Source organism: Dysidea avara, chromosome 8 (genome assembly GCF_963678975.1).
Source record: "Dysidea avara chromosome 8, odDysAvar1.4, whole genome shotgun sequence".
NCBI classification, from domain to species: domain Eukaryota; kingdom Metazoa; phylum Porifera; class Demospongiae; order Dictyoceratida; family Dysideidae; genus Dysidea; species Dysidea avara.
The window spans coordinates 3,636,104-3,773,689 of NC_089279.1; the positions used below are offsets into that span (position 1 = coordinate 3,636,104).

Here is a 137,586-nt window from a genome sequence, read left to right on the forward strand (position 1 = left end):
ACATGCACGCACGCACGCATGCATGCATGCATACATGCACACACACACACGTACACACACACACGTACACACACACACGTACACACACACACACACACATTGTATATTGTTGCATACCTTTTCAACAGGTCTCGTCATTGCTGTTCCCATTCTGGGCATCATTTGTTTTTCTCATGTGGTCCTGTATAGTTTGGGTCATTCTGAAGTTCAATGCTAAGGACACAGTGTACTACACTACTCCATTGTTAATGCTTTATGCCATCATCTTGTTGCTCACACAATACCTCTACAACTTGGACCTCACTGAAGAACTAGAGAGTAACGTCTATGCTGGTCTGACCAGATACCATTGTCCTCCAGCTGGTGCTTGTGTGCTAACAATTGCTTTAAAGGTACAATACTCAAGCAGTAAGGACATTTGATAGTTTAGTGGCAGCTATTGCTTCCCTTAACTTTAATTGTAAAATTTTCATTGCTAAAAACCACTAAGATCAAGTTAAAGTAATTTTCTTTAGTAAAATATCAAAAAAGAGTCAATGACCCGTACCCAACTTTGTGAACTTTTATACCTTCCCTCTTTTTACAGTCCCTGTTCACTGCTGTATTCCTGTACTCACTAAGAGAGTTTGTCAGTGAGTACAAACATCGATGGCTTTATTATTGGGACCTCGGTGTGTTTCCATTTTCCCATCACCATGACTACAGTGATGATTTTGAAACCCATCTGATTCCAGCACAATCCTCAACAAATGGTAAGTATTAGAAGGTTAAAATATTGGCAGATATTGAAGAGAAAATATTGCAGGGGTATAATAGAGGAGTAGAATATTGGACACGGGGAGGGGGTGTTGAAAGGGTGAACTCCAGCATTAATGAAAGCAGACTAGCAGAGTATTAGTGTATACACAGAGGCAGCTGATCTATTTCCGTACATGGAGAAGTATTGGATATTAGTTACTGTTATTGCATTCCTATTGGTCAGTCTCGTTGGTGATGTCACCATATTCAAAATGGTCTATATGTTGTTCTTCCTATTATTCCTAATATGTTATGAGGTGAGTGTAACTCTGTGTGTGTCATTGTACACTCGTGTGGTGTGTGTGCGTGTACGTAGTGTGTGCGTGTGTGTGTGAGTGTAGACCCCCTCTCTCTCTCTCTCAAGAGAGGAAAAGGGTATGTGTGTGTGTGTGCGTAGTGTGCGTAGTGTGCGTGTATGATTGCACACACAACACAACACACACACTCTTTCACCATCCACAGATATTGCCTCGTTACTGGTACAACATAATGAAGCCTTTGTGGACACTTCTCATATTTTATGCCTTCGTGGAGTTGGTGATTATCTACACTTATCAGTTCAGTTACATAAGGCACAAGTGGAAGGAGTTGTTTGAGAACCATCATGGCAGCCTGACCCCAGAGGAAATGTATGTTGAAATTACTAGTGGTTTCTGTAATACATTATAAATGTGTTATTTCTTGTTTTAATTACAATGGAAATACAAGTGTTTTGAAATGCAAATATATTTCAGCTTATTTTATTTTGCAGCTTGCAGAGTATTGGCTTCTTTCAAGTAGAAATAGACGATCTTTCATTCACTAATGTCGAAGATTTATTTGAGACACTCATACCTCCTGCACTGTTTGTAGCAGTAATGGCACTCCAGTTGAAATATTTCAGTCCATTGGATGTAACAGTGGAAGAGGCAATGGCACACAGCTCTTTGACTGAAGAGGGAGATGACAATACTCCTAAACTATTACAAAAATTGATAAAATATATACACATATTTGCTGAATTCTGTTGGAGATTTCTAGAAATCTATCTTGACAAGGTTATAACAATAGTAGCATTTGTTCTTGTCCTACAACAAGTTAGTTCAACTCATATCATCACATTGCTTATACTATTGGGACCGATTGTCGGGATGAGAGCCACACGAGTCTGGTACCCAATGCTAACCCTGTACATCAGTGTATTGATCATGTTGAAGATGATGTACCAAGTTAGAATGGTTGGAGTGGACACATTTGATCTCACTGATGAATGTTCTGTAAGCAATAGAGTTTTAGTGTGTTTACCATTGTGGTGTGGTAGGCTATTGATGTTATTGACAGCCACAAAGCTCAAGTTACTGGTGAGATGTTCAACTACAAGTATTCACCTCGGGAAAGTGACCCAGCCTGGTTTGGCTTCTTCAAGGTCGAGTGTCAGGACTGCAGTGGCTTCATAAGCTACATCACGGTATCTGTGTGTGTGTGTATGTCTGTGTATAACATGTGTCACAATTTCAGGTTCACACTGTTCTTGTCATGTTGATTGCATGCAGATACTCAGTGTCAAGAAGACAAGTAAATGGTGTCACGTATTGTCCCTTCTTCCAGTGCTTGTTTGTAGGCACGATGTCAGAGGCAGCATGGCAATAGCACTCTTGATACAGACAAGTTGGTGTTGTTCCCTGGCATCACTGTAGAGGAGATGGACACATCCATTCTCAAGACCGTAGCCTATCTAGTCAGCCATATATTTGAGTTCTATGGTCTACACGTGAGTCCAGTATACAATACAGGATGTGCAGTGAGAGAAGTGTTGCTCAAATGAACTGAACCACTTCAAGTTTTACAAGCTGTGTTTTATTTAAAACACTTCACAAAAGCTTTCTACTTAAAACAATCGTGAATAAGCCTTCACTATTTTTCTATCTCACTAAACACAAGACTTAATTTCACGCCATAGTTTCTTTGTAGTACTTTTTATTGGTGTTTGTTTAAGGGGTCCACTTGTCTGCTTATCATAACATCCTTACTTCAAGATATGGGCCCAGCATTAGCAAACTACTTCATCTCATGTAGCATCCATTTCATTATATTAATAATGTGAATTTATTTCTCTGCTAGTTGTGTTGGTGTGTATTAGCCATCAACATAGCAGTGAGGATTGACGTGTATGGAGTGGTGTACGCTGTGGCACTGGGTCTGCTCTTGTTTATATCATGGATGAGACTATGGCCAGCCTGGGTGATCTACTTGTTATTTCATGGATGTCTATTGGCACTACAATACCTGCTACTGTTGAATACTCCATATGGAGCTTGTATCCAGGATGGGAGGGAGGATAAAGGTTAGTGTGTTATTGTGAAAGTTAAAATCCACACTAAAATACCCAAGCTGTGAAAAAAGGGCATAGCCTTGGAGGCCACACCCTTTTCCCACAGATTGGCTGTTTTGTGTGGGTTTTGTTTCTTTTCGTACCCTATATAGCCTCAAAGCTAGTCATGGACAAGCTGTAGGGCTTATTTTTACCCACATTTCTTCTTATCTGCAGACACAATGATGATGTTATTGAAGACAGAAGTTATAATTGTACTGTTTTTGTAATACTCTAATAGAGCAGGATTTTTCTTAGAAATTAAATGAGGTGATCAGTGGTGATACCAGTGGTTTAGGATTTGAGTGCTCAGTACAAAGGTCCCTGGTTACTCTAGTAGCAACATTTTTCATGCACCTTTTACCCCATGTTGACTGTTCTATTAGAGTATCTCAACCCCATGATCTACATTTGTTTGGTTTTTGCTTTATAACTCTGTAGCTGTTACCTCTTTGTATTTCTAACCATCAAAGGGCACTGCTACAATGGCTAGCCTAGGTTCACACTAAATTTCAAGTTGTTCCCATAAGCGGTTTGCCGACACAAGTTCAATCTTTTTTTACGCAAATAAACATAGCCTTTAAATGCTCTTCATCTGTACCAAATTTAAAAGAAATTGAATTATGACTTTGGATCTTATAACAAGTTTTGCAAAGTGTGTGAAAAGAATAATCTAGGTCACCGTAGAAGAAAAGAACAAAGAAAAAATAAATTAAAACTTTGGTTGCTTATATCTTGTAAATGGCTGGAGTGATATTATCAAATTTACTTTGTGGCCTACCCTACCTAGTGGACAGCTATAGTCTTTTATTTCTTTCTGTTAATATATCCATGGTATAACGTATCAGCTTTCTTGGCCACATGACTCACTACTGTGTGTCTTAATTGTGTTATTGCATTGTAAAATCTTACACATAGATAGCTCATTTTTTCTGTAAGAGGTTTTAGATATGGAGCCACCCGTATTAGAACTAAATTATTTGTATTCATTGTGGAGTTTATATTTTGAACACTCTACATAATTATTTGTTTATCCTCACATGAAATGTTATTATGTGTGGCATTGACACTCTTACTATAGAACTCCCATGGAGTGATATGGAGCCGTTGGCACTGAAGCGATGGTTGTGGCTACCCTTGAGCAGTGACAATGTGACCATATTGAACAAGGATTGGTTGTGGGGTGAGTAGCCTTTTTTCCTACCCCTGGTAATTGTACCTGTTTTTGTAGCTGATTTTTTCTCATTCTTGTTCCTTTGCTCTGAGTCTTTCAATTTCCCTCAGAGGTCACAGCAGCCTGCAACTAGCACCATAGCTAGTCAACGATTTGCCTTTTGTGCCTTTGATCAAGCTGAGTGAGTGGTAATATTACTTGTAACACTTGCTATTACTGCTTTTGTTCTGTAGGATTTTATTAGACCATATTAAAGTATGTATTTGTGTGCTGTGTGTGTACGTGTGCGTGCGTGCGTGTGTGTGTGTGTGTGCATGTGCATAAATATGTGTGCGTGCGTGTGTGTGTGTGTGCGTGCATGCATAAGTGTGTGTGTGTGTGTGTGTGTGTGTGTGTGTGTGTGTGTGTGTGTGTGTGTGTGTGTGTGTGTGTGTGTGTGTGTGTGTGTGTGTGTGTGTGTGTAAGTGTGTACTGTGTTTGTAAAAAACTACACTGTTACTTAAGGTGGTATACTGAAAGTATCGCTCAGTATGTGCGCGTGGTGCATGTGCACACCAGCATACGAGTGATACTTATATTTTAAGTAACAATACAGTTTTTGATTGTTTGCTTTCCCCCACACAGAGGGTGGTCTTCAACAGTGTTGGGAGTAACGCGCTACTTATGTAACGCGTTACGTAATATTATTACTTTTGTGGTAACAAAGTAATATAACGAAATACGCTATAAAAACAGGTAATATAACGCAAGCTACTTTACTTACAAATGTAACGCGTTACCTAAGTAATATAGTTACTGTAACGAGTCTAGTATTACGTAATATTATTACTACAAGTAACGAAGTTACTAATCTCGTTAGTTATCCTCTGAGTAATGCCTAGCCACAGCGAAGTAACGAGGCCTACTGAATGAAGCTTATTCACCAGCTTCTTACTTATAACCAAAATTTGCATATTGTCCAACAGCGCAATCATGTCACGTGATAAGGTGGTAGTTTCACACGTGACAGCTTAAGGCTGTGGACACAAAGTAATATAATATGTAATATTATTACAGTTACTTTATTTTATGGGTAATATGTAACTGTAACTAAATAGTTCAGTTGCAAGTAATATGTAATATGTAACTAATTACTTTTACAAAGTAACTTGCCCAACACTGGTCTTCAAACACTCCTATTGGTTCACAATATTCATCATAGTTGCTGTTGGGGTAGCACAAGTCAGTATACTAGGAGTTGTCTACCTGCTTGCCTGTTTCGTCCTTCTCTGGTTTGGCAGTAGAATGCAATTGCTTCCTCCTAGAAAGCTAAGCCGTCGGTAAGTATTTTGCAATGATACTGGTTATTGTACGGTAGAATGTTAATATAGAAGATAATATTTTAATTCCATTGGGAACCTGTAAAAGAGCTGTGTAAATATTTGTCTAGCTACTGTTAGCCATTTGATAGTTTCACTAGTATCAGGTGACCTATGTTTTCTAGCTGGTTTATGCTACTAACAGTTGTTTGGTGTGTGCTGCTGGTGAAGATATCGCTACAGGTACATGCTCTACATCAATGTATTCTAATTGTTTAGTTTATGTATTGTTAAGGTGAGGACCTGCGTCTATCCCAAGAATGAATATGACGACGACTGTGTCATCACGAGGTTGTTTAATGCTCAGTGTGGCGCTCGATCTTATTATGGTAAATAACACAAAGCATATTTATGAGAGCATATCAAAGAGTTTGCTAGTGAAAAGTGTTACTAATCAGTCGTCATGGCTGCAGCTATGTGTGTAACTGTTATCCAGCTATTAATGTTGTATACTATGTATGTTTTACAGGAGTAACTGATCCTGACAAACTGTGTGATGATCTGCCTCGCCATGTCGGCCTGTGGTTGGATGTGTTTGCATTTGCGGCCATTACCGTTCAAACCATCTTGTTTGCCAGCCCATATTGGAGTTACATTAGGGACTATACTATCGCACAACATCTTGACGATGATACTGATCGGTGAGTTGTTTGTCTTGATCAGTTGTGTTGTTGATCAACCTTGGCTTAGGATTACTGATGCTCTACTGAACAAGATCAACACACAAGTCAAGAAGAATAGAGACAAAGAGAAGGAAATGAAAGAAAATATCAGGGAGAGGTGATCACTTATTGGTAGGTGTCAACCTTTCTAACTATAACTCACAGGCTGCTAGCTGTGAAGAAGAAATACAAGACCTCTGTAGTAGAGCACTATCTCAGAGCTGGGGGTGAGATGTTCAGCCACACATGTTGTGTATAGTTGTAAGGTGGTCTCTTTTGCAGTTGTTCTGCCCAGGCACATCAAGTTCATTGGAGAGGACCAAGCACTGTATCACGATCGTGCTGCCTTAGTGCAACGAGATGTGGAACAGTTTGAAGAACCTGTTTCACCAACAATTGTCATTGATGATGATCAGGGTACTTCAGAAGAGGAGGATGATAGAGCACTTCGTCCTGGTCGATGGAGAATAATCGGTGTGATGTTAGAATTACTGGATAATGCACTAGCAATGGCTGTTGGTTGGCTACGTGGTACCAGTATTTACTATTTTTACATACTGGAACAATTAGAGGCACAGCGTTCTCAAGAGTCACGTGATCTACAGCATGTTCCTGAACTACCTTCACAAGGTCCACAGTTAGTGTCCGCCAGTTCTGAAGACCCAACTCCAGCATCCAGCAGTGAACCAGTATCAGGGGAATCCCCTGTAGACATAGCTCTGTATGATGATAGCTATTTACTCTACAATAAGGAGAAGGTGTATAAGATCTGGGACAGGATAAAACACAGGCCAATGGAACTATTGGTAACCAGTTACTATGCAGTATTAGCTAACACTCAGTATATCTGCTATCTGCTGATAGTCCTCAATGTAACAGTTCACGGTAGTGTATTATCATTGGTATATGCTGTCTTGATGTTTCTGTGGGGATTGTTGTCCATCCCATGGCCAACCAAAAGGTTCTGGCTCACTCTGATGTTCTATAACATGTTTGTGATACTGGTGAAATATGGCTTCCAGTTCCAGCAAGTTGATTGGTCAGGTTCACCCGAGTCTGGACTGTACTGGCCACGAGTGTTAGGGGTCGAGAAGAAGGATGACTTTCTCAAGAATACAATTTGGGACATCATGTTACTTGTGTCTTTGTTCTTCCATCGTCATCTACTACAGGTACTGTAATATAAATGTGGCTTCAACCCTTAACACTTGCGCATGTCACTGGTGAAGCTAAGTAGATCAAAAGTGTTAATTTTTACCACACACACCTAACACAAACACCACACACACTACTTGGAAGCCACCCACAGCATCAGATACCATGATAGGCAGAGCTCTATGATGAATCCTGGGCTAGTGACAAGCTGGAGGTCACACACGCGCACACGCACACACACAAAGCACGCATTATGCACACACACACAACACAACACATACACACTACATGCATATATACAATTGACACAAAATGTTATGTTTATTAGGAAACTAAACGCTGGGATATTCCAGGATACTTTGTTGTCACTTCATATGAGGACATTGATGGAACAAGTGCTTGTAAGTGTATTGTATTGCGTATCTAATTATTGGAATGAATATTTTCACAATCAGTGAAGCTATTGTTCAAGAAGAGATCAGAGATCAGTGTGAGTAAGACAAGCCGTGGAAGTCAAGGAGATGACAGATCAAAGACTACTCAAGATCAGCCTGATTATTACTGGAGCGATCAAGATGACGATGATGATGACAATGATGACGACGATGATGCTGATGAAAATAATTTAATCATTTTAGTAATGTGCGTATTTCATTGCATCACAGACAAGTGCAGTAAAAGTATGTTGGGCCCATGTGTACACTGTGAAACCTGTTATGATATGGCTACAAGATTGCCTCCTAAGTAGGTACAGTGAAACCTCTCTATTCTGGTCATCATAGGGACAAAATTTTCTGACCTCATTTAGGAGGTGGCTGCATTATGCAGGTCACTTTGTATACAGTTGGCACATGTATTAGGAAAATCAGTTTGTACACAATATTTCCAAACTAAAAGATAGATATCCTCTGAAATAACTGCTAAACTTAATTTTTGAGCTATATTATCAATAATGCTGTGTGGTTGTTGTGTAGAAAGAACATATTGGTGAACATCAAGTACTTCTACAATCAGATAATCAGTCCTGATGTCAGTCTTGGAGCACACAACTATTACATGTTGTCCTTCATCATGGATACTATCAGTTTTATCATTATTGCTGTCGGGTTCTCTTCTTTTGGGGTAAGTAATGTATGTGTGTAGGTAGAGAGAGAGAGAGAGATGGCATGCCATCTTGTAACACTGCAGTTAGTACTGTTGTAGCCAATAGCCCAAGAATCTAAGCTTGAAGATGTACACTCAAGCTAGTTGAGGAAAACTTACCACAGCATATTACTGCCTCTCTTAATTTTGATCATTTATATATCATCTTGTAGGCGGATGAGGATGAAGGGGTTACTGCTGTTGCCAGTTACATTGAAGAGAACAATATCCCCATCCCATTTCTGATGATGTTGTTTGCTCATTTCTTGTCCATGGTGATAGACAGGTAGGCAATGTGATTTGTGTTTGATTGTGGGTTGGTATTTGTACACACCCTGTAGGGCTATCTACTTGAGGAAGTTTGTCACGGCCAAATTGATGTTCTATTTATTTCAACTGGCTGTCTGGCATCTGTGGCTGTTCTTCATTTTACCCTCGTCTCCCGTCACGGACAAGTTAGCCATTAAACCGTGACACAATATTCTTGTGTTTGACGTGTCTGACATTTTAGGGCCTTCACCGATAATGGATTTTCTCAGGCACTTTACTTCTTCAAGTGTCAGTATTTCATCTTGTCGGCCCAACAGTGTGTGGGGGGTTTCCCCAAGAGGGTACTTGGCTACTTCATCAGTGAACAATACAATATCGTTGCTAGTTTCTTATTCAGAATGTAAGTCACCATTTTGTACTTGTGGAATCAATTGAGAAAGAGTATTTAAGATATAATCTGTTTTGTTTGTTCCTTGAGAAGAAGCACAAAAGAAAAAAAAAATAGATTGGTGTTGTATTACCTAGAAACCTCCTGCTGAATTCAGCATGAGCAGTTATTTTAATGATCTAGCTAATTACCGGCATTAATGATATTTTGGAAAACCACTGTGCAAGGAGAGTGCTTGTTGATATAGTACACAGTTATGGTTGTTATTGAATGATTACCAGTGCTTGACATACGTATAGACAGATTTGAGAGGTGCAATTCTAATACTAACTATCCTAGTATTGTTGGTCCAACTATTTTTTTATTTGTCAATTATTGTGAAACTGTAAGTGTGAAGAACACATCCATTAATCTCTTATATAACTTGTTGGCTTAGGTTTGCTAACCTTTCATGTTATGGCACACAAACAGTACTGCAAATTTTGTTACTGTGTTTTGCGTGTGTTTGCCACAGTACAAACACTGGTCGTTTTGATAACATATTGAATGTTCAAGTATCATGGTTCAGTTTATTGTGCTCACATGACTGCAAAATGTCAATTATTTAACATCAGTGATACTTCTTAACACTGCTCAAAGTTCATGAAAATTATTTTACAGGTACGATTTTCAAATCAAACACCACCATAAGTATTCGAAACAAGCTATTTGTAGTCAATAAATAAAACTGTTTTGGAAAAGATTTTAGTCGATGGGTTAGTAGCAATGCAGCATTATACAGGTGGTACAAAACAACTTTCAGACAGCTTAATGCAGTGGACAACTCTTAAAGTAACCATTTTTTTTGTTTTTTGTTTTCAGACCACTTTTAGAAGCACGTTTTACAAAGCACTTTGGACGTCATTTTCACGGATTTTACATTTATTTTGTTGGCCACAAAATTTTCATTCTACAAAATTAATGATTATCAAGATTAGCCTATACTAGTGCATAAACAAATGTTGATTTTATGCTTCGAAGGTTTGAATGCAACATTCGAAGCTTTGATGAATATGGTATGGTGATATAGCTACGATTAGCTACATATTATGTAGGTGGCATAATTTTGAGTACATTGTAGCTTAATCCATAGTTTTTGTTTTGGCTCCCTTTGGCAAATGGAATTTCTCGGGTTGACACTATTATTTGTCTATTTAACAAGATATAACAGCTGGAGAAAACACAAAACAATATGTAGCTGCTGCTAAAAGACCTTATAGTGGTACACAACTCACGAATATTCTTTCCCTACAGCTTGTCCCAACTGCTCTTCCTGGTGCAAGCTAATTAACTTGTCAGACACCTAGTACAACCACCTTCCATTACTTTCTAGTGTCTCAAGTGTAACTGCCCATGGCAAAATTTTTCATGGCATGATGAGCAGTCGGATTCTTATGGTCTTCTGCTTGCCAAGTTGCGTATGCACAAAATTTGAACTTTGTTTACATCATTCGAATAATGTGCCCTTCGAACCATTGAACGAATGCAGTACATTCATTTATGCACTATGTACTACATAACAGGTAGCCTGAGTGAAAAACAAGTGATCCACCCATGAAAATCCTTAATCTGCAAAAATTACATACCAAACATTTGGTACATGTACAGTATTCAGTGGCTACCCATCACTGCTACAATTCATTACAGCTACCGAGCTATTCCACTACTTCCTGAGCTGAAGGAAGTCATGGACTGGATGTTTACTCCCACTTCATTGGGGCTATCCCATTGGCTAAAAGTGCAGGAGGTTTGGTCACTGTTGTACATCATCAAAAACCAGCGAAAATGGGAAAAGGTATGATCAGCATTGTCATACAGTCAGTGTGACTTGTTGTTTGTAGAGTGATCGGCGCATGTTGGGTGATCCTGAAAACTTTACGGCTAAGTTGCTAATGGGTGGAGGGCTATTGATCCTGTTGATTTTGCTGATCTGGGGTCCGCTGTTGATAATTGCCCTTCTAAACACTAAGACAATTGGTAATTCTCCAGTGGAGGTCTCAATTGAGTTGAGCATTGGATCATTTGAGGTTATTGATTATTACGATCCTGTGTTGATTGATGTTGATTGTGTGTTGATCATGTATTACTGTTAAGCATGTGAGCATGTACTGATATTAATAATCATGATGTAGCCGTTGTTGACGATGAAGGTAGGGGAGTATGGCATAAGGAGACTAGATGATACAGAGTTTGATTATGTGAGCAGTGACTATTCAAGAAGCAAAAAGGTACTGTGTGTGTGTGTGTGTGTGTGTGTGTGTGTGTGTGTATGTATCAGTCATAACATTACAATGGAGCCTCAGTTATCTGAAGCCCAATGTCTCAAGTAATGTAAAGTCTGAAGCCCACGCATTTATATACTGAGCTCTGTTGAAATACTCTAATAGAATATACACATATACTCATAATACTTTAATAGAACAGTCTTTTCCAATTCGGTAAACAAGGGTTGGATAACTGAGTGGTATACTGTATCTAGAGTGTGTGTGTGTGTGTGTGTGTGTGTGAGCGTGCGTGCGAGCGTGTGTGTGCGTGTGTGACACTTTCACACCTCAGATCAAAGGAGCTGCCCAGGCTACATCAGTTTTGTATGTAGCTCAGCTAGCTGGGCTACATACGAAATGTAGACCGGGCTACAACTGGGCAGTGATTATGTAGACGTTGAGGCCAAATAGATTGTGAGGATCGATTACTACTCACATGATTAGGATGCACAACTTGGATTTTGTCATGAAAACCACTCAGACGGAGAACTTTTGTTATCCTCACCGTCCTACGAGTTGAAAAATGTTGGGCTAAGGTGAGAACTAGTGCCATAGCTTATTCACCCATTGTTTCCGCATGTTTTCGAATACAGACACGCCCCCAATCACGAAGCTACCACTCTGCATGGAGTGACCACTCTACAAGCAAGCTTGCCTATCTAGGCCTTTAGTGATCTCCGTAATTTTCCATAAACGATTCAATAGCACTGATTAAAACATTAAACTCATGTAACCAAAATTCTCCGTGATATCTCTAAGATATGTCTGCTCATCGTAGCCGAGAACGTACTAGTTGCTGACCCATGATTGAAAATTTTAGGTATGCATATATAATACATCCAGTGGTTGCACTTGTATTGGCTTGGGTGATTGATCGCCCTGTACAGGCTATCAGCCTGATAAGCGTTACATATTAGCTGTAACATGGGGCATTCAGGCTTTGCCTGATATGTATGCCCTCTGGCCTGTGACTCTCGGGCAGTCTTGCATACATATCAGGCAAAGCCCTCATGCCCGTGCTACAACTATTACATATATTATATTCATAATAACTATGATATCTCTAGGGAACAACATTTGTTGTCAGAGTGTTCTCTCCATAATTTATATTAAGAGACCTAGCCCAGTAACCGTGAGTTATCAAACTAACTTTCTATTTATAGAGTAGAAAATCATTTGAAGACAGTTACAAACAGTCAGACTTTCGCTACATCTTGTTCTCTGGAAACTCAACTTCTGTGTGGGAGATTAGTCCTCCTGCTCGAGCAGCACTTGAAGATTACCTACAACAGAATGAAAGTGTCTATGTCCCTCTAGTATTTTCTTGGGAGATCACAAGGTATGTGTGGTATGATAGTATGTGTGTATTGTATGTGTGTATTGTATGATAGTATGTGTGTATTGTATGATAGTATGTGTGTGTGTATTGTATGATAGTATGTGTGTATTGTATGATAGTATGTGTGTATTGTATGTGTGTATTGTATGATAGTATGTGTGTATTGTATGATAGTATGTGTGTATTGTATGATAGTATGTGTGTATTGTATGTGTGTATTGTATGATAGTATGTGTGTATTGTATGATAGTATGTGTGTATTGTATGATAGTATGTGTGTATTGTATGATAGTATGTGTGTATTGTATGATAGTATGTGTGTATTGTATGTGTGTATTGTATGATAGTATGTGTGTATTGTATGATAGTATGTGTGTGTGTATTGTATGATAGTATGTGTGTATTGTATGATAGTATGTGTGTATTGTATGATAGTATGTGTGTATTGTATGATAGTATGTGTGTATTGTATGATAGTATGTGTGTATTGTATGATAGTATGTGTGTATTGTATGATAGCCATTTGGGGGTGGGAATACTTGGTGGTAAAATGAATCAGGAATAATTCTGAGTAGTAGGACGATTTTCATAAGTTTTATAATATAAAAATTCTTAGCAGTGCTAACATAAAGCTGGTGATATACTCTAATAGAGCATCCACCTACCCTTATAAAGCAGTCATAAAGTGATTGCCCTATTAGAATGTCTCGATCTTTTAAGCTACGATTTATGCTTGCTAGCTCTACAGTTGCAGAAGAAAACTGATGTAATTAGCTGTAATCACTCCAGGAAATAATAATAGGTTAAGAAATACTGTTGTAGGTAACAATCTGCTCACACTGTATTATCTATGCTATTATGAGCCAGCATAAGCAGCACACCATATGTATACAAATTTTGTGGTTGCTTGGCTATCTGCAAAAATTTCACCCTCAAATGTTTGGATTTAGTGTGTACAAAATCATCCTTGAAAATTAAAAAATAAACTATGCAAACAAATCCTGCATCCACAAACATTACATACCTAAAAATTTGTTCATATAATAAAAAAAATCAGTGCTTTTGTCCAGAGCGTCCAATTCCACTGAGCACTATTGTACTAATAGCTTTACAGTGTACAATATAAGGGAAAATTATTGTTCGGACAGAATGGCCAATCAAAAGTAAATTTGATTGGCTATTTCTGAAATTGCATGGCCATAAGATCAGATAGAGGTGTACTATCCTAGTGTGCGAAGCACACCCTGCAGTGCAAAGCACAAGCCTTCTAGGGGGGTCTGGGGGCATGCCCCCCCCCAGGAAATTTTTGTTTATTAGTAATATATGTACACAATTTGTGTTGCTGCATACATATTTTACAAAAATAAACTATGAATCAATGTATTGTACAGCCAGTTTGTAGACTTAGCTAGGCTAAATGCTTTGTTGTTTTTTTCCCCATGGTATCCAGCACCCCTTGCACTAGATGTTGAAGTGCTAGCCAAAAGAAAGACTAAAAAATTTATTGGATTAAGGGAAAGGCACCTGACCTTCTATCAGAACAGCCCTATGGCTGGCCGGGCAGCCACTGTGGGAGTGTGCTCCTCTGAATGCTTTGTTACAGGTGGTGTTGAGTCAGCACAGATTGAATTATCAACTAGCTATTGCTAAAGTTTCTCTTGTGAATAGCAATAGATCAAAACTTACTCTCGAACTTTCCGTGTGCAGAACACTTTTATCACGTGACTTTCGTTCCACTTTCTCCAGCCACTGCATCTCTACAGATTATAACCACGAAATGGCCATCTTATACTTAATATCGTACCTCCACTTCGCAAACATTACTTTCTTTTCTTCTCTTGGAAGGCGCCACTCATGTAGTCAGTGTAGTGATCGCTTCTTCACAACATCGACAGTAACCCACAATTGATAATTTGGGCAAATGCTAGGTGCAGTGCTCTAGCTTACGCATGCGCATCGATGCTTCGACGGGATCGAGACGGGTATCACTCTTTTCACCCTATTTCATAACCCTACAGAACTTAGACAAAAAAAAGGTGAACCAAAAAGGAAAAAAAAAAAGTGCAGTCTTGAAGTGGGATCGAACCCAGGATCCCAGTGTGCTACCAATTATGCTACCGCTGCTAGCTCCCTTGACTCCCTTCTTTTGTATCTTATAAATGTGACTAATGAAATAAGCTGTATATAGTAAGAAGAACCTAACCCTAAAGGTGAAGAAGAAACCAAAGCTGAACTCTAATCCTAACCTAAGGCTAACACTACTAGACGCTTCCCCTAAAGTCTACTACTTGTGGCAACTACTGGACGCTTCCCCTAAAGTCTACTACTCATGGCAACTACTGGACGCATCCCCTAAAGTTGACTACTCGCGGCAACTACTAGATGCGTGCCCTAAAGTCGAAGAGAGAGAGCAACAACTACAGTAGGAAGTCTGGATGCTTTTGAGCTTAATATTACGTAAGGGTTATGAAAGGTGGTGAAAAGAGTAAAACCCGATCGAGACTTCACGTAGTGATTAAATAGCTTCGGTAAGGAAAGTTAACGATACAACAATAATAATAACTATAATATTACATGTTATAAAGACTAATAATAAAGAATTACAGTTGTAAAAAATTGATCGGCACAAATGGCCGACCAACGGCTACATTGATCGGTCAACAGCATCACTTGGTCGGAAAATGGCCGAGGGCCGACCGTTATATTGTACTCTGCTTTAGTTTGTAGCAATAAATAATTTTATATTAATACAGAAAGATTTCACAAACAGAAGACTGTTTTATGCACTAGATGCTTCATGAGTATATCCATCAAAATATTTTCTCTAGACCATGACAATTTTAACCATACAGTAGGACTAAACTCAGGGGCGGATCTAGGGGGTGGGATTTGGGGGCTAAAGGCTTTACTTTTAGGCTTTACTTGATCAGTATGCTGAGGATTGTAATGAATTATTTTCTTAGTATAATTATATGATCACTAATAATACAAATACTCATAAACCCACCTTATAAACATCTTTCCAAGATATAATCAGTGGATTTATGCTAAAGGTTATGCAACAAGGACCCAGATCAGCATTGGAGGTGTACAAGATCGAGATACTCTAATAGAACAGTCACCTAACTACTCTAATAGAACATTCAGTGTAAGCATAAAAGTTGGTTCTGTTATGGAATCTGCCTGCACCTATACATTCAATGAAGTGCATTGGTCTGTTTAAAAGGCTTGTTTATTTAATTGTGTAGTATTACCAGTACCGGTATACTTAATTCAGGTACACAATTTCCATTGAAAATGCTCTCATATTCAATCTTGTATCATTCAAATTTCAAAATTTTCCAGTTTCAACATTATTATTCTATCATGCACATAATTGTGAGAGGGTGCATCATGTGCTTGGTTGTTTGAACCTACCCAAACTTTTCCATTAGCAAATGCTGCCAAGAGCCATATATATCTAAAGACAATACCGTATAGCTGGTAATTTTCGAAAGGCTTTTATTTTCAGATATTTCGAAGAGGCCCTTCTGTTCGAAACTAAATTCCCACGTCCGGCGCTGGTTGTTCTCCGAAAATAAATCCCCACAAGTGAAAGGAACGATCCAACTTTTGGCGATTTGTTTGTGTATTCCTCGAGTTTTACCTCAGTATTACTGATGATAATGGATAAACTGTATCATTACTGTGCCAATAACCAGAAAACAGGTGATCCAGAATGGGAATTGATGCTAGAATCTATGGTACGGTCGAGCGGGATCGGGCCAGTGAATTTACTCCACTCGAGACTCCCTCAGTCTTCTCTCCAGTGCACAAGGATGGAGATTATTCCCCATTAGTAAATCAGTTTTTGGCAAACATTCACACATCTTCATATTTTGTGACAGAATGTCCGTTTATTTGAAATCCATCCGGACTTCGAAATATGCACTCTTCGAAGTTAAAATCCTTCAAAATTCAGATTTTGCTTCTTGTGCGAAATTTTCTGTTTCGAAATAACCCGCTATACAGTATATAAAATATCTACAGGCAGAAATATGCATTTTATGTAGAAATGTCTCCAAATTGCAGTATTTAGCATCTATCTTTCAAAAATTTCCTTGGGGAGCATGCCCCCAGACCCCCCCTAGTTCCAGCATGCTGGGAGGTGTGCAAAGCACACCTCCACCCAAGAGATTAGTACCTTGAGTTAGCCCCCCTCTTTTATATATCCTAGATCCGCCCCTGACACTTATGCACACATTCAATATATTTGCTCTGGATACCATAGCTGTACTCAACATGTAAGTCATGTTTCTTGTGTAGGGAACCAGAGACTGGACTGGCATCAGAAATTGTGTCTGGGGAGGTCATCAGAAAGTTGTACCGAAACAACCCTGAGGACATGCAAACTCGTCAAAACTTTGTCAAGCTATTACAAAACCCTGCCTCGGAATCCGTGTAAGTGCTATGCATTCTATTTATAACTAGACCAGTGTTATTAACACTATTTGTTATACAGGTTTCTAGTTGATCTTTTTCCACAGTACATCTATGCGCCAGCCAATGGACCTTCAACAGCCCTTGGTGTTTTAAGCCGTGAGTCCTAATACACCTGATGATATAACATTATTAAGTTATGGTGTGTAGGTGGTCGTTATGTCAACTGCACTGCATCCCTACGCACTAGAAATGTCACAGTAATTCCAATTGGTGCCTCCTCTCCGGTTTCTATCACTATGGAATGGTGGGCACTAAAACAGAACAGTAGTCACCATGCTGTAATGGGTAGAGAAGACAATGTGGAATTTATTATATACAGCGAGAGGATTAATGATCCTGAATTTAGCTTCATTGCAGGATTAGGGTGAGTTACCATGGTCAATCCACAGGGTCAATTATCCTGTGTTATTAGAAAACCCTGGCTTTCCCCTAACCATGTGAACATATCATGTTAAAGAAATAGTACACTAATTATTATTAAATGTGCATGCAAAAAAGCTTCAACATGAATGTGTGTAATTATTTTGACATTTGTACGTGTTACAGAATTATTGGCCTCTATGTCTCTGTGGTACTGGTGATTGGCAGTGCTATACGTAGATATGTCACTCAACTGCCAAGACAAATCATATATGATGAGATCCCAAACCCAGACAGTCTATTAGAACTTTGTGATGACATATTCTATGTCAGGGAAGATGGACAACTTCAAGAGGAAGAGATATTGGTCAGCAGACTTTTCTTCACGTTCCGATCTTCTGTCAGACTAATAGAAGAGACCAGATGGAAATTAGATTAGCATCCTTATAGCAAATCATCAATTAATTGTATTGTGAATGAATAGTAATATTAATACGATCAATGATGCACTTTTCTAGTCAATTTTGTAATTTACGTGTATGTATAGCCAGTTACTTTGCTTGATATGTTGTAGTCAACATTTGTGATGGATGACCCATATCCATCCAAATAACTTTTATGATTGCTGTCTGGGATATGATTAGCAGCTGAAATATCCATGATCTGATAGTTTCCATATCCACTGCTCTAAACAGTGAGGTAGACATCCCATCATATAGGGATCAGTGGCTGCAGTCCTGGTCAAGGCTATAATACTCATAGGCGATTCATGTATACATAATGTACTTATCAATGTTAAGCCCCCACCCCTGGGGTCCCCATACACCTACTGGGGATTTGACATCTACACCTACCCCACCCTGGGGCTTTTGATGGTGGCAGTTTACTGAACAAAAAATTTTAATAGGTAAACCAAATCTCCTATAGAAATCCCTCTTTCAAGGTGGGGACATAGTGGGGTTTTGACAAGCTTCTTAGCTCCAGTATTTGACACTAGACTTTGTCAATCCCCTATATTCCCCACCCTACCTGGGGGTGGGGCATGACATTGATAGGTGCATAATGACCTTCCCTCTGAAGGAATAATTATGACATCCCAGATAAGCAGGGAGAGGCCTGATATTACATACCATAAGGTGGAAAGCAAGGCCTCTCCCTAATGCCACACCCTACTAGTCCTGATTATCTACTCATTTGGTCTGGCAATACTGTAGGTACATCCCTATCATACCACAAGTTAGTACGTGCATTGCCATACTGCAAGCTGGTAGTATACCCCTACCATACAACAAGACCCTTAGTATACAGCAAGCTGTTAGATACATATACATCCTTACTTATATACGTGTATATACAGTAAGCTGGTAGTTACACCCTTACTATACAGCATGCCAATGGTTACACCCATACTATACAGCAAGTTGGCAGATAGTGATACATTGATCGCTACTATACAGCAAGTCAGTAATGTACTTTACTAGTTGAGCCCTGAAGGGTAAACACAGTAGTGCACATTCACAACAAATGCTGTTGACTAATAATGAGGGTTGCTCCCATAAAATTGCATCAAGGGTAAACAACACTTCTAATTCTAAGATGTAACATTTGGATGCTCGTTTACATACTTACATTAAATACTTTATATGCTTTCATTTCTGATAAAGAACTTTAACAAACTGTCTTATAGATAATTCTTTGCATTCTAAGCCAACTATTAGTGTTTCATGTCAACAAATCACGACTCTCAATCTGTGATTGTTTAGTGAAATTGACCCCACACTAAACTATATGTTTTGCAAACAATAATACAATGAAAAACTGCAACATACTCTCGAACATACTTAATTGGTTAATTAAAATGCGTGTGTACTTATCTCGCAGCAATTTAAAACAATATTCTATAATTCCCACAGTTTAAGAGTGTGTCTAAAAGAAAAGGAGGTGTCAACAGTCACTCAAATGTTCCAGCTAAACAAACGAAGACTAGAATACGTAGTGTGTTACAAATTCCCTCAGAAATAGTGTACAGTGCCATATATACTACAATTTCTAATGCTTGCTTGTATATGATCGTCTCAGAATCAGATTGCACAGCTGCTAAACCATCATCTGTGGCCACTCTCTCTATTACACAATCATCAGGTATATCATCGCTGCCTGCCATACAGTCAACTGTTACATACATGTTACGATGTTTTGGTTTTACAAATTCAATATTTCTGACCTCAGCTGGATTAATCTGAAACAACTGATTATTTAATTTTTTATTTTTATTAATGCTTTACAGCACAAGTGCTGAAGGTCTGTAGGACACCTGGTCCTACAGCTTGCTCAAAGACATTAGATACTAAGACATTAGCTACTTAAGGTGTGTTTGAAAAGTTGTATTAATACACACAAAAGTTTAAAATAAACAACTAAATTTTCTTTATACCAGTCGTTCCACCTACAACTCATAGAGGTACAAGATGACTTGTTAAGTTCCAACTGACATGCTGTTTCGATCTTAAAAAGTACTGCTGCCATGTGACTGCACACCTTGACTGCAAAATATATATTTTTTCAAAATTTTAATAGATAAATGGTAACACATTGGTGAACCTTACCCTGCTATACATGCGGTCTTTACTTCAACACTTTCCTTATGCACAACTATCCAGGCTGAGTGGCATTTTCTGGCTAGGATTAACCAAAACTGCACCCAATGCAGATGTATCCACAAATGAAATAGTTAAACACATTAAGAGATTTAAAAATTTCCCCTTTGTATAGGGTCCTTTAGTTTCAATCAAATAGGAGTATACATCTCTGAACAGCAAATCTGGCCACTGTGTCATATCATCAGTCAACTCTTTTACTTTCAAAACATGGCAGATGCTCTATTCACGTGATATTCTAATGATGTAATGAAGTGCCACATCTTAGCACGCACACACAATGCATGATCTATACATGAGTGCATTTTTAACAAGTGAATAATTTAATTAGCTACTAATAAAAGAAGTATTCAATCAACATGTACACACATACAAAGAACTGTGCAATACAAAACCATTATATTGCAGTCAGTGGTACTGAAGTGTTCAGTGTGTATTCTTGTAACTATCATTGTGGACTTCAAATACATCGACATCTTTAAGAGACAGAAAACAAGGAAAGCAATTTCACTGCTCAAAATCATTCTTCACACTCCTGGAAAAGAGAAAGACACAGTGAAATGGAACAAGTTGGGTATACATCATGTTATGTAGTGATTATATTATTACTCAGCTGTGACTGTAAAGTACAGCATGACTTTGAAACAACATCTGATGTTGTGTAAGAAAAAAGCATTTTGTGTATTTCGTGTACTAAAAAGGAGGAATACAAAGTGATGCAACCAAGTGTATATGCTATGTGTGTTGGGGACTAGCTACAGTATGTTGTGTTGAAGTTTGTAGGTATGCATGAAGCCATGCCCACTTATAGGAAATATGTTTTGCTAACTGTAGGCTTACTTGGAACCATCCCTACCTACTAATCGAAAGTTAATTTTAAAACTTAAAAGTTTACTGAAAACTGGTAATGGGAAAATGGAAAACTGAAATAAATAGAAACTTCGTATACAAGTATGAGAGTAAAACCTTGCTTAATAGCTACCTTTTAAATAAAAGATCACCTCTTTACAAAGACCACATTGTGATGGTGAACCTGTCAAGTAATTAGGTCCCAAACACAGTGCATGTTCGACCTTCTTAATAAGTAGGGGGCTAACTATTTAAATACTTCATTATTTGTTCTTTATCAAGTATCTGATGAAGTGATGATGTGGGAACAGCTAATAGCAAGGGAAAAAGATTTTAAAGTTTTATTGTCTTTTACTTACAAACAATGGACCCACTTGACATGGTCACTATAAAGAGGTGGTCTTATTAATGAGGTCATGAAGTACACCTGAGTCAGAGACTTGGTCTGCCTCATGCGTGCATGGTGTAGGTATGATATAATTTACCTTCTATTGGCTTGCAGGGCCAACATAGAGTCCCATAACCCTATGTGGTCTCCACCACACGGCCGTGTCATGGTGCTGCCATTAACCACATCACCTACAAGCGATGTTTTATTGTGTTTGCCATGAGGATGCTGGCAGCGTGACACACACCATACCCCCCCCCCCCCCCCCCACACACACACACAGAGCTGAATCACACCAATATCATAAATCTGGAAAAACTTGCTGTCAAAAAATTTTCATCACTGGCTGTATTGACAAAAAATAAAACGCCAAATTATTTTACAAATAATTTGCGCATACAAATATTATTCAGTCAAAAAACTTTTGTCAATTATGCCAGTGACGAAAATTTGTTTTGCTGAAATTTTAATAGATGGAAATTTTCTATGCCAAAATTTTCCTGATTTATGGCATACATGTTTGCATGTTAAGTAGGACACCTACACAATGTGGGTTGTATGAAAACTGCCTACAAATTTTGTAAAAAAAAGTGTCAATTTGGTGGGCCAGGAAATCTGAAGCAAGCATACTGCAAGAAGTACCTAAAGCTAGCAAAACCTAAAAATCAGGTGAGAAAATACCGAAATGCAGTATTCAATTGTACTACAGATACTGTACAATCAAAGGACATTGACAGAGGACAGCAACACAGGATGAACATGCATGTACATATGATAAAACTATTTTATTGATCTTGTGTATAAGCTTAAACCATGTACATACTATTTTTTCAAGTGTCACACTGAGGGTACACTATTACAATAATAAACCTGCCTACTAGTAGTACTATTATAGGATGGCTACTTGTTTTATTCCATGTCTTTTCTTTCTTTTATCCAAGTTATCAAAACACGATCAATTATTCATGTCAAGCCTCATGACACTATGAGAGAAATATTAATATTTACAAAAGTGTAGCTAGCACAGTACCATTTGAGAAAAATGTTCATAGAAAAAAGGGCAAAACCCCTCAAACAGTACTGTACTCTGTTACTGTTTGAGATTATGGCACAACTTAGGTAAATATTAGATGACATATCACTCAAACAATCACCATGTCACAGGGGCAGTTTTAGGGGGGTTTCCAAAGTTTCCGGAAACCCCTTACTTCAGAACAGTTGTCCAGCCATTAGGTAACTATAGCTATTAGCCAGTATTTCACTAATTCTTCCTTAACTACAACTAAACCACGATTTATACTCACCAAAATACTCATCAGCCAGCCGATACTATTCTTGCAGCAAAACTTAACTGAGGATCACACCCCAATGTTTTAATTCGTTTAGAGTTAATAGTATTAGTAAACCTTTAAGGCTACATGAAGGATAAATGCTAAGTGTACTATGAAGGAGCAAAGTGTTGATAAGTAGAATCATCAGTAGTGAGCTATGTGTAGGCTAAATAAGCTAACCTTCTATCCCACTGAAGTCCTACATCAAACTAAAAAAATTGGGAGTATATGGTAGTTATTACCACTGGTAAAGGGTTCTTTCTCAAGATGTTTTGGAAGCCAATAGCACGTTTTGAGGCAAATTGGCTCTTTATTGTGCTATGAACATCAGTAGCACTCAATTTCAGACATGAGCTATGTTTGGTAGGACTCAAACATGAGCTATATCAGTAGCACTCAGACATGAGCTATGTTAGTAGCACTCAAAAGAGGTAAGCTGGTAACATGAGCTACATCAGTAGCACTCAGACATGAGCTATGTTGGTAGCACTCAAACATGATCTATATATGTTGGGATAGCACTCAAACACGGACTATGTCAGTAGCACTCAAAAATTAGCTATACCATTAGCATTATTCAGATATGATCATAAGCCATGTTAATAGCACTCACACATGCTCGACGTCAGTACATGGGCTACTTCGCTAATACTCAAACATGAACTATGTTGGTAGCACTCAGACATGAGCTATATTGGTAGTATCCAGACAGGAGCTAAGTCAAGAACACACAGACATGAGCTACATATGTCTGTAGCACTCAAATGAGGTAAGTTGGTAGCACTCAAACATGAGCTACATCAGTAGCACCCAGACATGAGCTACGTTAGTAGCAGCCATACATGAGCAATGCCAGTAGCACTCAGATGAGGCAAGTTGCAAACATGAGTGATGTCAGTAGCACTCACATACGAGCTACACCAGTACCACTCAAATATGAGCTATGTCATTAGCACTCAAACATGAGCTACATCAGTAAATGTGGGCTACATCCATAGCACTCAAACATGGGCTATACTGGTAGCTCTCAAACATGAACGATGCACAAACATAATCATGAGCCACGTTAGTAGCACTTGTAACATGAGTTATGTCAGTAGCACCCAAACATGAGCTACATCAGTGACACTGGTAATATGAGTTATGTCAATAGCACACAAAAATGAGCTACATCAGTAGCATTTGTAATACGAGTAGCACCTGACGGCATCAACCACAAAAAAAAAGTGACATGCAAGTTGGTGGCTAATAGTCACATATCAGCAATGTCGATTGGCAGCACCTGCTGCACTAAATAGAGCAACTATACATTGCAGTCACACATCAACTATACGTGTGTCTGACTACATCAATAATTATCACAGTAAATATGGGACATATACTCTGGTAGCTCAGCACAGTCACACTTGAGCAATGTAGGTAACACCTGACTGCAGTAAATGTGACACTGCTGGTAGTGCTCTTCAATCACATTTGCTAAGACATTAGTACCTGGGTGCATCAATTCTAGTAAAATTAATGTGATAGCTATGTTGGTATCACAGTACAGTCGCCATGCCAGGATAGGACTATTTTAATACTCCTGACCATCTCATGATTGCGGCTACATATCAGTTGCATTATTAGTACCTGCACCATTGACAGATCTTACAGATAGTAACAGCACAGGACAGTCATGAGCTTTAGCACCTGACTGCATCACTATTACTCAGTATCAGTCACAGTGGGTGAGACAGCTATGTCAGTAGTGCAGTACAGTTGCACATTACAGGGCCATAGCAATCGCATGAGGGGCTTTGGTCTCTGCAAAATTTAGCATACTTAGCATGCCCAGCCATGTACTCTAAAGACTCCTCTTCACCCACACTAATCATAAAGGCCTAGTGCCTGCATCAGCTATAACAGTAGCACCTGACAGCATAATTTGCAGTATATTTGATGGCTATACAGTGGTAGCACAGTTCATTATAGATGTGTATCAGCTATACATGATAACATCGATGGCAGTAGATACAACAGCTACTCAGCTGATTATACAGTGGCATATCAGTTATTGCACTTAACTGAATGACGGGACAGCTTGTAGCATTGTACAGTTACACATCAGCTAATCACTACCACTAAACGGCAGGACATGCAGCTGCTGCGGCCACAGTTTAAGCACACTTCAGCTACGCTGCACTGAGAGCTTATGACTGCACCTGCTAAGCAACCAGCATAGCGGAGTCAGATATCAACTTGATCATTAGCACCTGACTACATTATTTGCTCCAGCTAGATGTGGCAGTGATGTTCAGTAGCACATGTATACAGTACACATATATCAGTTAAATTGATAGCTGATAATCAAGATGAACAGCTACTACTACAGCTCACTTGCTGGGAACATCTTGACTAGAACTGCTAGCAATCAAAAAAAAAACAAAATAAAAACAAAACAAAACATACTGGCATATTCGATATCCAGCTAGTCAGGATGTGACAGATAAGCAGCACACCACAACAGCTATGGTGACCACCACACAAAGCAATTGAGTGAGGATAGATCTGGTAGCACTATATACTTCAGGCAACAAGACAAAGTCGTACTATGCTATTTGATCATTACCACATGACAGCTGTATCTCACTCTGGCTTACCGAAATCACACCAGGCATAGGAAGATCTAGGAGACATTGTCAGGGAGGGCCAAGGGGGGGCAAGAAGTTTTAGTGCACAACAGTGTTTATTCCACTAAGAGGATAAGAATGGAATTCTAGTACACAAGTTGTATATATTCATTTGAATAACTATAGCTGGTTGAATGATGGACATACAGTTTTTAAGACTAGCTACAGTATGTTCACGTTGAGCTGAATCCTCAAAAGCATTTAATAACTCATGGATGCAATTACACACGATCTTGAAATTTGGCTCATTTGTAGTACTGTTTGACCCGCTAAAATTATTTCAAAATCTTTTTGTCCAAATGTTTGACATAATATTTACGGCCAATCAAAATTTTCACAATACATTTCCTATGGGGAAGCCATATAAGTACAGTGTCCATTTTGGATTACAGCCCTTTCCTGAACTTTTAATGGAGCCAAACCGTACGTATCTGTTGTTGACACCTTTGCTGTTACCATTAATCATTTGGTTGGCTGAAATGTTAACTCTGTTGAAAAAAAATCCACTTTTAATCTTTAGCTGTTTTTCAGGATTCAGCTCAACGTGAACATACTATAGTTGGAGAAAAAATTTAAAAATTAGACCTCTTAGGTTTTGAATTTGAGAGCATTTTTGATAGCACTTGTAGCTAACAAAGTGTATGCTTTGCAATGCATACAAAGATTGGTTGTATAGCCTATCTGAGACAAACCTGTTTGATGGCAAAGTAATCACTAAATCAAAATAAGGAGTAGCTAGCTAGTTTTGTTATGTTTTGTGAAAATTGTAAATTGATGACGTTAGAATTGCGACTGTTCTATTAGAGTAGTGACTGCTCTATTAGAGTATCTCGATCTTTACACAAAAATTTCAATTTATCTGCCTTACTTTCTTTACAGTGTAGCTACAGTTTAGCTACAACTGTAAAGTACATTTATAACTGTTGTCTTCTATTTGCCCATTGGCTTTCTATACTTCTGCATACAGTGTGAATGCATGATTCTAGTTTCTGGTTTCAATATAGTACAGTGTAGATCCAAGGGGGGCAAGAAAAGGGCCGGGGGGGGGGGGGGGGGCGGCACAGCACCCCCCGGCCCCCCCTCAGATCCGCCTATGACACCAGGCATGCATGTTAAACACAGATGCCTACACTATGAATAGAGATGCGAGACTGCTCTAAGCAGTATCAAATTAATGACACATAGACACGTCAGACTGAGCTGCACCTCAACTCTCTGGATATGGGGAACACATCAATTATTATTATTATTATTATTTACCTATACTGTACAACTTCAGAAATGAAGAAAAATGTACAGACAAATTACACAAAAAAAATTCAATACAATAAGTAAATTATAATTTAATTATAGATTTAAATACTTCAAGTGAATTAGAGTCTTTAGCTAGGTTAGGTAAATCATTCTAAAGTGAAATTGTTGCTGGAAAAAATGAGGACTGATATGAGGTCTTTGATGCTTGCAATGATACGAGGTTAAAAGGATGATAATTTCTTGTACTGGAATACATTGCAAAGTTAGTATACAAATCAAATGGGATATCAATTTCATTGTGGATAATTTTGTACATCATGGATAATCTTAATTTTAATCGTCTGCTTTCAAGTGATTCCCAGTCCAGCTGGTCCATAAGGTTAGTTACGCTAACGGTAGGGTCACGTGTGTATGTATTGGTCACAAACCGGGCTGCTCTTCGTTGTATCTGCTCTAACTGGGATATTAAGGTAGACTGCCAGTGTGCCCACACTGTTGCAGCATATTCGAGTTGGGAATGAATAAATACGGTGTATGCTAATTTCTTAGCATGGATTGAGGCACATGAGATATTACGTTTGAGAAATCCCAATGTTTTGTTGGCTTTAGCTGTTATGTAGTTGACATGCATGTTCCATTTTAGGTCTGATTGGATGATGACACCTAAGTACTTGCAACTGTCAACTTGGGACAAGGGAGAGTTATCCATGTAATAGGTTCTTATTATGATTGTGTCAAGAGTGCACAAGTAGGTGAGCCAATATTACCCACTATGACTGCACTGTGAGCTGGGGACATAGTGCAGCTGCACATCAGCAAGGTCAGCACGTGACTACAATGCTAAAATCCAACAGGCCGTGCAGCCACTAAAACGCACTCACATACAAATGTAGCTATATTATAGACTAGCATTGGTACCTGCCCTATGTGCAGGACCATCTCCACATTAAACATTTTTAATGCCACAAAGAGGGACTAAGCATTAAACACCAGCACTGCTAATGTAGCTATGTAGGGTACACGGTGATGTCACATTTTTTAAAGAGCATGAGGTTTTCTTATGTCATTAATGATGCAAAACACTAAAGTTTATTGTTTGTGGTTTTGACAGGAATGTAGTTTAATTATTCAGTGCATCTTCCCTACCAGTGACTTCAACGTGCTGTATAGAACAAACGAAACCTTTGCTGCTTTACATGAGAACTAATGCAACAATAATTAATATATTGGGAACCAAGCATAAATATTAGTGTCCTATATTTGCTGTGTAGCATGTATGTCGATAGTGCTTTAAAGTACATGATCCTTATGCAGTACATAATAATTTATAGTGAAGCATGCATGCAAGGCTAGCTAATTAGTTAAACTGCATGCGAGCTAAGGCAATTGTATACAGTATACCCTACATTACATACAGGTTGTGTACACACGGTACAGTTTCAGTTTCTACATTTTGATGTTTACCTTACCGACTGTCACAAAGAGAAATGAACTTGAGCATAATTTAAAGTCAACACAATTTGCAGTTATAGTTACTGCATGGCAAGCAAAAGTTCAGAACTTGTCCTATGCACTTTCAGTTCTGATGTTGCAGTGACACATATACCTCTTGCCATACAAAAACCCAGTTTTGAAACACCTGCAGTGTAATTGACCAATAAGGTAATGTATGAATCTTTAGAGTGAAAGCATGTAAGCAGGATAGTGAAACAGTTGTGCCAGGTCAGATGCAGTTCCTCGGTGTAAACTATGGATCTGCATGGTTCCAGTATTATCATTTTTCAGATGCACAGTAGTATTTGTTCAATCATGCAAGCTGCCTATTACTACAGCAGTATTGAGGTAAGTCTGAACAAACAGTTTTTCATGTCAGTGCACACCTATGTGCTTAAAACAAAGATGTAGATATTCTGGATACTGGTGAAAGAAGCTTTTACCTACTCTAATACAACACACTGGACCAACACACAGATGGACAAATATGTTGGCAATTTGTCTGCCCTGTCCCAAAAGTGCTATAAGAGTCCCTATTATGTGAGGTAATTCAGTGCCAGTGCTGAAAAACTGAGCATAAGAGTTTGTAGATGAAGACTTGCATGGAACAGATAAAGCAAAAAGGTGCATCAAAAAGGTCCCAAAAGTGAAAAAAAAAGTTATGACTTAGGCGGGGATTGAACCCTGGCTGGTTATAATAACTTGGGGTTAAGGGAGGTGCACAAATCGCCACAGTTGTTTATCAGTGGTTTTGACAGGAATGTAGCTCAACTTTTCAGTGATCCTTCCCTACACCAGTGCCTTCATCGCCCTATAAAGAGCGAACAAAAGCACGTATTGATTTGCTACAACAACACTCGAGTTGCCAGATGATGGGCGTTTAATTTCGCTAAAGTCCCGCCTCGATACGTGCTTTGCATGGCAAGATATGATGAGCTAAAAGTCGTGTTTTAAAAAGGTGTTCACAAAAAGGTACTGAGTAGAAAGAAAAAATCTGTCAACACGTGGATTTGAACCCACGACCTCTTACACGCTAGTCAGGCATTCTACCACTTGAACAGTATGTGCTGTGGTTTTCAAAGGAATGTTGCTCAAGTTTTCTCTACACTTTGGCCTTCTACGCGCTGTAGAGACCGAACGGAAGCACGCGTTAACTCGTGATAACAATCTTAGAGTAGGCGGATGATGAGCGCTTCATTATCAGCACAGACTATGTCGATTCGCGCCAAGTCTGGTGAGTAAGCAGCGTGACCGTCAGACAGACAGACAGACAGCTTTTCAGCGTTATATATATACTAGCATTGGTACCTGCCCTATGTGCAGGACCATCTCCACATTAAACATTTTAATGCCACGAAGAGGGACTAAGCATTAAACACCAGCACTGCTAATGTAGCTATGTAGGGTACACGGTGATGTCACATTTTTTAAAGAGCATGAGGTTTTCTTATGTCATTAATGATGCAAAACACTAAAGTTTATTGTTTGTGGTTTTGACAGGAATGTAGTTTAATTATTCAGTGCATCTTCCCTACCAGTGACTTCAACGTGCTGTATAGAACAAACGAAACCTTAGCTGCTTTACATGAGAACTAATGCAACAATAATTAATATATTGGGAACCAAGCATAAATATTAGTGTCCTATATTTGCTGTGTAGCATGTATGTCGATAGTGCTTTAAAGTACATGATCCTTATGCAGTACATAATAATTTATAGTGAAGCATGCATGCAAGGCTAGCTAATTAGTTAAACTGCATGCGAGCTAAGGCAATTGTATACAGTATACCCTACATTACATACAGGTTGTGTACACACGGTACAGTTTCAGTTTCTACATTTTGATGTTTACCTTACCAACTGTCACAAAGAGAAATGAACTTGAGCATAATTTAAAGTCAACACAATTTGCAGTTATAGTTACTGCATGGCAAGCAAAAGTTCAGAACTTGTCCTATGTACTTTCAGTTCTGATGTTGCAGAGACACATATACCTCTTGCCATACAAAAACCCAGTTTTGAAACACCTGCAGTGTAATTGACCAATAAGGTAATGTATGAATCTTTAGAGTGAAACCATGTAAGCAGGATAGTGAAACAGTTGTGCCAGGTCAGATGCAATTCCTCGGTGTAAACTATGGATCTGCATGGTTCCAGTATTATCATTTTTCAGATGCACAGTAGTATTTGTTCAATCATGCAAGCTGCCTATTACTACAGCAGTATTGAGGTAAGTCTGAACAAACAGTTTTTCATGTCAGTGCACACCTATGTGCTTAAAACAAAGATGTAGATATTCTGGATACTGGTGAAAGAAGCTTTTACCTACTCTAATACAACACACTGGACCAACACACAGATGGACAAATATGTTGGCAATTTGTCTGCCCTATCCCAAAAGTGCTATAAGAGTCCCTATTATGTGAGGTAATTCAGTGCCAGTGCTGAAAAACTGATCATAAGAGTTTGTAGATGAAGACTTGCATGGAACAGATAGAGCAAAACGGTGTATCAAAAAGGTCCCAAAAGTGAAAAAAAAAGTTATGACCTAGGCGGGGATTGGACCCTGGCTGGTTATAATAACTTGTGGTTAAGGGAGGTGCACAAATCGCCACAGTTGTTTATCAGTGGTTTTGACAGGAATGTAGCTCAACTTTTCAGTGATCCTTCCCTACACCAGTGCCTTCATCGCCCTATAAAGAGCGAACAAAAGCACGTATTGATTTGCTACAACAACACTCGAGTTGCCAGATGATGGGCGTTTAATTTCGCTAAAGTCCCGCCTCGATACGTACTTTGCATGCCAAGATATGATGAGCTAAAAGTCGTGTTTTAAAAAGGTACCTGCCCTATGTGCAGGACCATCTCCACATTAAACATTTTAATGCCACGAAGAGGGACTAAGCATTAAACACCAGCACTGCTAATGTAGCTATGTAGGGTACATGGTGATGTCACATTTTTTAAAGAGCATAAGGTTTTCTTATGTCATTAATGATGCAAAACACTAAAGTTTATTGTTTGTGGTTTTGACAGGAATGTAGTTTTATTATTCAGTGCATCTTCCCTACCAGTGACTTCAACGTGCTGTATAGAACAAACGGAACCTTTTCTGCTTTACATGAGAACTAATGCAACAATAATTAATATATTGGGAACCAAGCATAAATATTAGTGTCCTATATTTGCTGTGTAGCATGTATGTCGATAGTGCTTTAAAGTACATGATCCTTATGCAGTACATAATAATTTATAGTGAAGCATGGATGCAAGGCTAGCTAATTAGTTAAACTGCATGTGAGCTAAGGCAATTGTATACAGTATACTCTACATTACATACAGGTTGTGTACACACGGTACAGTTTCAGTTTCTACATTTTGATGTTTACCTTACCGACTGTCACAAAGAGAAATGAACTTGAGCATAATTTAAAGTCAACACAATTTGCAGTTATAGTTACTGCATGGCAAGCAAAAGTTCAGAACTTGTCCTATGCACTTTCAGTTCTGATGTTGCAGTGACACATATACCTCTTGCCATACAAAAACCCAGTTTTGAAACACCTGCAGTGTAATTGACCAATAAGGTAATGTATGAATCTTTAGAGTGAAACCATGTAAGCAGGATAGTGAAACAGTTGTGCCAGGTCAGATGCAGTTCCTCGGTGTAAACTATGGATCTGCATGGTTCCAGTGTTATCATTTTTCAGATGCACAGTAGTATTTGTTCAATCATGCAAGCTGCCTATTACTACAGCAGCATTGAGGTAAGTCTGAACAAACAGTTTTTCATGTCAGTGCACACCTATGTGCTTAAAACAAAGATGTAGATATTCTGGATACTGGTGAAAGAAGCTTTTACCTACTCTAATACAACACACTGGACCAACACACAGATGGACAAATATGTTGGCAATTTGTCTGCCCTGTCCCAAAAGTGCTATAAGAGTCCCTATTATGTGAGGTAATTCAGTGCCAGTGCTGAAAAACTGATCATAAGAGTTTGTAGATGAAGACTTGCATGGAACAGATAGAGCAAAACGGTGTATCAAAAAGGTTCCAAAAGTGAAAAAAAAAGTTATGACCTAGGCGGGGATTGAACCCTGGCTGTTATAATAACTTGTGGTTAAGGGAGGTGCACAAATCGCCACAGTTGTTTATCAGTGGTTTTGACAGGAATGTAGCTCAACTTTTCAGTGATCCTTCCCTACACCAGTGCCTTCATCGCCCTATAAAGAGCGAACAAAAGCACGTATTGATTTGCTACAACAACACTCGAGTTGCCAGATGATGGGCGTTTAATTTCGCTGAAGTCCCGCCTCGATACGTGCTTTGCATGCCAAGATATGATGAGCTAAAAGCCGTGTTTTAAAAAGGTGTTCACAAAAAGGTACTAAGTAGAAAGAAAAAAATCTGTCAACACGTGAATTTGAACCCACGACCTCTTGCACGCTAGTCAGGCGTTCTACCACTTGAACAGTATGTGCTGTGGTTTTCAAAGGAATGTTGCTCAAGTTTTCTCTACACCTTGGCCTTCTACGCGCTGTAGAGACCGAACGGAAGCACGCGTGAACTCGTGATAACAATCTTAGAGTAGGCGGATGATGAGCGCTTCATTATCAGCACAGACTATGTCGATTCGCGCCAAGTCTGGTGAGTAAGCAGCGTGACCGTCAGACAGACAGACAGACAGACATTTTCAGCTTTATATATATAGATAGATAAGATTAACAAGTTACAGCTATCGCTACCGATACTGCCAACTTTGCAACGTGCTAGCTGGTGACACACAGTCTTAGCATAATTCATAAGTCAAAACTATGACCATAAAACTTCAATCAAACAAAGGCCACGGTACTATACTGTAGTGTCACGCAGCTAAGTATCAATGAAACTGGCGTAGTTTGACAGCTGACTGCTTTCTTAGATCAGGGAATGGCACTGATACAATATCACTCACTTAACGTTTTGAAATATGTTCCTTTCTTTGCCGGCCAGTATCAACAACCATTAGCTGTCTGCAGCTCCTAACCGCGCTGCTGGCACGGTTCACATGAAGGTGGCCAGGTAGCCATGAACAGGCAAGCACACGTGCTAACGCTATCAAAGGCGACAAGGCCTCATCTGCGCGACAGGAAAAGGAAAACCAAGCTCAAACAAGATGATCATTTTGGCAAGGTTTAAATTACTCTAATTAGCTACTTAATAGGATCCCTGCTACCCCAATTATGGGCTTTCTTTGGGCTATGGAACTCTCGCCCAGATAGGCTCGAGTTAGCTGCAGGGGACACATCCAGCCATACAGATTACAACAAAGGCTCGAAAACGCAATAACAGCTACGCGCCTGTCACCGACCTGCGCTGAGAGGGGATCACGTGATGAAACAACCTGACCACCTGCCAAAAAATATATGTACAATGTCGATGCCACCAACATCTACCGAGTAGTGCTAAAAGCCGGAACGGAATGGAACGGAACCAATTAGGCCCGGGAAAAAAAAAAAAGGGCAATCCGGGCAGTCCATCAAGCCGGGCAGTCATTTTTTCCCGGGCAGTCCATCAAGCCCGGGAAAAAAAAATAGGGCGCGCGCCAAGTAGAAAAATAGTTTGAGATGGATTTTGCATCGTTTCCAACTGCCACACAGTGACTAGAATTGTGCTAGAGTTCATTTCCTTCTACTTACACGCAAGCTAGAAATCGCGCTCTCGAAGTTTCTATTTAATGCCCGCCACGTGGCATGTTGTGCTCCTACCAATCCATCCAATTCTGTTTAATCCTGATGTAGAATTGCTTCCTTATCATTGTAAAAGGTAAACTACTGTAGTATTTTCATGTTATAGTCGTGTCCAACTCTTTAGTAACAGCGAGGATGGTTTTCTGAAGTCTGCCAGCATGGGCAATAATTTACGAGAGTTAACCACAGTGCATGTTAGTGGCTGTGAATCATATGCTTACAGTACTTACAAAATAATAGTTTAGCAGGTTAAATGATAGTTTTTCAGCGTAGGCAGTTGCAAAACGCTTTCGTGCAGTGGGAATTAAATAGATACTTCGAGCGAGCGATTTCTAGCATGCCTACAAGTAGAAGAAAACTAACTTCATCACAATTCTAGTCACTATGTAATGGTAAGAAACGGTGTACAATCTGCAAAAACGATTTATTAACTTGGAGCGCGCCCCATTCCATTCCGTTCCGGCTTTTAGCATTACCCACATCTACCAAATGAATATTTTTAATACCGCCAACAACCACAATACGTAATTCGATAAATATGTGCTAATGTGTCGGTGACAAATTTTCGTTTTGCTCACTCAGGTTGAGTCCATAAGCGCCTCATAAAATAATTATGTATTTTTGAGTCTGCATAGTGATTTCGTGACATCACAAAGAGCAAAGAAGAACAGAAGTAAACAGTCTAATAAGCCAAGTTGACTGCCACTGTTTGAGGTGTAATGTGTTCACTTGTATTACCAAGTACTGAAAGTTACCAATGTTTATCCTGTTTCTTGTCTCATTTCATTTTGTTAATTAGCAAAGCCCCTAAAGGGGTAAAACGCTAATACAAAAATTAAGTTAGTTATTAGTTAATACAAGCTTAAAATCTGCAAGGGATAGGTTTAATGTTATCGATTTCCATTCAGGTATCGTTCTGGGGAACAAGGAAAATTTCTAAGTATCACAAGAGGTTTGAATGTGGTAAAATGATTTGATCTAGTTGATGTCAGTCTTGTGGGTGAGGGTAAATATTGTTCACTGTATATCCCTGGGAATGGTATGAACAGAACATGGCTTGCAATTCCTATAAGTAACCAACATTAGGGCTTGGAAATTGTTAGGCACGGCATAGTGTACTCCATGAGGTGGAGTTGGCATCTTTCACTCCTTTAATTTTTTCAACAACTGGGTGTATGTAGGGGCGGATCTGGGGGGGGCTTTGGGGGCTGTCCCCCCCCCTTCATATTTAGGCTTTACTTGATCAATCTGCTGAGTATTATAATGAAATTTTGTCTTGGCATAATTATATGATCACTAATAATACAAATACTCATAAAACGACCTTATAAACATCTTTCCAAGGTATTATCAGTGGATTTATGTTAAAGTTTATGCAACAAGGACCCGGATCAGTATTGGAGATGTACAAGATCGAGATACTCTAATAGAGCAGTCAGCTAACTACTCTAATAGAACATTCACTGGAAACATGTAGTTGGTTCTGTTATGGAATTTTTCCAAATCTGCCTGCACCTATACATACAATGAAGTGCATTGGTCTGTTTAAAAGGCTTCATTCATCTACTTGTGTAGTTAATATGTATGGCAATACTTAATTCAAGTACACGATTTTCATTGAAAATGCTCTCAGATTCCAATCTTGTATTGTTCAAATTTCAAAATTTTCCACTTTCAACATTATTATTCTAACATGCACCTATTCAGTGTTGTGCAATTGTGAGAGGAGTGCATCATGTACTTGGTTGTCTGTACCTACCCAAACTTTTCCATTAGCAAAATGCTTCAGAGAGCCATACCTATAATCTAAAGGCATGTAGTATATAAAATATCTACAGGCAGAAAATATTATGAATTTTATGTGAAAATGTCTCCAAATTGCAGTATTTTAGATCAAAATTTTCCTGGGGGGGGCATGCCCCAGACCCCCCTAGTTCCAGCATGCTTTGTACACCTCGATCTACCCAAGAGATTATTACCTTGAGTTAGCCCCCCTTTTCATAAATCCTAGATCCACCCCTGGGGGGGGGTTCAAAGGGTTCCATGAAACTCCCCTTTTGAAAGAGCCTCTCTTACTCAAGATACTCTAATAGAGCAGTCACAGTATTGTTAAGAGGAGTTAGAGGAGCAGTGTAGCAAGCTACTTGTGTAGTTATAAATAAGGAAATATAGTTGGTGAGGGCATCTATGGTGAGGGGCAGCTATTGTCAGCAGGTGATGACCTTTTTTTTTTGATCTTCGACTTACAGCTAGGCTGAAGTTTGCAATTCCAGAGTGGAATTCCCCTTTTAAAAAGTCTGGATCCGCCCCTGGTATGGGCAAGGAAGCAGTCAGTTTTTATCACTGTCTTGCTGAATTGCTTTCCAAACGTAACACCATGACCTACAGCAGCACTCTTGCGTGGCTTCGTGTTTGCTTGTTGTCTTTTTTCTCTTTTAAGATCTGCAACTATGTTCATCTGGGGAAGCCGTTCCATCTCTTACAGATCATCTGATGTTTCCCTAGAACTAGGCCTTATAAGTATATCTAGGGACTTTTAAATGTCGCCATTATTGTTGTATCAGTTGTGTCCAGCACACATTCCTTTTGTGCTGGGGGTGGTAGGCAAGGGAGTTCCATCTAGCCTGGGAAAAAAAAGTAAAAAACAAAAACAAAAAAAAACAATAAAATAAAAACAGTGTACTTTCATTAGGCCATACGAAATGAAAGGTAAAGTGTTACTAAGGGTTTACTAGTTAAAATGGATGTTAGTTGATTGCAGTTGCATGCCACCAAAATTACATTTGTATTTTAATATTCTATCACTGTAACCTAAATTAAAAGGGGCTTCTGTCAAAACATGGAAACCCACCTACTGTTTTCAACAGTGAGAGTATGCTTATTCTTAACAAAAAGGTTTGAAACCTCATCCAAACGGCTTATAGGCGTAAAAAAGTGCACACCCAAGTAAAGCAGAGTTAACTGTGACAAAAAGTGATGATATAGTGTGGCCACGTGTGAGGTATGCAAGTTGTAAATATTAATCAGATATAAATATATATATATGTTAAAGTGTTAATGAGAACTATGTGATGCTGCCAGTCTTTAAGTGTGCAAGCATCTTCATAAATGCTACTCAAATGTGATTCTCAATAAAGCAAAGTGTATAGATTCTCTGATAGCAATAAATAGTTTGAGTTTGGTCACATTTTCTTTGTTCATAGCATTGCTATATAGAGGAAAAGTGGTCAAACTCAAAAGTATTTATTGCTATCAGAAAATCTATACACTTTGCTTTATTGAAAATCAAATTTGAGTGGCATTTATGAAAATACTCACACATTTAAAGACTAGTAGCTTCACATTAATACTTTAGCAATAATATTGTATTATCTGATTAATATTTTTACAACTTGCATACCTCACACATGGCTGCAATATGATATCATTACTTTTTGTCACAGTTAATTCTGCTTTACTTGGACGCGCATGTTTTTTATAGCTATAGCTAAGCTGTTTTAGATGTGATCCTTAACTACAGACACAATGATATTTTATCGAAGACGGAAGTTATAATTGTATTTTTTAATTTGATTTTTTGATAATACTCTAATAAAATGCACATTTTTTTTAGGCTTTCTAATAGAATGCTGACATAGAATAATCTAGAATTTCCATTGGTAGATCTATGAAAATGACTTTTACTATTAAGTAAATTTTAGCAAGGATTTTCATAGAAATTAGGTGAGGTAATCAGCAGTGATAGCAGTGGTTAAGGATTTAGGTGTTCAGTACAGAGGTCCGTGGTTCGAACTCTGGTAAGTTTGTTTTTTTCCCCAACATTTTTCATGCACCTTTTACCCCACGTTGACTGTTCTATTAGAGTATCTCAACCCCATGATCTACATTTGTTTGGTTCTTTCTTTGTAACTCTGTAGCTGTTACTTCTTTGTATTTCTAACCATCGAAAGGCACTGCTACAATGGCTAGCCTAGGTTCACACTAAATTTCAAGTTATTCCCATAAGCGGTTTGCCCTGTAGCTGTGACAGAAGTTCAATCTTTTTTGTACACGAATTATTTGTTTATTTTCACATGAAATGTTATTATGTGTGGTGTTGACACTCTTACAATAGAACTCCCATGGAGTGATATGGAGCCGCTGGCACTGAAGTGATGGTTGTGACACACACACACACACACACACACACACACACACACACACACACACACACACACACACACACACACACACACACACACACACACACACACACACACACGCACACACACACATTGTATATTGTTGCATACCATTTCAACAGGTCTCGTCATTGCTGTTCCCATCCTGGACATCATTTGTTCTCCTCATGTGGTCCCGTATAGTTTGGGTCATTCTGAAGTTCAATGCTAAGGACACAGTGTAATACACTACTCCATTGTTACAGTCCTCAACAAATGGTAAGTTAAAATATTGATAGATATTGTAGAGAATATATTGCATTGGTATAATAGAGGAGTAGAATATTGGAGGGGGGGGGGGGGGGTGTTGAAAGGGTGAACTCCAGCATTAATGAAAGCAGACTGGTAGAGTATTAGAATGTATTATTGTATACACAGAGGCAGCAGATCTATTTCCCTACATGGAGAGGTATTGGATATTAGTGACTGTTATTGCATTCCTATTGGTCAGTCTTGTCGGTGATGTCACCATATTCAAAATGGTCTAATGGTCTATATGTTGTTCTTCCTATTATTCCTAATATGTTATGAGGTGAGTGTAACTCTGTGTGTGTGGTGTGTGTGTGTGTGTGTGGTGTGTGTGTGTTTGTGTGGTGTGTGTGTGTGTAGATCCTCCTCTCTCTTTCAAGAGAGAGAAGAAGAGGGTATGTGTGTGCATGCCTAGTGTGCTTGTGTGATTGCACACACAACACACACTCACACTCTTTCACCATCCACAGATATTACCTCGTTACTGGTACAACATGATGAAGCCATTGTGGACACTTCTCATATTTTATGCCTTCGTGGAGCTAGTAATTATCTACACTTATCAGTTCAGTTACATAAGCCACAAGTAGGAGAAGTTGTTTGAGAACCATCATGGCAGCCTGACCCCAGAGGAAATGTATGTTGAAATTACTAGTGCTTCTCTGTAAAACATTGTAAATTTGTTCTTTCTTGTTTTAATTACAATGGAAATACAAGTGTTTTGAAATGCAAATATATTTCAGCTTATTTTATTTGCAGCTTGCAGAGTATTGGCTTCTTTCGAGTAGAAATAGATGATCTTTCATTCACTAATGTTGAAGATTTATTTTAGACACTCATACCTCCCACACTGTTTGTAGCAGTAATGGCACTCCAGTTGAAATATTTCAGTCCACTGGATGTAGCGGTAGAAGAACCAATAGCACACAGCTCTTTGACTGAAGAGGGAGATGACAATACTCCTAAACTATTACAAAAATTGATAAAATATATACACATATTTGCTGAATTCTGTTGGAAATTTCTAGAAATCTATCTTGACAAGGTTATAACAATAGTAGCATTTGTTCTTGTCCTACAACAAGTTAGTTCAACTCATATCATCACATTGCTTATACTATTGGGACCGATTGTCGGGATGAGAGCCACACGAGTCTGGTACCCAATACTAACCCTGTACATTAGTGTATTGATCATGTTGAAGATGATGTACCAAGTTAGAATGGTTGAAGTGGACACATTTGATCTCACTGATGAATGTTCTGTAAGCAATAGAGTTTTAGTGCGTTTACCATTGTGGTGTGGTAGGCTATTGATGTTATTGACAGCCACAAAGCTCAAGTTACTGGTGAGATGTTCAACTACAAGTATTCACCTCGGGAAAGTGACCCAGCCTGGTTTGGCTTCTTCAAGGTCGAGTGTCAGGACTGCAGTGGCTTCATAAGCTACATCACGGTATCTGTGTGTGTGTGTGTGTGTATGCCTGTGTATAACACGTGTCACAATTTCAGGTTCACATTGTTCTTGTCATGTTGATCGCATGCAGATACTCAGTGTCAAGAAGACAAGTAAATGGTGTCACGTATTGTCCCTTCTTCCAGTGCTTGTTTGTAGGCACGATGTCAGAGGCAGCATGACAATAGCACTCTTGATACAGACAAGTTGGTGTTGTTCCCTGGCATCACTGTAGAGGAGATGGACACATCCATTCTCAAGACCGTAGCCTATCTAGTCAGCCATATATTTGAGTTCTATGGTCTACACGTGAGCCCAGTATACAATACAGGATGTGCAGTGAGAGAAGTGTTGCTCAAATGAGCTGAACCACTTCAAGTTTTACAAGCTGTGTTTTATTTAAAACACTTCACAAAAGCTGTCTACTTAAAACAATCGTGAATAAGCCTTCACTATTTTTTCTAGCTCACTAAACACAAGACTTAATTTCACGCCATAGTTTCTTTGTAGTACTTTTTATTGGTGTTTGTTTAAAGGGTCCACTTGTCTGCTTATCATAGCATCCTTACTTCAAGATATGGGCCCAGCATTAGCAAACTACTTCATCTCATGTAGCATCCATTTCATTATATTAATAATGTGAATTTATTTCTCTTCTAGTTGTGTTGGTGTGTATTAGCCATCAACATAGCAGTGAGGATTGACGTGTATGGAGTGGTGTATGCTGTGGCACTGGGTCTGCTCTTGTTTATATCATGGATGAGACTATGGCCAGCCTGGGTGATCTACTTGTTATTTCATGGATGTCTATTGGTACTACAATACCTCCTACTGTTGAATACTCCATATGGAGCTTGTATCCAGGATGGGAGGGAGGATAAGGGTTAGTGTGTTATTGTGAAAGTTAAAATCCACACTAAAATACCCAAGCTGTGAAAAAAGGGCATAGCCTTGGAGGCCACACCCTTTTCCCACAGATTGGCTGTTTTGTGTGGGTTTTTGTTTCTTTTCGTACCCTATATAGCCTCAAAGCTAGTCATGGACTAGCTGTAGGGCTTATTTTTACCCACATTTCTTCTTATCTGCAGACAAAATGATGATGTTATTGAAGACAGAAGTTATATTTGTACTGTTTTTGTAATACTCTAATAGAGCGCACATTTTTTTTTTGAGGTTTTCTATTAGAATGCACATAATAGAATTTCCATCGGTAAATATATGAAAATAACTTTTACTATTAAGTAAATTTTAGTTAGGATTTTTCTTAGAAATTAAATGAGGTGATCAGTGGTGATACCAGTGGTTTAGGATTTGAGTGCTCAGTACAAAGGTCCCTGGTTACTCCAGTAGTAACATTTTTCATGCACCTTTTACCCCATGTTGACTGTTCTATTAGAGTATCTCAACCCCATGATCTACATTTGTTTGGTTTTTGCTTTATAACTCTGTAACTGTTACCTCTTTGTATTTCTAACCATCAAAAGGCACTGCTATGATAGCTAGCCTAGGTTCACACTAAATTTCAAGTTATTCCCATAAGCAGTTTGCCGACACAAGTTCAATCTTTTTTACGCAAATAAACATAGCCTTTAAATGCTCTTCATCTGTACCAGATTTAAAGGAAATTGAATTATGACTTTGGATCTTATAACAAGTTTTGCAAAGTATGTGAAAAGAATAATCTAGGTCACCGTAGAAGAAAAGAACAAAGAAAAAATAAATTAAAACTTTGGTTGCTTATATCTTGTAAATGGCTGGAGTGATATTATCAAATTTGCTTTGTGGCCTACCCTACCTAGTGGACAGCTATAGCCTTTTATTTCTTTCTGTTAATATATCCATGGTGTAACGTATCAGCTTTCTTGGCCACATGACTCACTACTGTGTGTCTTAATTGTGTTATTGCATTGTAAAATCTTACACATAGATAGCTCATTTTTTCTGTAAGAGGTTTTAGATATGGAACCACCCGTATTAGAACCAAATTATTTGTCTTCATTGTGGAGTTTATATTTTGAACACTCTACATAATTATTTGTTTATCCTCACATGAAATGTTATTATTTGTGGCATTGACACTCTTACAATAGAACTCCCATGGAGTGATATGGAGCCGTTGGCACTGAAGCGATGGTTGTGGCTACCTTTGAGCAGTGACAATGTGACCATATTGAACAAGGATTGGTTGTGGGGTGAGTAGCCTTTTTTCCTACCCCTGGTAATTGTACCTGTTTTTGTAGCTGATTTTTTCTCATTCTTGTTCCTTTGCTCTGAGTCTTTCAATTTCCCTCAGAGGTCACAGCAGCCTGCAACTAACACCATAGGTCAACGATTTGCCTTTTGTGCCTTTGATCAAGCTGAGTGAGTGGTAATATTACTTGTAACACTTGCTATTACTGCTTTTGTTCTGTAGGATTTTATTAGATCATATTAAAGTATGTATTTGTGTGCTGTGTGTTTTTGTGTGTGTGCGTGTGCATGCGTGCGTGTGTGTGTGTGCATGTGCATGTGCATAAATGTGTGTGCGTGCGTGTGTGTGTGTGTGCGTGCATGCATAAGTGTGTGTGTGTGTGTGTGTGTGTGTGTGTGTGTGTGTGTGTACTGTGTTTGTAAAAAACTACACTGTTACTTAAGGTGGTATAGTGAAAGTATCGCTCAGTGTGTGCGCGTGGTGCATGTGCACACCAGCATACGAGTGATACTTATATTTTAAGTAACAATACAGTTTTTGATTGTTTGCTTCCCCCCACACAGAGGGTGGTCTTCAAACACTCCTATTGGTTCACAATATTCATCATAGTTGCTGTTGGGGTAGCACAAGTCAGTATACTAGGAGTTGTCTACCTGCTTGCCTGTTTCGTCCTTCTCTGGTTTGGCAGTAGAATGCAATTGCTTCCTCCTAGAAAGCTAAGCCGTCGGTAAGTAGTTTGCAATGACACTGGTTATTGTACGGTAGAATGTTAATATAGAAGATAATATTTTAATTCCATTGGGAACCTGTAAAAGAGCTGTGTAAATATTTGTCTAGCTACTGTTAGCCATTTGATAGTTTCACTAGTATCAGGTGACCTATGTTTTCTAGCTGGTTTATGCTACTAGCAGTTGTTTGGTGTGTGCTGCTAGTGAAGATATCGCTACAGGTACATGTTCTACATCAATGTATTCTAATTGTTTAGTTTATGTATTGTTAAGGTGAGGACCTGCGTCTATCCCAAGAATGAATATGACGATGACTGTGTCATCACGAGGTTGTTTAATGCTCAGTGTGGCGCTCGATCTTATTATGGTAAATAACACAAAGCATATTTATGAGAGCATATGAAAGAGTTTGCTAGTGAAAAGTGTTACTAATCAGTCGTCATGGCTGCAGCTATGTGTGTAACTGTTATCCAGCTATTAATGTTGTACACTATGTATGTTTTACAGGAGTAACTGATCCTGACAAACTGTGTGATGATCTGCCTCGCCATGTCGGCCTGTGGTTGGATGTGTTTGCATTTGCGGCCATTACCATTCAAACCATCTTGTTTGCCAGCCCATATTGGAGTTACATTAGGGACTATACTATCGCACAACATCTTGATGATGATACTGATCGGTGAGTTGTTTGTCTTGATCAGTTGTGTTGTTGATCAACCTTGGCTTAGGATTACTGATGCTCTACTGAACAAGATCAACACACAAGTCAAGAAGAATAGAGACAAAGAGAAGGAAATGAAAGAAAATATCAGGGAGAGGTGATCACTTATTGGTAGGTGTCATCCTTTCTAACTATAACTCACAGGCTGCTAGCTGTGAAGAAGAAATACAAGACCTCTGTAGTAGAGCACTATCTCAGAGCTGGGGGTGAGATGTTCAGCCACACATGTTGTGTATAGTTGTAAGGTGATATCTTTTGTAGTTGTCCTGCCCAGGCACATCAAGTTCATTGGAGAGGACCAAGCACTGTATCACGATCGTGCTGCCTTAGTGCAACGAGATGTGGAACAGTTTGAAGAACCTGTCTCACCAACAATTGTCATTGATGATGATCAGGGTACTTCAGAAGAGGAGGATGATAGAGCACTTCGTCCTGGTCGATGGAGGATAATTGGTGTGATGTTAGAATTACTGGATAATGCACTAGCGATGGCTGTTGGTTGGCTACGTGGTACCAGTATTTACTATTTTTACATACTGGAACAATTAGAGGCACAGCGTTCTCAAGAGTCACGTGATCTACAGCATGTTCCTGAACTACCTTCACAAGGTCCACAGTTAGTGTCCGCCAGTTCTGAAGACCCAACTCCAGCATCCAGCAGTGAACCAGTATCAGGGGAATCCCCTGTAGACACAGCTCTGTATGATGATAGCTATTTACTCTACAATAAGGAGAAGGTGTATAAGATCTGGGACAGGATAAAACACAGGCCAATGGAACTACTGGTAACCAGCTACTATGCAGTATTAGCTAACACTCAGTATATCTGCTATCTGCTGATAGTCCTCAATGTGACAGTTCACGGTAGTGTATTATCATTGGTATATGCTGTCTTGATGTTTCTGTGGGGATTGTTGTCCATCCCATGGCCAACCAAAAGGTTCTGGCTCACTCTGATGTTCTATAACATGTTTGTGATACTGGTGAAATATGGCTTCCAGTTCCAGCAAGTTGATTGGTCAGGTTCACCCGAGTCTGGACTGTACTGGCCACGAGTGTTAGGGGTCGAGAAGAAGGATGACTTTCTCAAGAATACAATTTGGGACATCATGTTACTTGTGTCTTTGTTCTTCCATCGTCATCTACTACAGGTACTGTAATATAAATGGCTTCAACCCTTAACACTTGCGCATGCCACTGGTGAAGCTAAGTAGATCAAAAGAGTTAATTTTTACCACACATACCTAACACAAACACCACACACACTACTTGGAAGCCACCCACAGCATCAGATACCATGATAGGCAGAGCTCTATGATGAATCCTGGGCCAGTGACAAGCTGGAGGTCACACACGCGCACACGCACACGCACGTACACAAAGCACGCATTATGCACACACACACACACACACACACACACACACACACACACACACACACACACACACGCACACACACACAGCACACACACAGCACAACACATACACACACACACAACACAACACATACACACTACATGCATATATACAATTGACACAAAATGTTATGTTTATTAGGAAACTAAATGCTGGGATATTCCAGGATACTTTGTTGTCACTTCATATGAGGATATTGATGGAACAAGTGCTTGTAAGTGTATTGTATTGCGTATCTAATTATTGGAGTCAATATTTTCACAATCAGTGAAGCTATTGTTCAAGAAGAGATCAGAGATCAGTGTGAGTAAGACAAGCCGTGGAAGTCAAGGAGATGACAGATCAAAGACTACTCAAGATCAGCCTGATTATTACTGGAGCGATCAAGATGACGATGATGATGACAATGATGACGACGATGATGCTGATGAAAATAATTTAATCATTTTAGTAATGTGCGTATTTCATTGCATTACAGACAAGTGCAGTAAAAGTATGTTGAGCCCATGTGTACACTGTGGAACTATGATATGGCCACAAGATTGCTTCCTAAGTAGGTACAGTGAAGCCTGTCTATTCTGGTCATCATAGGGACAAAATTTTCTGAGGAGGTGGCTGCATTATGCAGGTCACTTTGTACATAGTTGGCACATGTGGGGATTTTTATAATGGCCAGTTTAAACAGGTGACCTCTTTATGCAGTGACTTGATTAGACAGGTTTCACTGTAGCTGTATTAGGAAAATCAGTTTGTACACAATATTTCCAAACTAAAGGATAAAAACCCTCTGAATTAACTGCTAAACTTAATTTTTGAGCTATATTATCAATAATACTGTGTGGTTGTTGTGTAGAAAGAACATATTGGTGAACATCAAGTACTTCTACAATCAGATAATCAGTCCTGATGTCAGTCTTGGAGCACACAACTATTACATGTTGTCCTTCATCATGGATACTATCAGTTTTATCATTATTGTTGTCGGGTTCTCTTCTTTTGGGGTAAGTAACGTATGTGTGTAGGTAGAGAGAGAGAGAGAGAGATGGCATGCCATCTTGTAATGCTGCAGTTGGTACTGTTGTAGCCAATAGCCCAAGAATCTAAGCTTGAAGATGTACACTCAAGCTAGTTGAGGAAAACTTACCACAGCATATTACTGCCTCTCTTAATTTTGATCATTTATATATCATCTTGTAGGCGGATGAGGATGAAGGGGTTACTGCTGTTGCCAGTTACATTGAAGAGAACAACATCCCCATCCCATTTCTGATGATGTTGTTTGCTCATTTCTTGTCCATGGTGATAGACAGGTAGGCAATGTGATTTGTGTTTGATTGTGGGTTGGTATTTGTACACACCCTGTAGGGCTATCTACTTGAGGAAGTTTGTCACGGCCAAATTGATGTTCTATTTATTTCAACTGGCTGTCTGGCATCTGTGGCTGTTCTTCATTTTACCCTCGTCTCCCGTCACGGACAAGTTAGCCATTAAACCGTGACACAATATTCTTGTGTTTGACGTGTCTGACATTTTAGGGCCTTCACCGATAATGGATTTTCTCAGGCACTTTACTTCTTCAAGTGTCAGTATTTCATCTTGTCGGCCCAACAGTGTGTGGGGGGTTTCCCCAAGAGGGTACTTGGCTACTTCATCAGTGAACAATACAATATCGTTGCTAGTTTCTTATTCAGAATGTAAGTCACCATTTTGTACTTGTGGAATCAATTGAGAAAGAGTATTCAAGATATAATCTGTTTTGTTTGTTCCTTGAGAAGAAGCACAAAAGAAAAAAAATAGATTGGTGTTGTATTACCTAGAAACCTCCTGCTGAATTCAACATGAGCAGTTATTTTAATGATCTAGCTAATTACCGACATTAATGATATTTTGGAAAACCACTGTGCAAGAAGAGTGCTTGTTGATATAGTACACAGTTATGGTTGTTGTTGAATGATTACCAGTGCTTGACATACGTATAGACAGATTTGAGAGGTGCAATTCTAATACTAACTATCCTAGTATTGTTGGTCCAACTATTTTTTTATTTGTCAATTATTGTGAAACTGTAAGTGTGAAGAACACATCCATTAATCTCTTATATAACTTGTTGGCTTAGGTTTGCTAACCTTTCATGTTATGGCACACAAACAGTACTGCAAATTTTGCTATTGTGTTTTACGTGTGTTTGCCACAGTACAAACACTGGTCGTTTTGATAACATATTGAATGTTCAAGTATCATGGTTCAGTTTATTGTACTCACATGACTGCAAAATGTCAATTATTTAACAACATCAGTGATACTTCTTAACACTGCTCAAAGTTCATGAAAATTATTTTACAGGTACGATTTTCAACTCAAACACCACCATAAGTATTTAAAACAAGCTATTTGTAGTCAATAAATAAAACTGTTTTGGAGAAGATTTTAGTCGATGGGTTAGTAGCAATGCAGCATTATACAGGTGGTACAAAACAACTTTCAGACAGCTCAATGCAGTGGACAACTCTTAAAGTAACCATTTTTTTTGTTTTTTGTTTTCAGACCACTTTTAGAAGCACGTTTTACAAAGCACTTTGGACGTCATTTTCACGGATTTTACATTTATTTTGTTGGCCACAAAATTTTCATTCTATAAAATTAATGATTATCAAGATTAGCCTATACTAGTGCATAAACAAATGTTGATTTTATGCTTCGAAGGTTTGAATGCAACATTCGAAGCTTTGATGAATATAGTATGGTGATATAGCTACGATTAGCTACATATTATGTAGGTGGCATAATTTTGAGTACATTGTAGCTTAATCCATAGTTTTTGTTTTGGCTCCCTTTGGTAAATGGAATTTCTCACGTTGACACTATTATTTGTCTGTTTAACAAGATATAGCAGCTGGAGAAAACACAAAACATATGTAGCTGCTGCTAAAAGACATTATAGTAGTACACAACTCACGAATATTCTTCCTCTACAGCTTGCACTTTGAGATTAGTGGTGGGCGTGGCCACTCGTGGTGCCAGCTAGTTAACTTGTCAGACACCTAGTACAACCACCTTCCATTACTTTCTAGTGTTTCAAGCGTAACTGCCCATGGTAAAATTTTTCATGGCGTGATGAGCAATCGGATTCTTATGGTCTTCTGCTTGCCAGGTTGCGCATGTGCAAAATTCGAACTTCATTCGAATAATGTGCCCTTCGAACCATTGAACGAATGCAGTACATTCGTTTATGCACTATGTACTACATAACAGGTAGCCTGAGTGAAAAATAAGTGATCCACCCATGAAAATCTTTAATCTGCAAAAATTGCATACCAAAAATTTGGTACATATACAGTATTCAGTGGCTACCCATCACTGCTACTATTCATTACAGTTACCGAGCTATTCCATTACTTCCTGAGCTGAAGGAAGTCATGGATTGGATGTTTACTCCCACTTCATTGGAGCTATCCCATTGGCTAAAAGTGCAGGAGGTGTGGTCACTGCTGTATATAATCAAAAACCAGCGAAAATGGGAAAAGGTATGATTAAGGATTGTTATACACTCTCAGTATCTGTTAGTGCGACTTGTTGTTTGTAGAGTGATCGGCGCATGTTGGGTGATCCTGAAAGTTTTACAGCTAAGTTGCTAATGGGTGGAGGACTGTTGATCCTGTTGATTTTGCTGATCTGGGGTCCGCTGTTGATAATCGCTCTTCTCAACACTACTACAATTGGTAATTCTCCAGTGGAGGTCTCGATTGAGTTGAGCATTGGATCATTTGAGGTTATTGTTATTATTGATGTTGTTGATCCTTTGTTGATTGATGTTCATCGTGTGTTGATCATGTATTACTGTTGAGCATGTATTGATATAATAATCATGATGTAGCCATTGTTGACGATGAAAGTAGGGGAGTATGGCATAAGAAGACTAGATGATACAGAGTTTGATTATGTGAGCAGTGACTATTCAAGAAGCAAAAAGGTTAGGAGTACAATGCGTACATGTGTGTGTTTGTGTATATATGAGTCATAACATTACAGTGGAGCCTCAGTTATCTGAAGCCCAATGTCTCAGGTAATGCTAAGTCTGAAACCCATACATTTGTATACAGATCTCTGTTGAAATACTCTAATAGAACATACACATGTACTCGATATATATACTGTATTCATGATATCAACATTTGTTGTAAGAGTGTTCTCTTCATAATTTATGCTAGAGACCTAGCCCAGTAACTGTGAGCTATCAAACTAACTTTCTATTTACAGAGTAGAAAATCATTTGAAGACAGTTACAAACAGTCAGACTTTCGCTACATCTTGTTCTCTGGAAACTCAACTTCTGTGTGGGAGATTAGTCCTCCTGCTCGAGCAGCACTTGAAGATTACCTACAACAGAATGAAAGTGTCTATGTCCCTCTAGTATTTTCTTGGGAGATCACACGGTATGTGTGTATTGTATGATAGTATGTGTGTATTGTATGATAGTATGTGTGTATTGTATGATAGTATGTGTGTATTGTATGATAGTATGTGTGTATTGTATGATAGTATGTGTGTATTGTATGATAGTATGTGTGTATTGTATGATAGTATGTGTGTATTGTATGATAGTATGTGTGTATTGTATGATAGTATGTGTGTATTGTATGATAGTATGTGTGTATTGTATGATAGTATGTGTGTATTGTATGATAGTATGTGTGTATTGTATGATAGTATGTGTGTATTGTATGATAGTATGTGTGTATTGTATGATAGTATGTGTGTATTGTATGATAGTATGTGTGTATTGTATGATAGTATGTGTGTATTGTATGATAGTATGTGTGTATTGTATGATAGTATGTGTGTATTGTATGATAGTATGTGTGTATTGTATGATAGTATGTGTGTATTGTATGATAGTATGTGTGTATTGTATGATAGTATGTGTGTATTGTATGATAGTATGATAGTATGTGTGTATTGTATGATAGTATGTGTGTATTGTATGATAGTATGTGTGTATTGTATGATAGTATGTGTGTATTGTATGATAGTATGTGTGTATTGTATGTGTGTATTGTATGATAGTATGTGTGTATTGTATGATAGTATGTGTGTATTGTATGATAGTATGTGTGTATTGTATGATAGTATGTGTGTATTGTTTGTGTGTATTGTATGATAGCCATCTGGGGGTGGGAATACTTGGTGGTAAAATGAATCAGAGTAGTAGGACAATTTTCATAAGTTTTATAATATAAAAATTCTTTGCAGTGCTAACATAAAGCTGGTGATATACTCTAATAGAGCATCCACCTACCCTTATAAAGCAGTCATAAAGTGATTGCCCTATTAGAATATCTTGATCTTTTAAGCTACAATTTATGCTTGCTGGCTCTACAGTTGCAGAAGAAAACTGATGTAATTAGCTGTAATCACTCCAGGAAATAATAATAGGTTAAGAAATACTGTTGTAGGTAACAATCTGCTCACACTGTATTATCTATGCTATTATGAGCCAGCATAAGCAGCACACCATATGTATACAAATTTTGTGATACATAAATTTTGTGGTTGCTTGGCTATCTGCAAAAATTTCACCCTCAAATGTTTGGATTTAGTGTGTACAAAATCATCCTTGAAAATTAAAAAATAAACTATGCAAATCCTGCATCCACAAAAATTACATACCTAAAAATTTGTTCATATAATAAAAAAAATCAGTGCTTTTGTCCAGAGTGTCCAATTCCACTGAGCACTATTGTACTAATAGCTTTAGTTTGTAGCAATAAATTATTTTATATTAATACAGAAAGATTTCACAAATAGCAGGCTGTTTTATGCACTAGATGCTTCATGAGTATATCCATCAAAATATTTTCTCTAGACCATGACAATTTTAACCATACAGTAGGACTACACTCAGGGGCGGATCTAGGGGGTGGGATTTGGGGGCTAAAGCCCCCCCTTCACTTTTAGGCTTTACTTGATCAGTATGCTGAGGATTGTAATGAATTTTTTTCTTAGTATAATTATATGATCACTAATAATACAAATACTCATAACCCCACCTTATAAACATCTTTCCAAGACATAATCAGTGGATTTATGCTAAAGGTTATGCAACAAGGACCCAGATCAGCATTGGAGGTGTACAAGATCGAGATACTCTAATAGAACAGTCACCTAACTACTCTAATAGAACATTCAGTGTAAGCATAAAAGTTGGTTCTGTTATGGAATCTGCCTGCACCTATACATTCAATGAAGTGCATTGGTCTGTTTAAAAGGCTTGTTTATTTACTTGTGTAGTATTACCAGTACCGGTATACTTAATTCAGGTACACAATTTCCATTGAAAATGCTCTCATATTCAATCTTGTATCATTCAAATTTCAAAATTTTCCAGTTTCAACATTATTATTCTATCATGCACATAATTGTGAGAGGGTGCATCATGTGCTTGGTTGTTTGAACCTACCCAAACTTTTCCATTAGCAAATGCTGCCAAGAGCCATATATATCTAAAGACAATACCGTATAGCTGGTAATTTTCGAAAGGTTTTTATTTTCAGATATTTCGAAGAGGCCCTTCTGTTCGAAAATAAATTCCCACGTCCAGCGCTGGTTGTTCTCCGAAAATAAATCCCCACAAGTGAAAGGAACGATCCAACTTTTGGCGATTTGTTTGTGTATTCCTCGAGTTTTACCTCAGTATTACTGATGATAATGAATAAACTGTATCATTACTGTGCCAATAACCAGAAAACAGGTGATCCAGAATGGGAATTGATGCTAGAATCTATGGTGGATAGCTAGCTACGATCGAGCACGGTCGAGCGCGATCGAGCCAGTGAATTTACTCCACTCGAGACTCCCTCAGTCTTCTCTCCAGTGCACAAGGATGGAGATTATTCCATTAGTAAATCAGTTTTTGGCAAACATTCACACATCTTCATATTTTGTGACAGAATGTCCATTTATTTGAAATCCATCCGGACTTCGAAATATGCACTCTTCGAAGGTAAAATCCTTCAAAATTCTTGTGCGAAATTTTCTGTTTCGAAATAACCCGCTATACAGTATATAAAATATCTACAGGCAGAAATATGCATTTTATGTAGAAATGTCTCCAAATTGCAGTATTTAGCATCTATCTTTCAAAAATTTCCCTGGGGGGCATGCCCCCAGACCCCCCTAGTTCCAGCATGCTGGGAGGTGTGCAAAGCACACCTCCACCCAAGAGATTAGTACCTTGAATTAGACCCCCTCTTTTATAAATCCTAAATCTGCCCCTGACACTTATGCATACATTCAATATATTTGCTCTGGATACCATAGCTGTACTCAACATGTAAGTCATGTTTCTTGTGTAGGGAACCAGAGACTGGGCTGGCATCAGAAATTGTGTCTGGGGAGGTCATCAGAAAGTTGTACCGAAACAACCCTGAGGACATGCAAACTCGTCAAAACTTTGTCAAGCTATTACAAAACCCTGCCTCGGAATCCGTGTAAGTGCTATGCATTCCATCTATAACTAGACCAGTGTTATTAACACTATTTGTTATACAGGTTTCTAGTTGATCTTTTTCCACAGTACATCTATGCGCCAGCCAATGGACCTTCAACAGCCCTTGGTGTTTTAAGCCGTGAGTCCTAATACACCTGATGATATAACATTATTAAGTTATGGTGTGTAGGTGGTCGTTATGTCAACTGCACTGCATCCCTGCGCACTAGAAATGTCACAGTAATTCCAATTGGTGCCTCCTCTCTGGTTTCTATCACTATGGAATGGTGGGCACTAAAACAGAACAGTAGTCACCATGCTGTAATGGGTAGAGAAGACAATGTGGAATTTATTATATACAGTGAGAGGATTAATGATCCTGAATTTAGCTTCATTGCAGGATTAGGGTGAGTTACCATGGTCAATCCACAGAGTCAATTATACTCTGAGCCTATATTATTAGAAAACCCTGGCATTCCCCTAACCATGTGAACATATCATGTTAAAGAAATAATACACTAATTGTTATTACATGTGCATGCAAAAAATTTCAACACGAGTGTGTGTAATTATTTTAACAGAATTATTGGCCTCTATGTCTCTGTGGTACTGGTGATTGGCAGTGCCATACGCCGTTATGTCACTCAACTGCCAAGACAAATCATATATGATGAGATCCCCAACCCAGACAGTCTATTAGAACTTTGTGATGACATATTCTATGTCAGGGAAGATGGACAACTTCAAGAGGAAGAGATATTGGTTAGCAGACTTTTCTTCACGTTCCGATCTTCTGTCAGACTAATAGAAGAGACCAGATGGAAATTAGATTAGCATCCTTATAGCAAATCATCAATTAATTGTATTCTGAATGAATGGTAATATTAATAAGACCAATGATGCACTTTTCTAGTCAATTTTGTAATTTACATGTATAGATAGTCAGTTACTTTGCTTGATATGCTGTAGTCAATATTTGTGATGGATGACCCATGTCCATCCAAATAACATTATGATCGTTGTCTGGGATATGATTAGCAACTGAGATTTCCACGATCTGATAGTTCTCATATCCACTACTCCAAACAGAATGAGGTAGACATCCCATGATATAGGGATCAGTGGCTGCAGCAGTTTACTGAGACAAAAATTATTTTAATAGGTAAATCAAATCCCCTTACCTACTCTGCTATACATGTACAGTGACCGGTCTTTACTTCAATACTTTCCTTAAGCACAACTACCCAGGCCGAGTGGCATTTTCTGGCTAGGATTAACGAAAACTGTACACAGTGTGGATGCATCCACAAATGAAATAGTTAAACACATCAAGAGATTTAAAAGCTCTTAATTTCTCCTTCGTATAGGATCCTTTAGTTTCTATCAAATAGGAGTACACATCTCTGTACAGCAAATCTGGCCACTGCATCATATCATCAAAAAATGGCAGATGCGCTATTCACGTGATATTTTAATGATGTAATAAAGTGCCATACACACACACACACACGATCTATACATGAGCACATTTTTAACAAGTGGTCATGAATTTAGCTACTAATAAAAGAAGTACTCAATCAAGAAAATTAACATGTACACATAGAAAGAACTGTCCAATACAAAACCATTACATTGTAGTCAGTGGCACTGAAGTGTTCAGTGTGTATTCTTGTAACTATCATCGTGGTCTTCAAACACATTGACATTTTTAAGAGACATAAAACAAGGAAAACAATTTCACTGCTCAAAAATCATTCTTCACACTCCTGGAAAAGAGAAAGACACAGTGAAATGGAACAAGCTGGGAATACATCATGTCATGTAGTGATTATATTATTACTCAGCTGTGACTGTAAAGTACAGCATGACTTTGAAACAACATCAGATGTTGTGTAAGAAAAAGTTTTGCGTATTTCGTATACTAAAAAGGAGTACAAACCTTCTGAAGGTATTATATTACAACACAAATACATTAACAGTAGGTGATGTAACCAAGTGTATATGCTATGTGTGTTGGGGCTAGCTACAGTGCACTTGTGAGTTGTAACATTTCTAGCTCAAGAAAGTAGCTTGTACAGCATCTTGTACAACTTGAAACCTTTTGGTTACCAGGGCAACACACCTATCAGTTGTGAGTAATGTGGAGCTATGCCCATTTATTAGTAAGGTGTGCTGTTATCTGTAAGTACACAAGAAGCCATGTTTGTTGTTGTTTACTGGTTTACATGGAGCCATGCCCAGTTTACCCACTAATTGATCACGTATGTGTTGTAGTTTAGTCCTGCAGCTATCCAGCTCCTTTTGCGAGCCACACCCATTTATCAGCAATGTGTAGTACAGCCTGTAGCCATACATAGAGCTCATCCCATTTATCAGTATGTTGTGTTGAAGTTTGTAGGTATGTATGAAGCCATACCCACTTATAGGAAATGTGTTTTGCTAAATGTAACCATATCTACTAATTGAAAGTTAATTTTAAAACTTACCTGTGTTCAAGTTTAATGAAAACTGGTAATGAGAAAATGGAAAACTGAAATAAATAGAAACTTCATATACAAGTATGAGAGTAAAACCTTGCTGAATAGCCACCTTTTAAATAAAGGATCACCTCTTTACAAAAACCACATCATAATAGTGAACCTGTCAAGTAATTAGGTCCCAAACACAGTGCATGTATGACCTTCTTAAGGGTGCTCTGTACAGTTTGTGTAAGGCTTCCCAAGTCACATGGTGAAACAGGTTATCTTTTATGTTGATGGAAATATTATGGTTGTTACTTAGTCTGTAGCTTATTACTGGATTTTTAGCACCTGTGCATTAGGCAACAGGCATGCCCCTTGCTATTCTACACCCTTATGTTTAAAAATAGAACTAGTCTGTCATTTTCACCCAAAAGTCATGAAACTTTTGGACAAGTTACTGTAGTAATTTTGCTAAAAGAGAGCGCTTGCAGTTTTTTGATAGCAATTTCGGGTGACAAATAGCATGGAAGTGAAAAGAAAGATTTGTGGCAGTGTCAAACCGGAAGTTGAGTATCTGATGATTGAGAAGCTAAAAGACAAAAATAAAAATGCACAATAGTTTGTACTGTTTTGTATAGTGTATCATGAAAGTATCAAGGCTCTAGTGTGTAAACTGTAAGACTAGTTCTAGTAATATGTACACGCGTAATTGACAAGATTCATTTTGCTTCGATCGCATTTTCATCTCGCTCCGCCATTTTATTCAGTTGCCATCACGTGATACTACATACCGCATGATGTGCCATGACGTGATGAGTCTTTTGATGTTCATCGCAGCACTGTAGTGTAAACGGGGACAAAGTTACAGCAGGTTTTCTAAGTATAAACAAAGAATCTAGTTTTAAAGCGATGTTTTAACACCTTACTATTGTTCAAGAAAGAAATTTTTGGTACAATCGCCAATCCATATAAGGAATAAAATGGCAGCTGATTTGTGGAAATAGTGCAAGCGAGTGTGGAGATATAAGAATTTGAATGGAGTGGTGTAAAATCTAATGCGTAAGTCTTGGGAATTTATGGATGCACGCACCATAGTAGTACTATTATAGGATGGCTACTTGTTTCATTCCATGTCTGTTCTTTTCTTTTATCCAAGTTATCAAAACACGATCAATTATTCATGATATGTCTCATGATATACACACTATGAGAGAAATACTAATATTTACAAAAGTGTAGCTAGTACAGCACTATTTGAGAAAAATATTCATAGAAACAAGGGCAAAACCCCTCAAATAGTATTGTACTCTGTTACTATTCGAGATTGTGGCACAACTTAGGTAAATATTTAGATGACATATCACTCAAACAATCACCATGTAACAGGGACAGTTTTAGGGGGGTTACAAAAGTTTCCGGAAACCCCTTACTTCAGAGCAGTTGTCCAGCCATTAGGCAACTATAGTTATTAGCTAGTATTACACTGATTCTTCCTTTAGTTAAACCACCTCAAAGCACAATTTATACTCACCAAATTACCCAACAGCTAACCGATACTATCACTTTTTCTTGCAGCAAAACTTAACTGAGGATCACACCCCAATGTTTTAATTCGTTTAGGGTTAATAGTATTAGTAGTAATCCTTCAAGGTTACATGAAGGATAAATGCTAAGTACTATGAAGAAGCAAAGTGTTGATAAGTAGAATCATCAGTGGTGAGTTATGTGTAGGCTAAATAAGCTAACCTTCTATCCCAATTAAACCCTGGGAATGGTAGATAACCCCAGTGCATATATGGAAGGCAACATATAGTTACACATTCAATTGAAAGAAGTACAATCAAAGCAATTGAAGCTTTACACATATAAAACTACAAGCTCAGCAAAAATTGAAGCCATACATATAGCATATACTTGATCACACAAACAGAGCGTGATCAAGTACGTGGGTGGCTGGTTGATAACTACAATATCCTATTTGTGGTGGGGTTTATAACATATATAGCTAAGGATTGAGTAGATAGGTAGATTTATATTTATCCTAGACATTGATATCCAACTAGCTACATAACTATTGGTCTGATTAAAGCTTTAACTCAGATGAAGAGAAGTTAACGTCCCATTGTATTTTACATAGTGCATGCTTTTAAGTTTCCTACAAGAATATTGAAAGCACTGCATATCAGTTTTTTGTCAAAATTTCCGTACAATAAAATTTTATGGCTTCATTTTCTGTAATTTACAGCTGAACTGGGAATAAGGAGAAGGAAACATGATTTTTAAACCATACTACAGAAATATTACAGAAATATTACTTTCTTACGTCTTGATAATCACTTAGGCCAGGCAAACTTCTGAGATAAAACAGCTGCAATGTCATCCACTGCTTCATCACTAATATCGTTGTTTTTCATATCAAACTTTGTCAGAGTTGTAGTATTTTGTAGAGCTCTTGCTATCTTAATGACACCTGCTGTTTGTAAATTATTTCCACCTAGATATAGCTCTTGTAATTTAGTATTATGAGATAAAACAGCTGCAATGTCATCTGCTGCTTCATAACTAGTATTGTTGTTTTCCATAGTAAACTTTGTCAGAGTTGTAGTATTTTGTAGAGCTCTTGCTATCTTAATGACACCTGCTGTTTGTAAATTATTTCCATCTAGATATAGCTCTTGTAATTTAGTATTATGAGATAAAACAGCTGCAATGTCATCTGCTGCTTCATAACTAGTATTGTTGTATGTGATACTAAATGTTGTCAGAGTTGTAGTATTTTGTAGAGCTCTTGCTATCTTAATGGCACCTGCTGTTTGTAAATTATTTCCACCTAGACCTAGAACTTGTAATTTAGTATTATGAGATAAAACAGCTGCAATGTCATCTGCTGCTTCATCACTAGTATTGTTGTTTTCCATAGTAAAGTTTGTCAGAGTTGTAGTATTTTGTAGAGCTCTTGCTATCTTAATGGCACCTGCTGTTTGTAAATTATTTCCACCTAGACCTAGAACTTGTAATTTAGTATTATGAGATAAAACAGCTGCAATGTCATCTGCTGCTTCATCACTAGTATTGTTGTATGCGATACTAAATGTTGTCAGAGTTGTAGTATTTTGTAGAGCTCTTGCTATCTTAATGGCACCTGCTGTTTGTAAATTATTTCCACCTAGATATAGCTCTTGTAATTTAGTATTATGAGATAAAACAGCTGCAATGTCATCTGCTGCTTCATCACTAGTATTGTTGTTTTCCATAGTAAAGTTTGTCAGAGTTGTAGTATTTTGTAGAGCTCTTGCTATCTTAATGGCACCTGCTGTTTGTAAATTATTTCCACCTAGACCTAGAACTTGTAATTTAGTATTATGAGATAAAACAGCTGCAATGTCATCTGCTGCTTCATCACTAGTATTGTTGTATGCGATACTAAATGTTGTCAGAGTTGTAGTATTTTGTAGAGCTCTTGCTATCTTAATGGCACCTGCTGTTTGTAAATTATTTCCACCTAGATATAGCTCTTGTAATTTAGTATTATGAGATAAAACAGCTGCAATGTCATCTGCTGCTTCATAACTAGTATTGTTGTTTTCCATAGTAAACTTTGTCAGAGTTGTAGTATTTTGTAGAGCTCTTGCTATCTTAATGGCACCTGCTGTTTGTAAATTATTTCCACCTAGACCTAGAACTTGTAATTTAGTATTATGAGATAAAACAGCTGCAATGTCATCTGCTGCTTCATAACTAGTATTGTTGTTTTCCATAGTAAACTTTGTCAGAGCTGTAGTATTTTGTAGAGCTCTTGCTATCTTAATGGCACCTGCTGTTTGTAAATTATTTCCACCTAGATATAGCTCCTGTAATTTAGTACTATGAGATAAAACAGCTGCAATGTCATCTGCTGCTTCATAACTAGTATTGTTGTATGTGATACTAAATGTTGTCAGAGTTGTAGTATTTTGTAGAGCTCTTGCTATCTTAATGGCACCTGCTGTTTGTAAATTATTTCCACCTAGATATAGCTCCTGTAATTTAGTATTATGAGATAAAACAGCTGCAATGTCATCTGCTGCTTCATAACTAGTATTGTTGTATGTGATACTAAATGTTGTCAGAGTTGTAGTATTTTGTAGAGCTCTTGCTATCTTAATGGCACCTGCTGTTTGTAAATTATTTCCATCTAGATATAGCTCTTGTAATTTAGTATTATGAGATAAAACAGCTGCAATGTCATCTGCTGCTTCATAACTAATATTGTTGTATGTGATACTAAATGTTGTCAGAGTTGTAGTATTTTGTAGAGCTCTTGCTATCTTAATGGCACCTGCTGTTTGTAAATTATTTCCACCTAGATATAGCTCCTGTAATTTAGTATTATGAGATAAAACAGCTGCAATGTCATCTGCTGCTTCATAACTAGTATTGTTGTTTTCCATAGTAAAGTTTGTCAGAGTTGTAGTATTTTGTAGAGCTCTTGCTATCTTAATGGCACCTGCTGTTTGTAAATTATTTCCACCTAGATATAGCTCCTGTAATTTAGTATTATGAGATAAAACAGCTGCAATGTCATCTGCTGCTTCATAACTAGTATTGTTGTTTTCCATAGTAAACTTTGTCAGAGTTGTAGTATTTTGTAGAGCTCTTGCTATCTTAATGGCACCTGCTGTTTGTAAATTATTTCCACCTAGATATAGCTCCTGTAATTTAGTATTATGAGATAAAACAGCTGCAATGTCATCTGCTGCTTCATCACTAGTATTGTTGTTTTCCATAGTAAAGTTTGTCAGAGTTGTAGTATTTTGTAGAGCTCTTGCTATCTTAATGACACCTGCTGTTTGTAAATTATTTCCACCTAGACCTAAAACTTGTAATTTAGTATTATGAGATAAAACAGCTGCAATGTCATCTGCTGCTTCATCACTAGTATTGTTGTATGTGATACTAAATGTTGTCAGAGTTGTAGTATTTTGTAGAGCTCTTGCTATCTTAATGGCACCTGCTGTTTGTAAATTATTTCCACCTAGATATAGCTCCTGTAATTTAGTATTATGAGATAAAACAGCTGCAATGTCATCTGCTGCTTCATAACTAGTATTGTTGTATGTGATACTAAATGTTGTCAGAGTTGTAGTATTTTGTAGAGCTCTTGCTATCTTAATGACACCTGCTGTTTGTAAATTATTTCCACCTAGATATAGCTCCTGTAATTTAGTATTATGAGATAAAACAGCTGCAATGTCATCTGCTGCTTCATCACTAGTATTGTTGTTTGTGATACTAAATGTTGTCAGAGTTGTAGTATTTTGTAGAGCTCTTGCTATCTTAATGACACCTGCTGTTTGTAAATTATTTCCACCTAGACCTAGAACTTGTAATTTAGTATTATGAGATAAAACAGCTGCAATGTCATCTGCTGCTTCATAACTAGTATTGTTGTATGTGATACTAAATGTTGTCAGAGTTGTAGTATTTTGTAGAGCTCTTGCTATCTTAATGGCACCTGCTGTTTGTAAATTATTTCCACCTAGATATAGCTCTTGTAATTTAGTATTATGAGATAAAACAGCTGCAATGTCATCTGCTGCTTCATCACTAGTATTGTTGTATGTGATACTAAATGTTGTCAGAGTTGTAGTATTTTGTAGAGCTCTTGCTATCTTAATGACACCTGCTGTTTGTAAATTATTTCCACCTAGACCTAGAACTTGTAATTTAGTATTATGAGATAAAACAGCTGCAATGTCATCTGCTGCTTCATAACTAGTATTGTTGTTTTCCATAGTAAACTTTGTCAGAGTTGTAGTATTTTGTAGAGCTCTTGCTATCTTAATGGCACCTGCTGTTTGTAAATTATTTCCACCTAGATATAGCTCCTGTAATTTAGTATTATGAGATAAAACAGCTGCAATGTCATCTGCTGCTTCACCACTAATATTGTTGTTAGAAATGTCTAGACAGGTCAGAGTTTCACAAGTTCTCAAAGCTTGTGCAATTTTAATAGCACCTGTAGCCTTTAAATTACTTCCACTTAGCTGAAGCTCTTGTAATTCAGTAGTATTTAATAAAAAAGCTGCAATATCATTAGCAGCTCCATCATTAATGTTATTGTTCACAATAGCAAACACCCTTAAAGATGATACCTTTTTGAACAAATTTTTAAGCCAAACTGCAGCTTTAATGGGAACAGCACTTAGATATGATGTACATGACTGACTATTGTGACACACGACAGCTGCTATATAATCAGCTACAACATCCAGTGGATTAGTCTGATGGTCAATTATTGAGGCATCATTCAACAAGTAGGCACCTTTGGAATGCAAATTTGACCCACAAAACTTGACACTCTGAATGCTGGCAGCCAAAGTGGATAATTTTATATCAGTATACTTACCATTATAAACACTGAAATTAATATTGGACATTTTTATTATATTAAATTTTTCTTTTATCACCTCAATCATGTCATCATTCAACTTGCAATCAGTAAACTGAGTGCACAGGATGCAATCTTCAGTGACATACACAGCAATCACCTTACGTTCTTCTGGCATGTAAGTAACAAACAATTTTTCATCAAGTAAATTAGCAATAGAGTCTGAAGGAATAGCATTTCTTATTTTATTGCTAAATGTGTTAATCATATCCATTGTTGTTCTATCATACAAACTATCGATGGGAAGGATTAACTCCCTAGTGTTCCATGTCTTACAAATGTTACTTATTTCACCAACAGATTCCCATTGGATATTATTGTAAGAAAGGTCAACAAATTTAGCCTCATAATGTTTAGCATGAGAATGAAATATTTCACATAAGACATTGCAGCACTTGTCATCAATGTTACAGTGTGATAAGTTAATAATTTTCCACTGTTTATTGGGTGATCTTAATAGTAGAACTGCAAGTGTGTGTATATCGTTAGGTGTTAAGGATAGGTGACTGAGATCAATTATTCCTCCCTGGAAAATGTTCTCAACAGATAAAAGCATATCATTTTCAGCTTCTGCCGAACAGTGCAATAAATGGAGACATTTAATTTTATCATTTAATATTTCACTGGATATAGTCGTAGACCTTACCAGGTGGGTGGGCATATTTAGCTGCCTACCAGAAAGGAAATCATTGAAAACAATTCTATTACCACCAGTTATGCCAAAGTACATTATCCAAGTGTTGAAATAGTGAACATCCCAAAATGTGTTATTGAGTAGTTTTAGCTGTACTTTGTCTGATAGTGAGGCAATGTGATGGGCTGCCATGTATTCTTGAATGGAAAAATGGAGGAAATGAAATGATTCATGATCATACCCACCTCGTGGTTTAAAATAATTAGCATGTTTTAATAAGCCGAGTCCATGCCAGTTAGCAGGAGTAAGGTTAGCATCTGTTGCTTTAACTTCAGCAGCTGTGAATACTAACTGATCCTTTTGTAAGGCAAGAAAAGCAAACTGTGACAACTCCTTAACCACTTGATCATATGGAGGGGGCAGGTCATTGAAACTGGCTACAGTAGCAGTTGATACTTTTTTATTTTTTTTAAGAAAATGAATGATTGTCATTATAATAAAATTTTCAAATAATTTAGTTTGTGTTTTTGGTAATGTATCAATGTCATCTTCAGTGAGGCAAAGTAGTATGCTCATGTTTAGTGGAATATAACACAATGTGCTGAGAAATGGATTAGATTGTAGAAAGCTTTCAAGTTTTTTGATCTTTTCACTTTGATCACCAAATGCACTTTGGACAAAAGCAAGTCGATCCTTCTCAGTAAACCCTAACACTTCTGCCCTACGGTCCACAATATTGTGGAGGTGTGATGAAGCAGATGGACGAGACGTAATCACCAGACTACATTTTGTCAACTTTCTACGACTAACAATATCATTTATAAAAGAGCAGTCATTATCTTTTGAAACTTCATCATATCCATCGAGCACAATAGTAACATATTTACCATGACTTTCAACAAGCCAATCAGTTATTTTACTTATTAGCTCATTACCTTCACAAAAAATATTAACAAGTGATCGACTGTCATCAATATTTTTGACCTCAGGGTCACTCAGAAATATCAAAAATAGTAACTTGGTGTTGTGTAGTATAGTGTGATTGGCCCACTGTAAAGCAATTTCTTTGCTCAAAATAGTTTTTCCTATTCCAGGCGCTCCTTCAATCAGTATCAAAAATGGACGAGGAGTAGCTCCTTCAAATGGACTAAATAATTCGCTAACACTGTTAATGGTCCTACCATAAACTGCTACACTATTCACAACCATTTCTTGTGCTACAGTAGTGACTTCAGTTTCAGTCCGTCTTCCCTTGTGATGGATAATAGTTAATGGAGTGTAGTGTTTAGGGTGGTAGGGTGGCCAGTCATCCTTTGGTGGAATATATCTGTTTTGAATATAGCGTTGACACAACAGATCAGTGGCTAATTGAGTGTGTTTATCACCTACAAAATTGAATAATAAAATATTTATTACATACAGTAGTAGGAATCACAGTTGTTATGGTTGATGCTATCTATCTCAATGGTACAGCTAGCATGGAACATTTGGGATACAAATGCCCAATTACGTTAGAGTTCATTTAAGTGCTGGGATTATAGCTACAAACACGTACAAAGAAATTCTATCTTAAAAGTGCTTTGTAAACAATTGAGATACTCTAATAGAGCAGTCATTATGTAATAGTTATGCCATGACGCCACATATATTGAGCTGTGTAAAGATTCATTGTGGGTAGGATAGATTCGAATATCATACAATCCGGTAGTAATGTAAGTAGGGATCTCCCCCTAAAATGATGCATTCCCCTTCCCAAAATGTCCACCCATAAAAAAACATCATAGGAACATATCACATGATGAAATGCACTTTTACGGAAGTCATAATGTTACTAATGTCAGATATAGCGTCAAAAACAATAAAACTCTTACAGAAGAATGAATACTAAATTTTAAAAAACTGCTGAAGCTCAAATTTTAGTCTGCCTGCCTGACCACAGTCACAAAGCTAGACATTGAACAACATCATATGGAGATATAAAAAAAACTCATTTCACCATAATTGGTAAACACTTTGGGGACAAAGGGTCAATTAATATTCTGGCTAACATGTATCTTTTGGTGTTTCAACAAGTGTCTAACCTTTGTGCTTTGCCTTACCTTCAATCATGCAGATTGTCTTCTTCCTCATGCAATGCCACTGTACTGAGGTATAAATTTTCCGCATCGACATTTTCTGTACTTAGAAGCCTCAAAATTGTATAAAGTACTCGCATTGCAGTAAGAGGTATTACCATAGATCTATGTACCATAGATTTAGTACATAGATCTATGGTATTACTACTAGTAGACACTGTGCCGGTATAATGCTGCATGATGGGATTGACCACATTCCTTTAGGATCTAGCAAACACCAATTAATGATGGACAACCTGGAATGCCCTTTGCTGTACTTATGGCGATCAATCATATTGGTCATGTCTCCTTCTAGGCCTGCGCCGATTATGCTAGCATAATTTGGGGCATAATAGGTAGCTAAAAGCATCAGCATAATGCCAGCATAACAGGCAAATTTTTTGTGCATTGTTTATCAGAGAAGATGCAGAAAGGGATAGTGTGCAAACATGGTAAAAATCAGATTTACAGCTATGTTTTGAAAAAGAGATTAGTTAAAGATCGATATACTCTAATAGAACAGTCACTGCATAATGAAATATCCTAATAGAACGCTCACAGATGCATTAGCTACTCTAATAGAGTAGTCAAGACACAATTTTACATGAGCATATTTGGAGCATAATGGGACACAACTGGGCATAATTGGAGCATAATAGGAGAAATTTGGAGCAATGCTCAAAAGCATAATACGCAATTTTACAAGCATAATAGGCTCAGGCCTATCTCTTTCTGGGAGATGAAAATCTCAGGAACATTTCATCAACTAACTTCCTAGCCACTGTAGTAGCTTCTTGGTTTGGCAGGGGAAAAGCTTCCATATATCTAGTGAAGTAAACTGCTACTACTAAAATGTATCTGTTCCCACTGTCACTCTCTGGTAGAGGTCCAACTAAGTCTGTAGCCACTATCTGCATGGGGTAGCTAGCAGTAATTGTTCCCATGGGGCACACCGAGCAGATATTTTTCTAGTGGTACAACTGACACACAGGATTGGCACCAATTTTGAACATCAGCATAATGGCCTGGCCAGTAAAAACGTTCCTTCAATCGCCCTAAAGTTTTCTCACAACCAAGACGGCTACCTCCTATTCCCTGGTTAAGTTCTTCAACTATCTGTTGGTTAAGTTGTTTCGGTACAACAAACTGTAACCTGTCTTGACTATGATTCGGCTATGCATAATGACACTAGTGTTGTTCCAGTATACTTTTACTAATCCTTATACTTTGGAAAAGTATAGCCCTTTTTCTGTTAGTATTACTTACTAATACTGTACCAAATGTTGGATGATTTACTAAAGAGATTTACTGATTTACTCATAATATCTTTACTGATAGTATTGTATAAGTGGCTCATCATTTATTCCAGCTGAGTTCTATGAACTTTGAAGATTTCTTTTCAAAGCCACCACAAGTAGGCGAGCCTTAAAAGTGTTTTTTTTTGTGTGCGCTTAGGCTCCAATAATCACTTCGCTTGTTTGATCTATCAGTATTAGGTAGTATAAAGTGCATAAATTTAGTGGTAACTGGAACTGTTGGAGCTCATTGTAACTGTTTGGAATTTGGATGCCAGAATAACCATTGAAGAGCATAGAATGGATCCGTTAGATCACCACAGTAGCCCATTCTGAATCCTTAACTGATCCCACTACTGGCCCAAATGATGGTACTCCAGTCCTTGGCTCTTAGCATGGCCATCTGTAGGCTTCTGTCCAGTTTCTTTGTCATGTAATACCTTTCCCACAACAAAATCATCTGCCTGTCACATCACATGTCTTCCAGGGAATAACCACCAAACTGCTCTAATGCCTGTCTCGCTGGCATCTGTGTCAATTATGAAGGGCTTGGCCCAATCTGGCATTGCTAAGATAAGAGCTGTTGTTAGGCAATCCTTTAGTGGGATAAAGGCCTGCTCACATGTATCTGTCCATTTAAAAGCTTCTTTTTGTTCAGTGGTTTGGTGTAAGGGCTATGCAATTGTTGTAAAATTCTTAATAAAGTGTCTGTAATAGTTCGCCAAGCCAAGAAACTGCTATACTTGTTGCATAAATTTTGGAATTGGCTACTCTTTGATTTTTGATGGCTTGGAAGGATCAGGTCATCTACCCTTGGCAGGGGGTAGACATCTTTGTGTGTTACAGAGTTCACCTTTCGATAGTCTACACAAAATCGAGTAGTCCCATCCATTTAGTTGACTAAGACAATTGGAGACGCCCAGGGACTTTCGGAGGTGGAATTATTCCTTTAGTTAACATTTCTTGCAGTAGTGTCTGTACAGTTTGCCGCCGTGGGAGTGGGATCCTTCTGGCTTGTTGCCGGATAGACATTGCATCCTTTGTGTCAATGTGATGCTAGAACACTTCAGTTTGTCCAGGATCATTTGGACCTTGTCCTATAACATCATACACAATGATAGCACTGTATAGTAAGGACCACAAAGGAGTAGGCGTGGCCCACAAAATAACAACACCCAAAAAACAGTCTCAATTTCCCCTGACAACGATGAGGCAGTATTGGCTAGGTAAAAGTAAGCCCAAAAAAACTTAGATCAACCCGAACCACTTTCAACAAGTTGCTACGGAACTCAAAAAAAATTAATATAACAGAATTTTCTAGTGACTGACTGACTGACTGACTGACTGACTGGCTGATGCCTTCAGACAAGATTAACTCAATAACGGTTAAGGCTACGGGCTTGATTTTTTCACTGTTCGACATCGCTTTGACCTGAGAGGTGCCTTTTGGCACACTGCAGTACGTACAATGCATTCTTCATGGACTTACCAGTGTCCTCCTTTGTGTTCCATTCATCTTTGCTGACAGCGAAAAGTATCGATTTGGTGGTAGTACGTGATGGCTTCCCTTCATAACAGAAATCGTCCATATTTTTCATAGTGGCTATTTTGTTAGCAGAGGTGCTTTTTGATCAGTTCTTGATTCATGCAGCTGTGTAATGGGTTGAACATTGCCAACAACAAAGCATAGTGGATACTTCACTTTTCATCCGGATGATAATGACTGGGGTACGCGGCACCATTTCTTTCGGTATGTGGGGATTGCAGAGGTGCTTTTTGAATAGTTCTTACTGTGTAATGGGTTGAACATAGCTGACAATGAAGAGTAATGAATACTTCACTTTTCATACGTTAATTAACATAGCTGGGGAGCGCTGCGCCATTTCTGATGAGGTATGCATGGGTTCACCAGTCACAATTATTTGCAAAATAAGTCAACAATCAAGTACACCAAAAATTTTTGGAATTTTCAACTAGGGTAGGGACCATAGCACATCGCTAAAAAGTACTGAAACAAGTTGGAGTAGTCCATGATATTAAATCACAGTAAAGCAATAAGAAGTGTTATATCCCTACTGTGCATTTTTGGTGACAAGAGTATTGAGACATCAATGCAAGAAACTGTTCCTTTTGAGTCTCAGTTACATCACTGGGTAAAGGGTTCTGCAAATTGACAATTAATTCCTCCATACTCAGTTCTTCATTTCCTGGATAGTTCTCTCACAAGCACTGCAGATGGCTTCTTCTATAATCAATTCAGCATTTGCAATCTTTGTGTGTCTTTGGTAGATTATCTACTCGTATTGTTCTTTTGGGATTGAGATGCTTCTGGCCACACAAATGGGTAGCTCCTTTAAACTGGAACCCTCCAGAAGTGCCTGGGTCTTTGGAGTGTATACATGCCATGATTTTCCATTTCACTTCTTGGTGGTATAGTTGTCTTCTTAAGCACAGTGACCTTTGCACACTGAGTGTCAGATTGTATTGGTTTAGCTGTTAAAGTTACCGTCTGATCAGTTATTTGGATTTTACCACCTGCAAGATCAAGCACACATTTTTTGGCTCCAAAAATCCAACCCCAATATGGTTTCAGCAGTAATCTCAGTAGCAACTATAAATCCATGATTGAAAGTTGCTTTCCCAATAGTAACTGGGACAGAAACACTTCCCTCTATTCTAATTGGCATACCATTGACCCCCACAATTTGTTGTGTTACAACCGGGTTCAGCATATCTTCAGCCTGCCTTAGCTTATCCCACATTTCCTTATTCAACAGTGATACCTCAACTCCCATGTCAACCAGAAATGACACAGGGGTGTTATAGATATTGCAGGACAACACATAACTTGAACGTTTGAGGTACATTCTGTTCTGGTAAACTACTAGTGTGAGGTGCATTTTGTGTGGTGTTTCCAACTGTAGCAGTCTCTTGTTGTACTGGTGCAGCATTTCTAGGTCTGGCTTGAGCATATCCCCAGGAAAAATGGCCAGATTGACCACAATGATAGCAGATGACTTATCTTGTCTGATTGTATTGGCTTCTTGGCATAGAATGGAAATCATTAATTCTCTGGGGTCTTATTTCCAACTGTTCTACTTGCTGTACAAGCATTTGCATCATACAAGCAGGTCCTTCTGTTTGGACTGGATTGCGGCGACAGTTGTGACATCATTTTCTTCCTTCTTTACTGGTGCTGCTAGAGAAATGTGATTGCTGGTTGATTTGAGAAGGTAAGCTTCCAGCTCAATGGTACTGCTGACTGCTGCTTAACTGCAAAGGATACCTGCGGGTCCTTTAACTGGTCCAGATATCTACTCAATGCCAACTCTTCTTGAGCCTCCTCTTGCAATCTTACTAACAGTTCATCGGTAAGTCTCTTTGTCCCTTTTCAGGTTAAACGGTGTTAACTTGAAGGTGTCCATAGGAACATTAGTAGACAGGAAAAAGCAATGCAAGTAAGGTGTGAGTAATAAAAGAGCTAGCTTTCCTTCTGCTTTCGAATTCTACTTTGTACAGCTGTTGTTTGCTTGGTGGATCGAAACACTCGGCTAACGCTTTTTTTGCAGTTGCATATGATTGCTGGGTTCTGTATATGCCTTGCCAAGTCAGGATTGTCGTGCCGACTACACCACTGTAAGCTGGGTCCACAAACAACCAACAAAGAATTCCTTCACTGGGCAACTGCCCATATCTATATTTATATGTGCTGATGTGTGCATGTACAAAGTAAAAGGCCTATTACAGTTGTATGCCAATCAACAGTTTCTAGCTATACAAAATAGTGCTACTACATCATCAGTGACTGAACTCTGAACCCTAAGCGCAAGACTCTGTGATACTGTGGAGTTAACAATAACGGTACCCAACAAGGTTGTGAGACTTGTTAATAGAGTGCCTTGTGTTGTTGTACATTTGCAGAGGATCATCGAGGGCGACTGAGTAGGAAGGAGAGCAGCCTGGACACCCTGCATGAACACACCCGTTGGTCTTACCAGAAGCTTTTGATGGACAGAAAAGTTTTGACGAGTGGATGAGTCACTTTAAAAATGTTTCTTCTGTTAATGGCTAGAATGATGAAAGTAAACTTCTTTGGTTGAAAGTGAGACTTACAGGAAAGGCACATGTGGCGTTTACTCAACTAGCTCACAAGATCATAAATACAAAACTACACAATACAATTATTCAGTCACTGCTACAACAATGCTATGCATGCACTGCTAAGGAAGTACAACTTATTTTATCGAACTGATATTACGTTATTCCTGATAGTCTACAAGGCTTGTATAGTCTGGCAGTGCCTCCCCTTTGCAATATAGAAGAGGGGTATGGTGATAGGGTTGGGCAGTATCAACTAGTGTTAGTGCATAAGCCAACGTCGATTTTATGCTTCAAAGATTTGAATGCAATATTCAAAGCTTTGATGAATACTGTATGTAACTATAGCTTATACAGTTAGCTACATATTATGTAGGTGACATACTTTTGAGTGTATTGTTGTAGCTTAATCCATTAAACAATAGTTGTTGTTTTGGCTCCCTTTGGCAAATGGAAATTCTCACATTGACACTATTATTCATCTATATAGGAGCTGCACTTCATGATTATTGGTGGACGTGGTCACTCGTGGCGCAAGCTAATTAACTTGTCAGACACCTAGTACAACCACCTTCCAATATTTCTAGTGTCTCAAGCGAAACTGCCCATGGCAAAAATTATTCATGGCATGATGAGCAGTTGGATTCTTACAGTTTTCTGCTTGCTAATATAACCAGGTCGCGCATGCGCAAAATTCGAACTTGGCTGATGCCATTCGAATAATGTATCCTTCAAACCATTGGATGAATGCAGTACATTTGTTTATGCACTAGTATCAACAAAGCTACTTCACAATTATTGTGAATCACAATATCACAGTTATTGCAGATAACACGATATTTAACAATATAATTATAATTAATATAGATCAATGAGTAAATGGTATGACTGACCATACAGAGCACATACTATAATATTACCATTACAATAACACACCATAATTATACCATATGTACTATTATTACTTTCTGTACTATCATTTTAGAATGAAACTATTGGAATAAATGGAATTATGATCAACTATCATCACTGAATGAAGACACAACAACTTACAGACAGAGTACACTACAAAACGTACTTGTTTAGAAATGCACACAACATGTTGTCTATATACGTATATGATCAAGGTTCACAATGGGTATAATATCAAAAAGTCTACGACATGTTTTTAGATAAAAAGATTAACATGTTCACGTTTTCTGGTGAAAGTCTGTAACGCTGGGCATTCACAACATTTCCTCCCTTACTAAATAATCGCTCTGATGGAACGCTTATGCCACAAATACACAAATATTTGCAGGCCAAGTATTGCAAGGCAGAAAATTTCTGTTACTCATGTTCCCATTCTGTAATGGATTAGTGTCAATGTGTACTGGAGGATGCTCCTCATATCTCCTTATTTCCTTCTCCACTTTCTCTTCACAAGACAAATCTTGGCTCCACAAAATGGTGTAAAATTGTGCTAAATTCTTTAAGTTTCTTCTTCACTGCTGGTTCTACTTGTTCTGTAACTCTGTTTCTACAGCTGGATCTATTGGTGGAGATCGTTGTGTCAACAAACTTTGAAACTTTGAAACTGTTTATTTTTTTATCTGATAAAGTACTTCTTTGCCTGAAACAAACTTGTATTGAAATATTGGATCAACAAAACTGCATTTATTTAATAAAGTTTCTGTAAGTCTGCAGTAATGATCTCAGAGATCCTCATAACTTTTTCCTTCATCTCTTTCACGATTGGTGTATCACTGGGTTTCACATCCACAATTGTCTTCAAAATGTGATCAAGGAGAGGACAAACTGCTGAAATTGTGACATGTTTTTCTCCTGCTAATGCATCTGTAAATTTTAATAAAAGCTCCAAAACCTTTAGCATGTCTTCAAGATTTGCAAATTTATTCTCACTAGGCAACTTGTTCCAGTGCTTCCTATCTTTAGCAAGCACTACACATATGGCCTGATGCTGTTCAACGATCCATGCCACCATTTGATATGCGGATCCCACCTAGTGTTCACATCTACTATCAATCTGTACTTGGGTACGGCTAGATCTTCTTGTTTCTGATGTAAATCACGACTTTTCTTCCAAATGCGACTAAAACTTTCAATCAGAGAATGACACTTCTACACAGCTTGTTGTACATGATCAATATTAACTGCTTTCATCACAGCCAAATTAAAGTTGTGGTCAAAGCAACTGAGCCATTCACACTGAAGCACTGCAAATGCTGCCACAAAATTTGAGCCATTATCAGTGGTAGTAGCAACAACATGGCTTAAGCTGAGGCCCCAGTTTCCCAGTACATCTTGAAATGCTTTGGCAATATTTTTACCAGTATGATCCTGAAATATAGCCACAGTATCTAAGCAAAGAGATTGAAGGTGCCAGTTGGAATCAATGAAATGAACTGTAAAACACATGACTGGCTTGTGCTAACTTATAACAATCTTTTCCTTTATTTCATTGTACAATTGAGGAAACTGATGCTCCATAAAGTATTTTGGTCCTGGTAGCTCATACCTTGGATTAAGCTTAGACACCAACGCTGGTTTTTCAACCGTATAAAGTGGCTGCTCATCTTTAGCAATAAAATAGGTCATAGCCCTATTCAGCTCTAATGCTCGTAGTGACTTAGCACTGAATTTCTTAGTAGCTTCGATTGCATCAGTAATAGTTGGCTGATCAGGTGGTCGCTGACTTAAACAGGCCAACAGGGAGTCTTGACGCAATGAATTCTCTTTCTGTGCTAACAGGGCTTCAGTATATAACTCCAACGCTCCTGTAACAAGTCCAACAAACTGGCTTGTCTGCTCCCAAAGTTACATCATTTTTGTTTGTCTTCAGCCCAAAGTAATTCCACATTGTGTTAACAGAGTGCGGTTTTTTCACCAGCCGTGGCAACGTGTCACCTTCATTTTTGGCCATACTTACTGCTAATAAACTCTTCACGTGAATTATACAGATGCGTAATTCAAATATGGTCAATACCGGTTTCACAGTTTTTCAGAAATTGTTTCGGTCTTGGTTATTGTTACCTTCAATACCGTTGCTAACCGTTATACTGGTATACTGTCCAACCCTATCTGGTGACCACAGTATATGGTATTTGTGCTATTACCAGTATAGTGATAGAGCCAATAAAATTGCAGTGTACAGTGTAAATAAGTATTTGTGACGTAAACCGTGTAGTTTGCACCGTGAATAGCACAATAACTATGGCAAACAAATCCGGAATAGTTGGAAAACAGTTGATGCTCTCTGAGTGAGACTCAAGACTTACATTAAGTAGTATGAAGTTTCATACTTTTTTCACCGAGTTACATCAGCCTGAACAGGTAATGTATGTGACTGTCTCAGCAAAACCTGAATTGTTTGCACAAAAATGCAATTTTAGAAAAACGAAAGTGTCTGCTCATGGAGAGATTGAAGATCTTTGTTTCTTTTCTGTAGCCCCAAGGGCATGCATGTCACGTGCGTTTTTTATGATGTGATAAACGTAACAATACTGTCGCCATTTTTTCACCTTCATACTCATATGTGTAAGTGACTACAGGGTTAAAACTATACTTTAGTTGATTTGGTAATCCATGGTGAACACTTAAGCCAAGTTCCAACATTGTAGACTAGAAGTTATGGCTGTGAATGTAAATGCCTGCAGTTTGTTTCAGCATATATATAGTTGCTGCTCAAACCGATTTTCCCTTGCTCTCCCTACTGTCTAGTGCTATATTATCCAAAACTACTCACCACAATAGGTTGAAACTTTGGTAATCCATCCCTTAGACACTGCAGATAATGCTGAGAAAATCACAAAGCCTATATAGAGTTGCTACACCTATATTCAAAACGGCCAAAATAAACCACTCAAGAGCCAAATCTTATACCTGTGCAGAAATTACAGAAGTGTAATACATGTTTTTTATTTCTCACGTACGTACAGAAGACCCTCAGTTTATCTGTACCCTTGTTTATCCGAAATCAGAAATGACTGTTTTATTAGTGTATTTTGAGTACAAAGTGTATGTTCTATTTGAATATTTCGACATAGCTCTTAATATAAGGTACTGCCCAAGCGCAACGTCGCACTCGCTTGCACACGCAACTTTGCTCGAGATTTTAAAAATTGCTAATTAAGGGGCGTGACAGCTGTTTCGCTCATGAGAATCGTGAACGAAACAGTTGCCATGCCCCTGAATTAGCAATTTTTTAAACTTTCGAGCAAAGTTCGAGGGAGTGCGACATTGCACTTGGGCAGTACCGTAAATGTATGGGCTTCAGTTTGAACTATTCACTTATCTAAACACTTTTACCATTTCCTGAGACACATTAGGATAACTGAGGTTCCATGGTTCCATTGTACTGGCTGCTTTTAGCTTTGCTCACATGGGTGCATATGGACAAACATAGATAGGTAAGTAGACAGATAAATACAGAACACACATTTTTACAAAAAAATACAGGAAACAAGGTGCATACCCACACGCAGGCCAGTGGCGGGCATTAAAAACGATAGTGTTAACACATACATACCATATGATGACAAGTTGTTCACTGCAGTGGTTAGATCCTCCCAAGAAGCAGCAGGAGTATTGTCCAGCCACTCAGTCAACATTTTACCACAACAAGCCTCGCAATCATTGGGATGGTCATGTTCTATGATCCTCATCAAGTGATCACCAACTTTAAGTTGCTCCCCCAACTGTTTCCATTGTGGTGCCCACCATGGTACCACTCGATTATTGAGGTCTTCTAGTTTTGGTCGTTGATTTCCTATACCAAACATGTAAGCATGTACACATCAAGTATGTGTGTGTGTGTGTGTGTGTGTGTGTGTGTGTGTGTGTGTGTGTGTGTGTGTGTGTGCAAACAATTAAATATCAAATGGTATTTAAGATCATCCCGAAAATTTTGCTCACTGCCCAAGTTTTTGCTTTTAAAAATCATCCTGGAGACATCTTGCATGATGGAAATCACCCTTACGGAATAGTACTAGTCTACATAATACAGCAAATATAACAAAACACTTATAGGTTGCCGGATATAGAATTTTTTAAAAATCACCAAAACTCGAATTTTAGTCTCACTGCCTCATGCCTGACCACAGTTGCAAGGATAGATACCAAACAAAGCAGTGCACGATCACCATTTTATGCCACAATAACAAACTCACCAGTGGTATGTGCCTTTTGGGGTTCCGATGAGGGTAGGCCCTCTGCGCCTTTTCTTTTATTTTATCTTCAGTCAAGCTGCTTGTCTTCTTCTTCATCCAACGAAACCATATGGAAGCATTAATTTTCCATATCAACACTTTCTTTCAGCAGTATATTTAGACGCCACAGAATTATTTCAAGCTGGATTTCAGAAGGGAGTTAGTAAACCTTTCACAATATTAAATACCTACGATGTGTGCGCTACTGTCTTATCTTTGATCCTTCTTTATCATGGCCATCTCTCATGGGTACGGCTTCCATCAAAGTACGCACACCACAGTGCCCCAACATATTGGAGTAAACGTGTAGCATAATTGTAGCAAGCACGTGATTTTAATGTTGGGATACACCTCGGGATATGCTGCTGCCTGTACAACATTGCCACTACACCGTAAGGATTAGAGTGCGTTTGCTTTGGCTCGAAGGTGGTTTCTTTTTCGAGTTTAAAAACCGGTTGTATATGGCGCCTCTCTACAGACTCTGTGGGTAGCTTCCCAGAGCACTTTTCAGGTGTACTACAACTGAAAAACACCGTAGTAGGCCTCATAGGCTCGCGTATCTCGTTGTCTAGAAAGTGGACGTGACCCGTTCTTACGCGAACTAAAAGTAAGAGCAGTCCTGAGGCTTTGTTGAGAGAATTAGTGGGAAATAATACTGTAGACACACTATAAAACAGTTGAAAAGATACTTCTGTGGGTAATGTGTTGTTTAAAGCGGTTTGTTAAAAATCCGCATCCTTAGGAACGTTTAGCTAGCTGTGTATTTCGAGAATTGCAGGGGGGTGAATTACTAAATATGGTTATCTTTACAAAAAAAAGTACACAAACAAGTGCAAGAAAAAATTAGGAATTTTCCATATGAGTAGGGACTGCAGCAATAAAAAGTACTGAAACAAGCCGCTGAGACAAAACACAACTGAAAGATTGCATTTTAATCCCTACTTTAACCATACATCATAGCAGGCTAAAGTAGGGATTAAAATGCAATCATTCAGTTGAGTTTGGTCTCAGCGGCTTGTTTCAGTGCTTTTTATTGCTGCAGTCCCTACTCATATGGAAAATTCCTAATTTTTTCTTGTACTTGTTGATAATAAAGACTGTTGTGAATAGTGTAATTTTGCATTCTGCATAGTAACGCTGTCAACATTTCAGTACACACATGAAACTGATTAAATTGCAATGTGCATACAGACTGAGAGTCTCCTAATATGAGCTACAATTTACATTACTGGTGCCTTTAATAGCTGTCAAATTCAGTGCAAGGATTATAGTTATACACTTAACTGCATTATTAGAGTATTTAAGTGACTGCTCTATTAGAGTATTTAATCTGGATAACCCGCCCACGTACAATAATCACGGAGCGAAAAACCACCTTACAACAGTCATCAGCCCAGATTAAGCTTCCTGGCCTATACTGAGTTTAATAAATACAGATTCTATTAGCCACAAGCAGCGCACACCAAGAAACCTAACTTTGAGTGCAATCTTGTATGGCTTCTCGAGCGTAATGGCATTTTGGTAAGAGGAAACAGCCCGGTTTGGGCTGTTTCTATCCGAAAACGAAATCAAAAATAGGTCATGGACATGCACAATGATTAGGGCTGAGCAATAGTATCGATAGTGCGATATATCGCGATAGTAAATCACTATCGTTATCGCGATAGTAGGAAATCACTATCATGATAGTTATGATAAGCTCAGATCTGCATTAAAATGGTATTAACAACCCTTCTATACTATTTTACAGTTGGTATTATCAGCTTTCTTACAAAGGAGTAGCCTGTAAAAGCTATACCAAAAGTCCATATTCCTCGGCCGCCCACGCAGTTAATCAACAAATATCCTGTGCATGCAAAATAACTTTCTATATGACTACAAATCATAGCTATACAATTAAGACTTTGTTAAGAGCAAAGTGTTTCATAAACTATCGTGATAGTAAAATTTTTACTATCGCTCAGCACTAACAATGATCCATTCAGCAAACCTTGCTACTTTTTATCCCAGGATTCTCCTTGTAAACTTCGCTATGCCTGTGAAAGAATAATAATAATAATATTATGATTATACAACCAAGTACTAAGAATAATACGAAATGCGGTAAAATTATGTCATTACTAATGAATGAAATAAATAATGTTTGAGAAAATTATGAGGCCTAGAGACATGAACTAAGCAGGGATAGATTCGCCTGTGAATGAAGGCACAACTGTATAATAAGTACACCTGTTCGTGCTGATGACTTTACCGTACGTGTAATTCTATAACACCCAGCACCACACCCTTGTTTAATTACAGATTTCTCGAAGGAGAAGATTAGTAAACGAGCCAGAGGCCACCTTACACGTAAACAACAACATTAAAAGTATGTTTAAATGTTTGTAACTGTGTATTTTGTATGCAGGATATGCGCTCCAGGCGTCATGCAGTGAACTACCAGCTGATGACCAGTTGGGATACCAGCTGATGTGCTGGTAAACAACCAGCTGGAACAACAAGGTAATGAGTAATGTAATACTTGTACAGTAGTTGTATTATACTTCTTCATCCTTCCTAGCGGCTGGAATTATTTTCCACTCGGCTTAACTACTACTCTACTGTGAATCTGTAATAGCTAAACAAGAAGCCGATGCAGTACTGCATATACAACAATGTGTAACTATCTCCTGTATGTTGTGCATGGCTGTATGCATAATATTATAGACTGTGATCACTGTGCCAATGCCACACCGCTGATATACTGGCACATCACCAGTGGCTTCTAGTTACAACAGAGTCTGTTGTGCCATATTGGCTTGATTGGGATCAATTGCTAATTGTGCCTTCACCATGTCCCTTGTTCTGCATAGCCTCACTTCACCGCTGAGTCATCTTCAGAGACACGTCACACCTACAATAGTAGCTACTTTCAATATAGCTAATTTAACTTGGTTTTTGTGTAGGTTGTGTTTTAGTATTGTGGTTTTCTGATGCCAGTTAAACTCCCTTGCCGGCCTGTGTACGTATGCATATGTATCATTTCCACCGGTACACACACACTGCTCTGAGTGCTGCCTATGGCACTGTTTATACTTGCCCAATGGGTAGGTTGCAATGTTGGTGTATGTACTTGGTTGTATGTGATGCGGTCCTAGATAATAATAATAATAATAATATGAACTGGCAAATTTCAGTGTTGTCTGAAATACACATACTGTTTCCTTTTCACTTGATACTTACTAGTGGACCAATACTCATTGCAAAGAACCACTAGAGGGTTGTTTTGAGTTGAAGGATGTTTTTCAAGGTGGTTTTTAGGTGTGCGTTCTATTAGGATTTTTGCAAAAAACATGGGCGATCCCTATTATGAACCTACTATCGTGGTTCATGATACTTCTTAATTGATATTGCCACAAAGCACTAAAACCTAGTTCTATTCTTAGGTCAAACTAGCTGGCCTTCACATGCATCCAACCAAATTTATTAGAGTCATACTATCAAGTTAGTGGAGTGCAGTGGTTGTGTGTTACCTTTAAATGGATTTCAGAACTCTTCAGGTTTGAATCAACAGTATGTTTAGTGAAGGTAGATCGTTCTAGGATGATTGGTTGTGTGATCGTCCTATTTAATGCACGCCCAGCTGCTGTTTATCTATCGCCGTGGCGTGCCATGCAGAGCTGTTACAAGGTGAATAAAGTACGATTACTATAGAGTATATAACTAGTTGTACAATCTGCAAAAGATAAGTTTTGCTTATTCTGTTATTCTGCAATTCACTATCTCCCATTTCAGAAGCGCTCAGTCCTGGCACTACTATAAGAGATATACTAGCTAGATATCTGCAACTTCGCGATTGGGATCCCGTTTGTGATAGGTTCGCAACTACATCCACCAACTAAAGATCTAGGTGGACTAATAGTAATAGAGTATGGAGACCACATTTCTTATCAATCTAGCTTTTTACTTAACAGTAAACAAGATGACCTCACCCCTTATTGGTATAGCTAGCTGCACACCCCTTGGTTGACTAGTCACTAATACAACAGTCATGTATGCTATTCTATTAGAACAATCACAAGTTACACTGTAGCTATAGCTGTGCTACAACAAAAAACTAAACAAACTAGTTATTAAAAATCGTTAATTTAAATGAAGTGGGGATCTATGCAATAAAAGCAGTGAAACAAGAGATGAATGTATTACAGCATAACTTGGTAAAAAGTCCCTACTTTGGCACAAGCTCAAGGGTAGCTCTACCTATCACTACCACACAATAAGATGAATGGGAAAGGTAGAGATAAAGCATCCAACTGTACATGACATTTGTCCGAGGATCGATTTTTTGGACAACTGCTTTCGAAGGTCACTGTAGTTACACAATACCGTATAGCGGGTTTTCCTTGTGGACAAATTTACTTGCAAAAATAAAATCATGTGACACTTAATCTTGTGAGGTGAAAAATTTGCAACATTAAATTCCTTGCGCGAATTTATTACTCGTTGTAATAAGTGTTAGCGTACGAGATGGAAAGCAATGAAATTTTGTCATGTTAGCCGTGTTTTTTTGTATCTATATGCTTGTGTCCATGATGAAGTGATGCAGGCGCTTGAAGTTCACCAGGAAACAGGTAGGGTAGGGCAGCCAGGTAGGGCGGCACTGTTCAGCATTGTTGAGCATTGTTGACGTGTTGTGATGAGCTGTAATAAACAATCAGCAAGCTGTTATGTACATAAACAAGCACCTGGTTTGTTGTCGAATGTTCCAACACAACAATGTTACAGGTGCTAAAAACCTCAGGATAAACAAAATTGTCACGAATTTCAATATTGCAAAGTACCCAAACTGCAAGATTAAAGTCCTCGCAATAAAAACCCGCTATACAGTACCTACATGGAGGGTATATACATACATATAATAGTGCCACAAATGATCAGGTCTCATTGCTCTTCTAGGAAATATAGTATTCATGGTTGCCTGATAATGAGCTGCTCTGTTTCCCACTGATAAAAATGGAAATGTAATTAAAGGGGCAGTATGCCAAGCCATACAAGTGCTGAAACCATACAAGTGTGACAAGTGTTTAAGGTGATTAGTTGAGTGATTGTGTTGAGAAATGAACACCAATTCTCAATACTATACAGCCTGCTACAATGACTTTGAATCATTTTGTTGTGGAATTACATGCCTAAACAGGTTATTTAAGCCAAGTAGAAGATTTGTAAACAGCAATGGAGCACTTTGAAATGTAGCCACAAGAACAGCAGCGCTAGCCCATTGTAGACCATTATTGACTCAACAGGCTTGTTTACTACAAGTTCTTTTGTACCAGCTGCTGGAAGTAAATGTTTGCAATTCACATGAGGTGAAGCTTTACAGAGTAGTTCATTTTCAGCTACCAAACAAGATGTGAACTGCAGGGGAGATGCCTTACGAGTAAAACATAACATTACCATCGCTTTGTTATAATCCCATTAGAAGACCACTACAAGTTCGCCATTTTGCAGCATGATCTGCCACCTGTAGACCATTTATTAATAATGAACACAAATACCATGCATTAGAACTGACACATTTAGATTAAGTTTGAAGAATTCCAGACAGTTGTGTATTCTGGAAATGTTATTAATTATCCACGACTGAATTATGTATGTTTATTTAGTCTGGTGGCACCTGCCCCTTTGCAGAAAGAGGAAGAATCTGCATCATCAGAGTTGTAGTATGGAATGTAATGACATCACAATAACAGCAACAAGAATGTCACAGTAACAATCATACAAAGTATAGTTCTGTTAACAAGCAGCAGCTATGCCTGCTAACACCTGACACATTCAAAGATACCCATACTGATTAGGCAGCACCACGAGTACAGTTCCAGCTACAAGGCTCTTTAATTTTGCTACCCTCATATTTTGTTCTTTTAAAGAACAACCCATTTTCAGCTACATTACATACAACCTCAATCACAACACATCTTCACAAAACTTCATATCAAACTCTCTACATGTTATATATTTCTATAGTATCTATGGTAACTCCAAAACAAATGTTCCAAAAATTTAGAACAATGCAATTTGATTGGTGTTACTGTTTTCTGTAACATGCTCCAAATTTTGAGTGACCAACCCTTCCTCTTTTGCAAAGGGATGGGCGCCGCCAAATTAATGCTCACCAGATACTTTTTATGTGACTGTTCTATTAGGGTGACTGCTGTATTAGAGTATCTCAAGTCAGCCTGCAAAGGTGTGCGCTTGCCCAAACGGGGTGTGGTCATTGGGATTTCGATCAATTATTAGTCAGCCTTCCAACTTGAAGGTGTATGGTCACTGACTAGCTATTCCGTCACCTAGCGTAAAAGGGGTGTGCCATTGTGGTTTCAATCGATAGATTGATAATGCGTAGAATAAACAATGGGCATGATTATTATTATTATTTGATCTTGTGACCTATCATGAAGATACAGGTGGCTATTTAGTACCAGCACCTCCGTACAGTAGCATAGTCTAAGTGCCTTAAATAATCTTGTGGTGTCCATTATGCTACTTGAAGAAAGTGTCGATATGGAAAATTAATGCCTCGATATGGTTTCGTTGTATGAAGAAGAAGAAGACAGGGGGTTATGAAAACCTGGACCGGACTGGACCAAAGGTCAATTCTCCAGGCAAGCAAGATTAGCCATGTTATAAATATTTTACTGCTAATTTACATCCTCTATAGCACTTGTACACCACTCACCTTGCAGCATCTCTGCCAAGCACGCAATTGTGATGGTTGAGCAACATGAAGTATCCACCGTAGAACAACTAACTAAGCTAAAACACTTTCTTACATGATCGCTACAAAGCTACGTGTTCTCCTGCTGTACTTGCATAGAACTGGCACACACGAGTGGCTGCCCGTATTTATTAGAGTCGTGCTGTGCAAAGTGATTGAAACTAAACTAGCAGTTAAAACATCAAATTTGTCTCGAAATCCATTTGGTGATAGATAACACATGGAGTTAAGCAAGGTAAGCAGTACTTAAATTATTTCAGGATAGATTTTTAGAGTGAAAAGTATGATGCAACAAATTCGTGCAGCCACTCGTGTGTGCCAGTTCTATACAAGTACAGCAGAACACGTAGCTTTGTAGTGATCATGTAGTAAAGCACATTAGAAAATGTTTTAGCTTAGCTAGTTGTTCTATAGTGGATACTTCGTGTTGCTCAACCATCGCGACTGTGTGCTTAGAGTTGCTGCAAGGTGAGTAGTGTATAAGCACTATAGAGGATATAAATAGCAGTAAATATTTATAAATAACATGGCTAATCTTTCTTCCCTGGAGAATCGACCTTTGGTCCGGTCCGGTCCGGGTTTTCAGAACCCCCAAGAAGACAAGCAGCCTGATTGAAGATGAAAGGACAAGGCGCAGAGGACCTACACTCATCGGAACCCCAAAAGGCACATCCCACTGGTGAGTTTGTTATTGTGGCGTAAAATGGTGGCCATGCGCTGCTTAGTTTGGCCTCTAGCCTTGCGACTGTGGTCTGAGGCTAAAATTCGAGTTTTGGCAATTTTTAACAATTTTTCTATCCGGCCACCTGTGTTTTGTTGCATTTGATGCAGTTTTATGTATTATATGGACTAGTACTATTCCGTAAAGGTGATTTTGGTCGCATAAAATATCTCTAGGGTGATTTTTAAAGGCGGTATTTTGGGAGGCGCGTGAAAGTTTCACTGCAATCCCTACCTAAACGGTACTACCATACTGTTTGATAATAGAGCATTAAATAAATTATAACAAAACACTTACTGGTTGCCAGATATCGAATTTTACAAAATCGCTAAAACTCGAATTTCAATCTCACTGCCTGACTGGCCACAGTCGCAAGGCTAGAGGCCAAATGAAGCAACACTGTTAGTATTTGTTGGAGCGGCGGCATCAACTCTACCCGGTTTTATGGTTTCTATTCCCAGGCATCTAATGACGTCTTGGAAGAATGACTGTGGAGATTATGGTGCTTGTTTTAGTTTAACTGGAGTCTCCATGATCAAATCGGTGGACACTTCTAGGAGGCTAGAGGCATCCATGTCTTCTAAGTTGCTACTTGTAGGAGATAAAAACAGATATTAGCTTAGACTTTACTGTTGTGATACATAGCTAGCTATTAAAATATCACAGTAGTTGTGCAGTTTGATTGAGAAGTGATGATCTCAGTTCAATTAAGTTTCAAAGTATATACAGCTAAACATGGATTACTAATTGCTTGATTTGAGGTAGTTTACTTTATTACTATTATCTAGGACCGGGTCACATACAACCAAGTACATACACCAATGTGACAACCCCCTGGTGAGGCTATGCACGTGACTAGGTGGTAAAGGCACAATCAAAATAATCATGATCTTAAACCAACTTATGATACAACAGTGACAGACATACGTAACACAATAGTGGCATCGTAACTAGAGGCCACCTGTAGCTAAGTGCCAGTACATTATTGGTGTGGCCAGGAGCTCATCGAGTCCGTAGGACGAGGGAGCATGTAACTCCGTAAACGGCGAAATTCAAACATGGCGTCGCAATTTATTAATAGTAATTTAAACAATAACCGTATAAGGATAAACACATACCGCGCATGCTCGCTAAACCTATTACTACTGGCACAATAGTTATACTGTAGTCTTCTTGCTCCAGCAGTGAGCGATGAAACTTGATTCCGTCAGTGTTTACTGCAGATAATCTGTGCTGCCGCCGTGGACTGATAGCCGGCCCACTTACATTACGCGGTAAGCAAGAATGTTTCCTAGCAGTCTCCAAAACATCTTGTCACTATTTCACTCCGTTAGTTAAGCCTTTTCCTCGACGTTTCCTTCCTTGCCATTCCTTTCTTTCACGAATTAATCCAGGCGCTGCATATTTGTGGCATGGTTATTACGTAATTCTTTACCCTACGATACAACCTTTACTATATAAGGAATATACTATGTTAAGAAAAGTCCGCCATGTTTGAATTTTGCTGTTTACGTTGTGAGTATGCGGAGTTACATGCTCCCTCGTCCTACGGACTCGATGAGCTCCTGGTGTGGCAATGGCACAGTATATGCATACAAAACATACAGGAGAGAGATTCAGAAGGCTATACATCATTGTAGTATTGTATGCAGCAAATACATTATTGGCAATATCACCGAAGATGGAAATATTCAGCTATGTAGCTAGCCAATATACAGCACAGTATCAACTAGAGGTCACTGGTAGCTAAATGGGGTTCATCAGTGGTGTGGCAATGGTACGTTGATGGGTGCACACTATATGCATACAAAACTTGTAGGAGATACATGCTGTAGTAGTTAAGAGTATGGGTTAGCCAGGTGAGCCAGATAAAGGAAGACAGCCAAGCCAGCCAGAGCCTAGTAAGCCAGGTGAAGGCAATATGTACAATACAAGTAAACATAAAATCATACCACGCTGTTTACAATACATTTACAAACAGACAACCAAGTGGGATGCATTAAATCCCGGAATACAGAATAAGCATTCTTAACATTTTACGATTATTTATACCATCTATAGCATTTACACAATACTTACCTCGTAGCAACTCCCCCGAGAATGCAATCATGATGGTAAACAGTACTAAGGCGATCCTCAGGGCAATCTTTAGATAGAACAAGTTTAAGGAAAAATTAGTAATTTTAAGTTCGATTAGGGATCACAGAAAAAAAGCAGGGAAACAATTGAGGTCACCTACACCTGCAGATATACTAGTGAACGTTTAATCCCTAATTCAGTCTATACCACTAGACCAAGGCTGAATTAGGGATTAAATGTTCATTAGTATATCTGCAGGTGTAGGTGACCTCCCTTGTTTCCCTACTTTTTTTCTATGATCCCTAATTGAACTTAAAATTCCTAATTTTTCCTTAAACTTGTTTGTTTACTTTTTTTTGTAACCTGCTTCGAAAGTGCAGTGGCTATTACGTTTCGCTTTTAGCCATGTTCAGCCCATTACACAGTGCTACAGATGAAAAACAGAAGAAGTGCCTCTGCAACAATCCAGTCACCACGGAAATATGATGTTTTGTGCCCTAACTATCAATTACTACCTTGAAAGTGCACTGAGCAGCCATTACGCTTCGCTTTCCAACTATGTTCAGCCCGTTGTACAGCGTTACAAATGAAGAACAGTGTTAGAATCGTCTCTGCAATCAATCCAGTCACCACAGAAAAAATACGGATGATTCTGTTTACAAATGTACTGTAGGGAAGCCATGCATCACGATACTGCGAATTGACACCTTGGGCTGTCAGCAAAAAGAAATGGGACAGAAAGGAGGACAAAGGTAAGTCCATGATGTGTGTATTGTACGTACTGCGGTATGCCAAAAGGCACATCTCGGGACGAAGCAACGTCGAACAATGAAAAAATCAAGCCCATAGCCTTAGCCTAGCGAGTTACACTTGCCTGAAGACATCAGGCAGTTAGTCAGTAGAAAATTCCATTGAATAATTTAAAAAAAAATTTTTGTACCAATTTATTGGAAGCCCTTAGGATTGTACTGAAAGCTCTTTTGGGCTTGGTTATACCTAACCAATACTGCCAAGGTGCCAGGATGGAGTAGTGAAGCTGGTTTTTGGGTGAATATTTTGGCTAGGAAAACCCAAATGTCCATGATCCCTAATATACAGTACTACTATACTGTATGATATGCACAAAACTAACCACTCTAGAATAACTCAACTAAGCAAAACTATTTTCTAATACACTTTGCTACATAATCACTACAAAACTATTAAGTTCTTTCTGCTACACTTGCTTCTACCAGCTATCACACACTAGTAACTGCCTGAATTTATTAGAGTCATGAGGTGTAATGATGGGAGCTTAAAACAGCACTTAATCCTTTAAATTTCTTTTAAACTTGTTTATAACTAACAAAGTTGAGGAACGTTAGCTAAAGTAGATTATTTAAAGGGGATGGAGTGTTTTGTCACTAAGGGCAGTTACTTGTGTATAATAGCTGGCATAAGCAAGTGTAGCAAATAGTTTTGTAGTGATTATGTAGCAAACTGTATTAGAAAGTAGTTTAGCTTAGTTAGGTTATTCTAGAGTTAGTTTTGTGCGTATTCTATTTAAAGATTGCCCTGAGGATTGCCTTGGTGCTGTCTGCCATCATGATTGCATTCTCGGCGGAGTTGCTACAAGGTGAGCATTGTATAAATGCTATAAATAATCGCAAAATGCTATAAATAATTGCAAAATGTTAAGAATGCTTATTCTGTAATTCCACTGTTCTGGGTTTTACTGGATCCCCAACCAAGCCAACCAACCCAACCAGAGACTAGCAAGCCAGATGGAAGAATATTAAATACACATAAACAACTGATACAAACAAACAAACATACTGCTATTAATCTACTTCTCCTGTGCAGCTGGCTGGGTTTGTATTGTGTCAAGCGTGGCCACCTAAATTAACTGTTTTGTGGTGTGCATTATATAGAATATCACAGCTTTGTAGTTACCAGCACTAAAATGAGTAAACATTATATGTTTGTGCCTTCGTTTAATGGCGATTCTATCGTGGTTACTGCATGTCTGTACGTCTTGTAGTTTTCATGTACATTAATTCATTCATTATTTATGACATAATTTTGACTGCATTTCGTATTATCTTTAGTACTTGGTTATATAATGGTTCTGAAAAAGACCAGTCTTATACCATACAAATTAAATCACAACAGCATCAATCATTAAATTAAATTACAATGGCATCAATCAATGTCTTGTTATTCTAAGCTTAGATTAGGTAATTAATTGCGTGGGTGGCCAATAATTCTACAATGTTACAGCTTCGCAATCAAACCTTTTCACGAAAAAGCAAGCCAAGTCATAAACTTATTTCTTTGAGGAACAAATGCACTGTTATTTAATTACAAAGGATTCATGTGCTCTAATATATTAGAATACACATGGAACAATACTTTGAAAAGAGTAACGAAGGCTTGTTTTCACTACTTTATATTTGCTACTGGAAACTTAGCTAGAGGCGGTTTAATAAAAGTGGTGAGTGTCTACTGGTGGTATCTGTACCTTTGTATTACTGATACCAATCCGATACCGATATCGGTCCACCTTTAGTTAGAAACAAACATTAACTAGCTCTAGTTGGACAAATGTAATATCAATTTTTCGTAGATTAGTTGTGAACATTAATTTTGATGAGTGACTAACCTGGTGAACCTGTTCCATTGTACACCGAACCATTGAGAATGGCTGTAGCCTTCACTCACAAATGTCTGACTAACAACGGTTGTTAAGCATTTTACAAAAATGTCAGAATGCATCACACATGCAATCCCTCTATTAGCATCCCCAGTATCTGGGGACGGTTCAGTAGTGAACAGCTATTGGAGTTGCACCGGACTAGTCCTCGTGTGGCCAGACCGCTTTTTCTCCATCACGGCGCTTATCGATTAGAGATTATAAGCGCCTACTCTGAAAAAGGGTCTGGTCCAGAATCAATACCTAAACTTGTTTTCACACCCCAAACAAGAGCTTGGGATGTTTAATCAGCTTTCGTCATAAAACGTATACTTCCTTTTAAATTTCAAGCCACATACGCACTGGAAATGCCATGAATGATAGCCAATAGAGTTGATGAGAGACACTGAGGCTGTTTATGGTTAAAAAGGTCACAGATCGATTCCTTGTGAAAACGAAAAGGCTAAAGAACTGAGCAAGGAATCAACCCGTGCCCTTTTTAGCCTTAGAAAACCAGCCTCAGTGTCTCTCAACTCTACCGGCTATCGTTCATGGCATTTCCAGTGTGTACGTGGCTTGAAATTTAAACGGAAGTATACGTTATATGACGAAAGCTGATTAAACACCCCGAGCTCTAGTCTCGCGCAGCCAGACCACTATTTCTTCCCACGGTGCTTATCGATTAGAGATTAAAAGCGCCTGCTCGAAATAGGGTCTGGTACACTTCCAATAGGCCAGTTGTGACAGCACCCGGCAGGAATGTGAGGTGTCGATTACGCCGCTCGAAAAGGCATTAACAAGCACACGTAAGAATTCGCCATTGCATTCTGGTTCCTTTTTATTTAAATTTTAAGGGTGCATTATCAACACCTATAAATTCTAATCGAGGTGCTGTCACAACTGACCTATTGGAAGTGTACCAGACCCTATTTCGAGCAGGCGCTTATAATCTCTAATCGATAAGCGCCGTGGGAAGAAATAGTGGTCTGGCTGCGCGAGACTACCCGAGCTCTTGCTTGGGGTGTGAAAACGAGTTTACGTATTGATTCTGGACCAAACCCTTTTTCGGAGTAGGCGCTTATAATCTCTAATCGATAAGCACCGTGGTGGAGAAAAAGCGGCCTGGCCACGCGAGACTAGCACCGGACCCTTTGCCTCCACCCAATACAAGGAAAAAAGCGTCTGGCCACGCGAGACTAGGATCAACGCACCAACAGTTCTTTCAGAAACCGCGCAATAGAATTCTTAGAATCTATCGACTGCCGGAACCACAGTACTATGCTACATTTCCCCATAGACTCGAGCATCAACTCAAGTTCACCACACCCTTTTTTTCAACACCAACACACAAAAAGAATGAAAAAGCAGTCTGACTACGCAAGACTATATCACAACCAATACATTTGTTACCAACTTGCTGATTCGTTTTTGAGGGATCCAATCGACCCTAACTCCTCTGAGTTGCTCTCGAACGCGTGACTTCTCGAAGCCATCTTCTTTTTGTATTGCGCATGCGTAATAAAGCCACGCCTTTTGACAGCAGAATTTTGGGAGAGGCAAATAAACCGTATGGTTACTATTGCATCATATGATAATCTAATTGCATTCCAGTGCTTTCATGCAATAGGATTAAATGTTCACTAGTATATCTGGAGGTGTAGGTAGGGGTGTCTATTATCTATGATGCAACACTGTGACCAGACGCCGGCCGGGTTTATTTGCCGCCCCATAGATAATATATATTATCTTATGGGGTGCCATTTGTCTCAAAACCCCAAAAATTGAGATCTAAACTAAATATCGTCGATATTTACTAAACATCGACGACATTTGCTAAATATCGATAACTTTTGCTAAACATCGATGATATTTACTAAACATCGATGACATTTACTAAACATCGACGATATTTACTAAACATCGACGACATTTGCTAAACATCGACGATATTTAACAATTCACCTGCTTTTGCGTTTTAATTTTCTGCGAATCCTTCAGTATAATAATATTATAGGCGCTTATGCTTGTAAATACTAATTGCTGATTAGCTGCTTGTGACTGTAGATGAACCATCTGTGGTGCTATGCGTGACTCATTAGGCTTGTTTTCATTCGGATGAGTCCATGACCTTTAATGGAAATAATTGCTGCGCGTTTATTAAGATCAATGTTGCTGTCATTGGCGACGAGAGGAACTGATCTCATCTGTAACTAGGTATGGAGTTACCTTTTTAGTTGTAAATGTGACAATTTGTAAACTGCACGTGTTTCACTTTTCATCCCTGGGTGCCAATACTCTCAGTGACAGCATTATTGAATATAATGCTGTCCGCTGTCACTGAGAGTATAATTCGGCTGAGTATAATTATTTAGTTGCATGAATCAAGTAGTGTTTTATTTAGTTGTTTATTAATACTTTACAGGACTGTAATGCACCTATCAATGTAATTCCTGACTACCACTGATACGGGCTAAGGGTAAGGGATGGTGGGGGAATTGATCGCTACATTTCTCCGACATAGTGGGGATCTATCTTCACTAAAGAAATTCACTCAGACAGCAAAGGTGTGTGCTTTCAGGTTAATTAGGAAGGAGTGTCTTGGGTGCTAGCTACTACGTTCGTACTAGAATCCACTCGAACTAACTCATCACTAGACCAACGCCACACAACCGTACAAATCCCCTCCTAGCCCCAGTATTCCCGGGGGTTACAAGTCGAGACTTGGTCGTGGTTTGCATTGCCAGTACGTCCCCAGTAGGTGGGGAATTGTAATTTTCAGTGATGCAAATCCCCACCTTCCCCCACCTCAGCCCGTATTAGTGGTAGTCAGGGATTACATTGATAGGTGCATAACAGATCAGTACACAAAATTAAACTAGTAAAATAGCTTGTTGTAATATTCATATGAATCTCAGCAGGCCACAATTTGAGTGCTCTTGCCAGACCAGTACTTTTTATTTAGTCAAATTTCCCAACCAAACAATATAATATGGACTTGCCTGCAAAGATGAAATTCTGAGATCATTTCAACTTGTCAACTAGCTACACGCAAGGGTAATTCTAGAAATTTGCTGCCTGGTCTCCCAACTCAAAGGTAGAGCAACTTGTTAAGCTTGATTGTCAGTTTTGCATTATTGGTTGCATGCTTTTAATTCACCCTCAAGGAATTTTAATATTGGTAACTTAGATCAAGACACTCTAGTAGAGCAGTCAATATTAAATTACTCTGATAGAATCATCAACATTATAGAGAGGCAACAAGGATAATTGAAGAATTTTATTTGCTAGAGTCATCCATGTAATTTATTTTATAGCAGGTACAGTGGAACCTCTCTTATCCAGGTAGTCTGGTATACTGTCCTTATCTCAGAAATATCCGTAACTGGTAAAGCTAACTGTTCTGCAATGTTACTATTGCTACTATACATTTTAGTGGGCAGAAGGGGAAGTCACTACAGAGCGTTCGTGGTCACTCCCCTGGGTTGTAAATTTTTTTATCACCTAGCAACCAAGTGGTAGTTAGAATCAACAAGCCACCTAACATGTAAACATCTTATTGTCAATAGACTACAGGCCACATGCTTGTGACTAATTTGGACTGTCTGGGCCTGGATAAAAGAGGTCCAGATAAGGGAGATTTCAAAGTTATTTCACAGGTCCCTTAATCCTGTAGAGCAATGTGTGAGTCAGAGGCTGTACAGTTGAATTACAAAGTGCAAAAAGATTCCAGTTTGTGCCTATCTACTGTATCAGTGTGAAAAGTTTAAAGTGAATGAGAATTTTTAATTAATACTTGGAAAGTACTGCTTCAACCTTTTGCTACCCTGTCAGTACTCAGCAGCAGGCTGCTACAATTTTCAAAGTCAATGGCAATAAATCATCACAGTTTTTTCCCAGTTTTAAGAGTCAACAATTTTCAAACATGAGACATATTGTGTGTAAATCAACAGCTGTAATTTCAAACAGCTATAGTGCATTTTTTTACATCTGTACAGCAAACTGAAAAACACATGTGCATTGTGTGATGTCACTAAAGTCTAGCCTCACTATATTATGTTTTTTTGTTTTCTTTCCTTTTTAGTTGTCTCCTGGTATACACTCACAAACTTGATGTGGACATTCTGACAAATCACAAAAGAAACCCAAAACAGTACATTTCTGAGCTCTGATTGTGGATCATCCATAGCGAGTTGATGAGCAACTGCATACTAGGTAGACCTACATACGAAGCAAATACAGTGGAGTAGAATCTTACACTGACACTGCACCATTTAGTAATATGCTTAATTCTTTGTTCCACTACTTGAGAAACTTTGGCAATGGTGAAATTGATTGTCACCAAAGATCTGCTGTAGTGATTTCAATGGTTGCATACTTCGTACTATTTTAATTAATAAAATGTTAAACATGTTAATGTTTAATATCAGTACAAAATACATAAGTACTGTACACATGTGTAACTCAGTAGTTTCCAAGCACAGATAAGATGTGCTTTATTACAAAAGGCCATCTAAGAATAGATGTAGGGGTGCTCGAACACTTTCTTTTTACTGTGTAGTAACTACAATAGGAAGGTACTGCTATAAGCTACAGGTGCACTTGTATTTTATAAACGCTAATATCTTTTAAAAATTAATGTGCTTGTGCCAATTATGTTGGCATGATTGTATATTAACAGGCTAGCAAAAGCATCAAGTATTGTGCCAGCATATAATACAAGATTTTAAAGCAATGTGAATGTAAGAAATACGTGCAGCAAAACATGAACACACTATGCATAATGCTGCATTTGATATCAAATGTACAGTACTCTTATTTTTACAGTTTTTAGCTGATTTGATATACTCTAATAGAGCAGTCACAAAATATATTCTAATAAAACTGTCAGCTCTCAAGCACATTATTTAATTGCATGTGATGGGGCATTTAGAATGTAACAATATCCTCTCAACCAGTCAGTTTGGCTTCCACCAAAAACGTTCTGCTGATCTTCAACTACTCTTAACTGTCCATGACTTAGCATCCAGTTTAAATGACAAAGCACAAACTGATTGCATACTGCTGGATTTCAGCAAGGCATTCTACAAGGTTTCCCATAAACTCTTACTGTTAAAGTTAAGGTACTATGGAATTACCAGAGAGACAATTAACTGTATTTGGTCTTTTTTAACCAACCATAAATAGTAAGTTTTTTGTGATGGTTCTATTTCAGAAGCTGTCAACGTTACCAGTGGAGTACCTCAGTGCTCTGTATTGGGCCCCTTACTGTTCTTGTTTTTATAAATGACTTTCCCAGCTGTATTAAATCTACTTGTCGCCTAATTTGCAGATGACTGTCTGTTATATCGTATTAAGACACGTACAGATAGGTATCTTTGGAATAAGAAGGCCAATAGCTAGCTAGCATTCACAGTACATTAGTCACCTTGCATACCGTACACAAGGAAATTTTGACAATAGAAAAATTTAACAAAATTGACGAATCAATTAAATTCATCAAGCTTAAGTTTGTCAAATGTCTTTAAAAGTACAGGTTTTGTCTAAATTTTTTTGATTTCATCAACATTTTATTCATCAAATCTGCTGAAATGTGAATTCATCAAATTTTTCTTGTGTCAAAATTTCCTTGCGTATGGTACAGCAGTGTAGGTAAAGTATACGAAGTGATGCATACACATTTTTAAAATGCTGTATTGATGTCCATATGAAGATAGGCTTGTGTATATATAAGACTGATTTTGTCACAAATATTTATTATAGTATGATAATAGTACATCACTGCACTAACAGGAAACAAATCTAGGTTGGCATATAAAAGTGTAAAAACAAAATACAAGAATGGGGTATGGTATCAATGAGACAGCAACTCATTTGCAGCCATATACATATAGTGCATTTTTGAGCTAGGTTTTGAAAATATGTTAGGTGGTTGTTCACCTGGGTCAGTCAAGCCCATGAAACAACTAATTGAAATTGCCACGTAATAACACTACATGTAAATGGGTAGTGTCAAGACCAGTATAAACCAAGATTTGAACTGTACTAGATCCCTTCTTCTCCCTACCCAATTGGTCTGGCCACACAAGGCAACCCAACATACACCACGCATGCACAAATTAAAGTATGTAGCTGTCATTGTGCACAAATCCTGTAAGCTATAAAGTCTCTAGACCCTCGTTCACGTGAGAGTCTGTCTCTGCCAGACTGAGTTCTGTCATTGGAACATTAAAAAGCGAAAAATGTGCAGTGTACATGCTGTCACATTTACAGCTTTAGAGGCTAACCCCATACCTCGTATCCTCACAGATGAGTTCCTTCCTCTCAGTCCAACTCGTCGCCAACACAGCAACATTGACCTTAATAGATGCGCAGCATTAAAGGAGGTCCGAATGCCTAATGAGTCATGTAGTACCACAGATGATTCATCTACAGTCGCAAGCAGTTAAGCAGCTAATCAGCAATTATTAGTATCATGTGTACGCGCCTATAATATTATTATAGTAAAGGATCCGCAGAAAATTAAGACGCGAAAGCAGCTGAGTTGCTGAATATCGTCGATGTTTAGCAAATGTCATCAATGTTTAGTAAATGTCGTCGATATTTAGTAAATGTCATCATAGATGTTTAGCAAATGTCGTCGACGTTTAGTAAATGTCATCGATGTTTAGCAAATGTCGTCGATGTTTAGCAAATGTCATCGATGTTTAGCAAATGTCGTCGATGTTTAGCAAATGTCGTCGATGTTTAGCAAATGTCGTCGATGTTTAGTAAATATCGTCGATATTTAGCTAAATGTCGTCGATGTTTAGTAAATATCGTCGATATTTAGCTAAATGTCGTCGATGTTTAGTAAATATCGACGATATTTGGTTTAGATCTCAATTTTTGGGTTTTTGAGACAAATGGCACCCCATATTATCTATGCACAAACCTTCTGACACGCGATACTATATAAATAACGGGGACGGATCCAGGAGTTGGCAAGGGGAGGGGCACAAACAAGCTAAGTTGAATATAAGTGGTTGGGGAGTTAGAGCCGCATTTTTGAAGCAAATCACCTCTTAGTAGTGTCTTACTGTTGATTTTTGCCATTTTTGCCTTTTCAGATGGTTGTGAAGTCTTAAAAAGCTGTTTAAAAGGCTCTGAATGTCTCAAATCAAATGCAACACGATAAGTATTTTTAGAGGCGCTTAGTACGTACGAAGGTGCTGGGTGACAATTTCACAGCTAGTTTGACCATAGATATTTAACCCCCGGGATTGGAAACGGGCTTATCAACACATATTAACACATACAGTCCCTGTTGTACTTTCTCCGCATATTCAAATACTAGTTTACTGTAATTTACTAGAGTCAAAGGCATGGCAGGGCATGGATCACGGATGATGGAGCCCACTTTGAACGAAACTTCCGGGTCACCAGACACGCCTGCAGTCATAGGTACGTTAAAGTGTGTAGTAGAGAAATATTACCCAGTTTTAAATAGTGGCACCCAAACGTCGAGGCCTACCCAAGTCGGGCAAGAAGATGTCGTCATCATCGAGCCAGCAATCCTCGACGTTATCCTCAAACGAGCAACTCGTGACGGCGATTTATAATGTTTTAGAGGACCAAACTTTCAAGTTTGACTCAAAGGCTGCAAGGGAAGCACGTGAGGCAGCAGTTGTGTTGCTGGACTGGGCAACTAAAGATGAAAACTTTCCAACGATTCTTACGTTTTTGCAGCAGCTTCAAGAACGATTTCAAGGCTGTATAAAGTACCTCAATCCAAGTAGTATTAACAGAGATCGACTGTGGCAATCATTTTTCATACTTCGCTCATCAGAAGAATTTACAAAGCTGTGGGAAAAGTTACTTTCAGAAGCAAAAGTGAACCCAACACCCACTCTATATCAGCAGCTCACAACCTTGATGTTCAATGAAGACATAAGGAAAGCGACAAAAATTGAAAGCAGTTCTTCACAAGCTGTTGAGCCACTAACTAATAATGAAGGGAATGCTTTACGCTACACAGCTGGATACATTTGTCGTCATCTCCGTAAGCAGTTAGAGCGTAGTAACCATGACATGAAGGAGGAACTTGTACTCTGCTTGATGGAGTTGACAGCAGACAAAGATTCTGATACTACCAACACTGATGAAGAATGGACACAACGGGTAGACGGGGTGGTTTGTGGTATGTAAAAAACACAACGTACTTGCTGTTTGTAGCAATTGAAGAAGACGTGAGAAAGTGCCTGAAGCAGTTACTCAAAGGCTCAGGCCATAAGTCAGCCATAATCAAGCATGTAGTGGAAAGTGAGGAGGTGGAATTCCACTGGCTAATAGCACAGGCTGATTTTGATGTTGACGATGAAGAGACTTACAAATTGTTGCTACATAAAATTGTGGAATTGTTTGTAACAGTGAGAGGTTATTCCTACGCAAGTGACCTGATGGAAAAGCATAAGCAAGCAACAGCAAAAGGCACACAACGAGCTAAAGCTTTACGCAGAGAACTACATGATAGCACTGATTAATGAATTAAGTACCTTTTAATTTTTAAAAAAAATGTACCATTATATGTCCACACAGTTAAAAGTTAAAAGTTTGGAACACAACAATTCATTCTTAATATGTTGCCTTGTTCTTGGAATGTTCAAGTAATATTTATAGTCCAACTTCTCTGCAATGCTGCGCCCATTCATACAAACGAAAATACCACAATCGTTAAAATTACTCTGTTGAGGAATTGTGTAAGCCTCCTTGCTGAAACTTCCTAAAGTAAATTTCCGTTCAGCTGCCTCTATAACTAAATAACGTTCAACAACATCCATACAGTGTGCACTGTTGCTGCTTGGCAGTGAGTCATGTAGAGTAATTCTACCAGTAGTCATGTAAACAGCAACAAGGCACCAGTGATTAGTAAGATGTACTGGAAACAGTAACACCCTCTTGTCAAATATTATTACCCTATTAGTCCAGTTTTGTACTCCTTGGTATCCCGAAGTTGAAAACTTGGTATAGAAGAATGTACTGAAGATATAAACATCATCACATCTATCCATAATCAAACTCATGTAGCTGTTGAGCACCTGTAATTACAATAAATTATTACCATACGTACAAATGTACATACCATGTCATTCAGCCATTCATTGTCCTGTAGTGTTGAAAGGTCACATTGCTTCAAACTGTACTTATTAATGGTGACCACAACTTCAGGATTTTGACAATCCCTCATAGGTTGATGCTGTGATTTCATAATTGGGGTTGGCAACATGGGTGAAGGCTGGCACTGCGACTTCACAATTGTAGTTGGCAACATGGGTGAAGACTGGCACTGAGACTTTACAATTGTGGCTGGCAACATGGGTGAAGGCTGGCACTGCGACTTCACAATTGTAGTTGGCAACATGGGTGAAGACTGGCACTGAGACTTACAATTGTAGTTGGCAACATGGGTGAAGGCTGGTACTGCGACTTTACAATTGTGGCAGGTGAAGGCTGGCACAATTGTGGCTGGTGAAGGCTGGTACTGCGACTTCACAATTGTAGTTGGCAACATGGATGAAGGCTGGCACTGTGACTTCACAAATGTGGCTGGCAACATGGGTGAAGGCTGGCACTGCGACTTTACAACTAGTAAGGTGGATGAAGGCTGGGACTGTGATTTTGCTAGGTCACACTTCTCAGGTAATGGCGGGTGATTTTCTGATCTTTTCTTTTTACGTTTTGGCAAAGGTTTACTTTCCTCTTCCCAGTCAATAGAAGTTTTGCTACCCCTGCAATTCCCTCTGGGCACATGCCCACAGACAGAATTGATGACACGTAGAGCTTGGGAGTTCTTGCAGAATTCATACTCATTGGGATTTTCACTGCTCTTTCCCCGCTGTCTTTGACAGCCAAAAAATTTTTCCAAGCAGTCTTGTGACAGCCACCCACTCAGAAAGCACTTAACACCAGGAACAATGAAAAGGTATTGAACAATCTCCACAAATGATTTGACTGCATACAAATTGACAACAAATATTACAATCTTGCATCACAGTACAATTTATTACCTGTCACAGCAATTCCCTGGAGTGTCTCATCTGGCATAAGCATCATCTTCTTCTCCTTGGGTGTATAACCTTTCCGCTTTTTAACGGAGGCTTCCCAGCTTTTCAGGTATCCCATGAAATCGTCTTGCAGCCACTACAAGTAGTATGAGAGTAAACAAATAAAGAGACCTTTGCAGAAAGTACATGTTCACATGCAACAAACCTTCAAACGAAAATCGTTGCTTGACATGTATGGTTCCTGGAAACGTTTATTTCTGTGGTATCCAACCTCTAGGTTAGTGACATTTAGACAGTCAAAAAATTTGTCCATGTATCGAATGAACTTAATGGTCTCTAAAACTTCGTCTCCTCTTGTTTGTTCCAGGGCATGAGCCACTTGCTCACTAAGCGCCTGTAAAACATATAATACACATGGCAGGCAATACAATGAAACATACTTGTGCTGCTAAATCAACCCTCATCTTGGAATAAGAAGTCAGGTTTATGTGCTCAAACTTCAACTTTGTCACAAGACGTGTCCCTTCTTCCTTCTCTGTCTCCACATTATATAAATCCACCAAGTGCTGCCACTCAATGTTTTGCCCATTGCACTAGGAATAACATACACAAAAATAAGGTGGTACTTGCTAAATGAAATATTTATTACCCATAACTTCCTCTTCTTGTTGTACCAGCTGTTTCGTATCGTCTTTATGAGGTGTGGGGGATCTGAAATAAAATACAGAAATCTCTTCTCTTCAGCAGCAAAACATTAGGCACTCTGTACACTAGCTCCTTTCCCTTGCTGTGCAATTTCCAGAGCTTACGGTTGGACGAAGCTCCATCACAGCACAGAGCTAACACAAAAAAGCCAATTCTTTCAAGCCTTGCAATAGCTTCCCAGATGGGATCAAAGATCAGGTCACCCGACATACTTCCACAGGCAAACTGAGCATATGGGTATTCAAACTTATGGAGCAGCCCCTTAACCATGAACACCATCATCGTTGTAGCCAGAGAAGATTTTGACTCCCCATTGTCAATGAAAGCCTGAAAATCAAGTAGCTGATTGTTTACATCACCGATGTTGACAAAGCCAATTAGAGTGCCATCATGCTTGTCATATACCAAATCGCTTTTGATGTACATTTCATCCATAATCAAAGTCACATATTTGTGAATATCTTTGGTAAGGTCAGCAGCATCAACAATTGCCTGATCTACTTCAGCAGAGAATCCCACCTGGCTCTTGATATAGTGGGTGTAATCCCTTAATGTTCTTTGGGAAGGTAGTTTTATACACCCAGAACTGCGCAAAAGCTCATAAGCTTTTCCAGACAAGTGTCTTAGGTACAGACACCATTTGATGACTAGAGGGTGCCAACGCATAGATTTGCTGTTCTCCAAGGAGTTTGCCTTCTGCTGCTGATTCCAAAACAATCGTTCAAAGGTGCCTTCCTTGTGAGAAGAATAAACGTTTTCTGTACAGTTTTTCATCAGTTGCAATAGGTCACCATTCAGTTCTTTATCCACAGTCACCCCATCAATCAAGATTGATTCATCTATTGCCTCTTGCAATCTTCTGACCTGCTGCTGGCATGCTCTTTTGTCACTGTGCAAGCGGTGAAGGCGTTCACTCTTTTCTTTACTTGTCAAGCAAAGATAAGTTGTGTGGCTGGTAGGAGAGGTACGATCATCCATCGGCACATCTGAGCGAGATGCACGGGAAACCATGGCTGTCAGTGACTTACGATGCTTTCCACAATATCCACACCGTTCTTGTGCACAGTTCACCAATATTTCGCACTTGGCATGGTGAATTGATGGAACACCAGTTCTGCTAGAGTCCAATATGCCAACAACTTCAGTTCCTGTTGTATTAACATCATAATTTGTTGCACCAAAAGAGAAAATAAACTTACTAGACTGGTTCATTAAAACGTCATCGTGGATATTGGGCAATGAAGTGTACTTCTCTTCAAAGTTTCCCTTGCATACTTCACTCTTACAAACTGTATCAAGTAAATCTACAAGTCTTTGAGCTGCAATTACCAATAGACGTCAACATGCATGCACCACATCAAACCAGCAAAGCCTTACCGGTATTAACCAATGCTGGTGACCCTTGTAGTACTTGACATTCATGGGATATTGGATGCCCTCGGTATGAAGCAGTCCAGGTAAAATCACTGTTTACCTTGATAGCTTTAACCACTGCAGGTCCAGCAGCTTTCTCTGAGCACGAAACCTCAAAGAGAGTAAGCAAGCGATCTTGAATACTGGTGCTCCACCCTTGGAACAAAATTTGTGCACACAATTCCATTGCAACAATTCATACGTACCTTGTGGTATCTTATTCAGCGATTGCAGCCTCCTGTGTAGAACACAGATATTAGGAACTGGTCCATCCAGAAATGATGAAATAGGGACAGATACATGAAAGTTCACTAGTTCAATCGGTAGTGACACTTTAAGTTCAGAGACTTTCTGCTTGGAAATGGAGACCCGCAAACTCTTGGGCAATTTAAGTTTTGGCTTAAAATGCTTACGACTAGTCAGCCTCAGCCTTCTGTGTCCCCTCCTATCATTAAACTATTTGTAAACAAAACCATTTGATTCAAAATTATATAAACAGCCTTCAAAATACCATTGCAGCAAGTACTCCAGTTGAAAACAAGCAGCGAACCTTGGCATTCCACCAGCAACAGATCAGTGGCCTAAAATAGACACATTATTACCAATAGATGTGTACAAACACATGGAAACCATTTTGTAGATACAAAGATATTATTTTATGATGAAAAAAGTGTTGTATGTCCCTTCAAAATACAAATACAAGCCTCAAACTTTTAGTCTTTTCACCTCCTTCATAACTGATCTTTTCATTATAAAAAGCGATAGGTTGTAGCTATGAACCTAAAACTTGCTGTGAACGATTCCCAGTAGAAGAACGCTTCAAGCACACCTTGAAATGTTGCTGTAAAAGCTAGAACACCTTCCCTCAGAACCCCAAACAAATACACTAGGGAAGTATGACAAAAATGAGACGGACTGACCTTCCTACTACGAACCGCGAGGCCAGCCGACAGAAACGAGCTGCTACAAGGAAGCAATAAAGTTGGCCAGCTACGTCCACTGCTACAGCAACGCTACCATTCCTTTTCACGTTTTGACAAGAAGACAGCGGGGATCAAAAGAACGTGTTAACAAGGCAACGCGGAGTGTTTCCTTTGACACAAAGAAAGCGGCTTGCGGTTTCCAATCCCGGGGGGGTTAAATATCTATGGTTTGACTTTGGTTCGCTTTGGTTTCAGGTGAATTTGTAATAAATGCTAGTAAAATGTGCATATTTTTATGAGTTTCTTGGCCTGACAAAGTTTAGTAGCTATTTTAATCAGAAGTATAACTGGCTCCTCCACAATAGTCTGGCGCGGCCGCCCCTTCGCATAAAGAAGAAGGGTCTGGTCACTCTAGCATACAAAATTTGTAGCCTGTTACCGAAAACAGGTAACACCAATCAGATCGCGTTGTTGGTAATGTGACGTTTGTTTAGAAATTACCATAGATACTATGGAATTACGTAATGAGTGAAAGAGATTATTGAAGTTTAATAATTGAACGGAGTTAACATAGAAGCTACGAAGCTCCGGACACTCGCGGACGCGCGCCCACTTAAGGTTATAAACAGGATACTAATAATAGGCATTCCAGTATCCGAGATTTTTAAATAAAAAAAATTCTCCGTATATTCCCCAATAGAACCCTGGCACAAAATAACAACTCGTGTTTAACTTGGGATTGCTCCGTCGTCCGAGCTCCAATGAAGATGAAATTCGCTGTGGGGTTTGTCCACATGCTGATCATTATGAAAATCTTAGTTTTATCGTGCGCGTTACATATAAGTAAGTTTTGTGCTGTTTTGTAATCTTTTCAAGCCATGCAATGTATGTAGAATACTTTAAAACTTTAAAAAACGTACTGTTGGGTGGAAGGTAGTCACTGGTGCTTACTTTAAAGTGCGTAGTTACTTCGCTCGGGTTAGCGATTTTCAGCTCCAGAACAATTTTCTGATGGCTGTGTCATCAGCTCAAAAGTATAAACCACTTCAAAGTCGGCCAACAATGCCATAATTGAAACCACAACTCCACCTTAGATATTGTTGCATCATTGTGGCACCTCCACTTTAGTTGTTTACCTTTATAAGTTGTTAACGTGATGGCTTTACTTACTTGAGATAGCCACTTACCTATGGGTATACACCATTGTATTGAGAAGTGTGCAGTGGGTGAAACATATTTGCTCACCCAAAGCATACAAAGATCACTGAGATCCGATACTATCTGAAGTTACTCTCATTACATGTACAAACTTGCAGCTAGAAGCAACTATAGTTTCAAGATAGTCCAGATTGCTAGATGGCTTCCTGATTCAATTGTGCCATTTTTCCCTTTAAAATGTATGGGGAGCCCCGGAGAAAAAATGTACCTTTTTTCAGTTTTTAAGCACTGTGCATGCCAAAGTAGCTAATCCCAACCCAACAAACTATATATTTCTGAGATCAGCAATCAATACTCTATCTATTGAGCATATAAAAAGCCCATTTTTCCAAAATTTAAAAATCGGGCTGGAATGCCTACTAATAATAATAATAATGCTTTACAGAATAATAATTCTGAGGGTCTACACTGATAGCCTAACATACATTAAAAAATAACTATAATCAGGTTGGGTGACATCCTGTCGTTAGCAACCGTGTATTCAGATGTCACTGCAGTGTAACGTCTGGTACTACTTCTCATGATGCAGTCAAGGTCTATATTTCGCATTAAGGACGTTTATTATTATTTATTATTTATTATTATTATTAATACTTTACAATACAAGTATGCATGTATTGATGGTCTGCCAACAACCTGTGCTGGCAGCCAGGAAATTACTTAATTACAAAACTAATTACTTAATTATGAAACTAATTACTTAATTACAAAACTAATTAATTACAAATAAGAGTTAGCTAGACTTACATCACTGAGAAATTACTAGTTATTCCTAAATTATGGCAGTTTGTACATCTACAACAAAAATGATAGGTGCATGGAACGTCTAAGCAAGGCTGGCGACGCTTAGCGAAGAAGTATTCCAGTGTTTCACTGTTAGGCGCAATCTGTGAATTCGCGCAGTTTATAAATTGCACTGCGCATTTTGTGAATTCATACAATGCGCAACAATTTATAAATTGTTACGCAGTTTGTGAACTACCGTAAGAGCTGCGCATTTTATGAACTGGATCTGGCTTGTCCATTCAGCGTACCGCCTTCTTGACCGATTCAAGTGCATATCATAGCTGCTTTCAGGGCCGGAGGATAGCAGGCTTCTTTTACCACCTAAACTTGATATGTTTGCTACTAGCTGAAGGGACATGGATAAAGATGCATTCTATATAGCTAGATTGCAGACTATCGCTCCCTCCAAGGTTCCTTTGCGTACTCTGCAGCTTGCATGCCTGGATAAGGTGCATACTGTCCTTCTCTCTGTGTTGCCTTCTGCATACTGCAGCATTTGTGGTAGCTAGCAGGTTCATCTCGTTTCGATCAGCTGATATTGATGGGAACAGTCCAGCCTGCATATTTTACTTTTTCAAGCAGTTGTCCAGCACATACAAACACTGCACCAGTAATGAAACGTATATCAACACACTGATAAGGTTTGGTGCATTGTAACTCGTGTCCAACATTGGATCTTTAATGTCTAGCTCAAATGGTACGCGTACTCATAGTTTCACTCTCACATTATCCCATGCATGTAGATGTAACACAACACACGGTTACATAATGCCACCTCTGTGTGATACAGTTATTAGTGCAAACATATAATCAGGTATGCTGTTATAAGTATACTCCAATACATGAGTGAGTTACAAAGGCACAGCTCCATTTGATGAACAGCAAGACCTAGAAAAGTTGCATCCATTTTCATCTTGCCTGGCTGTAACCACATGTCTTCTTAAACACGGTTCATGGTACAACATTATCTTTTACTGCATGTGATACATCATAACTCATCGGTATATACAACAGACTATGAAAAGAAATTCACTGATTTACCAAGAAATCCAACTATTCACCAAGAAGGTTATTTACGTACATGTTTACTTAATGCACAAATGAGTACACATAATGTGATGATATGTATTGAACTGTTTGCTGAAGCAATTAATAGATACATAATTATTTCAATTTTTGTGGCATAATCTAATGTATTTCAATACATTTTATTTTAAGCAAAGGATTGTAAGCTATATAGTTGAGTTTCACTCAGTGGGTAGTCTGCACAAACAGAGTATCAAATAGTTAACTGAAACAGGTGATGTATTCATCTGAATGTGCCCCCAACAATAATTAAGCTATTACACTTTGCTTTCAGCCAATTTTAGTGGTACACATATCTAAAAATGGGTGGGGCTTCCAATGGCCTCATTAACCAGATAGCTTTGTTTATCACTAAATGTATAGCTATACATATATATGCAATGGTTTTCTTATAGTCTAATGCACTACTTCTTATAGTCTAATGCACTACTGCAAAGTTTACCTTGACCATATGTACAGTATACTTCTACACAATACAGGACATTACATAGGAGATAGCAATTATGATTGAATAGATATTTCCTATAGTATGTACAGTATGTTTTCCTACCTTTACCACTTCTTAAATGAATTAAAGTATGTGAGAGCATCACATGATTGCATAAAACATCAAATGAGTTCACAACTGATGAGAATCTAATAATGTATAGTCATTCATACTAAGTTATATTAAAAACGATGTTCTCAGTAGAAATACTACACACAGAGTGCATTTTGGCCATGTCTGCTATACCAAAATAGGTAAATTAGTGTAATTCTATATCATATGATAGAGAATTCATGTTCAGTTTGTCATTTTCTTTGTTTATTGTGCAATTAAACATCAGTATTTTGTTAGTGCGGTTGAGTGGGCGGAACCTATCAAAGTGGGTGTGGTCTGCATTGGCCCAATATTCATATTTGTTTGTAAGGTGATCCTCTACCTCTGTGCCAAGTTTGGTGCTTTTATCACTAAAATACACAATTTTATAGCTAATCCACTTCACTAATTAGAGTATTTGACTTGACTGCTCTATTAGAGTATCTCAATCTTTTATGATTTTTTGGGAAGGAGGGGGGCTAGAACCAGAAGTACGTTTTAAGTTTACTTAACACTTTTATGAGGACATTTTCTGATTATGCTTTACAGGAAGTTTTGTCATATGTGTTCTGCAGATTGGTCACAAAGAAAAGGAGGAGCAGATCTAGAGGAGTTTATTAAAGATCAGGCCATTGAGTTGGACAAGATGGAGGCAGTCCTGAAACAAACTGTAGCTAATAAGGACATATTAGAGAGAGAATTCAGAGAATGCAATGTATGTGCACTAGTGTGTACAAGCTAGTGTGTATGTATACGTCCCATAACCAGTTGAACTGTTTGGTTTTCATGACTACACTAGACCCACCTATTACACTTTTTGTCAGTTTTACTTATGCTTTTGAGCAATGCTCAAATTTTCGCCCGTTATGCTTAACTTTATGCTTTAGTTCCCATGTTCTGCTAGTAAATGTGCACTTTATGGGGAAGTGGTAAGTGGCTGAAGTAGAAACTATCATCTTTGCTTGTCAAAATGCATTTCAGAGAAAAGATCAGCATACTCTAATAGACCAGTCAGCTGTCTGATTATTCTGTTGGAGTTACTGACTGTTCTATTAGAGTATATCGATCTTTTCTGTGATTTGTATTTTTACAAGCAAGGATTTATAGTATGGCACAATTATTCTACCTAATATGCTAGCATTATGCTCAATACTTTCAGGCACCTATTATGCTCTACATTATGCCAGCATAATAGGCGGGTCCCTAGACTACACTACCTGTACAGTTTGCTATGCCTTAAAGAATCATTACTACATGACACACCATGTTTGCATACTACATAGTTGTACAGTAGTGGGCAATGTAATAAAGCTGATTGCAAGTGCATGCAAATTTCTCTGAAGTTATCGGTACGTGAAGGCAAGTAGTATATAAAAAATGAAGTAGCTAGTTCATAACCTAAATTTGGGAAAACCATTGATCTGCACATCAATGCAATATGCAATTTTAAACATTTCAATCCAATATAGCTTGGGAAGGTCAAAAGCTATGAGTTTGAAAGAATCACCATGAATGCATGCAACCATAGTGTTTATTTCGCTTCAATCCATAGCAAGCTAGCTATTGGTGTAACCATGTTTTTTTCATGACAGTATCCGAGCAGAAAATGGCTAGTGAGTTGTGTGCATGGTGTCATCCTTAATATTGGGCTCTCAAGACCACCTGTGTCACTGAAAATTGAAACAATGCATGTAGAAAATATCTGGGCAACTGTCCAAGGCTACTCATGTCTCTAGTCTCATGTTTCAGCTGGCCAGTGGCATTGCAAGGTGCCAGTGGCTGGGACATGTCTCTAGAAATCCACTCGTGAATAGCAGTATGAGAGGCATGGCTGTGGTGCAAATGTGTAGAGTAATGGTGTGGCTATCCATTCATGGTGAAAAGTGAACTTCACTGGTATGTGCATAGATCAACAATTATCAAAATTTGATATACTCTAATTGAGTAATCATGTACTCAAATAATGCATTTTCCCAAAAAATCTGTCAAAATTGCATGCTACCAAATTTAATTTCAATAGCTAATTTTCTAAAATTTCCTGTGGGGAGGGCATGCCCCCAGACCCTTCACAGAAAGGGCACACTCTCACATCATGCAAATTATTTTTATCAACCAATAATCACCCTTCTTAGCCCTCTCACTTAAAATTTTGTTGCTATACTTTTGGGTTGTAGGTAGTTGTTGGGTCTTAATAACTGTATTGAGTACAGTGGAACCCCTATTGTCTGAATGATTGTGAGGAAGGGTGTTTGTATAATTGAAAAGTACATAAAATTAATCATCCACACATTTAGATACAGAGCTTTGCTCAATTACTTTAATAAAGCATAAACTTGTTGACAAAATATTCTAATTGAGCAGTCCATTTAATGTTCGGATAATCAAATGTTCACTTAATAGGTGTTTGGATAATAGAGGTTTCACTGTATACAAATAGTTTGCTATGCATATAGCTTCATGAGTATATTCTGTTGAGGTGTATTTGTGAACATAGGAAGCATTGAACAGGAAGCAATCACAAGCAGATTCTGTACAACTATTTTGTGATGAAAAGGATAATAAGATCAAGACATTAGAGGATAGTGTACTGAAGATTGTAAAAGAGAAAGCAGAAATGTCAAAGATTGTCAATGAAACACGAAAAGAGTTGGCAGCAACTAAACAACTGGTGACCTCTTATCAGGGGAAGCTAAAGAAGCTGAGTGATACGAAAGCCATAGAAGTAATTACTGTCTTTTTAAAGCTAGGAGAGATTACAATTCTAGATGTGCTATGCATTATCCTATATCTTTACACTTTCTTGTGTTATACCAGTAAAAAATAATATTACCAAGAAAATATTTAAGAAATAAAAGTTAAGGCATGCTTCTTTGTGTTTGATTTTATTGATGTCTCCCAAGTGTGTTACATTCAAGACAAGAGGTGCATTGCTTGCATGCGTGTGTAGTGTACTAAAAGACATCAATAACTAAAGACAGGCCAATATATGTAGTGACTACTCCAATCATCTTTCCTGTGTAAATACGTCTTTAGTTTACCTCAATATTCACTGTGTCCTAAAGTATATGTGTGTCTTTTTAGATTTATGTGCATTCTGTTGTTTGTGTATAACATAATATTTGTATTTAATCTTAGCAAAAGAATGTATCTACCAGCCAAGATGTTAGTGCTTTGCAACATACAATCAAGGTGCTGACAACAAAGAATGAAGAACTACAGAAGCAAGTGGCATCACTGAACAATGTTATTAGTCACCAAAAGTCAATCAGATTAAGGAGGGAAACAAATCCATCATCCCAACAACTCACAATAAGAAAAGTGTGTTTGGAGTGTCTTGTGTGTGTATGTCTGTGTATATTTTTGGTGTAATGTGTGTATGTGTTTGTAGTGTGTGTCACTGTGTGTGTGTGTGTGTGTGTGTGTGTGTGTGTGTGTGTGTGTGTGTGTGTGTGTGTGTGTGTGTGTGTGTGTGTGTGTGAGTGTGTGTGTGTGTGTGTGTGTGTGAGTGTGTGTGTAGTGTGTACACAGTATACTTTCATACCTCAGGTCAAGGGAATTTCCAGGGCATATATTACATATAGCATTTGTTACAGAATGTTAACAAGATATATATGTACCACACTTACATAACTGTGCATTTAGCACACTATATAGTGGGTGGTTTTCAAAGAGTGTTCTTTTTCAGGTATTTTGAAGAGGCCCTTCTCAATTTCCAAGCCCTGTTGTTGGTCAAGATAAATTCCCACAACTAAACATAACTTGCTTTCGTGAATCAACATACTGGCGTGGACTTGAATTTGCTTATGTTGTATTTCTCATTATTCTTCAAGTTTTAGTGCAGTGTTAATGATTGTAATTAGTGCATAAATGAATGTTCTGAAATTCGAATATTCGTTCATTTGGGAACATTCGAATACGAATTCATAACATTCGAATCCTGTGAGTGGGTGCCCAAAGTGTATAATTAAGTCACGTGCAGCTGAAAATAGTACAGCGCCAGGTGTCAAGTTGTTAACATGTACTTCGCTATTGTTTACACTTAGTTAACAGCCTGTTGTCTACGGACAGGTGCATGTGAAGCCAAAAACGCTACACGTGATAACTAGTGTGTGAACCAAAAACGCTACACATGATGGCTAGCGCGCCAGGTGTGAGGTTGATAAACTACTACTTTGCTGCTGTTTACTTGTAGGTCTTACTCCTTAGATTCAATAAATTAAAATTTTTGATTGTGGGTTTTAAATATTAGAAACATTTGAATAATCTGCAGTTTTTCATTCAAACATTCCAATACTCAATTCTAGCATTCATTTATGCACTAATTGTAATGATTGTTACTGTGTTAATGTCCTGTAAACAGTTGATTTAGCATGGTTATTGCTGCCATCTAAATTGCTTTCTCGCTTGTTAGCTAACTTGTTGGTTATTCCAATGTAGATACAACAAATACACTGGATGGAGACGACCACGGATCCTGGTATAGATAAGGGATGGGATTATGGGCCTGATAGTGGTGCTTTGTAAAGAGGTTTAACTGACACCAGAGCCTGTAGAATATTACTTTTAGACAAGGAAATCACATTGGCAAGCATATCTGTCCCCTTATTGTTTCAGGCTCCAGTGTTTCAAAATAATGCAACAGTTTTACCCCTGCATTTTGGAGATAACTCACCCATTAAAGTTGTGAAAGTGACCTGTCAGTTGTATCCCCAAAACTGCAAGAAACACCCACCTATAGGTCCAAAGGTATCCCACATAAGCAGTAATAATGTGCATTTAACAGAGTACAATAGTATACATGTGATTATTTATTGGAAGATGTTAAAGGACAAGAATTAATGCACTAGAATTCTTTGCAATGGATCAGCTTAATGATTCTGACTAGTTGTACCCGTGCAAAATGTGCTTGATACTAAGACAATTGTTATGTGCTATTGTGTGAATGTGCTTAGGGGGTAATTACATCATTACATACCAACAAAGACATGATTTGGCATAGCTACAATTTTTGATGTGTAAGCATGATTTCTTCATGCCCAATGGTGTGTTGCACACTATATAATGTCACGTGTTGGTGACCTGGCACATAAACAAAGAGTGAATAATGTCATAGTTTTCATAATGTCAGTTGGCCTTGTGCACTGGAATTTCTGTTCTGCCTGAGCATCTGTGCAGTACTCATGAAGATGACATATCAAGATGCATGTGTTCCGGCCTTACAGGCTCTTTAAAATGCCACTTACACAGATATCTACATGCTTGAACATCTGTACTCATGAAGGTGGCATATAAAGATGTGTCCCATTATATATATATATAAAAAAAAAGATTGTCATCCCATTAAGGCCAAGTGGCAGACAAATGTTACAATTAGGATGTACGTACTCTACTTCATTTGGATGATGGTATTGTATGAACTAACATAATAAAGTGTCTGAGTGTGATATGAGGCTTGCCTAGGCAAGTTGATTTATGGATTACTCATATGTATGATGGTTGGCGTATCACCACAATGAGCTATATTCTTGTGTTTTTCACATACAGTGGTATCAGCATAGCCCAAGAGAATCCTTCACACAAAGAGTGGTTGCTCAATTAAAGGTCTAGTGTGTATTCTATTAGGGTAGATGTACGTTCTATTAAAGTAATTAAATGTAATCTTCGGTTCTTCATCGCTCACAACGGTGTCAGGCAGAGAGGTGTATTGCAGAATCTTGTTCTTTTCTTTGTAGCTTTCTTTGCTGATTTTACAGTAAGTAGCGGAAGGTAAATTGACACACCTACTCCAGAACTCTCCCTTTTATACTGGTGGGTCACGTGGGTGTGACTGCCGGATGATATCATACAGACCAGATTTATTTCCTGGGGTTACCAGCACCCATTGCCACCACCCCTAACACTAAAGATGTTGACAGAGGAGTGATCACATCATTACATGAACTCTCCTTTTATACTGACTGCCCAATGATATCGTACACACCAGATCACATGATCAAATTCTCTGGTGTAAATAGTGAAAAAGCGATTGATACTGTTTTTACTGTAAGCCTTTAGATAATGATGTCATACGTACATCTTTCATTAGCAACGCATGTAAATAGGAATACCATGAACCTATTCCATAAACTTAAAATGACGGTTTGTAAAAGAATTGTTCCCAAACTTAAGGTTATCCTGTAAGGATAGGCACGAAGACCACCTTATGATACATTGATTTGTACGGGAGGTACGTCTAGCGAGTTTGAAACAATTAGCGGGAAAAACCTAGGAGGAGGTTGTGTTTGAAAACTTTATAGTCTTGATTTTTACTTTTCCTCAGTCTGGCAACTACAAGGCAGAGCACGATCTAGCAAGGCACACACAGATGGCTGTCAACTTGCTATGCAGGTCCAGTGAGTTTCAGATGGATTCGTAGCTTCTTCTGTTAACAATGGCAATTTGAAGGGGTATTTCTGTAGTTTAACAAATCACCATCATACCCGAATAGAACGATTCTCCTTCAATCATAGATTACAATGGTACCAAAGTGATTGGAATCCAACCAAGAATGACGGAACAGTGCTCAAAAAAATGTGTGGGTGGGCATTCAAGAATTAATATAGATGATAGTCTCTAGATTTTTATATATGGCACTTTGAGATACGTAGCAGAGGAGACCTGGGTTAGCTGATGAGGTTGTAATTTGATGTATAGTAGGTATACCGAGTTCTTCCATCGACCCAGAGTCTGGATTGTAAAATCTTGGATGCCTGCCATTTCCACAGTAGTATATATAGTGGTATCCCTCCTGAAGCTTTGTCCTGCAAACTGATCAGCTGGTAAGTTAGAGCTGCTCTTACTTCCTCCACAAACTTTTGCCTAGCCAAGGGCACACCATTTTCCCCACTGAAACAAGTAGCCTGGACCATTGCTCCAAAGTGAAAGATACTCTTATCCAAGTGTGCTGTGATAGGACACAAGTTGTCATTAGTGCTGCCGATAATTACAGTTACTCCTTGGTCTGTTTGGATGCTTAATCCTCAGAGATATTGAGTGTGGGTGAGAGGAATGATCAGCTCGGAGGTCCTCAAAGGATAAATGAAAATTTGCATCATAGCTCTTCTCTGGAGGAATGGTGATTTCACCTGATGTGCACAATGAAAAGAAATTAGTGGTAGAGGCTGCTGACGACGGCATGACCGATTTGTATGCCTTGCTTCTGTGGAACCATATGGTCTTGATTTTTTGAAAAATAGCTGGGGGCCATGAGAAAGGAGCTTTACTCAGTTTTCCAGCATCAACCAGAGGATTTGGGGCAGGTGGGGCATGTGCTTAGTCCAGGATCCTCCATTGCCCATTGCCACCTTAGTTGGTGAACTCCTGATAGATAAGTTTTGATAGTTCTGTGAGAAAGTCCCTGCTGAGCCACACAAGTGGCAAAGTAGCACAGGGTGCTTCCTGTTGTAGAGAATAGAGAAATGGAAAAATCCTTACAAAATTGGCAGTCTGCTGCTTTGTATGTCTTGTGGGTGGATGCTGACATAAAGTAGTGGTGAGCAGCCTTGTCCAAGCTGCAAATGTCCAGGTGATGTTTTAAGATATGGGACTCCAGAACTACTGTTTGTGCTGATGGAGTCTACAAAAAGAAAAGAGGGATATTATTATGTCAGCAAGTGTGTTGTTGTGCTCCTCTTTGTGGGAGGTATAAAACCAGAAATTGTAGTATGAGACAAAGAAGACCAACAGACTCACAAGGTACATCAAAATTAATGATCATCACAAAAAGTGGCATTGACTACCGCCACTACTGCCATGATGTTCCACCCTGAACCCGATAATTTCATAAGCCCACTTCCTGCCAAAGATGGCTGTTGCAATCACTATTGGGATCATTTCCTTTGTGGGAATGCAGAAAGGGCAAAGACAAAAAGTGAAACTATGCCTTCTGCCAGAAAGCACCACAGTACCAGGAACCTGAAGCATCAGATGTGACAGTGAAGTTAGCCTCCTTCTCTCCCACATATAGGTACCATTCCAATGAGAGATGAAAACATGCCACCACATGAGATCTGCCAAGGCTGGCAGATAAAGTGGTTAGGCTTTGAGCTAATGTCCTGCATAGAGTAGAGCTGTCACACGAAACAAAATCCTGGGTGCATTACTTTTGTTGCAAACTGTAACAGCCCCACTACATGTTCTAGTTATTTTTTGAAGAGTATTCTTTTGAATTCAACCTGTTAATTTAGATTTCAGGCATTGCAACAGGCATTGCAATTTATTGTCTGGGAGTCTGAGCTGAAATGAGACCGTATTCACATCAATCCTAAGGACGTTCAGTAATTGTAAAGGCCCCTATAACTTGAGACTTTCATTAGAACACCCAACCTTGCCCACAATGAGACTATAAAGTTTGCTTCTGGGCCTCTGCCAAGGCCTGATTACTGGCAATTAGAATGAAGTCATCTAAATAGTGCAGAGTCTTGTGCATCCCTTCTGGATGTAGAGACTGAATTGTAATCTATATAATTATTATGTAAAGCTGAAATGTTGTCTGCCTGTCTGCACTCCTTCCTCGTAATGCCGCTAACACAACAACCCAAACATGCTTCCACTAAATTTAACACACATCATCTAGCAACTCCAAGTTTGTTGTTACGAATCACTACGTGCTTTCATTCGTTCTTTATAGCATCGTGAAGACAGGAGTGTCAAGCCAAAGCTCAGTGAAATTCTTTCTATAAACCGTATGCATGACTGCAAGTAAACACCTATGCCATTCAACTTGCCATGTGTTTATAAACACTTTTAGTTGACTGCTTGCTAGTATGCGCAGTTGGCTTAATGGTCAAATCACACTTTATACTCCGAATCCTGTGTGTGGGTGTAGGTTCAACTCCACATAGGGTCAATTTCTTCCCTTTTTTTTCATTTAGCAAAACTTATTTTTCAGAATCTTTTTGCTACACGTTTTTTCCCGTCATGATTGTGAAACTTTTATCTAATTGGGCATTTTAGTGTGAACCTTTTTATGACACCTTTATCTCTCATTGTGTATCTTCCTTTTTGAAAACACCACATGTTTTACTGTGTCACCAAGAGCTAATAATACCTCTCTATGTTAACTGTTGGTTTCACTGTGCAGCTCTTTACTGTAGTGTAGGTAGGATATTATAGAGCAGGAGTGCAGGTATAGTAGGTTATAAGCTCACTTGAAATCCATGTAATGTATTGCTTAAAGGAATGTCACTATCACTAGCTGCACCCATATTCTCATAACCACTTTATATATGGCTGCCAAACACCTCAGCATTCAGTTTCATGCTTAATTTTTTGTCACTGAATTTAATAGTTACACTGATAGAGTGTATACGAGGCAATAAAGTTCTGCACATATAGGGCAGGTACTGTATGACTTACTTTTCCACTGTCTATGACTTTTCATGCATCATTGTGCACTTACCATTGTCAAAAAAGAAAACACTAACACTTTTTTAGTGTTTCTTTGGTACTTGCAATAAATATCATTGGGTATTAGCTTTTAAGCGAGTTGATGTTAATAGTCAGGATAAACTGGGTACATATAGGTGAGAATATACAGGCAATAATGTGTTGTAGAATAATATATAGTACCTAGGGGATGTGGCAATTATGCTGGCATTATTTCGGGAATAATAGGTATGTGTGGGAATCAGGAATTATGCTAGCATTTTGAGGTGTTTATAAAGTTTTAACAGTAGGAAAATCTGTCGATTGCACAATTCCGTTAAAAGATATCAAGATACTCTAATAGAGCAGCCAGAAACTCTAATAGAACAGTGACTAAGTTCTAATACTGCAGTCACATTGAAATGAAAATTATACTCTAATACAGTAACCAGTTAAAAAATTTAAGACTATTTAAAGCTTAAACATCAATGAAAGTGGTCTGATACAGCAATAAACTGGCATTATTAGCCAATTATGGTGGCATAATTTTGGGAATAATGGGCAATTCTCAAAAGCATAATAGGTGATTTTTTGAGTACTGCTCAAAAGCATAATGCTCAATTTTTGAAGCATAATAGCCTCATGCCTAATAGTGCCAGTAGTGTGCCCAAAGCCATTTTGAATAAGTGTTAGATCTATACCATCTTGCTGCAAAATTTATTGCTTAGTGATTTGTCACTAAGTTATTGATAAGACAGGTATACTACATAGCATGTGTTTAACACATTTTCTTACTTGCACACTCACATCGTTTCAACACTCATGTACTTTGAAAGTGACATCACCGTGCATGCTGCATGCATGAATGGTGGTGATGTTTCAAGTTAATAGCTTGCCATTACCATTATGTCATTGTAAAAATGTGGAGATGATCCTGCACGTAGGGCAGGTACGAACGCTAGTAATACTATATAGTAGGAACTTGTAGTAGACATTTGTTAGAATGTATATGTTGTAAGAGATCACGTGATTATAGTCATTGTGTGTGCATGACGAGAATTCGTATCCTGATGATCCAAGGGTGAAACCAACGGAAACTACGACAGTCTCCCCCCTCCCCCCCCCCCCCCCCCCCATATCCCTATATGCTGGTGCCAGGGATCAGGGATTTTCGTTAGCCTGATTCTACCCACTCACTCAGATGTCGTCGTACCATAGCATTACAGTACCACTGAAGGCAATGGCGGATCCAGGATGGGGCATTTGGGGCAAATGCCCCCCCCTCTCCACCTTGTGGAGGAGCCAGCCATGCTTCTGATTAAAACAGCTAGTAAATTTTATGTTGGGCCAACCAAGATCAGTTTAAAACTTACGAAAATATGCACATTTTACTAGCATTTATTACAAATTCACCTGAGACCAAAGCGAACCAAAGTCAAACTAACTGTAAAATAGTCACCCAGCACCTTCGTGCGTACTAAGCGCCTCTAAAAATAATTACTGTGTTGCTGTTATTTAAGACATTCAGAGCCTTTTAAACAGTTTTAAGACTTCACAACCATCTGAAAAGGCCAAAATGGCAAATATCAACAGTGAGACACCACTAAGAGGTGATTATTTGTTGCTTTAAAAAAGCAGCACTGAACTATAGAGAATTTGGTTCTCCCCATGCATGCAACCACCTACAACTTACCCTGTTTGTGCCCCTCCCCTAGCCAGCTCCTGGATCCGCCCCTGGAAGGCAAGTGAAATCATCCAGTAGACATATTTGTTTGTTTTGTTTCATAGCAGGAGATGGTGGAAGATTTCAAACATCTCTGCAACTCTCGAAAGGGCTATCATCTACACCTTGCGAAGGCTAATGACTTCATAGAGCATCATAACAAAAATGACACAGAGTTAGATGCTGCTACTTTTACCAATCTACATAATCGACTGCAATGGAAAGACACTATCATTTCTGACCTGAATGATAAATCTTCAAACTAATCACTGATGAAGAAAAACTGGTGAGTGATCTTTGTGAAACAGAGGAGATCAAAGAATTATTAACAACTGCCATTACTCATGCCACGCAAATTTAAACACATGCAATAAGTCAACCCCACACTCTGTTAAGAACCCTCAGCCACTTGCGAGTGGAGACTCAGGACCTACCTTACCAGGTACCCAGATAACAAATGAAGAAACTAATTTTGTGCAACACACACCTCCAAGTGAAGCACCCCATTCAACAAAAGAACATTCACTGTCTCCAAGCCCCAATTCAGTCTCAGGAACTCAGAACGTTATATAATTGCCTAAACTCAGTATTCCTGTGTTTTCTGGTAATACTCTACAGTGTTCTGGGACTGTTTTGAAGCCGCAGTACACTTCAATCCTTTCATTACGGGAGTGCAGAAGCTAGATTACCTGCATACACAACTCCAAGGAAACACTCTGAAACAAAGGATTTAGTGTCCGCGGTTGTCCGTTTCCCAACGATTTCTGTGCATTTTCATGGCTAACTACAGTATCCAGTATTGTACAATAGCAAATACCAGAGCAATTAGAACTAGCTATTTAAAAATTAAAAATTTCAAAAGGAAGTAGGGGTTGATATAATAGTATTTTTTTTAAATTGTTGATTTAAAAATGAAGTAGGGATCTATGTAATAAAAAGATAGTGAAACAAGAGATGAATGATGGTATTACAGCATAGCTCGATGGGAAAGTCCCTACTTTGGCACATTAGCTATAATTTTGCTCAATGCCAAAGTAGGGACTTTCCCATCAAGCTATGCTTGTAATACCATCGTTCATCTCTTGTTTCACTACTTTTTATTGCATAGATCCCTACTTCATTTTTAAATTAACAATTTTTTAAAATACTATTATATCAACCCTTACTTCTTTTGAAATTTTTAATTTTTAAAATAGCTAGTTTGTTTACTTTTTTTGTCTAGCTAGCTAGCTATATATTATACTCTTTTTGTTTTCCATATAGTATAAATATCACTTGAAGCAGCTATCTTTTACCTTCGTACGCAATAAGCGCCTCTAACAATAATTATCGCTTTGTCTTATAAAGCTATTACAGCAACTGTTAAAGGCTTCAGCTGCATTTGTAATGGCCTAAATGTTGATGATTTTACAGTAAAACATTGCTGGAGAGTCCACCATTATAAGAGTGGAACCCTCACTTTATAAGTTTGGATCCCGAGGTGGATCCGTCCCTCTAAGACATTATTAGCTAGCTACCTCACAAAAAAAGCTAAACTGGTAATTAAGACTATATAAAACAACTAACCAGCGTTAATAAATGCTAGAGACAATCCTTGGGCACTACACCCGTTCAGCCTCATCTTACGCACACGTATTCACACTTCATTAAAATCATGTGTTTGGGTTGTGGCGCGCCGCAACTATTAAGCGCCGCAACTATTAAGCGCCGCAACTATTAAGCGCCGCAACTATTAATTATCCTTCGAGAAGAACAAAGAAGCAATTGAATGATGAAAGCAAACAGCATGGTGCAGTGGACAGAACGTAATCGGAACAACAGATTCGTGAATCTACCATCACTACATTGGCTGTCTGAAATTTCTGGAGCCGTACACCTAGTGCTACAGGGTCTTACAGCAGGCAGACGGGCAGGCAGGCAGGCAGGCAGGCAGACGAAATGTGGGTGAATTTCAAAAATTTTAAAACTCACTGTACATCAAAACATTCGACTTTTCGCTTCATTTACCCAATGTACAGCATCAATATAACACTACTAATGCATTCCATGTGGTTTTTTTTTGGGTAAAGCTTATTGCAAGGCCGTTTTTCAAGGTGCAAAAATCCACAAAACCATATGATTTCTTACCAACCCCTACTATACAGTACTATTGTACTGTATGACACTTTCACATTAAACGAACTGGTCTATTGTGATCTGCTCTTGGCCATATCTTAATGTGTTAAATCCAGTGCAGCACTATTCTTGTTTAAACACCAGTATCATGTGAGAATAATCACATGACACAAACTGTGTACAGATACATAAATATCCAAACTTACGGAGTTTATGTGGTGTTTGTTGAAAGTATAAGCTTCATTGTCACCATTGATGTTGCAATACCAACAAGAAGTGATTTTCATATCAAAACAGCCAAGCTGTGAAAAAGTGTGCGGCTTCCAAAAATCCAGGGTGAAAAAGTTGTGAAATTAAAGGTTGCATCAAGAAATTGTCATAGTAAGTAACATTATTGCAGTCATTTCTTGGCTTTCACCTTTCTTTTTTCACCCTGACTGTTTTGGAGCCTCACACTTTTTTCACAGCTTGGCTATTTTGATACAGACAATTGTATATCCATTTTCACATGTTTTCATGTAAGTAACGTTCCACATGTATGTCATTGGCACGCATGAATTTAAGAAATTTAGTGAAATGTATTTGTATATAGGTCCCTCAACCTAATTCTACCACTGAAGACACACCACCTATTGCTAACAGTAGCAATGTAGATGTAAAAGTTAGGGAAGCTGCCAAACAGCAACTAAGAGACAAGCCTCCTCAGCATATAATTTCTAAAACAAAGCACACTTCTCCCCAGCAAGAAACCACCAGTAGTACATCTTCCAGTACAAGTGGAGGAAATCGTACACTTCTTGCATCAGGCAGTACAACAGGTGTCAATCGTACAGCTGTTAGTTCAGCAAGCCAATATGCACCAACTCAGCGAGCACTTCATGAGACGAAAAAAGCACATGACATTCATGTTCCACATGGGACCAGCAAAAGTGCAGGTTCCAGTAAAGCAAGTGAAGCTCCTCATGGATCAGCCAATACAGCACCAAGTTCTGGTTGCAAAGTTGCCAATCCTGTTTTTTGTGTTGATCCAAAAGCTCCACCCGGAAGTGTTTATTTTAATGTTATTAATTTTACACCTAAACCATTTATAGCTCCACACAGCAAATTTAGGGAATTTGATTTAAAGAGCATGCGTAAGAGTTTAGAGAAGAAATCAGAAGTGACAGAGAAAACTGCAAAAGCAAACGATGTGTCCTGCACTCATTCCATATATCAGATTGCTACACAGGAAGCTTCTACTGCTAATATTCCACTTGACAAGAATCCAATACCTGATCCACATTCAAAGTATCCGTCAAATGAGCCAGGAGCTACCACTGAACCTAAATCTACCACTGAAGAGGAACATACTACTGAATCTGCAACGGAATGTAAATCTACAACTGAACCTTCTATCGAAACATCAACCACCGAACCTCCCACTGACCCTAAATCTACCACTGACCCTAAATCTACCACTAAAAGTAAATCTACTACTGAAGTTAAGCCTAACACTGAAAATACACCACCAATTATTGATAGCGGTGATGTAGATGTAAAAGTTAAGGATATTGCCAAACAGCAAGTTCTTCACACTAAAGAGGATATGCAATCATTACAACTAAGAGACAAGCAAACTTGGCAGAAATCACATCACACTTCTCCCCATCATGAGGCTATCAGTATCACATCTTCCAGTACAAGTGGAGGCAGCCATATACTTCTCAGAACAGCAAGTGCTGATCATAAAGCAGCAAGCCAAAATACGCTAACTCAACAATCACCTTCTGAGATGAAAAATGCTCAACACATTCAACATGATACCACCAGTAGTACAACTTCCAGTAACCTCACTACTACAAGTGAAGATTTATATTGCACACCTCCTGAATCAGGCAATTCAATGCCAATTGCTGGTTGTAAAGCTATTGGTACTATTTCTTATGTTGATTCAAAAGATCTACAACCTCCTAAGGATCTCAGTAATAGGACCCCTGACCATACATATAGTAATGTTGTTGAACCTGAACCCCAGCCATGCATAAATCTACACAGCGAATTTGGGGAGTTTAATTTGAAGAGCATGCGTAAGAATTTAGAGAACAAAACAGAATTGAGAGAGAAACTGCAGCAGCAAATAATATTTCCTGCACTCATTCCATATATCAGCTTGTTACACAGAAATCTTCAGTTCCTGGTGATGACAGCACTGTTCAACCTGACCAAGAATCCAACACCTGCTCTACATTTAAAACATCCTTCAAATCAACCAGCAGCTGAGCCATTATATCTCTTTAAATGGTTATGTAATTAATGTATACCTTTCTTTTAGTTGCTCCCTTGTAGTTATATCTTGCAGTCTAGTTTTATACCCCATACAAATATTATGCTCTTGCTAATATATGTTTGCACCTCTGTTTTCAGTAATATAATCATAATGATAACAGACAGCTAGTTGTGCTTGATTTGAGACAGTTAATAAATATGCTGTTGGCAGCTGCATTAATTGTATACGGAAAACTAAACTGGTAAAATGCATGGGCTTGTGTAAGTGTTGTGCATAGGTGAGCTGATGTAAGCTACGTCCACAGTGTAGCAAAATTTTGATGACTGCGCTATTTATTTTGAAAACAAGAATTATGCAGTATTGGTCATGTATCATCAAATGTGACCGGATTTGTGAAAAGGTACCTTTTCCACACATTTTACAGGCAAGTAAATAAAACAATGTAACTTTTGACTCCGTATACTGATCAACCTTCTCTTAGTTTCAAAATATAACCAGATACTTTTTCTATGCTCAAAAAAAATTTCGGGCAATTTTACACAATGACTAAAAAGTTATGAAGCTTCAAAGATCAATAAATGGGTCAAATTTTGCGTGTGAAAAAGGTATACCTTTTCACAAATCCAGTCACAAATTAACTTCATTTAGTTAAATATTCTACATTTATATACTAACAAGTTGGTTTATACATGTAGCCTACTGTTATGCACACAACATTATAGTTTTCTTATGAAGAAATGTTATCATATAGATATTGACAGTAGCACATTGTCATAGTGTTATGCAATATACCTTTCGTATTGCACCATTATTGATCATACCAACTATATTATGTTTTGTCCTTGTTGATGTCTGAGGAGGGAGACTTGGAGCCTGCTAGTGAAGATCCTTTTGTTCCAGTTGGTTTCTTGGCTAGCCAGTACCTTCTTTGACATTGTCTTCAGATCAACTTGACTTTATTGATTCAAACTTCAAATGCAAGCTATTACACAACTCAACAACTGTTCTTTCCAGGGATGGCAAGGAGCTCAAGATGTAGAGCTTTATAGCTGCACATACATCTATTAAAAGCTGCGATTCATGTCAATACTTGATAAAAGCAAGTCATCTCAGTACATAAACAAACCTACAATGGAAAATTTTCCCAACTTAGGATGCTGTAGTACAACATGCAAAATGTGTATTTGCACAATTTTGCAGTTGTGGATATAAATTATATTATTTCACCAGGGTTGTAACTTCTTTGTGAGAACTACAGTATAACCATAACATACATTATTCCCCTGGATTCCCAGACAGCCTTTGTTAATTATAAGCTATAGCCACTTTGCATTCACCTGAGCTCTCATTTATATTTAATAACTCTAGTTACATGGGCCAGCTGCCCAAACATTTACTAGCACTGTGAAGCCCTTTAAATACTGGAACTGTTTATTAAAAGAAGTGCACAAGAACAAGTGAGTTATCAGGCTTTAAAAATATCCTACACATTTAGTATAGACAATTCAGGTGCACCAACATGTTTGCAACATGAAAACTGACATGGTACAAAACCATTGGAAAGTGATAACATGTTCACCTCTTCAATATTACTATATTTAGTGGGGGCTCAGGTGAACACGGACCGATTATAGCATGTATAAATGTATGGAAAAAACCTAACTAATTATAAGTACAGTATCTCCAGCCACAAGTATCAAATGCTGTATTTTAAAGGTGCTTCATGTTTATATAGGAGCATTGCAGTCTGAAAATCAAAAAAGCATAACTTTGATTTTAGGTTATTGTTTACTTAACCATTACTGTGAAACTATAGCAGCCAAACAATACACAATTTTGGCATACTGTAGGTTAGGATTTCAAGAGCAGAAAATATAAAATTACAATTTTCTTACTATTGATCACTGTAGGGAATAAAAGTGCAGAGGTTCAACTATGAAATAGTATAAAGTGTTTGGCACAATTAGGTGAGATATAGCTGTGCTGAAATCACATACAAAGGGTCAATCGTAATCAAATAGCAGCTTGCACACTGGTCATGATCATTTTCATCACTATGTAGGAGAAATTTAATTAACTCTATAGATGTTGACTGTTCTAGCAGTATATATTAGTACATATTTCAATTTCCCATGTTCACCAATCAGTCCTGTTAGTAAACATTTGACCATGTAGCACACACTGATTTTAAGAAGAAAGAAGAAGAGTTTAGTCCTTCTTGGTATATATTTTCATCTCGTGATATGATTATTGCATCATAAGCAAAAACAGTGCTGTACTAGCTATTCCTAAAGTAAATACATGGTTAAATTTTTGTGAGGGCGTTAAGTCTCCTAGATTTGGGCCCCTATAGGCTGAAATTTGTGCACTTCAGAGCAAACATAGTTATCCCATCTGTCAAATATGTACATGCTTGAGAAGAGTGTGTATGGATTCCTAAGTGGGGCACAACACTGCCTAGGGATACTTGCATTGGATAATTAAATGCTTTTGCAAGAATTAAATGGCTACAGATGTTCATGCAAAAAGCAGAGTGGAGATGTGCTATATAATCTTTGTGATAAAGCAGGCACAACTGATAACAGTACACTACTGTCTAACTGTTCTAATAGAGTAATTGTGAATGAAACACAAAATGTAGTATTGATAAATATTAGCCTTTAAGAAAGAGATTACAGAACAGAAAGTATTTATTATGCAAATATAACATGCTCAAACTATTCTAGCATCAAGCACCGCCCTAGTTGTATGTTGAAGTGAGCTAGGGTTGGAGCAAGCAAAGTGATCGAGTGTCCCAGTGAAGCCGGCCAATATAGCTTGCCTCAAACTCAGCAAAAAAACTTACTTATACATGCAGATAGTGAAAGACACTATTATGCTTAGCTAGACCTCAACTTTACTTTCAGTTAGGGTCAATCTCCAGTTCAGCCTTGGTTTCTTCTTCACCTCCTCTTACTATATACAGGTTTCATACTTCTGTCTTGAGTCACACTTCTAGTAGGCCTAACACACTGGTAGCTAGTCACAGGGTTCAAGCCCCGAGGTGATCCTATCAAAAACTTTAATCTTAGAACTCACAGAATGTTTTTTGCGCCCACATATTTTGTTTATTTGCTTCATGGCAAATATATAAATATTATACAGAAAAGCTGAATTACTAATCTGCATAAACCACAAAACTGCTTGTGGATGGTCTCGGTATCGGCATGCATAGTATCAGTTTAGTACTGATTAACATAATTATGTCGTACAACAGGAATTATTGATGAAAGGAAATTTTGACAAATTCACAATTAATCATCTTTGGCAAATTAAAATTTAATGAAAAACAAGAAATTGCAGATCTAAACCCTGACTTTTGAGGCACTTAGCTGCTATTGATGGTTAAAATTTGACGAATGTAACTGATTCGTTAAATTCGTCAAATTCTCTTTCATCAAAATTTCCTTTCGTATACAATATCTAACCTGTAAAGAGGTTACAAATATTCCCTATAGCTAGAACGTCCAATACTAAACATGGTCGAATGTCTGCACCAGGCCAATTTTGGCTGTGGGTACTGTAGACTGTATAGCATTAGCTACACTGTAACTGTACACACCCTTTCATCCACTTTATAATAAGAGTAGCTAACTAGATCAATTTTAAAGAGGGTTCAGAGACTCCGCCCTTATTATCTATTCATGCATCAAAAAATTATTATTGAATGTTAGAAGTGCAGGAGTGTGCACTACTGAAACATTTTGTTGTAATGAAGTGGGTTGTGAAAATGTAAAACTTTCACAACCTGGGTACTGAAAAATTAATAAAAGTCAGTGTCATTACTTAAATAAACTGGTACCTGAATTATTTTGCCATGATCAAGTTTTTTTTTTTTTCAGTAGCCGGCTAGTTGTGAATCAGTCATGAAATTGGTACTGAAAATTCTATGACATACTTGTAAACATTTTAAAAGTAGTCATTAAAACATGTGAAAAAATTTTTTCATTGAATTTCAGTGCCAATACCTGGAAAATTTGATTCATCAACAATAATTATGCAAGTAATGACGCTGATTTTCATTGGTTATTCAGTACCCAGGTAGTGAAAATTTTAAATTTCACAACCCATTTCATTGTAGCTACATTTTCACAACAAAATGTTCCAGTAGTGAGTGTGAAGCCGGATGATGTAACTCCCCCTGGATGGTGCCGGACCTTTAAGAAGCATAGTATTCCTAGGGAATATATAATCTGACTATGTAACTGAGGTCACTCCAAATAAATTCTCTGTTTCCCGTCCACCGCCCGCATCTGGTTACTGTCAGCTCTAAATATTCCATTATTCCGTATTCTTCTATTATTTTCCGGTTATTCTTGCATATTAATAAAATACTGACAGACTCAGAAAAGCTCACATGTCAACCGTGCTATCAAGTCAGCACGCGTTTGTGCTATTTAACTTTTAAAGGCTTAAGCATGCTTTATTGCAGCTTTATGGTTGTGCCGGCTTGAAAAGCTGCCAATCTTATAATGAAATAATGGAAATGGACCGCCCACCCGCCCGCATGCAAATATGCTTGAGTCCAGGACAGGAAACAGAGAATTTATTTGGATTGGCCTAAGAAGGAACACTGAATATTTTAAGTAACAGCTCGAAGTGAAAATTCGCCCAGTCAAACCTTTGACTGGTCGCGTGTGCCTACTGACCCGTACTGTACCACTGTGTACACTAGAACAGTACTAAGAAGGAAATGCAGCAAGTCACTGACCATCTATCATCTCTCTTAACTATTCATGTAATGGGCATGTAGCTATTAGACACAAAAACCGAACACACTTACCTGGGGATCATCTTACACAACAGTATGTCATGGGCTCATATCAAAACTTGTGTAAGATATTCCGGATTTCCGAATGGGTTACGCCCGTTTCGTATAAAATAACACCGTCCTCTAAACAAGGCGTCATAACTTCCGCGTACTTTGGTTGACAGACACAACGTTTGGTTTATCAGATTCCTTGATGAAAGGCGATTCGATTCATGTAACGAAGGGGAAACTAGAAAGGAGCCTTGTACCGCGAAATTTACGTGTTCAGAATTCCCGTAAAAACACGTGTTTTTAAACATATTTCTATAAACTAACTTGTTTAACAATTTGTACGGTCGGAGTCTTATTAAGCATCCTTCGCTGCGTAGAATGATACCAAATTTAGCGAATTTGGTTGAGGATAACAACTTGTAAATTGGGATTTTCCCGGCGAGATAATTAAATTTTCCAATTGGTTAATGTTTGGAGCGCGTATTATGTCATCATCAGCAGTAAATAACTGTCGCTATGGCGACATTTCCCCATTTGTACGGTCGGAATTGGATAGAGAAATTCAAGGGCTTTCTTTTATTGTATGGTGTGCTGTAGAAATTTTGTGAGTTAAAGGTTGTAAATTAATGTTTTTGTGTGTAGTGTAAAATGCATGTATTTTGTATTGGACAACAAATGACAAGGAATGATGAGATTTTATGATCAGCGTGTTTTACCAAGTTGAGGTTTCAAAAAGGATATTAAACAGATATTAGATTTATTTAATGCATAATTCTTAAATTTTAAAGGTTTAACCCAGTGTTTGAAAACTTTTAATGTTGACCACCTGAAAATGCTTGATTTGACAAATCCCATACATATGTTTTGATATGTTCGTACTAGTAATAGCATGGGCAGCAGTGAAATTTGGGATAAATACCACGAGTGTTGTATTGGAAATGGAGATAAATTTCACGAGGCGAAGCCGAGTGAAATTTGCCATTTCCAATACAACACGAGTGGTATTTATCCCAAATTTCACTGCTACCCATGCTATTCCCAGTTAATACCATACTCGCTGCATATACGCATGCTGTGCATTAGCGTTGCTATGTACACAATTTGTCACTACGTACTAAACACGCGTCAACACTAATTGGCGCTACATTGTTAACATAAATTCTAGCCAATGAAATTGCAATTACAACTTTTTCACTGCTACCAGTGAAATACGGGATAAATTTCACTGCTACTATTGAGACTTTTGTATGGGCAGTAAAACAGGTATGGTATTATCATATAAATAGCATTGTTAATAAAGCTTCCAGGACACTAAATTTTTTAAAGCGAAACTTATCAAGCTGTTCTCAAATAGTCAAAGAATCTGCATATTTTACAATTGTTCGTCCCATTTTAGAATATGCATCTGTCGTTTGGGACCCTTACCAACAAGTATATATCAACTCATTGGAAAAAATACAGAGGAGAAGTGTAAGATGGGTATGTAACAACTATAGCACATATAGTAGTGTAACTACTATGATAGAATCTCTAAATTGGGTCACTCTAAGAGAACGCCGTAAGTTTGCTAGATTATCCTTCTTCCATGATATTGTACACAAAGCTAGTGTAGTAAATATACCACCACATTTTCTGAGGACAACTAGACACACTCGCCACCACCATCCACTTCACTTTATCCACCCAAGCGCAAACACCACAGCATATCAAAATAGCTACTTTCCAAGAACTATAATTGATTGGAACTCATTATCAACCTCATTAATTGAAATCACTGATAAGAAATTATTTCTAGATAACATTTGTAGCTAACTAAATAGCTAATTGTACATATGTTCCCCCTTGTAATCCCCCTTCCCCCTGGGCATAATCAGTAAACACTGCCTGCCCAGTAATAATAGTAGGACATGCGTTGCGCGCCGCTTGATTTAATTGATTATTGCCATCACGTGAGTCTCAATGCTTGCAGTACAAAACTGGGATTCACTGGAGCTTAGTGGATATTTAGATAGCACTTTACATAAACTACAAGGGTAGCTATCTACTTTGTGGTAAGAGCCCGCCTAGCTGGCGAAATAGCCTGAGTGTTTCGCGTGCCTAGATACAGCTAGGCATAACAAACAGGGACAAAGTAGCTCTGTAAAGTTTATCATATGCGAAGCACTGTCTAAAGATCTACTGAGTCATAGTGAATTTCAGTGTTTGTTGGTTTTGTATTACGACTATTGAGACTCACGTAAAACTGAATTCCAAATGCAATTGAAGTAGCTAAGTGGCGCGCACGCATGTCCTACTTCCTCTGCAAATCTCGAGGCAAATCTACAATGAATTCAGTACAGCGCGGATTATCAGCGCGGATTATACTGAATGATTCTAATGTATTGCGCAAGTCATACATTAACGCAGTCCGTAGGCAAATATGGCGATGCCACGCCCAAGCCACGCCCAATGAAGCTGGTGGATATAGCTATACTACAAATTTGTTGATGCTTCACCAGATCGGTACGTTTGCAAAATTTGTTATCTTCCCAGTTGTTGCCCTTACCTAAACGCTAGTTGTAAAGATGTTTTTTTGGTAAGTCTAAACACTAAATGCTAAGGGCTTGTCTAAGGAAGTGTCTACCTCTACTGAAAGCTCTTGTCCAGTTTGTCGTGATAAAGAGTTTATTCCCAATAAACAACTTGATCAAGAAGTTAAGCTCTTCATGTGATGTGTGCTAATAAGGAGATAGGCTGTGAGTGGCAGGGTAAACTGAATGACATCAACAATTGCATTGGAATCGGCACCACTTGTCAATTTGAGGATGTGAAGCGTTCCAGTGAGTGTGGAAATATGTTACAACAACAGCATCTGATCAGACATGTCAAAAATGAGTGCTCACGTCGAATAGTTGACTGTCAATATTGCTACATTCCTGGAGAACATTGGTTGATTGAGGGAGAACACAAGAAGCATTGTCCTAAGTATCACCTACCTTGTCCCAACCAATGTGAGATAGAAAGTATCCTTCATGAAGACATGAAAGCACACAAACAGAATTGCCCACTTGAAAAGGTTGCATGTTCAAATGAATGTGGGATGATATTGCAACGATGCTATCTGACTCTTCACATTAAAGAAAGGTGTTCACGTCGTAAGGTCAAATGTATATACTGCCACATTACAGATGAATATTGGTTTATTGAGGAAGATCACAAGGATCACTGTCCCAAGCTTCCTTTACCATGTCCCAACAAGTGTAAGGTAGGGAGTGTCCATCGTGAAGATATGGAAGCACACGTGAACGAGTGTCCTCTTGAGATGATCCAGTGTGAGTATCACAGCATAGGTTGTAAAGCAAAGATGACCCGTGCAAGTAAAAGAAAACATGAGGAAGAGAACACAGAAGAGCATTTACTCATGACTAAACGTAAACTAGCCAAAACAGAATCTGAATTAACATCCACAGAAACTAGACTTACAAGTCTTGAGGTTATGGTTCATCGTCTGATCAACAGTACAGGATCTTCCAATAGGCTTATTGACTCCTCACAATGGTCTAATCATTTAACAACCATGGCAAAAAGAGTTGCAGTGACTCAGATATGTCCAGTGACTGTGAAAATGTCAAAGTTCTCCGAAAACAAAGAGAGGGAAGTTGCATGGTATAGTGATCCATTCTTCTCACAGAGCAAAGGTTACAAAATGTGTCTGCGTGTCGACGCTGCTGGTGTAGGTGACGAGAAAGGTACTCACCTGTCAGTGTTCCTGTACCTCATGAAGGGTCCATATGATGATGAGCTAAGATGGCCACTAAGGGGAAAGTTTGAGTTTGAGTTGTTGAACCAGATCAGCGACTGTTACCATTACTCAATGACAATAACCTGTGAATTAAGAGCTGGACCAGGTACCAGTGTAACCAGTAGAGTCACCAGTAGTAATAGAGCTTTTAATGGTTGGGGACTTCCAGACTTTATTTCTCATGCATACCTGAACAAGGTCACTCACACATGTCAGTATCTCAAAGATGATTGCATCTTCCTACAAGTTAGCAAGCTGTAGTAACATTTTGGAACAGCCTCAGGACCACAATTTTGAAGATTAATACAAATTTTGTACACATTTATATGAGCGTATTATTACAATTTTGTTTATATTAGAAATGTATAGCTCTTCTAGAAATAGAATTGAGCACGATATACAATGAAACCTTCAGTTACCTATTTGCTAGTGCTGCTGCAGCATTATAGTTTATTTACTCAAATATCACCGACTAAAAAGAAAAGCTACTTTGTAGTATATAAATTGGAGTATAGTCTATTGATTAGTTTACATAGAGCAGTCATGCACTTTACAGTAACAGAAATGGTCAAGTGATTACGATTCATCATTACCTGATCAAGAAGGAACTTCATTTCATATGCAAAATTTAATTATCTATCTGCTTGTAGTACCTAGGGACTATAACCATTAGCTGTGTTGTTAAAAGTGCAGTTGCAATTGTAATAGCTGTTTGTTGTGACTTACAGCTACACATCAGAGAGGCGTGTATGCATAAACGGCAAACTGTTCATTATAATGTAGCTATATGTAGTGATTATGATGTACATGGGTGTGCAGAAATTGCAGACCGTGGCATAATAAAATGAAAAGAAAAGGGAGAGGTAGCCAGTCCATAATTACTGTTGAGGGATAAATAACTATGTCTATAGGAACCATGCATGCATTAGATTGGCATGGTATTAATTGATGTACTGAACTCTCCACAGGGTGATTTGTTTGTAAGTGAACTCTCTACTGGGTGACCTGTTTGCAGGTGAACTCTCTACAATCTACAGCCCCATGCACGAGTATGAGGATAAGTAGAGCAATAAATGACTGGAATAGCCTATACCTGTTACAACAATCGAATCTCCTACTGTTGATCAGTTTTTAGCTAAATTATGTATGTGATTTATTGCTTAAAGATGATTTTTGTATGTAACTTATTCTGGGCTGGTCCCTGGAAATATCAGTAACTGTCTGTCCAGTAATAATAAAAATAAGTGGACATATGTAAGATTTGATTACTTTCCTTCCTTCCCTTAAGTTCCCTAGTAAATTTAAAATAATTCTGAGCATTGATATTCCAGTTCTATAGTCTTAACTGGGGTCTGGGGAAGGGAGGGTAGTAGGGAATAAATGATAGGCATAACTTTAGGCGAAAATCTTAAAGATTTAAATGTAGCTATGTACACCAGCACTGTGAATATGCAGGAATGTCTCATAGAGTTCATAATTATGCTATACATGATTTTTCCCTTCAGCAGAAGGAACTTGTCATAAGACAAAGTGAAAAGGAGCTGTTTGCATGCATTTTCTTCCTTAATGTTCCCACAACATAGTACAGCCTTTAAACCAGAATCAGTTATATTGATTTATTGCTTTAAACAATGTATCTTTTACCAAGTCCTTTTAGAGACTTGTACATATAGTTATGTACATTAAATTATATAAAACTCTCTGAGATGTATGCACAATGAATGAAATATTGAGTCTATATCTATCTTCAGATAGCAGTTTAAAACTTTTGATATTTTGCATTGTGGCAATGCAGTGGGACCATATTACTATCTGAGGGATTTGTTGTATAGATACTTATCACTCAAATTAATTATTCATGACATAAATAAATTTATGTGTTCATAGTATATTTTGTTACAAGTGCAAATTGTAGCAAAATGCACTACTGGTGATTTGGTGTACACCCCAACAATTGCCTTGTATGGGTGATTGATTACCCGGCAAGGGCTATTAACTTACTACGGATCAGAGTGTTGCATATTAGCTGTAACAGAGGCCATTCGGTATACATATCAGAGAAAGCCCTCAGTAAACAATTACATAAGTACTATAATTACAAAGTGGGAGTTTTTAACTGTTTAAATGTTTCAAGATCAGTGTTGAAATGTAGACTATATTGTTGGTGACAGTGATCTGGGACAGGTAATATTGATTTACTTTGCAGTTATTCACCAACAATCTTGTGTGTGTTCTATTAGAGTGTTTTAGTGTAGATACTGAATTTATAGAATAGGATGTAATGTATGCTCATTATCTAACCCCCAAACATTCCCACTATACAGTGTTATGTCACTACATTAGTGTAGAAAGGGAGAAATTGCTGAGTACTCATAAGCTCATCTGTATAGATTTACCGGATGGTATTCTCTACCTGCACAAAGGTATGGCTTGAAATATGTAGCCATATACATGTATTATAATAAATTGGTCATTATTTGTAATTAAAAATGAGATGTCCAGCAGCTAAACATTAGCAAAGACCTATTTATTAACTCAATGACTTAATACAAGCACTACTTTAGTGCTCACCACACTATATCACTGCATAGGCCTTGCCTTCTCATAGGTCCCTAGTGGGATAGCACTCAATATAATATATATGCATGTAGTCTTGATATGGCCTCCTACCCATTATTACCATTCAGAAATAATGCAAAACAGAAAAGCTGGTATGATGTACACTTTAATGGCTATAGTGGCTACTAGGCACCAGCCTATTATGCTGGCACAATTTTGAGGATAATAGATGCCTGAAAGCATCAAGCATAATGCTAGCATAATAGGCAGAAAAATTCATACTGTAAGCAAAAAATACATGCCATAAAAAGAGGTTGACTGGTTGACTTCCACTAATAGAGCAGTTGATGCCATTGATATGGCAGCGGAGTACTGATTACTTGACACCACTGTTATTATAGTTTACAATGCAGCCAAATTCTTAATGTACGATGAGCATATTTTACACTTAGCCAGTTGTTCATAAGCCAAAGTTTATAATTATCAATTAGAAAGTAACAAAACATGGGAACTGTGACAAAATGTTCGAGAATAATTATGAGCATAATAGGCAAATTTTTTGAACATTGCAGCATAGCATAATAGGCAAAATTAAAAGCATAATAGGCTGGTGCCTAGTGGCTACTTCACAATGACTATGCAAAGTGGATCCCAAACAGTGAGTAAAACATACCTATTGTGTACTTCATTATTGAGGACATCAATTGATTTTATAGAATGCTGAGTTGCTGTAGAGATGGCCTAGCTAGGACTAGATGAGCTGCTTTTTTTCAGTGCTGAGATATCACTGTCACATTAGCACACCATCCAGCTTATAAATAAAAGTATTAGTAACTGGATTTGGTACAACCTGCATAGCTAGTAACTTCATTGTTATATCATGTATGTTATCTGTGGTTACACTTTCAAATTCAACTGGTGATCAATAGCTAGGTACTACTTGATATGAAATACTATAGAGTCTGACCTATGATCTTTCTAGCATCAAGATCTGGAGTTAGGTCTGTATTAGTACAGCAGTTAAGCAAAAAAAATTGTTTACTTTTAGATAAAAGCACCAAACTCAGTTTGCTTGATTCATACCATTTTATAACAGATGGGGTGCCAGTAATAATTACCATGAATAAAGAACCTGACTGATAAAATAGATTTTTTTTGATTACTGGAAAGTCATAAAAGCACTCAATAGCATACATATTAAACAATTGCATATTTATTGCCAGATTTTCAGATCCATAAGGAAGCGTCAGTGGGTCAGTGGGTCATAAATGTATTTATTTTAAACCACATTTTAAAATATTTTGTAGGGTAAGAAATCCAACCGAATGTACTGTATAGCTTCTCAAGCAGCCCTACTTCTTATGTTAAAAGCTTCCAAACATGTCCTTATCAATGATTTTGATGTGCATGGCACCACATCTCATATCATTCAAACACAACTTTCACAGAACATTTGATGCTTATATCACATACAATTACAAAGTGAATGATCTTTGCAAAATGTGTCACTTATTTGCTCTCCTACATACGGGCTATGTAGCAGGTTGAAACCACAAAATCTATAACTGTTTTGTGTTTAAATTTGGAGCTTTAGCCAACAGACCATTATTATGAAAACCAGTTTACTAAATTTGAAAATCATGCATGCTTCAATCTTATGTATATACTAGCTATCAAATTTTCTACAATGCTTCAACTACAGCATGGGTTAAAAGAGTCCCAATCACACTAAAGAATAAAGAACTCAAATCAAGATTGTCATAATATAAATCTCAATCATCACCTTGTTTAGCTACCTGCTGGAGGATTACCAAGCTGTTCCAATGTAAAGCATGTTCCAAAGTCAATTTTGGCAGGTTTTGATAAACCTACTTTTTTGCCAAATTTGTCAGCATTTGGGATCAAATATCATTCCAAATGTGACAAAAAATTGGTTTATAGAAACTTTCTGCAAACTTGAGCTTTGTCAGTATTTGGTAATAATATTGATGATGAAGCAGCAGATGACATTGCATTTGTCTTGACTCATAATACTAAATTACTACATCTAGATCTATAGGTGGAAATAATTTGCAAACAATAGGTTCAATTAAGATTGCAATAACATTGCAAAATGCTACAACATTGACAGCTTTTAATATGGCCAGCAACAGTATTGGTGATGAAGCAGCAGATGATATTGCAATTATTTTGTCACACAATACTAAACCACAAATACTAGTTCTAGGTGGAAACAATTTGCAAACAGCAGGTGTGATTTAGATTGGTAAAGTTTTAAAAAATACTGCCACTCCAACTCTAATGTTAGTGATGAAGCAGTAAATGACATTGCTATATAATTATGATCTACAATACTAAAATGCAAATACTTGATTTAGTGGAAATGACTTCCAAACAGCAGGTGCAATTAAGCTTTACAACACTGACAACATTTTTTTATCAACAACAATGATATATTAGTGATGAAGCAGCAGATGATATTGGAGCTATTTTATCTTGGAATACTAAATTACAACAGATTGCAAGCAGCAGGTGTAATCAAGATTGCAAAATCTTTGCAAAATACTTCAATTTAACAACATTAGGTTAGACAATAAAATATTAGTGATGAAGCAGCAGATGATATTGTAAGTTTTGTCTCATAATAATAAACTACAACAGTTAGGTCTAGATGGAAATAACTTCCAAGTAGCAGGTTTATGTAAAATTTTAAGAGTACTATATATAGAACTCTACAACAAGAATAACAAGTAATGGTATTGATTGTGCTGTTGATTTACCTCATAATAATATCACTATACTGCAACGATTGAAGTGTGACCAAAGTAAATTACAAGCACAGAAAGTGATGGTAACTGCAAAGCTTTAAAAGAAGCTGGAGCAATCAAAATATTACCTACACAATGCAAAAATTCCGGTTATACAGCATGAGATAATGTAAGCAAATAATTATTTAATACATAACAGTGTTACAACATAACAGACCCTAATATAAGAGTTTTACAAAGAGTATGGTTCCATTTGTGTGAATATATAAATGAGGAAGTAGTGTATGACATAGCAGCTATTTTTTCTTGTTTGTAGTAAGGCTTGATTGATTGTATATACTTTACATTTTCATTGGACCTCTTTATTTCATTGACTTAGTACAAACTATCTGCTATGTAATAGCTATATTTAATTTTACAAGTTCATAAATCACTTGTATTTAGGTACATATTGGTTTAAACAAGGAGATAAGATAACATCATAGTGTATAATAATACTGCCTGTTATAACTTTGATTTCTTCTACATATATATCCAAATATATACGTATATAATTATTATAATATTTATTTAGATTATGAAAGTGCACAGTTTGTACAACCACTGTCACGAACCATGGTAGTGGTTCATAATAGAGATCACCTATGATTTTTACCAAATCCTTAGAAAACTCACCGACTATCTTAGAAATCTCCCCCAACCACAAAGGAAGCCTTATAGAAGTTATTTTGCAAGAGGTATAGCTTCACTATTAAAATTTATACATATACCATTATACATATCCCATTGCCTATTAAGTGCAGCAGTGATGTTGTGTATACCACTGCCTACTTGACTTATTGTGATCATAGAACTCCAATATGTGAGCATGTGTATCAGAAACCATACACACATACAGACTGCTGACCATGTGCACAGCATGCATATGCTATACACTGCCTATAGATCAAAGTATATAAAGCTTAAATACACTAGTGTTATTAACTGTGGATTGTACTGAATACTGTACTGACATGCAACTTAATACAGTATATAATACAGTATGCATGGGATCACAGAGGTTTGGATTTCCTGGCAAAAAAAAAACAAAAAAAAACAGCTTTACAATACCATCAGGGTGCCTGGGCAGTATTGGTTAGGTATAGCCAAGCCCAAAAGTGCTTTCAGCAGTACAGCCCTATTATGCTTCCAACTATGAATTTTTAAACATGTTTATTTAATAAAAATTTTCTACCTGCCTTGCCTAGTCTGGTTTGGCCTGGCCTTGCCTCACTTGCAATTGCCTACCTGTTTAAAATAAATACAAGTGCATTAGTTTCAATAGTCTATAATGTGAATTCAGCTACATCTCTAAAATATGCATATCTATAGCTGTGTAGTAATTGTAAACCAATTAAATATTGCTAGCTTAACATAAGGCTGAAGCATTTACCACAGATATGAGAGATAGTAACAGTAAGATAGATCTACTCTAATAGAACAGTCAGTCTACTCTAAATTCATACAGTAATTCGCTTTATTTTGTCATATGAAAATTTATCTTTTAAAATGAAAAAAAAGTGCTTTGAATTTAATGTAATTAGTAGTATGTATTCCTCTTTATAACATTGTCAAACAAGATGACAGTAATCAACAGCAACTAATATTATGTAGCTATTTCAATTGCTTGCTTCCAAAGACTATCTATCTAACTATACTTTTTACCAATTCGTTGTTTTCCACTGAGCCTATTACTGACACAATGAGTGATATCTACCCCAAAAACACCTTTGCTGCGAAAAAGACACATCCAAGGAACTACACGTACCTGTATCTGCAGCTCATTATCAGTTGCAGAAAGACCTCATGAAAGTTAAAATAACTGGTAGCTTAAAGAGTTGATATCTGGAGCAGCCAAAAATCAATCTTAATTTTGCTGTAAAACAGGTGCATCCATGAAAGTAAGCAACCAAACAGCTGATATCTGAAACAGCCAATAATAAATGTTGATACAACTAGCTATAGCTAATTACAGCAAAGTTTTAATATTGAACCTTAATCATTCAGCTGTGCTCTACATTCACCCTAGCTGCATCCAAATTAACTCTAATAGGCTGGAAATTTAGCTGCCTTTTGCTCTACACTGACTATTAAAATAGGCAGCCAACTTGCAAATTGTCAACCAATTAGAGTCAATTTGGATGCAACAAGGGTGAATGTAGAACATAGCTGAATGTTCCTCTATGTACCAACCATTAAAGCACCATCAGGGACATATCCAGGATTTTCCAAGGTGGTTTCCAGACTTGGAAGCGAATGAGGCATAGCTCCAGGTGTTGACAACTTTTTTTTGAAATTAAAAATGTAATACATTCATGATTTCACATGGATAGTGTAAACTATTTTCAATACATGCTTGGTTCCCTTAAAGTCCTAAACGCATGTCGATTATGGTATTGCTACTCATGTATTGCAGTGAACCACATTCTCCAATTAAAATTTTAACACTTAAGATTTATATTAACTGCTAAATTATTCTTTGACTTGTCTTACATTTATATTATTCTTTCTTTAATTCCCATTTAAAAATTTTATTCCATTACAAATGTTGTATTATTAAGTATGGTAGTACTTAATAAGCAGGGATTGGTAAGAAATCATAGCTACAGCTTCATAACTTTTTGCACTTAAAAAAACAGTCTTGCAATACATTTTCCAGAAAAAACCACTTGGAATGTATTAGTACAGCCGTAACAATGCTGTACCTTGGTTAAACGTAGTGAAAAGTTGACTGTTTCAATGTACTTCAAATTCACTGACCTGCATTTCATCTGCCTGCCTGCCTGCCTGCCTGCCTGCCTGCCTGCCTGCCTGCCAGCCTGCCTGCCTGCCTGCCTGCCTGCCTGCCTGCCTGCCTGCCTGCCTGCCTGCCTGCCTGCCTGCCTGCCTGCCTGCCTGCCTGCCTGCCTGCCTGCCTGCCTGCCTGCCTGCCTGCCTGCCTGCCTGCCTGCCTGCCTGCCTGCCTGCCTGCCTGCCTGCCTGCCTGCCTGCCTGCCTGCCTGCCTGCCTGCCTGCCTGCCTGCCTGCCTGCCTGCCTGCCTGCCTGCCTGCCTGCCTGCCGTAAGACCTGGTAGCGGTAGGTGTACGGCTCCAAAAAATTCAGGCTGCCAAGGTAATGATGGCAGATTCATGAATCTGTTGTTTCAATTACGTTTTGTCCACTGCACCATGCCATTCACCATTGGCCTTCTCCTTCTCCCTGAAAGTTATGGCAGGCATATCTGCACTGACACGTGATTTTTGCACACTAACAAGTCAGCCATAGTAAAATGATAGTATATGGGTGTAGTATTCAGAGAACTGTTGTCTTAGTTATGTAGTCGTTTTAGCTATGGTATTACCAGTTTAGTTTTTTGTGAGATAGCTCTAATCATGCCTCTGACAAGCTGAACAAAGAAAAAATGCAACAACATTGAAAAAGTACTACAAAGAGAAGATAGTGTACCTCTATTCTAGCGTTGAATTTCTTGAGAAATGTTGTGATCATGTATTAAATATAGCCAGCAAACTAGAGTGCTAGACATAAAAGTGAACGAACTAACTATTAAAAAAGTAAAAGTTATAAGGAAGTAGGGATCGATATAATACACATGCTATAAAAAGTAAGGAAACAAGTCCAACAAGATTAGATGGCTACTTGCTAAAATGAGACACATTTTAATGCTACTTTTGGCTAACATCTTGAAATGGTATATTAAATTAGTCAAAAGTAGGCATTAAAATGTGTCTCATTTTAGCAAGTAGCCATCTAATCTTGTTGCACTTGTTTTCTTACTTTTTGTTGCGTGGTTCATTCTCATTTCAGCTGTAACATTTTGAGCTTGTTTTGTGCATTATATCGATCCCTACTTCCTTTTTATATTTTGTAATACGTAGCTATTTAAAGTAGTTTTGACTGCGCATGCACTATTACAACATGCCTGATTGTTCTATTATGTATATGAAATACCTTTAATTGTTCTACTTTTGAGGAATCAATGTATTGAGTATAACTATAATATCATGTCATCTGTTTAGTTTCAGTATTCGTGCTTTAAATCCACCATTATAACATTGTATTCCATTGGAACTAATATCATACCAAACACAGAAAGTCATCATGATCTAGGAGGTATAATACCATCAAAACTTATCATGGGAACCACACTATCATCATATTCTTGAGTCGGGAAACCATATAAAGTACTAGGCATACTGTGTTAATTGTACCTTTTCAAATAGCATTAACAAACTGTAAAAGCAACTACATATACATTTATTTTCGTCTGGTCACAATTGTTTTCTTCA

At 38.1% G+C, this 137,586-nt stretch overlaps 7 protein-coding genes across 14 annotated transcripts; 5 read left to right on the top strand and 2 right to left on the bottom strand.

Moving 5' to 3' along the window:
- Positions 1-921: 921 nt before the first annotated feature.
- LOC136262787 (piezo-type mechanosensitive ion channel component 1-like) lies at positions 922-53,543 on the top strand. 2 transcript variants are annotated; one of them, XM_066057189.1, is made up of 31 exons: positions 922-1,055; positions 1,261-1,427; positions 1,550-2,054; positions 2,099-2,245; positions 2,296-2,352; positions 2,399-2,548; positions 2,899-3,121; positions 4,230-4,331; positions 4,380-4,503; positions 42,498-42,519; positions 42,839-43,002; positions 43,167-43,224; positions 43,277-43,370; positions 43,511-43,682; positions 43,732-43,821; positions 43,869-43,930; positions 43,986-44,875; positions 45,282-45,354; positions 45,409-45,595; positions 45,994-46,141; positions 46,338-46,450; positions 46,506-46,619; positions 46,676-46,834; positions 48,517-48,664; positions 48,724-48,909; positions 49,015-49,110; positions 49,398-49,573; positions 52,493-52,627; positions 52,689-52,765; positions 52,817-53,033; positions 53,208-53,543. In XM_066057189.1, the coding sequence occupies exons 1-31, from the start codon at positions 933-935 to the stop codon at positions 53,458-53,460; spliced, it is 5,232 nt and encodes a 1,743-aa protein (XP_065913261.1). In that variant the 5' UTR covers positions 922-932; the 3' UTR covers positions 53,461-53,543. The 2 variants fall into 2 exon arrangements, with proteins under 2 accessions (XP_065913261.1, XP_065913262.1); XM_066057190.1 differs by lacking the exons at positions 922-1,055; positions 1,261-1,427; positions 1,550-2,054; ... (4 more) ...; positions 4,230-4,331; positions 4,380-4,503 and adding exons at positions 39,126-39,266; positions 39,389-39,893; positions 39,938-40,084; ... (3 more) ...; positions 42,175-42,276; positions 42,325-42,445.
- On the top strand, positions 5,489-18,304 carry LOC136262788 (piezo-type mechanosensitive ion channel component 2-like). 2 transcript variants are annotated; one of them, XM_066057192.1, is made up of 21 exons: positions 5,489-5,641; positions 5,806-5,863; positions 5,916-6,009; positions 6,150-6,321; positions 6,371-6,460; positions 6,508-6,569; positions 6,625-7,514; positions 7,826-7,898; positions 7,953-8,139; positions 8,472-8,619; positions 8,814-8,926; positions 8,982-9,095; positions 9,152-9,310; positions 10,985-11,132; positions 11,179-11,364; positions 11,470-11,565; positions 12,765-12,940; positions 17,246-17,380; positions 17,442-17,518; positions 17,570-17,786; positions 17,969-18,304. In XM_066057192.1, the coding sequence occupies exons 1-21, from the start codon at positions 5,607-5,609 to the stop codon at positions 18,219-18,221; spliced, it is 3,483 nt and encodes a 1,160-aa protein (XP_065913264.1). In that variant the 5' UTR covers positions 5,489-5,606; the 3' UTR covers positions 18,222-18,304. The 2 variants fall into 2 exon arrangements, with proteins under 2 accessions (XP_065913264.1, XP_065913265.1); XM_066057193.1 differs by lacking the exon at positions 17,969-18,304 and having other exon boundaries at positions 17,467-17,518; positions 17,570-17,711.
- LOC136262786 (protein NLRC5-like) lies at positions 20,665-88,594 on the bottom strand. 6 transcript variants are annotated; one of them, XM_066057188.1, is made up of 5 exons: positions 88,506-88,594; positions 74,188-74,427; positions 60,415-63,537; positions 57,412-59,742; positions 54,052-54,392 (listed from the first exon to the last, which is right to left on the bottom strand). In XM_066057188.1, the coding sequence occupies exons 1-4, from the start codon at positions 88,582-88,584 to the stop codon at positions 57,422-57,424; spliced, it is 5,763 nt and encodes a 1,920-aa protein (XP_065913260.1). In that variant the 5' UTR covers positions 88,585-88,594; the 3' UTR covers positions 54,052-54,392; positions 57,412-57,421. The 6 variants fall into 6 exon arrangements, with proteins under 6 accessions (XP_065913257.1, XP_065913260.1, XP_065913258.1 ...); XM_066057186.1 differs by having other exon boundaries at positions 57,412-59,910; positions 60,079-63,537; XM_066057187.1 differs by having other exon boundaries at positions 59,911-63,537.
- A 5,756-nt stretch (positions 88,595-94,350) lies between these two features.
- On the top strand, positions 94,351-95,405 carry LOC136264462 (uncharacterized). Its single transcript, XM_066059210.1, has 2 exons — positions 94,351-94,531; positions 94,578-95,405. The coding sequence occupies exons 1-2, from the start codon at positions 94,453-94,455 to the stop codon at positions 95,273-95,275; spliced, it is 777 nt and encodes a 258-aa protein (XP_065915282.1). The 5' UTR covers positions 94,351-94,452; the 3' UTR covers positions 95,276-95,405.
- Positions 95,406-95,637: 232 nt separating this feature from the next.
- LOC136264381 (uncharacterized) lies at positions 95,638-100,374 on the bottom strand. Its single transcript, XM_066059110.1, has 11 exons — positions 100,170-100,374; positions 99,761-99,830; positions 99,456-99,705; positions 99,214-99,405; positions 99,036-99,155; positions 97,781-98,984; positions 97,572-97,724; positions 97,337-97,525; positions 97,135-97,267; positions 96,210-97,078; positions 95,638-96,165 (listed from the first exon to the last, which is right to left on the bottom strand). The coding sequence occupies exons 2-6, from the start codon at positions 99,761-99,763 to the stop codon at positions 97,825-97,827; spliced, it is 1,725 nt and encodes a 574-aa protein (XP_065915182.1). The 5' UTR covers positions 99,764-99,830; positions 100,170-100,374; the 3' UTR covers positions 95,638-96,165; positions 96,210-97,078; positions 97,135-97,267; positions 97,337-97,525; positions 97,572-97,724; positions 97,781-97,824.
- A 16,367-nt stretch (positions 100,375-116,741) lies between these two features.
- Positions 116,742-119,378, top strand: LOC136263812 (uncharacterized). The gene is made up of 2 exons (XM_066058437.1): positions 116,742-116,795; positions 117,678-119,378. The coding sequence occupies exons 1-2, from the start codon at positions 116,742-116,744 to the stop codon at positions 119,376-119,378; spliced, it is 1,755 nt and encodes a 584-aa protein (XP_065914509.1).
- Positions 119,379-126,564: 7,186 nt separating this feature from the next.
- Positions 126,565-128,351, top strand: LOC136263720 (TNF receptor-associated factor 4-like). Its single transcript, XM_066058352.1, has 2 exons — positions 126,565-126,654; positions 126,709-128,351. The coding sequence occupies exon 2, from the start codon at positions 126,863-126,865 to the stop codon at positions 128,192-128,194; it is 1,332 nt and encodes a 443-aa protein (XP_065914424.1). The 5' UTR covers positions 126,565-126,654; positions 126,709-126,862; the 3' UTR covers positions 128,195-128,351.
- The last annotated feature ends 9,235 nt before the right edge of the window (positions 128,352-137,586 follow it).

Coding starts and splice junctions, on each gene's coding strand:
- LOC136263812 (XM_066058437.1), top strand. CDS start 116,742: ATGAAAGCAAACAGCATGGTGCAGTGGACAGAACGTAATCGGAACAAC. Junction 116,796..117,677: donor GTAATCGGAACAACAGATTC/GTGAATCTACCA, acceptor ATTTGTATATAG/GTCCCTCAACCTAATTCTAC.
- LOC136264381 (XM_066059110.1), bottom strand. Junction 99,406..99,455: donor GCTGAATAAGATACCACAAG/GTACGTATGAAT, acceptor TTTTGTTCCAAG/GGTGGAGCACCAGTATTCAA. Junction 98,985..99,035: donor CGTTTTAATGAACCAGTCTA/GTAAGTTTATTT, acceptor TTAATACAACAG/GAACTGAAGTTGTTGGCATA.
- LOC136263720 (XM_066058352.1), top strand. CDS start 126,863: ATGTGTGCTAATAAGGAGATAGGCTGTGAGTGGCAGGGTAAACTGAAT.
- LOC136262787 (XM_066057189.1), top strand. CDS start 933: ATGGAGAAGTATTGGATATTAGTTACTGTTATTGCATTCCTATTGGTC. Junction 46,142..46,337: donor TCGGGTTCTCTTCTTTTGGG/GTAAGTAACGTA, acceptor ATCATCTTGTAG/GCGGATGAGGATGAAGGGGT. Junction 52,628..52,688: donor AACCCTGCCTCGGAATCCGT/GTAAGTGCTATG, acceptor TTTGTTATACAG/GTTTCTAGTTGATCTTTTTC.
- LOC136262786 (XM_066057185.1), bottom strand. CDS start 88,584: ATGGCTTCGAGAAGTCACGCGTTCGAGAGCAACTCAGAGGAGTTAGGG. Junction 74,428..88,505: donor CCTCAAAAACGAATCAGCAA/GTTGGTAACAAA, acceptor TGTTTGGTATAG/GAAATCAACGACCAAAACTA. Junction 63,538..74,187: donor GAACAACTTGTCATCATATG/GTATGTATGTGT, acceptor TCAATTTTGTAG/GTGATAAACACACTCAATTA.
- LOC136262788 (XM_066057192.1), top strand. CDS start 5,607: ATGCAATTGCTTCCTCCTAGAAAGCTAAGCCGTCG. Junction 8,620..8,813: donor TCGGGTTCTCTTCTTTTGGG/GTAAGTAATGTA, acceptor ATCATCTTGTAG/GCGGATGAGGATGAAGGGGT. Junction 11,566..12,764: donor ACTATTCAAGAAGCAAAAAG/GTACTGTGTGTG, acceptor TTCTATTTATAG/AGTAGAAAATCATTTGAAGA.
- LOC136264462 (XM_066059210.1), top strand. CDS start 94,453: ATGGCAGGGCATGGATCACGGATGATGGAGCCCACTTTGAACGAAACT. Junction 94,532..94,577: donor AGACACGCCTGCAGTCATAG/GTACGTTAAAGT, acceptor AGTTTTAAATAG/TGGCACCCAAACGTCGAGGC.